Below are 142,966 nucleotides of genomic sequence, written 5' to 3' on the forward strand. Positions count from 1 at the left end.
CTAGGTTTCCAGTCTACACACTTCCTCAGTCCACCGATCTCTTTCACACAGTACAACAAGTTATGTAAAAACATTAATCATCATTCACAATACTACTGTTTACCAAGGCGAGCCTGTAAAAACAGGTGGAGACTATCTTTTGCTACGCCGGAGTTTCAGCCGCTCTCCGATCCTCCAAAGCCAATTCTCTATCTTATTCAACCACTGTGAGAAATTTCCTGATTACTCTCAATCAACATCAATACTACTGTTTACGTGAGGCGAGCCTGTAAAAACAGGTGGAGACCTATTTTGTATAACTTCGTAAGCAAGTTTCCCGGAGTGTCAAGATCATTAAGTCATCAATCAATTAATCAACCAATCAATCCACAGATCAAATCCATATAGATCATTTCACCAATTAATTCAACCAATCAATCACCCTGAGGTTAACCAATCTCCGCTCCTCGGGCCGAATCCGCTATCTTATTCAAACCTTTCTTCATCAAATCACTGATTCGTTTTTCTATCTCATGCATGAGTTCTCTATTTCTGACGTCTTTTTAGCTCTTCATCTTTTTCACCATTTTCCACAGCTATATAAACTAGGTGAATGTCACTCCGTACTTAAATTTGGATCCGTGGAAGTCCAGAAAAAGAGACGTGAGAGCTCAGCCTTGCAGTAAAAGCGTCTGTCTACCAGGTATTTCTTCCTACCTGAGATGACCGCGGTCTGTACTGAAGGCTCGGTCCCCCCTGCCGCTGTCTGGGATCTTCCTAGCAGGGTTTGTCTCGTTTGGACCCTGGACAGCCGGACGAGCCCCCACTGTTGTACTGGCACCCCCTCAGCCCATTTTAGGGATGAACCGAGAGGAGCAAAGAATGGAGCGTGAGTCCTGATTTTATCCATGCCTGCCCTTAACTCTCCTAAAGGGTGTCATCCTCTTCTATCAGTTTATCCTTGACTATGTGTTGCGTCTTATATGAAATCAAAAGTTATGGTGTGTAAGCTGTAGCAGTGAGCGGTGCGGCAGATAAGCAACAAGGGCAGATATATTTAATTAGGGCTGCACTGCCATATTTGCACACTGATCACCTGCACTGTTGTACCTCTCTCGCATCTTATTCTGCTCTGCATACTGCTCTACATTTACTCTCACTCACTTAAAACTGTGCACATATATTTATATTTATATTGTAGCTATATTTATACTGTTTAATTTGAGTACTGTATTGCAGCGACTACGCCAGAAAAAATCCTTGTATGTCCAAAAACGTACTTGGCAATAAAGATTTTCTGATTCTGATTTAAAGAGATGATTTGAAAAGGCCATAGACTCATACATCCATAACACTCTGGAGCAGTAGGTGGCGGTAATGCCCCATTAAGTTGGTCGCCAGCCGCCGTAATACTTTAAGAAGAAGAAGACCCCCAGAGAAGAGACGGAACTAAGAAAAACGCATTTCCGGTCTCAGTCTCGAGCCACCACCACCAAAATGGCGAAGATCGCCAAAACACACGAAGGTAAATTTCTATTGAAATGTTACTTGTTTCTGTATCTTCGCGGTTTTATTCACATAGTTGTGTAAAGGAATGCTATAACAGCAGCGTTTCCGGTAGCAGTTCGCATAATTAGTTCGTAGTTCGGCGCTTAAAGGATAAGCTGCAGGCCTGTTACGACGCAACGCGGACGGTTTTATATAATGGCGCTGGTGGCTAATGCTAACTAGTTAGCTTAAACTGGCAAATCTCCTGGCGCTTTTTTTCTTGCGAAAGAAAACGTCTTTATGCTGATTTAAATGCTAACTTTAATGGTATGCAGTAGTGCTGTCTTACATGCTGTTGTGGTTTATTTTGCAGTTTCACAATTTCTAGCCGTCGTCTGGTGAGGCTAAAGCATTTAGCATGGCCCCCATACAACTAACACCATCCAAACACGGTTATTTACACGGACATACGGTGTGGGGAACTTGCCTGCAACTTTTTAGTTTAAATGAAGAAAAATGTAATAATATTTAACCACTGAATGCCAGATGCGTAATATTATCGTGGTTTAAATAATCTATTGAACTAATGTTTCCTTTCTTGAGCCCGACTATTCAGAACCCAACCGGGTTACTCGCTTTAACTTGGATCTGATCAACACTTGTAGTTCAATTTAAAAGTCGCACGTTTCGGTTGTTTCTTTTCATCTGTTACAAAGCACGTTTTTTTCTTTATCCTAAAGCATAACTAACATGCAATACAAAAAGACAAATGTGTCTTTCGTTTTGCTTACACCAATATGTTTTGATTAAACCTGTTTTAAAAATGTTATTTGTGGTTCCTGAGGGAAGTGGTCGGAATTTTATGAAAGCTAATGAAAAGGGTTGAATTAACTTTGTTTTTGGTTTCTGCTTTTAAAAAACAATGGCTTCAATAATTAACATAAAAGATGAGAATTTTATAGAAAGTGGACAGAGTGAGAAATTAGTTTTACAGAGCAGGTTCAGAAGTTTGGAGACGCGATTAAACAGTAAGGCTAGATTAAACATGTACAGATGAGGGATAGTGAATATATTGGATATTAAATATGACACTACTAGGGATAGAGAAAAGTTGAAGGTCGTACATGTTACTGTGCTGAGGGTTGTTGTGAATGGGGAAGATGCTCGGGATTAGGTCCCACTGAGCTCCACAGTGATAAAACTCTAAAAATGGCTCCTGGAAAGAAGAATTTTACCTCATTTCAGTTCTGAAAGTCCCCTTAATTGACTTGTTGCACACTGTCGGTTATGAAAATTCTTAAAGGGGTCATATCATGCTTTTAAATCCTTCCTTTTCACCCTTAAATCTTTCAGTTGTGGTCTATGTAAATTGGAACTGCACTGCTGGGGTCTGAACTCCTTGTTATTGTAGCTCCACAGGCTCCTCTTTTATCCCTGTTCTGAGGTGTATTTGAGAGCAACTGTTTTGGTGCGATCTCTTTAAATGCTGTTGAGGCACTTTACACCCTACTCCCCTACAGGTCAAGCTGCACTCCACTTTAACCTGTTTGGCCATTTTTGTAGTTTAATAGCAATTATCTAGTGGTGCAGAAATAAGACAAAAAAAAATCAAACTGTTTATGTAATAATCATATTCACACACAGTACGGCTCTGTCCTCGAGCTAAAAGCAGCACACAGCACTAACATAAGTAGAAGGCACGATGGCCAGGATGTCATATCAACACACTAAACTCATGTCTAAAACAGTTTGTTGTCATTTTACTGTTATTTTCAGCTTACTGCTTTCCTGTGTCTGTTGTTTCTTTGGCCAGAAGGAACTGACCCCTTAATCACATTGAAGTCTTTCAGCAAATCCTTCTTGATACTGCCGGAGGTTGCTTGAGGCACTCGTCCTTAAAGTGCTTCATGCAGACGAAGATGAATTTCCCCACTGATGTGGGAACATTTTCATGAAAAATAAAAGAGGTTCAGATGCTGGGGGGCGGTGTACTGAATTGTGTGGGTTAATACACCCAACAACCTAACCGAACTTATCCTTGAGCTTGGACTACAAAATTGCTATGAGAAATAAAGATGGCGATTACGTGAAAATGATCGGCCAGACGTTCGTGACCTTATTTAGCTGATAAACAGCAAATACTGTGACACAACAATAGGAAAAACGTAATAGAGGAAGAAAACTGAACGGACTTTAAAAAACGACCTAAACAGAATATAAAGATATCTCTGCAACACCTGGAGAGACAAAATTCAACTTTTCTGCACTTCTACAGACTCCAAGTACACAACAACATGTATTTAAAGTCTAAAAAAAGTGGATTTTGCATTATATGTCCCCTTTAATTTATTTGTCTGACACTTTGCAACCTATGCAAATAATAAACCAAGAACTAATAACATACCAGAATCTTAAAAATTTTCTGCATGGTACTTTGACAAAACACACATTGATTTTGTTTGTGAATATGTAAAATGATTAGCATATTTTTTGGCATGTAGCTCTCTTCTCAGCCCTGGCTGATCACAGCAGACTCTGGCTGACCCCTGATTGTGTACTGTGGTGTCTTGCACCAAGTTGTCCGTTAACTAAATTGTTTAACTCTTGGAAGCTGCAGCAGAGGCCTCAACGAGTCTGGAAATGTCTGAAATCTGTAGAAATTGGAGGCAAAGTCGCTACCTTCGTAAAACAGCTCTTACTATTGATAGTTGCTGTTCAACTGGTTGAAAGGACTGCTGCCAACAAGGTGTACTGTTGAAATACTTTACCTGGTCAGCAAAAGATTTGTGGGTTGGTGGTGTATATAAATGTATTATCCTTTAGAACTGCCAGGACACCCAGGGGTTCCTGGCTTGGATTTTGCCCACACCAACACAATTATCCCAGCTGTCTTTAACCAGGAAGTGATGTGTAGAATATTTAGAAAAGACTGTCCTCTTTTGTTGCTATATTTTCCATGACAATTGTCAGTGCTTTGAGCTTTGGATGGATCAACACATGGACAAACTGTCTTTTTTTTTTCTTCTAATTAGATATCGAGGCCCAGATCCTGGAGATCCAGGGGATGAAGGCCACCCTGCAGGAGGAGAATGGTGAGCAGGGAGTGGGCCTGGTCTCCACTGGCTTTTATGATCAGGAGATCTATGGAGGCAGTGACAGCCGTTTTGATGGATATGTAACTTCAATTGCAGCCAATGAACAAGAGGATGTAAGTCTTTTATTTTTTTATTATTCTGTTGGTCGGTAATTGGAGTTTCTTGCCGCATCATTCTTGGCTTTTGGAGCTTGACTGCTCCCCACATATGTGTTCTGTATGCGAGCTGGGAGAATCTTGCCAATTTGGTGAGATTTGACTAGACTCCTGCTTCTGTTTTCCTCCCCAGGATGATGAAGACGATACGTCTACAAGCTTATTGGGACAGAAGAAACCTGGCTACCACGCACCAGTCGCAATACTCAATTCCATCCCTCAGTCAGATGAGCCGGTATGTCCACATTGATGTCACATGGGTGACTTTTTATTTTTCCCAGAAAAAGTGTTTGAGCAGGGAAAAAACAGTACGTTTTCCCCTCTTTGTATGTCGCAGTACGACCCATTTGCAGAACATCGTCCGCAGAAGATCGCAGATCGGGAGGACGAATACAAAGCCCGTCGCAGACAGATGATCATCTCGCCTGAGCGTCTTGACCCTTTTGCTGACGGTAGGTTTTTGTCGTTTTTATTTCCATCACATCAACACTCCCCGTGTTTTTATTCTCTCCCCCCCCCAACTGCTCACATTTGTGATTTCCCCTCTTCATTAACATCGATAGCTTAGGTTCAACTGTTCAACCCTTCGACCACATTGCACTAGCTTGCTTCCCAGACTCTGTGCCTTCCCTGTGGTCAATCCTTTGTGATCAAACAACATTTGATCATTTTCTGATTTTACACCAAGAATAACTATGGGCTCACTATTTGGTTGGGGAGAGAGTTGGTATTCTGACTTTACAAATAAAAAGCTCTTTGTTCTGATTTGTGCCTCAAACATGATAGGGTGAACAAACCATGTGTTGAGGGGGAGAGGTGGTTAGGCCTTGCCTAACAAACATGGGTCGCAGATGGGATATGTGTGAGTGTCGAAGGGTTAACAATCCCACAATGGCATACAGAGCATGTGAAGACATGGAACTGACCTGCCGATGCACTGTGCTTTTCCATACTGGGCACAGTCATGTAGATCCCAAGGCAGTCAGATGAGGGAAGACAAAGTATCAGAATTGTGCTGCCAATGTAAAGGCAAATAACACTCCCAATTTATTGCATTTGTTTTTGTGTCTAAGGCCCCACAAAAGCTAAAAATGTTTAAATTCATTATTTTTCCTCTAATTTAAGAGTATTGTGCCAACTTAACTGCATCAACTGGCTTCTTAGTATTAAATAGATTGAAATCTTGGGCCATTTTAGCATCTTTATTTCCAGCTTCTAGGAAGCTAAGTTTAGTTTTGAGAAGAGCTTAAATAACCTGAATGTTTCGGGCTTGGTTTTAGTTTCTCTGAAGCCTGCATGTAGAGAGAGCTCTTTGTATAAAGTTGTTGTGTAAATATATTTTTATTTTACAGCTCTCTCCCTGTAAAATAGAAATATGTTGCCAAGAAAAGTTGTGTGCCAAAATACCACAGGCCCATACTAACTGTCCTTAATTTCTCTCCTACAGCAGTACTGCTTTGCCAGTCCTGTACTGCACTCTGTAAAGGGTGCAGCAACTCATCCTGTGTAGGTTATGGGGAAGACAGTTCACTTGTCAGTTTGGTCAGGGTCCACTGGCCGCTTGTATGGGAGGCTGTGAGGGGAAATGAGATGCAGCGCAGCTACTTCAAACCTCAACCCCTGAGCTCCTCCGTTATTTGGCCTTTCATAAATCCAGTAGTGGGAATAAAAAGTTCTGGTGTTTAAAACTTTGGCTTCCTATCTGAACCTATGGCCATACCAGGAAGTCATGGTCTAAATAAGTGAAAGAGTTATCAGCTGTGCTGTCAGAAATCAGTGTGGCTACTACATTCCACATATTTCTCTGTAGTCGTATGTTTTGATTATTTTCCTATAGATTTATTGTACTGTGACAAACTTAGCCTGAAATTTTTGACTTAGTTTCTTTTTATAATAAGTAATGACAATGTGGACGACAGTGTCAGAATCATCTATTTGTAGTTTGGTGGGTATGCCCCAAGAAGATGCATTGTTCTTTGAATGCCATAAATCATTGCAACACAGGTGGTATACTGTTGTGTGTGACTTCAAACCCTTTTCCAAAGTGTTACTAATGGTAAAGAGAAATTTTCTAGGCTTCTTTTCTGCCGGTTGAAGTCTGACTGCAGAAGGACCCTTGGCACTGAAAGTGTACGTATTCTGAGGAGCACAGCCCAGGAGCCCTGCATCAGTGATGGCTATACTTCTATATCCACTTAAAGAAATCATCACAACCTCAGATTTTCATGTACCTGTTTGTTTTTCTTTACAATGCTATGACTCAGTGTAAGAAAACCCTGTAAATTAGAATGCAATTCAGTAGACGTTTTTTGTTAAGCAGCTGTTAAACAGAGCAGGAACATACGTAAATCTGTTGGTAAAGAGACAGGGTTAGCTGGCTGTGTTTGTACTTGCTGTTTGTGATAGCTTATCTTTCAGTATCCTGATAAGTCTTCTTTGTTCTGTTGGTGCTCTTTCGCGCAGGGGGCAAAACACCGGACCCTAAGCTGCAGGTCAGGTCGTATGTGGACGTGATGATGGAACAGAACCTGTCCAAAGAGGAGGTGAGATTTAATACAATCTTTTCTTTCCAACTTAAACATGAGCTAATGGTCTTACTCTGATGTGCTTGGTAGATATTCATCCTTCAAGGGCAGTTGCACCTTGAACTGTGACTTTCCACACAGTGAACATAGGGAATGTGTAGAAAATGTAACTTAAGCTTTCCTTACGTTTTCCACCTACATGTCCGTCCCATCCCACCATCTCAACATTGTTTTTTTTTTTAGAGCTCCAGACTAAGTTGTGTACTGGTGTAGCCAGCTTTCCCAGTGTGGTGCACCCAGATGTTCTACTGCTCTTAAATGACCAGGCTATTACATCTGTCAGTCTGTCTTGAAAAGTATGGGATTAGATTTTTATCATTTTCCAAATCTGATTTATTACAAAAAGGGCAAATGCTGCATAATAAAGGGGCAGCAGTGCATTGCTCACAATGTGCGCAGTCAATCAAGCACATTAACTCATTGAACTACTTATGTTTATGGTCCACAGCACCAACATACACACAGAAAGGATTCTCTAAGCTATTTAACATTAATATATGCTGCTAGTCTGATCTAGTAATTTGATATGCTGCTGACTAGTTAACCAGACCACATCCATCCAGCTAGCGGGGATATGTAGAAGCTGACAATTTAACCTGGGTTGTTTGGTTTTTTTTGTTTTGTGTGTTGCCCAGAACCAAATGTGAAGTCACTCAAAATTATTTATTGGCCCTTTATTTAAGTTCGGTCTTTGTTATGAGGTCACCGTAGTTTTTCTGTTGTGCCTGTAGAGGGAGATTCGTCTGCAGCTGGCAGAGAAGGCCAAATCAGGGGATCTGAAAGCTGTCAATGGGTCTGCTGCCTCCCAAGCCGCTGCGAAACGTAAGCGCCGCTGGGACCAGACAGCTGACCAAACTCCATCCAACGCCACACCCAAAAAACTGTCCAGCTGGGACCAAGCAGATTCTGCTGCTGAGGTGAGTCAGATTCAGCCTGTTGATTTTGTTCCACAACTGAAAAACGGCTGTTCTCAACCCGTAGATTGTCCCTCTGATTATTTAAGACCCCAGGACACACTCCTGGACACACACCTTCTAACAGCCGCTGGGATGAAACTCCTGGTCGTCCTAAAGGCAGCGAGACCCCAGGGGCCACCCCAAGCACTCGTATGTGGGACCCTACTCCCAGCCACACCCCGGCTGGTGCTGCCACCCCTGGCAGGGACACACCCGGCCATGCCACGCCTGGTCACGGCGGTGCCACGGGAAGTGTCCGCAAGAACCGCTGGGACGAAACCCCAAAGACAGACAGGGAAACTCCAGGACATGGGAGCGGCTGGGCTGAGACTCCACGTACAGACAGAGGAGAGGAGTCTGTGGGTGAGACTCCAACCCCAGGAGCCAGTAAGAGGAAGTCTCGGTGGGATGAAACACCCGCCAGCCAAATGGGATCCTCCACACCATTGCTGACCCCTGGAAAAACTCCATTAGGAACACCAGCCATGAACATGGCCACACCTACACCTGGTGAACACCCTTGTCTTTTACTTTGCCCACTGTATCATGACGACACAGACCCTACCATTTCTGCTGCTGTTGCCCCCCTTGGTGAATTTAACTTGGTTTTTTTCCCCAGGTCACCTGATGAGCATGACCCCGGAGCAGCTCCAGGCATGGAGATGGGAGAGGGAGATTGATGAGAGGAACCGGCCTCTCACAGATGACGAGCTTGACGCTATGTTCCCTGAAGGCTACAAGGTCAGCTTTTTAAATGTTGACATGTCCAACAACAACTATCAAGAAAGTGTTCCAGAACTTAGTGTCTCTTTTATACCTGCAGGTTTTGCCTCCTCCAGCAGGGTACGTCCCAATCCGTACTCCAGCCCGTAAACTGTCAGCCACACCCACACCTATCGGAGGGATGACAGGTTTCCACATGCAGGCAGAGGACCGGACCACCAAACAGATGAATGATCAGCCCTCAGGAAACCTCCCCTTCCTCAAACCTGACGACATTCAGTACTTTGACAAACTGCTGGTGAGCAGCAATGCTTTATTCCATTTTAATAATTTATCATTAATACTGTAGACAAGAAGCCTTAGAACCAACACATGCATTATTAACTGTTTATATACCTGTTTATTTTAGGTTGAGGTGGATGAATCAACTCTGAGTCCAGAGGAACAGAAGGAAAGGAAGATTATGAAACTGTTGCTGAAGATTAAAAATGGAACACCACCCATGAGGAAGGTCAGTTTGTTTTTGGTTTTACTCTCTTTAAGCTTCCTCTGTCTGGTTCTGTGGACAGACTTAAACTGTTCCTGCTGCAAGATCAACACCCCAGCACTGAGCCTGTATGTGGCTACAGTGTGAATATTTGCTTGCTACAGAACCTCCTCTCTGAGGAGCTGCTGTTGTCCGTGGAGGTCGGTGTAGACCGTTGTACTCCACTGGGAGCAATGCACAGAAACCATTGAGGCTTGTATTTGCAAAGAAATCTGTCTTTCCTCAAGATTAATCTCTCAGAATGTCACTTTTCAACATGGAAGTATTCTGCCTGGCCACTTCATTTTTGTTGCCAGTGATATGACTGAAATGCTTTGTGAGCACATACTCTGAAGTATAAAACATCCCAGCTCTGGTTTGTGTGTGGCGGCTCTTTAATAATTGGGTTTGAAGCTTTGTAGGTGCTGACCAGTATTCTCTCTCTGTCAGGCTGCTCTGCGCCAGATAACTGACAAAGCTCGAGAATTTGGAGCGGGTCCGCTGTTCAACCAGATTCTGCCTCTGCTCATGTCCCCCACCCTGGAAGACCAAGAGCGCCATCTCCTGGTCAAAGTCATCGACCGCATCCTGTACAAACTGGACGACCTGGTCCGGCCATACGTACACAAGGTGGGTTCAGCAGGGTGCATGCTTGCTTTGGTGGATTCCCTTTGCAGACATCACTTCTCAAACCTTTCCTCTTTGTGTCCAGATCCTGGTGGTGATTGAGCCGCTGCTGATTGATGAGGACTATTACGCCAGAGTTGAAGGCAGAGAAATCATCTCTAACTTGGCAAAGGTATTGTTAAACAGCTATTTTTGTGTCAATTTAATGAGATAACCTGAGGCGAACCATTCTCGCCTGTTGGACCAGTCTGTGGTCAGAACAGGGCTAGTTGTTCGCCAGATTGATACCAACACGAGAGCTCACAGACCTGATGTTTACAACCTGTCTGTTCTCAACCTGCACCCCTTGGTCACAAATCTTGGACACGTCTTGTTTTGTTTTTGCTTATTACAGTTTTTTTCTGACATGTCTTTTATTTTATTTTTGATTGAAATATTGGATGAAGAGAAGAAGGCTAATTCTCTTGTCCAGTAACTTCATGAACAGCTTTGTATTCATGATTTGTAACCTTATCAGTGACTCCATTTAGTTGGATTTAAGCCAAAACATATGAATATTTGTAAAATGATTTTGTCAAACTCAACCTTTCCATGTTATGATGTGTCTCAGGCTGCCGGGTTGGCCACGATGATCTCTACAATGCGACCTGACATTGACAACATGGATGAGTACGTCAGAAACACAACAGCTCGAGCCTTCGCTGTGGTGGCCTCTGCTCTAGGCATTCCCTCCCTCCTTCCCTTCCTCAAAGCTGTGTGTAAAAGCAAGAAGTCGTGGCAGGCCCGGCACACCGGCATCAAGATCGTCCAGCAGATCGCCATCCTCATGGGCTGCGCCATCCTGCCTCACCTGCGCAGCTTGGTGGAGATTATTGAACACGGTCAGTTAGATACTGTTCTCCAAGTTTAGCTTGGAAATGTTCTTTAACTGGCAGTTGAGACGGCTATGAACAACCTGCTTTGATTTTGCCTGAAATATAAAGAAGTTGTAAATATCAGTTCAGAAAGGGGTCAACAAGAAAATCAGTCATTTAAGCTTCTTTTTATTTCAGGTGGTTTGATCTAATTCCTGAAGTTGACATTATTTGCTGTAGCCCAGAAAATGCTCTCAGAATATTAACATGGTCGTAGATTATTCACCAAACTTGTTATTTTTTTACTCCTCGCTATAGTTTTTAAATGTTAAAAGTTTCCTGGATCAAAGACTACCTGACAAACAGACCACAGTTTGTGAGACTGAAGGGTTGTGAGTCTAACCAGGTAGTCAGCAGCACAGGAACACCACAGGGCACTGTACTCTCACCATTCCTTTTCACTCTGTACACCTCAGACTTACAGTACAAGACAGACTCTTGTCATCTGCAGAAATACTCGGATGATTCTGCAGTCGTGGGGTGGATCAGAGATGAACAAGAAGCTGAGTACAGGAAGGTGGTGGACCACTTTGTGCCATGGTGTGGAAACAATCATCTCATTTTGAACGTGACTGAAACAAAGGAGATGATTGTAGATTTTAAGAGAAACAGGAATAAGTCAAAAACTATTTCCATCATGGGAGAAGAAGTATAAATACCTTGGTATAAATACTTATGTACAAAAAGGGACAGGGCAGACTATATTTTCAAGTGAGGGACTTAAAAAAGCTCAACAAGCTGATAAAGAAGGCTGGTTCTGTTCTGGGGACTCCTCTGGAACCTCTGGAGATCATTGTGGAAAGAAGGATTCTTCATAAAATGAAGAACATTATGGAGAACCCTGAGCATCCTCTTCATCAGACTGTCCTACAACAACAGAGTGTCTTCAGTCAGAGGCTTCTTCAGATCTGCTGTAAGACGGACCTACAGGAGATCCTTCCTGCTCACAGCCATCAGCATCTACAACGGCTCTTTTTGAAGAAACCTTCATAATATGAGCTACAACAACAATAAACTATTCTTTGGGATTAATAAAGTATTTTTGAATTTGTTTTGAATTGAACCGAATTTGAATTAAACCACCTCAAGATTTGGCAACTACTCAGGCATGTGAAGAGGAGGAAGTTTTCCAGTAAGGGTCTGGAATCATTTCTGAAGCTTTCTGTGGAAACCTACTGGAATTAGAAGTATTTAATTAAATGAAGTTAATTTAAACAAACCATCAGATCCACACATAAATCTCTATTTAGTTTTGTCATGGGCAGACAACCATGCAAACTAATATCAATAATAAACTTTACATTTCAACACATTTAATTATAAATAAAGCTCTATCAAGTTTTAGTTTTCTAAATTCTATTACTGAATAAAAACATGAATTTTGAGTAAAATTACTCCAAACGTTAAGTCAAATGTGGCACTATAAGATTTTCATTTAGATTTACTTAAGTCTACTTGCGAGAAGCCTGATTGTTTGAGTCAAGATTATACTAAAGTATATTTTCCCCAACTGCATTTCAAATCATTACTAAGGGTCAACCATTTATATTTAAAATCCAGGTTGAATCCTATGAATTCTGTTATTTGTCATGTAAAGTTTGTGACCCTACACCTAATTGTGTGACATCCATTAAAACCCTGAACGTTACCTTTGTGATGATGCAGGTCTGGTGGATGAACAGCAGAAGGTGAGGACCATTAGTGCCCTGGCTATAGCTGCCCTGGCTGAAGCTGCTACACCCTACGGTATCGAGTCCTTTGACTCGGTGCTGAAGCCACTGTGGAAGGGCATCAGGCAGCACAGAGGAAAGGTGAGTAGTTTCATTTGCAAGATCAGCACCCAGCCCTGAGGCTGCATGTTTCTGAAGTGTGAAAAGTTCTTCGCTAAGCTGTCTCCTTTAAGTAGCTCACCATTAATACTCAGCTGGAAGCAGCAGACAACAACACATGTTGAGATCTTTTAGTAAAAATCTATTAGGAGGTTTGAACTCATAATCTCTCTTGATGTCACCAGGGTCTGGCTGCCTTTCTCAAAGCTATTGGTTATCTAATCCCCCTGATGGACGCCGAATACGCAAACTACTACACCAGAGAAGTGATGTTGATCCTCATCAGAGAGTTCCAGTCCCCCGACGAGGAGATGAAAAAGATTGTACTTAAGGTAAGCTGCAATTAGAGGGTAACCCCTTTTTTACTGCTGTAAGCTTTTGGCGGCTCATTCTCGCCTGTTCAGCCGTCACATGGCTGCGGCAGGGCTAGTAGTCCGCTAGATAAACACCAGCAAGAGAATCGTCAGAAAGATCAGCTGTTCTTTCTGTTCTCAGCCTGCACCCGTTGGTTACAGCCTCCAGCTGACCTGACTGCAGATGTCAGGCCACCAAACATGCTTAAACTCGGCATGGAAATCCTACAACACATTTAATTGTCCTGATGTTCCGTCTCCTAGGTGGTGAAGCAGTGTTGTGGCACCGATGGTGTGGAAGCAAACTACATCAAAACTGAGATCCTGCCTCCCTTCTTCAAGCACTTCTGGCAGCACAGGATGGCGCTGGACAGACGCAACTACAGACAGGTCAGTGAGCAGCACAGAGCTGAAACTAGAAAACCAATCCTTTTTTTCCCCTTTTAAAATAAATATGCCTGCTGGTGTGTGTGCTGCTCTCTGTGCAGCCCCACCAAGTAAGCTGTCTGGACACAGAGGAAGTCACATGATACACACAGGGAGCTACGCTAGCCTAGACATCATTCCTTTCAAAATTGTTAGCACACAAACTTAAAGTTTCTTCCCACTTTGTTTTAGTTGGTGGACACCACTGTTGAACTTGCTAACAAAGTGGGAGCAGCAGAGATTATTTCCCGCATTGTTGATGACTTGAAAGATGAGGCAGAGCAATACAGAAAGATGGTGATGGAGACCATTGAGAAGATCATGGGGAACCTGGGAGCTGCTGACATTGATCACAAGCTGGAGGAGCAGCTGATCGATGGTATTCTGTACGCCTTTCAGGAGCAGACTACTGAGGTGAGAAAGAGGTCTGGTATGGACCACGTCATTTTTAAAAGTCTTTGCTGGATTTTAATTGAATTTTGTCCTGATTTTTTTATTTATTTTTTTGGTCTGTGTGCAGGATTCTGTAATGTTGAATGGTTTCGGAACGGTTGTGAACGCACTAGGGAAGCGTGTGAAACCGTACCTGCCTCAGATCTGCGGTACGGTACTGTGGCGTCTCAACAACAAGTCGGCCAAAGTCCGTCAGCAGGCAGCAGATCTCATCTCTCGTACAGCAGTGGTGATGAAAACCTGTCAGGAGGTAAGCTCTGCAAAGACTGCATTAAACCCTCTCAGTCTGACTGAATGCTCACACTGATGCTCTCTGCCCTTTGTTGCTACAGGAGAAGCTGATGGGCCACTTGGGTGTGGTACTTTACGAGTACCTGGGAGAGGAGTACCCTGAGGTGCTGGGCAGCATCCTGGGGGCGCTGAAGGCCATTGTTAATGTTATAGGTATGTTGATGAACTGTCGTATCACAGAACGCGTTAGTAAAAACCCTGCTGACGCTACGTTTTTTTTTTGTTTTTGTTTTTTTTTTGTTAGCCGGCTTGTTTTTTTGTACGTTTTATATATGAAAAAAACCTCAATTGGTGCTCTCGCAGGTATGCACAAGATGACTCCACCTATCAAAGACCTGCTTCCCCGCTTGACACCCATCTTGAAGAACAGACACGAGAAGGTTCAGGAGAACTGCATCGACCTGGTGGGCAGGATTGCTGATAGGTCAGTGGTGTCTGACGTTTTTCTATTATTGCTGTTAGCTGGTGTCACGGTAGATCTCAGTCTAACTTGTTTTGTTTTTGTGTAGGGGAGCTGAGTATGTGTCGGCCAGAGAGTGGATGAGGATTTGTTTTGAATTGCTGGAGCTCCTCAAAGCTCACAAAAAGGCCATCCGCAGAGCTACTGTCAACACTTTTGGTTATATTGCCAAAGCCATCGGGTGAGTGCCACCTGCAGCGTTTCAGTTTTGTATGTTAACCTGTGATCATCTGTACTCTGTGTCTCACCTGTGTTCGTCTCCCTGTCTCCTCACAGGCCTCATGATGTGTTGGCCACTCTGCTGAACAACCTGAAGGTCCAGGAGCGTCAGAACCGAGTTTGTACGACCGTGGCCATTGCCATCGTGGCTGAGACCTGTTCACCTTTTACAGTGCTGCCGGCACTCATGAACGAATACAGAGTGCCCGAGCTTAATGTACAGAATGGTGTCCTAAAGTCGCTCTCCTTTCTGTTCGAGTACATTGGAGAAATGGGAAAAGACTACATCTATGCTGTCACACCTCTGCTGGAGGATGCACTGATGGACAGGTGAGAGGGTTTGTTAAAATGCAAAAAGCTGGATGTGCCTCAGTTTGAAAGATATCCAAGAATTTGCTGGCATGTCTAAATCAGCTACCTTGTTAGTTGGAACTGATTACTGATTGGATTTTAATAGACCTGAATTTAGTTTTAAAGAAGGTATTACAGCTATAAGCAGAGTGTATGGAAAAGTACAGAATAAGATTTCTCCCCAGGCTTAGATAAGTTAGAAAAGGTAAAATGAGCAAGTAAAAAATATTGTATTTCCTGAATATATTCCTTGTTCCATTCTCCTCAAGTTGTCTTATCAGCTCAATTTGTCCATCAGACCACTTTAGAAATATATGCCATATATTCATAGTAAACCTATTTTTAATGGGCTACAAAAGGACTGAGATCTTGAGTAATCTGGGATCCTGCCAGGGAACCATGTATAGGCAGCATGAGAAACAAGATGTATAAGAAATGGAACATTTGATTTTCATTCACTGATTCAGCATTTCTGATGACAGCATTCAAGAGACATGGTAGAAAAGTAAAATGTACCTTAGAGCGGTGTATGGAGGAACTTGTACAGACTCCCAAAAGGTTTAAATCCATTCTTTGGATCTGGTACTGAACTTGTTTTTCTCTCTCATCCTGCAGGGACCTGGTCCACAGACAGACTGCCAGTGCAGTAGTCCAGCACATGTCTCTGGGTGTCTATGGTTTTGGCTGCGAGGATTCACTTAACCATTTATTAAACTATGTGTGGCCCAACGTTTTTGAGACGTCTCCCCATGTTATCCAGGCTGTCATGGGCGCCCTGGAGGGGCTGAGAGTGGCCCTTGGGCCCTGCCGCATGCTGCAGTACTGCTTACAGGTAGGAACCTGGATTAGGAGAAGAGTTCCTGAGTAAACCTAATGCTAGTATTGTATGACTAGAGAGGTGGATTTGACACAAAGCAGTGCACACATCTGTTTTGTTGAACTATTATAAACCTGTTTGTCTCTGCAGGGTCTGTTCCACCCGGCGCGCAAGGTGAGGGATGTCTACTGGAAGATTTACAACTCCATCTATATTGGCTCCCAAGACGCCCTTATTGCTCATTACCCACAGGTCTACAACGATGAGAAAAACGTCTACGTCCGCTATGAGCTCGAATATGTTTTGTAAATACTGATTCTTGTCCCCATCCTGATGCTCTCCATATCATTGCCTGCAGGTCCGTTTTTACTTAGTGGCTTGGTGTTGCTTACGTTCAGTTTCTTCTATTAGCGTGAAAAATCAGAACGTAAAAAAAGGAACCTTGTAGAGTCTGTATGTATTTTTTACTTTTACCTTGTGTTTCCTTGTAAGAAACAGTTGAGGCCAGAAGATTGTCTAGGAACGCAGAGCTGTCATCAGCACATTTTAAATATCTGGATGATTTTGTCTCTTTGAATTGGTTATGATAAATCTCTGTACTGCCCAGACCTGCTTCATTTTTCGCACCTCCTCTGTTCTTAGATCAAGGCTTTATTTAACCAAATAAAAGGTTTGTGTACAAAATCCTGTTTCTTTGGTCTTTTTCTTTTCTTTACCCATTTATGTGCATTCAGGGGATTTATGTGTATCAATTTCCAGGAGAATCCAGCCTTGGCAGAATGTCATGTATCTTCACCCTCTTTATTGAACTGGGGAATACATTCATGTGTAATAAAGTGCAATAAGCAATGGAAACCTGCACACATGCATTAGCTGTGACTCACCTCCCCTTCCACTCGGTTCGCTCGCTTCTGCCCCACAGACTGACCCAGATTTTCTTGCGGACGGCTAAACTGAGGCCATATGTTTTCCTCTGATCCGTTTGTGTTGTTCAAACTGTTTGGAGTTTGTTGCAAAGTATTTTTAAGATTTGCATCAATTTTGGTTTTGAATATTAGATAAAACAAATGTACAACAGCCAGGGACAAAGGCACAAAGTGGCAAGAAGAAAAAAGTCAGGCTGTAGGTCCAGATCATGTCAGCCCTAGAGTCCTGAAGGCCTGTGCAGAGCAGCTCTGTGGGATTCTGCAGCACCTCTTCAACCTTAGCCTGGCCCAGAAGAAGGTTCCGGTGTTGTGGAAGACCTCCTGTCTTGTTCCGGTACCAAAGAAAACTCACCCATCAGTCTTCAATGACTATAGACCTGTTGCCCTGACATCTCACATCATGAAGGTCCTAGAGAGACTCCTGTTGGCCCACCTGAGTAAGCAAACAATAAACTATCAGGACCCCATTCGGTGTGCTTATCACTATGGAGTTGAAGATGCCATCATACACCTGCTTCAACACCTGACTCAGATGATTCTGCAGTCGTGGGATGGATCAGTGATGTACAGGGAGCTGGTGGACCGCTTTGTGGCATGGTGTGGAAATAATCATCTCATCTCGAACGCGAATAAAACAAAGGAAATTGTTGTAGATTTTAAGAGAAACGGGAATAGGTCAGACACTGTTTCCATCATGGGAGAAGAAGTGGAGGTGGTGGAGGAGTATAAATACCTCGGTGTTCACCTGGACAACAGACTAGAGTGGAGATGCAACTGTGAAGCCATCTACAAGAAGGGACAGAGCAGACTGTACTTCTTGAGGAAGCTTAGGTCCTTTGGTGTTTGCAGCAAGATGCTGCATATCTTCTATAAGTCTGTTGTGGAGAGTGTGATCTCTTCTACCATCATCTGCTGGGGAAGCAGCATCAGAACCAGGGACTTAAAAAAGCTCAACAAGCTGATAAAGAAGGCTGGCTCTGTTCTGGGGACTCCTCTGGAACCTCCGGAGATCATTGTGGAAAGATGGATTCTTCATAAAATGAAGAACATTATGGAGAACCCTGAGCATCCTCTTCATCAGACTGTCCTACAACAACAGAGTCTTCAGTCAGAGGCTTCTTCAGATCTGCTGTAAGACGGAGCGCTACAGGAGATCCTTCCTGCCCACAGCCATCAGCATCTACAACGGCTCTTTGAAGAAACCTGCATAACATGAGCTGCCACAATATTTAATTTCCCTTTGGTATTAATGAAGTATTTTTGAATTGAATTGAAAGTCTAAATGGATTTTTACCTTTAAGATGAGTACTGGTGTTAGATGCTCTGCATACCAGATGTAGAAAGGTTAGTATTCACAGGTGAGAAATGACCCTGGTCTAGGAATGCACCAGTATGAGATTCTCACAGTATTATAACCTTGGGTAAAATTACCGCAGTATTATCATAATTACTCATATTTAAACAAAAATGTATAACACGATGTAAATGTTTTTACACCAAGAAATACATTTTCTTCCTGCTTCTGAAATATATTTTTAAACAGACTTAGTGAACCCAGAGGCATTTCCAAGCCCGATTTGTCTTTCTTGTAAAGGATGGAAAAGGGAAACACCAGTGGTACACAGGAGGGGGAAGGGGACCGCAGAGTTGCCCTATGCTCAATATATCTATCCATCATTTTATGCTGGTCCAGAAGGGAAACTTGGACATCCCTTTCTCTAGCAAGACTCTAGCTCATTATGGGGAATCCCAAGGCGTTCCCAGGCCAACAGGCAAATATAGTCCCTCCATTGTGGTTTGGCCTGCTCCCAATGGGATGTGCCCTGAATTCCTCCAAAGGAAGGTGCCCAGGAGGCATCCTGATCAGATTTTTTGAACAACTTCAGTTGACTCCTTTACCATGTAGAGGAGCAGTAGCTCTACTTTGAGCTCCCCCCATGATGATGAATCTCCTCATCTCATTTCTATGGCTGAGTGTGGGTGCCCTACAGAAAAAGTTCATACCAGTCACTTGCTTAGGTAATTTCTGGACAATGAGTGAAGGGTCAAAACAGACCACTGAAATGAAAACTTGGCTTTTTGACTCTGTTCTTTCTTCAGACATGGGCCCAATCTGTCTCTGTCTCCCAGTTCATTCAACCATCTCTTGTGAACAAGACACCAAGATCCTCCACTTGATGACCCTGACCTGAAAGGATCGAGCTACCCTTTTCTGGTAACAAACCATAGACCTAGACCTGGAGTCTCATCCCGACCGCTTTACATGGTGATCACGGCATGGCTTGAAGTTGCCAACAGAACCACATCATCAGCAAAAAGCAGCGATAAAAACCTAGGTTTTCAAAATCTTCTTTCCCAGAGCTACGTCCTAAGTTCCTGTCCAGGAGCACCACAGATGAGATCAGGGACGAGGACCTTTCCTGGTGGAGTTCAATTTGCATTAGAACAAAATTGTCTTCACCACTACAGACATTACTGCAGTCAAGACCCCCAATTCATAATAGGTAATGTTTTATTGGATATGTTCAATACATCCAGAGAAAAATCCACTCCCAACTTCTCTGATTTTCAATTAAACAACTTTTGTAACTCAATAAATAACTTAATCATCAACAACATTAATAATGCTCGTGTCTTGTTTTCTACGATTGACAGGTGAACAAACCCCGCTGGTTGTGTAGCATCTGAACTCCTCTCTAACAATGCCTGTAATGAATTTGCTAACTTCTTTACTGGGAAAATTCAGAAGCTTAGAATAGTAGTCTGTATATCGCTATCAAGTCCAGCATCAATGCTGCGTCCAACCAAAACAAATGTTGACAAAATGACACAATTATACCAAATCAACTACAAATACATAAAAAAAAATTATACATCAACTAAGCTCTTCCTAGGTTAGATTCAAATAATAAACTCGTGCCAATGGCCAGGTGTTTTCCTCCCAGGCCTAAAAACAGTAATTATAAAGCCATTGTTAAAAAATAATAATCTGGCCAAGTTGCTAATGCCAGGCTGATCTCAAATCTCCCATTTATCATTCAGGTTATTGAAAAAGCTGTTTCAACAGTTAAATACAGTGCCTTGCGAAAGTACTCGGCCCCCTTGAACTGGTCAACCTCTTGCCACATTTCAGGCTTCAAACATAAAAATATAAAATTCTAATTTTTTTGTGAAGAATTAACAACAAATGGGACACAATCGTGAAGTGGAATGAAATTTATTGGATGTGTCAAACTTGTTTAACAAATAAAAAACTGAAAAGTGGGGCGTACAATATTATTCGGCCTCCTTGCATTAATACTTTGTAGCTCCACCCTTTGCTTCAATTACAGGTGCAAGTCTCTTGGGGTATGACTCTATCAGTTTTCACATCAAGAGACTGAAATTCTGGCCCATTCTTCCTTGCAAAACAGCTGGAGCTCAGTGAGGTTGGATGGAGAGCGTTCGTGAACAGCAGTCTTCAGCTCTTTCCACAGATTCTTGATTGGATTCAGGGCTGGACTTTGACTTGGCCATTCCAACACCTGGATACGTTTATTTGTGAACCATTCCATTATAGATTTGGCTTCATGTTTTGGATCATTGTCTTGTTGGAAGATAAATCTCTGTCCCAGTCTCAGGTCTCTTGCAGACTCCAACAGGTTTTCTTCCAGAATGGTCCTGTATTTGGCCCCATCCATCTTCCCATCAATTTTGACCATCTTCCCTGTCTCTCCTGATGAAAAGCAGGCCCAAACCATGATGCTGCCACCACCATGTTTGACAGTGGGGATGGTGTGTTCAGGGTAATGAGCTGTGTTGCTTTTACACCAAACATATCATTTTGCATTGTGGCCAAACAGTTTGATTTTGGTTTCATCTGACCAGAGCACCTTCTTCCACATGTTTGGTGTGTCTCCCAGGTGGCTTGTGGCAAACTTTAAACAAGACTTTTCATGGATATCTTTGAGAAATGGCTTTCTTCTTGCCACTCTTCCATAAAGGCCAGATTTGTGCAGTGTACGACTGATTGTTGTCCTATGGACAGACTCTCCCACCTCAGCTGTAGATCTCTGCAGTTCATCCAGAGTGATCATGGACCTCTTGGCTGCATCTCTGATCAGTCTTCTCCTTGTTCGAGATGAAAGTTTAGAGGAACGGCCGGGTCTTGGTAGATTTGCAGTGGTCTGATACTCCTTCCATTTCAATATGATTGCTTGCACAGTGCTCCTTGGGATGTTTAAAGCTTGGGAAATCTTTTTGGATCCAAATCCGGCTTTAAACTTCTCCACAACAGTATCTTGGACCTGCCTGATGTGTTCCTTGGTCTTCATGATGCTCTCTGCGCTTTGAACAGAACCCTGAGACTATCACAGAGCAGGTGCATTTATACGGAGACTTGATTACACACAGGTGGATTCTATTTATCATCATCAGTCATTTGGGACAACATTGGATCATTCAGAGATCCTCACTGAACTTCTGGAGTGAGTTTGCTGCACTGAAAGAAAAGGGGACGAATAATATTACACGCCCCACTTTTCAGTTTTTTATTTGTTAATAAAGTTTGACGCATCCAATAAATTTCATTCCACTTCACGATTGTGTCCCACTTGTTGTTGATTCTTCAAAAAAATTTTAATTTAATATCTTTATGTTCGAAGCCTGAAATGTGGCAAGAGGTTGACCAGTTCAAGGAGGCCGAATACTTTCGCAAGGCACTGTACTTTCTTGTCAATGACCAGCTGCCTTGACGTCTTCCAGTCAGGTTTCTGTGCTCACCACAACACCGAGAATGTCCTTGTCAAGGTGTCCAATGACTTTTGCATAAATCCAGGCTGTGGAAGAACCGTGGTGCTGGTATTATTGGACCTCAGTGCAGCATTTGACACTGTTGATCACAGTATATCACTAGAGCGACTGGGATACTGGGTCGGTCCTTCTGGTACAGCACATGACTGGTTTGAGTCTAACTTGAAGGACAGGGACTTTTATGTGTGAATAAGAATCTTTACATCAGAGCACTCCTATTCAATATATACATGCTCCTCCTAGCTCAGATTATAACAACCAAGATAAGTTACCATAACTACACAGATAGTACACAGCTGTACATTACAATGTCACCAGTTGACTATGAACTTACTCAAGCGTTGGGCAGATGCATAGAACAAATTAATGTGTGGATGTGCCATCATTTTCTTCTGTTAAATTAAAGCAAAACTGAAATAATTATTTTTGGACCAAAGGGGGAGCGATCAAGAGTCAGCACACCGCTTCAGTTACTATAGCTAGAAACCTCAGATCAGGTCCAAAATCTGGGTGTAGTGATGGACTCAGACCTGAACCCCCAGAGGCACATAAGGAACTAAGAGAGTAGAGCACATCACCCCAGTTCTAAAGTCCTTCCACTGGCTCCCTGTATCTCAAAGAATAGACTTTAAAATACTTCAGAGTTTCATAAATGTATATAATTTATAAATTATATAAATCACTGAATGGCTTAACACCAAAATACACTAAAATTTTGCTGTTGCTCTATCAACCTTCCAAACCACTCAGGTCTTCTGGTTCAAGTCTATTCTGCATCTCCAGAATCAGAACCAAACATGGAGAAGCAGCATTTCGTTCTTATGCTCCACTACTCTGGAACACACTTCCAGAAAACTGTAAAAATGCTGAATTCCCGAGTTCTTTTAAACCAAGGTTAAAACCCCATTTGTTAAGAGTTGCCTTAGAATGTTCTATTTAAACTAACTGAAACATCCTTCATTTTAGTCTTTAGTCCAACTTTTGTTTACTTTTCTTCATCATGTCACTGCAATGTCCTTTTTTTCATCATGTAAAGCATTTTTAATGGTCTTGTTGCTGAAATATTCTATACAAATAAGCTTGCCTTAACAGTTTGGGAAGATTTTGTTGAATTAGAACCTGCAACCTTTTAAAATGCAGATGAAATGAGGAATGTTGCTTATCTTGTTTGTATGGCTTTTTTTATGGGAAAAATCTCTGTCCTGGGAACCACGTGGTAATGATGCACGCCTCTTTCCTTAAAGGTTGTGACATACCTCCCACAGCCCTTACAGCACTCCCCACAGCAAAACACCTACAAGCTCCAAAACCAGGAGAAAGAAAAACATGGCAGACATCGATCAGATGGTATCTGTTAGAGATGCCCCACCTTACAATCCACAGGACCAAAGGATCCATTCCTAACATCCTGCTGCCAAACACTCCAGGAACCCTGCTTTCACAGATGATCTCTGTTGTGTTTTGGCAGCAGAAGTAGGATATTTTAAAAAGAAATAAAATGTTCCTTTACTGACATCTGTAAAAGAAATGTGACACCACATTATACTGTGTAGTTCTTATGCTTTACTGCTCCAGAGTCTGAACAGTAAATTCCTCCATCTGCTTCCTTCCTTCATAACCTTTGGAATGCATAATTACAAACAGAGAACTATGAGAAGACCATTACTAAAAGTTATGGCGATGCTGCTGCTGTGCTGCAAACATGATGACGCATCCCTCCTGAACGTAGATGGTGGTCATTTGAGTTTGTATGTAGAATATTGATAAAAATCAAAGTGTTGTCCCCTGAAGTATTAAATTAAGGATATTGTTTATTTTGATGAGTCTTATTTGTTTCTTTTTGTGGTTGCCTTTGTTTTTTTTGAAGACCCCTGTAGTTCAGGACTTTGGTGGTACATTAGGAGTTGGACCCTTGAAACACAGCTGTTAACATAGAGGTTTATAAATGACCTGGCTGTAGACCTAAGATGTCTGCCCTAATGTTTAATGAAGGAAACATAAAACTTCATTTTTCTATTGGACTGTTATTGCTGGGTGTTGCAGACGTGTGGCCGTTGGATGGCGCCAACGAGAAGGTGCTGCAGCTCTGGTGATGCCTGGCAAGCTTCGCCTCCACTCTTGCATCTGAAAGCAGGAGAGAAGCAGGGACTTCCTGTGTGATCTCGTTCAGCTGACTACAGCCTAGCTTCCTCTCCGGGAGCTTTCTGGTTCTGCAGACCGGGGAGGAGGAAGGCTTTTGAGGGTGCAGTTAAGCTCCAAGCCTGGGACTTCTGTGCACCAGAAGTAATAGAAGCAACCATAAATGTGGATTGTTTACACCAAAGGGTCGAGCTTTTCCTGTTTCCCTGCCTCTCAGCGACCCCGCGCGTCTGCCTCGGCTGAGAAGCCTTGCCGCGGATAGCCTCAGCGGAGCGGGGCTGATGGCCGTGGAGCTCCTACCGGCCTTCATCTTCACCACAGTCGCCCGTCTGCGTTCCCGTTAGAGAATTACGGGGTAAAAGTTCGTCTTTCAGTCGCCTGTAGTCCCACAGGAAGCTTCGAGGAAGTAGCGGCGGAACGAGGCGCAGCATCGCACCTTGCATGGTGCTGCGTTTTGGGGGCGAGTGGATGCGCAGACGGAGCTGACCCAGAGATGGCTGTTCTCAAACTGGCCGACCAGGTAGGACCCGCTAGCCGCTGTTAGCTTAGCGTCAGCCCCGCAGCTCTGCATCACTGATGCTCTGTCTGGTTAAAATATGATTTATATATCAACTTGTCTTTTTATCACCAATCTTTAGACCATTTACTACAACAGATAAACCACTTCTCCCGAAAATCACGGATTCACAGCGGACCTTTCTAAAATGTGCACTAAAATGAGGAAAGATTTCATGATGTCTTAGAATGTTTCCTAATGAGAATGTAACAGTCCTCAGAGACTTCCCGCTTGTTTCCTTCCGCTAGAAGCAGGTAGCAAAAGTGCCGCGCTTGTAAGAACACATCATATATTTCACTCTAGTGTTTTCTGTAAATCTTTGCAAAGATTTAGGAGGACATCGTTGTTTCAGAAAAACGAGTCCCAACAATGACAAAACATAGCGAATAATCCAAATTCCGAAGCTTAAGACCAGTGTATTACTTTAAAAGTGCTATTTAACTGTACATACCGAAATTATAAATACTTTAATTTTATAAGAATAAAATATCTTAACCTACTGCATAAGAATCATATAGTAAATATATAAAATAATATAAAGAGAGTACAGTGAGACCAGCTAGCTGCGGCTAGTGAGTTAGCTTTAGCTAAATTCAGGCCCCACATTTTCACACCTTTTGCAATTTTAAAAAGAAAATATGTATTTTACATCAAAACCCCAGTTTTCATTTCATTATAAATATAAAACTAATAAAAATAACCCAAATAACTATTCTTAATTTTTCCTCAATTATTGTGCTTTAGATCCTCTAAATATTTAAGGGGTGTCTTCTGCTATATTTAGGGAACTCGTTTTGCTAGAGCTTCTTCGTTCTGGATCTGACAAATCCTATTAAATTCATAGAGTTATGGGAAAAATATCAATTTACCCTGTTTAAAGATTTTGAAAACACAAACAAAATGTTTTGTCTTTATCAGTTTCTTAAATTGTTTAAATGCAACATTAAAATAAAAACCCACAATGGAATCCATACTGCCATTATTCACCTAACAAGGCAAAAATGGTCAAGTTGTGCATGGAAAAAACTAAGTGCACCCTTGCTGCTTCCTTGTGACAGATGGGACCGGAATAGAGATGTTTGGTCATGCTGGCTTTTTAATTTTAATCAAAGGACCTCGATTGTTTTCATTGTAATGGAGTATTTTTAAATGTTCTCTATGAAGAAAGAACTCCAAACTTCACCCTCCAGAGTTAGTCAAGTTAGTTAAAAATGAGAAAATTGCTGCTTCATTGCTAACCTGTTAGATATCTCTTGTAGAAAACTCAAGAAATGTATCCCACAGGTTCTGGTCCGATAAGAGTTTTCTCCCAAGGAGACATACTTTGTGCTCTGAAACTTTTCCTTGTATCATCTAATACTCATCTACAGACATCACCCAATTTCAGGTATTTACCCACTTTTACCCACTTACTGCAAATGTTTCAGATCATCAACCAAGTTTTAATTTCAGAAAGAAATGTCCTAAATCATTGCAAAGTCATTGAGACAGTTTGGTTCGGAAAGGGTTTGGAAAGCAATCTTTAAGGACATGTGACTATTGGACCACAGTGAGAGCCATTATACACAAATAGAAAAAACATGGAACAGTGCTGAACCGTCCCAGGACTGACCAGCCAGAACCCAGAACAACATCTAAAGTTCTCCAGGCTCTCTTTGCTTCAGTTAAGGTCAGAGATCATTATTTAACAATAATAAGCAGAATGGGCATTACAAAATGTCTGCGGGAGAGTTTCAATGTTAAAATCACTGCTGAGCAAAAAGAACAAGTTCCATATAACATTCCCCAAAAACATCGTGATGATCGCCTGTGAAAATATTCAGTGGGCTGACGTGGAAACAGTTGAACTTTTTAGATGTAGTTTGGTCAGGTACATCCGGTGTAAAACTGACACATCATACCTACAGTCAACCATGGTGGTAGTAGTGTGATTTTCTGGGGGGCTGCTTTGCTTCATCAGGCCCTGAATTTCACCATTGGTGGAACCATTAATTCTGCTTTCTAGCAGAAAATCCAGACAATGATGCCCCCTGATTGGCTCAAAAATAAGGATTTGATTTGGTCTAGAGAAGGTCTGGACTTAAATCTGATTGATAATTGGATGTTATCATGTTCGAAAACCTCAGATATGGCTTAGGTAAAGCAATTCTGCAAAGAAGAGTGGGCTGAAATTCCACCACACTGATGCAAAGGACCTAGTGGCTGTTATGGCAAACACTTGATTGCAGCTATTGCCACTAAGGGAGCAATTACTTTTTCACATAAGGCCAGGTTGGTTTGGACTGCCTTTTGTATTTACTCGGTTTATTCTGGTCGGATATTAAAATTGGTTTTGCGATCCGAAAGATTAAAGAAAACAGAAGAAGTCTGTATGGGGCCAACACTTTTCCCCAGCAGTGTAGATTTACAGAATACCAGAAACCTGAACATCCTCGGTGATGAGTGTTTCAGCTGGGGAAGGTTGCGACGCCTCTGTAAGCTCCGTCATGTAGCTTGTAAGCTCGTGCTGAATGATCAGGACACAATCTGAGCCTCTGTTGACTTTCTGGGCTTTTCAACTTTAAGCGCAGAAAGATGCTGTAAGGGAGATGATCCTGATCAAGCTGAATGGAACATTTGCTTCTCTCATCAATTTTCTCTCCTTTATTTGTGGCCAAGGCCAAGCAACCCCCTCCTGGAAGCTGACAATATTCGATGAGGTAATCGCTGTCTCTGTTGTTTGATGCAGGGGCTTTTATGTGAGACCATCATGCCCAACAGAAAGCCATCCTATCGGTCTCTGAACCTGTTTGGGAACCTCTCTCTCTGTTTTTGTGTGTAGAGTTTTATTTGCAGCTGTTTTAAAGTCGACATGTCTCAGTAGAGACCCTGATTTGGACAGTCATATCAGATGTGTTGTCAAGGAAGGAAGAACTTTTTTTTAGTTTGTCTGTGCGTGTGTAACATAGAACTGGAGGACTTCCTGTTATTTTCAGACAACAAGCTGATGATGACTGATAACTGGATGCCTCCACTCAGCACTCAGCCCTTTTGCTATATGTTTTTTTTTTTCAACCTAAAACCTGCAGATTCATCTACTCAGATGGTATTTACCAGATACATTCATGCTTTTCTCCAGCTTCTGGTTTTTCTTATTTTCTTTGTGTTATCGTTCCAATTTAGGTGGCAGCTTAAACATGCTTATTTATATGGGTTCTCTCTTATTCTTCTTCATAACACCTCTGGTTTTTCCTATCTGCAGTTACAGTCAGAAGCTTATATACACTCATAATAGACATGAATCTCATTCGTTTTTAGCTTTTAATTTAATTTAAATTTGTTTCCAGCACACAATTTCAGTCATCTTAAAAACCAAGAAGTAGATGCACAATTTCTAAAATATTAGGAAACATTAGTTGAGCCTCTGCCACACATGCGATATTTGTTTGGACATGTGACAGTGATATTGATGCAGCATGGGATTATGGGATGTTCAACTGAATCACAGAAGCTGTGGTCGTTTTTTCGCTGTGTTGAAAGGGTTGGGAAACTTATATCATATCGGTAAATAGTGGTTACCGGCCATAACAGCAATATTAATATCGTATATTGATATTGGCCCAAATTTTCAGATTGGTTCATCCCTACTTTTAAACACAGTCTGTCCTTTTTCAACAGAGCTGAGGTTGTGGCCATTTCAGAAACTAAACGTTGGCCTGACTTCTGTTGGAACAACCAAGTTTCAGCCATCTAGCTGTTTGAGGTGGAGTTGAAGAATTTAGAGAAGTTTTCTTTCTTAATTTTTCCATTTACTTTGTGCAACGGACTAGTACCATTGGTACTGAAGCAGCCCCACAGTATGATGTCACCATTACCATGCTTGACAGGTGGTATGAGGTTTTTAGTTTTTAGAGGGTACATATGACTGGTTGAAACAGATGGCTGCAGTCTGAGCTTAAAGCTTCTCTCTTGAGGGTATTTTTCTTGTCCATGTGGACAGCCACAAATATTGAAGATGTCATCTTATGAGCCAGCTCTTCTTTTTCGGCCAACAGCCTCAGTCCAGGTTGATGGTAAACTGGCCTCGCTGTCAACAGTGAGTCTGGTGTTCCAACACTTTCCAGTTCATGATAGGCTTCAACCTGTTGGCCCTGAACATCCGAACCACCTTCCCTTCATCTGAGGGAGACGGTTTGGGTCAGACGTTTGAAACTTTGACACGATCACTGTCCAACAGTACAATGGTTCCAAACACAGGTCAGAACTAGTTTAGGATCGGATAAAGCAGACTTCTAGAACGATCAGGACATTGACACTATTAAAAACCTACAATTATACCTCGTGTGTGTGTGTATACGTGTGATTATTACAGATTAGCTTGTGTGTTTGTATGCAGCATGTCTTATGGGGATATGATACAGACTGCATCACTGGGTTTGACTGGCTGTTTAGCTCTGGTTCTGGTCCCTGATCCATAAGCTACTCTGACTCTTTATTTACTATTGTTTTAACCACTGATCCCAACTTTAGAAGGTATAATGTCACGAATGCATCTGGGAGGAGGTGTTTATATGAGCTCATTTAAAAGCAAACTAACTGCTCAAGGTGTTGCAGTAGCTCCCAGTTAATCATCAAATCAGTCAATATCAGCGGTAAGGCTTTATTTAAAAAAAACAATCTAGAAACCTGACAGTGATTCCAAAACAGTATGCACTGTTGGTGTGATATTAACAAATCCTACCTAACTGATATGATCAGACAAGCCTCACAACTGGCACCACAGTGTCTGTCAGTGATCATTATTTTTGGTGCTGATTTCCATCATCACACATCTGGCCATGTTGCTCTTATTTATTTCATGGAGAGTGAGAACTTGGTGATACTGGGAGCAACCAGTGGTGTCACCACCTCAACATATCATTGTAATGTGACTCTGCAGTCTCCCTTCAACCCAATAAGTGCAGTCAGATTTCAAGGGACGGTAAGCCAGTCTGTGTCGTCTGCTGGGTTGGTGGTGATCCTAGCTGAAGCTTGGTGAGCAATGAGTCGTGGCCTTCAGGGGTTCTCTGAAAAGGTGGCTCAGACATTATCTCTACTGGACAATCTCTCCTCATGCTGTGTGCAAGGCAGAGCAGATCTGAGAACTCTATGAACTCAAGTTACCTGAAAGGTCTCCACAAGCAGATCCTTACAGGCAAAAGACGGAGAAGCTGCTTCTTCAGCCTGATCATGACTGCTAAAGAAGTTAGAAAATAGCTAAATTCTCATACTAGGGGGAAAAAAAGCGACTAATTGAGGAAGAAACAGGCAAAAGGAAATTTGTACTAATCAGTGTGGAATAGCGGCTGTTGGCTGCCTTGATTTCTAAATATTGTCATTGGTATCGGCTATAGAGGCAGCTGTATCAGTTGACTTCTGGTTTTGGTTATTACCTTTTTGCTGCCAGCCTGTAGCTTCCAGTGGCTCTGCAAAAAGATCCATAACTTTACTGTTGTTTTTAGTTTAATTTAACTTTATCAGAATAAAAGTATTGTAAAAAAGAAACCAATAATCTGTCAAAGAAAAAGAAGTTGGAAAATGGGGAAATCAGACGACATTAAAATAGAAAATTGGGAAATATTTTTCATGCAGTTCAATTAAGTCCATGTCATTTATTTCACAAAAATGAAATACTGTACAACTGATCAAAAATGTTTTTGTTATTTGGGTTATAGTTGCTGTATTATTAAATGGTTTTTCAGTTTATTTCAGGCCTTTTTAATATTTTTGCCTCATCTGTGTTTTACAGATTGTGATCCTGAGCTCAGTATTCATATTTATGCTACCTAGCAAAAGTATTTAGAACCCTCTAAACTTTTCTCATTCTGTCATGTTGCCACCACAAACTTCAATATATTTTATTTGGGATTTTTTGTGACAGACCAACATGAAACCTTTGAAATGTGGTCCTCCTACGTAGTCAGCCCCTTTAATTTGATACCCCTAAACAAAGTCCAAGTGCAACCAGTTGCCATCAGAAGTCTGTTAGTAAACGGAGTCCAGCTATGTGGATTATAAATCCAGCTGTTCTGTGAAGGCCTCAGATGTTCGTTAGTGAACAAACAGCTCAGGTCATAAAACAAGACATGGACTTCCATCTAAACCTAGAGGGCAAGGGGCGAGCATTGACAAGAGAAGTAGCCAAGAGGCCTGTGGTGACTCTGGAGGAGGTGGAAGAATCTGAAAAAAAGAATTCAGAGTACGAGATGTCGAAACGTCCCTATTGTCAGATAAAATCAATGCATCTGTTTGGAGCAAAATATGCAGAGAAATCCCTTTGAAGCATATTGTCCTTATTACTGTAGGGCTGAAACAATTAATCGAGTTAATTGATTATTCAAATAATCATGGACTAATTTAGTAATTGAATAATCGTTAATTGGAGTATACAGACTCTAAAACTTGCCATTTGCTGAAAGAACAACCTGCTCAGAGTAGTAATTAGGCTAAACTTTTACCAAAGATATATACATTTTGCATTTAAGATGAAAAACCTTCTTTGTCTGTAAATATGCTGTATCCAGGTGAAATTTTAGCTTCACCTGGATGAAACTCAGTAAAAAAATCTCCTTTTAAGCACATTTTGCAGTCTGATTATTAATCACTCAATCAAAAAAATAGTCAACATATTAATCAATTAGTTGCAGCCCTTAAATATCTCTTGCAAGCGATTAGTTCATCAAGTTTGGAAAAATCTTTGAATACCTTTGTTACCAATGTTTTACCTCATAGACAGGAAGTCAAAGTGTTCTCTGTTTCCAGCCTATTGATGTGCCGATTCAACAGTATTTGACACAGTTTACAGGTAATCTGTGCAAGATGTCTTTACGGTTTGGACTATTTGATGAAAACAGAACATTTTAGTTAATCTGATAAATTTAGCTTGAACGTTTCTAACGTCCTCTTCCAGTTTGCCCTATTTTTAAGAAGAACTTCTAGGAATGAACAGTCGCTGCATGTTGAAAAAAAATTTCTCATTGTTTCGGTTTCTTATTGGATCTGGGTCACATTGGTCCGGCCTTACGGATAATAAAAGTGTGCATGTGTGTGTTGTTGTATGTGTGTGTGTGAGTGAGAGAGACAGAGGGTGGCTATGGGAAAGTTTTTGCTCCAACAATAACTTCTTATGTTTGGAAGAACCTGCAGGGAAAATGGACCAAAAAGACCAGCACAGAGAACCAGAGTCCGGATGTCACTTCCTGTCAGTCCTGTGTTCCCCTTCTCAGCTTCTCAGCTCTCATACCTTGAATCTGTGGCACCACCAGCCACGTCTTGACAGTGCTGTCATCGATCACACCATTTGTGTAAATGCATGCAACTGGCCATGGTTGTTTCCCCTCAACCATAACATTTGAACTAGATTCCAGTCTTTACTCAGGAGATGGTAAAAGTACAAGTAATAAAGAAGCTCATAGCTAGATGTAAGCAAGCATCGGGTGGAACTGGATGTGAACTGAACAACTTACTAGCAAAGAATGCTTCAAACACACCAGAACTTTCTGGATTTGCTGCTCTTTGCTGTAATCCATAAAGATGCTCCACTCAGTTTTGGGGCTGATTTAAGATCTCTCGGTTTAGAAAAGCTTTGACCTGCTGACACGAATCATAGCTGAAGACAGTTTATACTTAGGAACTTTAAATGATGCTTTTTTTCTAGCATTCCTGCTGATGTCTCAGCGCATGTGACAGAGCAGCTGCTGTCAAACAGGGTTCACCATTAGATTCCAACAGCAGCAAAACAGGTTTTACATTTTTAGATCTCTTCTGCATGTTGTATTAGAAACTAGCGCGGTTAGCTTTGCTCTCTGAGGTTTTTTATGTATTTTTGTTGTAGACTAAATAGGCCCATACCTTGATGTTAGGGTTTCCAAAAGGCTGCAAACATTCTCCAGTCAAGCATGTTCCATGACAGAGAGAGGTTTCTCTCTGTCATGGTCAAGGTATGGTGCCTTCAGGAAACAGAAAAGGACTTTTTTGAGTTTCCAACCAGCCAATGCTCCGTCAGGGTCAGTAAAACTGAAAATGATCAACAGCTCAACTCTGATCAACAGCTGATTACTCTGTGGACCACTAGCATTGCATGTGTGGACTGGATGTTTCTAACATGATTCAGACCCTTTATAATATTTTTATAACTTTTTAAATGGATAAAATGGACATTTTTGGAAGGCAAAATGGTGGGCCTGAAAAAAGATCCTTTGATTCAATAGAACTGAGACTAAATGTGTTTATTACGTAGTAAATACCTGCCCTAGAGGGCGGCACGGGGGTGGCAGCATCATGTAACGAGGCAGCATGTACTGCCAGAGGAATGTAAAGATAAATGTAGAAGGAGCGGTGTTGAAAGGAAACCTGCCTCAAGGTGGAGAGACCTGAAAGTGGGACGCACCTCTCAGCTCCGCAGGACTGATAAAAACAGAGACAGACAAGACAACTCTGGAAAGGCTTCAGGACATTTCTCTGTCTGTGCCTAGAATAGTTGAGCTGAATAACATACCAAGACCTCTGAGGCCGAAGAACTAGAGATCTGGCATTTACACACATTTCCATTCGATGTGACAAAACTGCAGGAAGAATGAAACACACTCATCACCTCCTGCTGTTCAGCTCTTCTCAAGACTACGGGAGACTTCTTAATTCATTATTTTTGCATACTTTTTAGTGCAGGAAATTTAATGCATGTTATAACTTTGATAATAAAATGTGGATTAAAAATAGCAGTTTTAGAAATGAAGTCTAAAGACAAAGCAGGTGCTTTGAATTCCTTCTGAAACGCGGATGTTAACTGATGCGACCTGACCTCTGTTTTGTTTTAAACTGCAGGTTTACGGTTAGACTCAGGTATGTGGATCAGTAATGTGATGATATCACCATAGGAACAGTCACTTTCAGGGAGACTGAACAGGTCAGATGAGGAAGTACTGCTGGGTTTTTAAAGCAGAAGTGAAACGCTGCTCTGTGGTTGGTTCCTCTCTGGTGTTTCTGAGAAGGAGAGACTGTGCAACAGGAAGTGAGGCAGAAGGTGGCAGAAATACAGCAGGAAATCAAGTGAGCCTGAGCTAAGCTTTAATTGTTTGACAGAGTAGATTTAACACTTTTCTATTGTTGTTTTTGATCATGATTAAAATATTTCTATGTATTTACATAAATGCTGCTTAACTGCCAACAAGAAGCCAGATGGTTTACTTAATTGTTGGGGAACTCCGTGACATCTAATCATTTCTCCTCTCATTGCTGTTCTGCATGTACTGTATTTTCCGCACTATAAGGCGCACCGGATTATAAGACGCAACTTCAATGAATGGCCTATTTTAGAACTGTTTTCATATATAGGGCGCACCGGATTATAAGGCGCATAGAATAGAAGCTACTGCAGTCAAACGTTTGACTGGGGTTGCGTTATGCATCCACTAGATGGAGCTGTGCTAAAGAGAATGTCAACAAAACAGATAAGTCAGTCAGTCAAACTTTATTAATACACTACAAACCAGCGTTCTGATAACTCCATTCACTCTCATGGTAAGGTCTCCTCTACATAGAATTCTATTGAATAGAGCCAACCGCACGTTAGGAATGCATTGGAGTCTATGAAGTTGAAGTTGAAATCAAACGTTAGTTAAAACGTGAAAGGGAACTTTTCCCTGATTCAGTAAACACGTAAAAGAAACAGTTTGATGCACTAAATCAAACGTTAGTACTGTTAACCTTTCCTGTTTCTGTCCCCTGACCGTAGTCTGATGACACAGGGGAGACGCTTTCTCCAGGGCCGAAGTTACTAGTTTCCTCGGGGTTAACTCCCTCACTTATACGTTGCTGAGTTGAGCATGAAGAAACAGCATCAAAACACTGAGTTGTTGACGAGATTCAGGGTTCTTTTTAATGACTTTGCAGCACGTAAAAACACAGGGCTTACAGACTCATACACCGCTGCTCCGGTCGCCGTCTCTACCCACCCCACACACACAATAATACCGACGTCACTCCTTCACTCTTGATTCTCAGCTACGGCAGCACACAGCGCCACCTCTGTCCGGAGGAGTAATGTCAACATCTTCCATACACACACACGAAACATACACCCCACACACTGAGCTTCTAATCACATATAGTTCAGGCAATTCCTGCAACAGTACATTCAAACGTTATACACACACAAGTGGTGTTGGACTAGGAGTAAGCACAGTACAGGTGTTTACCGCTATTACTTCGGCAACGCCCCTGACTACGGTAGCCGTAATGCTGCAAGCGGTGCGGCTTTGTAGTTTACCAGTCGTACTGAAACATTTTGACAACGCCGTGTACAACCAGTATGGATCAACCAATTAACCAATTGATCCATATATAAGGCGCTCCGGATTACAAGGCGCACTGTCATTTTTTGAAAAAATTAAAGGTTTTTAAGTGCACCTTATAGTGCGGAAAATACGGTATATTAAATTACACCCACATTTGACCATTCTTTCTGGGAGCTTAACCTTCTGGCTAGTGTTTTAGGGTTTAGTTGTTATCACACAAGCAGTGACTAGCTTCTCATAATGTAGAAAGCCATGTCTGGCCCAACCTAATGAAACCACTAAAGGGATTGTTGAAGCAACAAAAATAGAGTGAAGAAACGACCAGTTTAATATTCACACCTAGGAGATCAGCAATAAACCTCCATGTTTAATGAATAACCCAAGCAGCTCAGATAACGGGACCAAAAGGTTACAAATTTATCCTGTTCCAGAAAGATGGGTTATTTTTGAAAAGAAAAGTGGCAGGCGTCCGTTACCTACGGGAGATGGCTGCTTACACTAAGCCACTTTCTGCTGGAGCTCTCTTCCTGTTAAAAGGGTGTTTTCCTTCTCATTGTTGCCACATGCATGCCTTTTATAAGGGATTGCTGTGAAGTGAACAACTCTGTAAAGAGCTGTGTTTCCTTAGATAATAAACTAAACTTGACTGCATTGTTTTGTAACTAGGATCAAATAAGAATATATGTAATTGATCTGTGTTTATGATTGGATAGAATGAATTATGTTGTTCTTTATATAAACTGGATCTCTTTGTCTTCTAAAGTGCCTTAAGACAACTTTTTGCTAGTTTATGTGGTTAATAACAAGGCTAACAACAACTAGCAATACTGTGTGCATGAAAGATTTAATAAGATACAAATATAAGTGCAATGATGGATGGATGGATGGATGGATGGATGGATGAAACCTTTAATTTTTCCACCTGGAATTCCAACTTCAGGAAAGTTTCTGTAAATTTTTCCAACTTTTTCAACATACCAGTGAAAATAGAGGATATATTTACACTGCGTGGTTTAACCTGTCAAACATTGCAGGTGGTTAGGAATTTGGCTTTTCCTGGGCGTGGCAAGGTGTAGCAGTAGAGCAGGAGCCATATATACAGAGGCTGTAGTCCTCGACATAGCCATCCCCGGGTCTGATTCCCATCCATGAGGACTTTGCTGCATGTCTTCCTAGTGTTCATAGTGTTACTGTTTATGGGGTTTTCCCCTTTAAAAAGTTAGAGCTGAATGCTTTTCTGTAAACATCAACATTTCTCACCTTACTCAGGTTGTGAATACCACATGGGAGATTGTGTTCTTCTTGTGACAACAGAACACAACATTGTCTAAGGCAGCAAACATTTAGAAACAATTCAAGAGGATTTTGTTTTTTTCAAATGGAGCTGTTTTGCTGTAACATTAGATTTAGATTCGTAAAGAACACTGCTAACATGCTGCTATCTTGTAGTTTCTGGTGTTCCTCAAACAGCAGCCCTTACTCCTGGAACGACTGCTGAGGACCTGCATCTACCTCACGTCAGGGATGTTGAAAAGAAAAATAAGGGCTTTGTGGACGTGACCTCCACACTGAGCCCTTCACAGAGAGCATTTCTCCATACAAGCATTTTATTTTTCTGATCTGTATCTACCCTGTGTTTTCCACAGTGGTTTGTCTGTTTCGGAGAAGACAGGAGAAGGGATGAGATTTTTTTAAATTCCAGCTTTTCTTAACACTGCAGCTAGTTGTGCACGGCAGTGCTATATACCATGGGAGGAGTGGATTCCTGTTATAATGTTCAGGAAATATTCCCACGCTCTCTCATCATGTCGCCTCACGTTGACAAAGTGTTGAAGTTAAATGTTTTTGTTTCAAGTCATGTGACTGTTTTCTTCTTTTTCCCCTTGCCTTCCAGCCTCCTCTTATCCAGGCGATCTTCAGCGGAGACCCTGAGGAGATCCGAATGCTCATATACAAATCTGAAGACATCAATGCTCTGGTGAGGACACACAGTAACATGAATGCACTAACTTTTAAAAATCTCCAAATGCCATATTTTTGTGATATTAAAATGTGAAACCATGATAAATGATTTTTTCCAAGCATGTCCTGTGTAATTTAGCTGAAAAAAGCAAAAAAAACTGTAAAGAGAAAAAGATAAACAAAATAATAGAAAGCTGTAATTCAATTCAATTCAAAATACTTTATTAATCCCAAAGGGAATTTAAATGTTGTAGCTCATCATGAAGGTTTCTTCAAAGAGCCGTTGTAGATGCTGATGGCTGTGGGCAGGAAGGATCTCCTGTAGCGCTCCGTCTTACAGCAGATCTGAAGAAGCCTTTGACTGAAGACACTCTGTTGTTGTAGGACAGTCTCATGAAGAGGATGCTCAGGGTTCTCCATAATGTTCTTCATTTTATGAAGAATCCGTCTTTCCACAATGATCTCCAGAGGTTCCAGAGGAGTCTCCAGAACAGAGCCAGCCTTCTTTATCAGCTTGTTGAGCTTTTTAAGTCCCTGGCTCAATAACCTGGTTCCATCAGTGTTCTCACCCTTAAATTAATAAGATGTTGAATTAGTTCAAATTTAGGTTTTCTAGTAAATCTGATTAACCTGAATCAAAGTTTAGCTGTCGATGTGGGGGTTCTGATGTTTACTTATTTGCATCCTTTAGCTGAAGCCATAGTTTGCAGAGAAGTTACAGAGCATGGTGACTGAAATTGATGAAATCTCATGGTGCAGATGTATCAGTCAGAAGAAGAGTACAAACATATTTCAGCAGCATTACATATGCATACCATGGTGTAATCAAGAGTACCATTCGTAAAAAAAGAAAAATTTAGCAAAATGACATGCTTCTTTTCCCACAATTCCTAAAAGATGAGATGGAAACTTGCCAGGGAGTCTGCCAAGAAGCTGACAGCAACATTGAAACAATTGCTGGATTTGTTTCAAGTGTTGGTCATGTTTGTATGTGACAAACAACACCACGCGTCACCACGGCAACATCATGCTAACAATGAAACATGGTGGTGGCAGCGTCATGCTGAGGTTAATTCAGTTGGAAGTTGTTTTTTGCATAAAGTGGATGAATTCTAGAACTGCGCTGTTCAGGCAGGCATGTACTGTCTGTAGCTATCTTGTTTTCGTTTTGAGATCTTATTTTTAAAAACTCGAATTCCTCCTTTTGTGGATCAAGATTGTGTTTTTTGAACGATTGTTCCCTCTGGTGTTGGATGCTGTGCAGCTGGAGGGATTTTTGCTTTTGGACATTTGTTATGTGTAACCATGGCAACAAGGTTGTTTTTTTTTACAACTGGGAATCACTGATTAACATCTCAAAAGCTCAAATAATACTTCAACTACAACCCCAAATCCCTGATGAGTTGAAAAGGATACAGAACAGGAGCAAAGAGAAGAGCGAGAAGTAGGAAGTTCAAACCAGACAGAGATTTAAAGAGGAGCGGCAAACGCAAAGGAGGTGGACTAGCAGTACTTGTGAACAACAGATGGTGCCATTCAGGACATGTTGCTATGAAGTGTCGTTTCTGCAGCCCAGATATTGAACTGTCAGCAGTAAGTTTTTATCCGTATTATTTACCCAGAGTGTTCACCAGTGTTATTTTGGCAACAGTTTACGTTCCACCTTTAGCTGTTGCCAACACTATATGTAATGTCAATAGCTCAGTTGTTGCTAAGCTACAGACACAACACCCCAATGCGTTTGTGGCAATGTCTGGTGATTTTAACCATGCTTCACTCTCTGCTACACCTTCAAAGTTTCAACAGTTTGTCAGCTGCTCTACCAGAGAAAACAAAACATTGGATTTGTTTTACGCAAATGTCAAGGACTCCTACATCTCTAAAGCAAGACCTCCTCTAGGCAAATCAAATATAAGTTCAGACGCAACCTGTAATGAAGAGGAAAAAAAGAACCTTTAGAGAGGGAGACAGGGAATTATTAAAGTCAAGATAAGAGACAGCAAAGAAGTGTACAAGAAGGAGCTGGAGAGCAAGCTCCAGCAAAACAATATCAGAGATGTATGGTCAGGGATGAAGATCACAGGCTTCAAGAAGATGGAAGATCACACCGATGGAGGTCTGGACAGAGCCAATGAACTGATCACATTCTTCAATAGATTCAGTTCAGAAACAAGCTCAGCATCCTCCTCTCCTGCTCACAGCCAATCACACTCCTTTGATTCAGCTTTCCTGTCACACCTCAAATGTTTTATCTTCCACCTCAGCTATGGACCATTCTACTTCTACATGTTTGTCTTCAACCAAATCAGAAGATGCTGATTCTCCCTTCAACACCTGACAACTTATGCCCCTTTTCCGCTGGCTCGATTTGGCCCTACTCAACTCCATTTGACTCGCTATGCAAGCGTTTCCATTACAGTTTTTTCTGTATGGGTACCTACTTTTTTGGTCCCTGCTCCTGAGCAGGTACAACCAGGGCTGAGTCAAGACTACATGTGACGTGAACAGACTGCTGTTCACTGATTGGCCGTGGGACCAGGAGAAATGAGAAGGTTTTTGTTGAGACAGCACAGGGAAACGTTAATAAAACCCAAGAGCAACTACAACAATATTAAGGACCATAATGGCTGGAGCAGGTCATACATGTAATTTTACCATTTACACATCATAAACCATGCCTGAAGGCTGACAAAAGAAAAAAAAGGACAAATCAGCCTTCTGAATTACATGCAGGCAGAGCGATGTATTTAAAACCCACAAAACAATACCACCATGAAACAGCGTGTTTGGTTCGGACATTTATGGACGGTCATTTAGTGAACCAACGTTTGCAGAAGGAGGGAGCAGGCAGAGAGCAACTGCCCGTAATCAGACTGCCTGCATTGGACCAAACAGGAGGACGAGCCCGCTGAATCTGCGGAGCATGAATATGCAATATCCAACCTAAAACTAACTTCAAAGGTCATAAGTCCGCGGTTTTGCGCTTTTGGGGTCAAAGGTCTGCAGTTTTGCACTTTAAAGTCCTTGTCTTCGTTATTGCCATGGCTGAGACAAAAACCTCGTCATAAAGCCCAAAATTGTAACTTCTTCAGGCAAACTTTGGAGTTTCACCATCCAGACAGTGATGTCTTTCCTCTGCTTCTCCTGCCACACCCCCCCTAACATCAGAACCCCTGAGCCTTATTTTATAAGTTCTGGCTACGCTGTGATCCAGATAATTATCTTGGTGGATCAGTTTAGACATAAGAAACATAAGGCATTCTTGCATATAATATTAATGCAAACCTTATTAGTATTTAGTTTATTTAATGTTTTTATTTTCTATTTATTTTTTATCATTTCACGCAGATTACTTTAAGGTGACAATGTCACATGTTACGTTTATAGCAGCACAGCGCTCTACACTCATGGCTGGAGGCGGGGCTTCAGCCACCATACCTTCAGGCATTTGCGGGTCAGTGGAAACACAACTGTTACTGTAACGAGTACAGCGAAACCGAGTGGTGCAGATCCGCGCCGGCTAAAACTAGCCAGTGAAAAAGGGGCATTAGATGATTCTGCAGTCGTGGGGTGGTTCAAAGATGGACAAGAAGCTGAGTACAGGGAGCTGGTGGACTGCTTTGTGGCATGGTGTGGAAACAATCACCTCATCTTAAATAAGAATCAAACAAAGGAGATGATTGTAGATTTTAAGAGAAACAAGAATAGGTCAAACACTATTTCCATCATTGGAGAAGAAGTGGAGATGGTGGAGGAGTATAAATACCTCAGTGTTCACCTGGACAACAGACATCATTGTGCAAAGAAGGATGCTTCATAAAATGAAGAACATTATGTAGAACCCTGATCATCCTCTTCATCAGACTGTTGTTCAGTCAGAGGCTTCTTCAGATCTGCTGTAAGACAGACTGCTACAGGAGATCCTTCCTGCCCACAGCCATCAGCATCTACAATGGCTCTTTGAAGAAACCTGCATAACATGAGCTATAACAACATTTAATTTCCCTTTGGGATTAATAAAGTATCTTTGAATTGAATGAAGTTATGACCATTTCTTAAAAGCCAAACAATTTAGAGCAGAAACCTTGACGTTTCTGTTAGAAAGCTGGAAATGAAGAGAATTAAATTTTTTTAGGATCACAGTAGGTCCAAGCATGAACTCAAATAAACAAGGAAAATAAAAGTTTTAGAATGGCCCATTCAGAGTCCTGAACTATATCTGACTGAAAATCTGTAGGCTCACCTGAAGATGGCTGTGGACAAGAGATGTCTTCACAATCTTCTCATGGTCCCTCATACCCGTTTTAAGTCCCGAGGAGATCGCTCCTTCCAGACCGTTGCGCCGAGGCTCTGGAATGATCTCCCGTTCCCTTGACTTTGCTCATTCAAGAGCAAACTTAACACCCACTTGTTTCTCCGAGCATTTTAACCACAACATTGACTGGGTTGTATAATCTCAGTGTATTGTTATGAATACTTTCTATAAAGCACTTTGTGACCCTCCCTTGTCTGTGAAAGGTGCTATTAAATAAACTTTTACTTTACTTACTTAACTTTCTTACAAGTGAATAGATGCGGAGCACATTTGTAAGTTGGGGTAGTGAATTATTTAGAGGTCAAGATGTAGGAATTTGATGGAGTCGTACCAAAGAAGACTGAAGGCTGAAATATAAAAAAAATGATGCAAACTTGTTGCAGTGTACAGATCATATTTATGATGGTCTCAACAGACATCTTACTTTTAGATTATTTGTAAAGTTTCTAACAGATTTCAACATCTGCTAAACACACAAACCTTCAAACTGGAACATGAATGCTTTTTATGAAAGTGGCATCAATCAAAATAAATCTAATTTAAATCGATTTCATTTTTTTTTAAAGACTGCATAGAGGCCTACATCTTCTCCTTGATCCGCCCCCACTTCCTGAGTGAAAAGGAAGGCTGCAGGTCAGGGGTCGGTGAAGTCATGGTTCAGAGCATGTATTTATTTACAAGTGCTCTGATCTGGCTGTAGATAGACGACATGTGTGGCTGAGCTGCAGCGGATGTGGGTTGTCCTTCGGGCTGCTGTCACTTTCAGCTTCAGTTTTGTTTTTGTGGCCGCTCTCAGAACGTCCAATAGTCCATCGGTCAGATGACCTGAGAAGATCAACAGAAATCCCTGATCCTTCAGCTCGTCATCTGTAATATGACAGCTTTTTGTCTCATTTAACTCCATTTAATCTGCTCTTGATTTAAAATCCATACGAAATGGTCCATAAGATCCATATGTGGTGCTTGAGTACACACAGCATGTTTTAGTAAGTAACATGAATGTAAACAGGGCAAATTGGTGTTTACAGGAACACTCTACTCCTACTTCCTTCTGACGTAGAGATGTTTTAATGAACCCCAACTTCACTTTTTACCACACTGCAAGTTAATACGCACAGAGGTTCTGTGTGTGGAAAGATCTCTTATCAGACCCAGTGGGTCAGACTGTGACAGGTCCAGATAGGGGTTGTCTACCAAAGTAGGTCCAGTGCTAAACCAGGGTTCAGGCTCGACCTTTTTCTCAGTTGGTTCATTTTGTTTTGCCCAAGCCAAAGACTCCATGTCCCCTGAAATGTCTTTCAGTGAATTCTTGATTGTTCCTCTGTTGTGTTCTTAGTTTCTGCGTAGGTTAACAGTGCAGGGAGACAGTTTCTCTGCACAGATCCCAGCATTTAGCTTGTTACTTCTGCAAACAGATGCCGGTTCACTACAGAAAGACTGTTTAAAACAACAGTCCGTGTGTTGGGAACTTTACTATATATTTACAGCACCAACACTCAAGTCAAATTTAGAAATGTTTGTGCAAATCAAAGCTGCACAAACCAGTGTAAGGATAACTAGAGATGAACATTGTATAACCAGCATCACAAACAACTTGTATATAGTAAGTTCTGTTGGTGCATTGACTTACTTTCCATATATTAGGACTGTTACTAAAAGTTAATGAGCGTGTGTTTTTTCAGTGCTAACCTGGCTTTATAAAAGAGATAGACCGACCAGGCTTCTCCTGGCCGATACCGATGTCTTGTTACGTCTGATCTCCTGATTCTGATTTTGAGCCATTATGATTTCATGTTTTTTTCCGGAGGAGTAAAACACATAAGACAAAACATCTACTATGCAGGTTGAATCCACAGAACATGATAAAATTACAAGATCACCTCCATTAAGGATGTGTTCCAGGCTTTTCCTTGTCTTTATTAAGCTAAAAAAGGCATGCAGGTACACACTATTGGCTGATGCAGCTATAGACTGAAAATGAATCTTTGGTTTGTTGCATTTGATTGATAAGGTTTTTTTTTATATTGGACGTGCTGATCACCAGAGCCAACCAATGACAAAACAAATGTTTTCACTCAGGGTAATAAAGACCACAGACTGTGATTTAAACAATCGGTTTTTAATTTAGGATACTCCTGTCCAAACAACAAGTGTGAAATAGCCCTTTACTACACAGCAGAAGCAGAGGCTGCGTTATATAATAAAATCTTAAATCCCCCAAAGAACATTTTGTTCTCAAATATCCAGTGTTATTGAGATCTGAGCTGAAGTAGTACCTCACTGTACTGGCTGGGATATGGCAGCTGTGCTACTATTGCTCAATATTATGATGATGATATTGATTGTGGTTAACCCACATTTCTACCTTCATCACTATGTCCCACCATTCTTCGTGAGCTGTAGCATCCTGGCCTCTAAAAATAAACATCAACTGTGGGCATCGAGGGAAGTGAAGGTCTACCCAACAGGCTAAAAATAGGACTGGCATGAAGAATTTGCATACATGGCACATGAAATATAATATCCTACCAAATATGATTGGGATTTGTATTTTGCCCTGCTCTTGGCTGGTATAATACGATTAAAACTGGAGTGATGTGATTGGGTTATAGGTCAAAGATTGGCCTTCAGATTCTTTTGGTCTCGAGGTAAAATGCAGTCTGAATTTAGACATCTCAAAGATTTCTTCTCATAAAACCTCTGTGTTAGAGATTGGGGTGGTTTTTCAGGGGCCTGTTGCATCATGATTTTTCCTGGATTTCTTGCAGGATGCAGAGAAACGCACCCCACTGCATGCTGCAGCATTCCTGAGAGATGCAGAGATCATCGAACTCCTCATCCTCTCTGGTTAGAAATCTACTCTGATCTTCGTCCTTCAGATGTCTACAATTTTTATGTCCTTCATTATATTCTGCAAGTGTCTTTGTTTCAAGTACTTTGACAACTTTATACTTTTTACTTATACATTAACCTGAAATTAAGACAATCTATAAATGGTTCTGAGGAACTATACAGAATATAAAGGCTCCAACAACCTGTCTGCATCCTGTAGTTATTGATGTGTTCTTCACCAAAGCAGTTAGTGTTTAACAGTTTAGCTTCAGGTGGACATGATCAGGGCAGGATATCACAACAATTCAAACTGTTGACTTTAATCTGCAAGTATTTTCAGAATTTCCACATTTAATGACAGGATTTTTTGAAAAAGGTTTTTCCAAACTTCCTTTTTTACTTGAAAATGATTTGCATAGTTTTAATGTTGGAAAACATTAAAAGGGAAAACTAAAACAAAACTAAATTGTTGTACTTTAGCTCATCTACTAAGTGTCTTGTTATAACTGATATAATTTCTGCAGTGTGCTCTGCCATCTGATAGCCATATTGATGCTTGAACATACACACCAGCGGCACCATGTTCACATAATGTTTCCATGTTGCAGGGTCCAGAGTCAATGCCAAAGATAACATGTGGCTTACCCCCCTGCATCGCGCCGTGGCGTCCCGCAGCGAGGTGAGCGTACACGTACAAACACTTACTGATACGTACAGTTGTGCACAAAATAACAGCAGTCCAACTAGACTAACCAGATCAATCACTGTTTTTGGTAGAAATCATATGGCATCTAATTTACCAGTGGGTGTAGTAGAGTCATAGAAAACCAACAGAACCAACATTTATTGTATTCATGCTCCTGAGAAAGTGTAATTGAATAACTGATTGAAAGGGGTTGTTTAAAATAATATAGCAGTGTGGAGTCCATTCACTGAGGTCATCCATTCTGTGAAGAACGAGGAGTCAATCAGGTGGCCCTTATATAAGGCTGATGCCGGCACATGTTGTACAGGAATTTCTCTCTGAAAACTTGACAAAAATGGCCTTCAGAAGAACAGCGTACTTTGATTAGGTTAATTGGAGAGGAGAAAAACGTATAATGATATTCTGCTTGCGTAAAATGATCTCCAGCGCTTTAAAATGGAAGCAAAACCAGAGAAAAGTGGAAGGAAACAAAAGGCTTCCTTTCGAATGGGTTGAAGAATAGCCAGAATGGTAAAGACTCAGCCAATGATCATCTCCAGGCTGATCAAAGAAGGTCTGAAGTTAACGGTGAATACTGTGACAATTAGAGGACGCCTGTGTAAGGCGAATCTATCGGCAAGAAGCCCCTGCAATGTCTCACTGTTTAAGAAAAAGACATGCTGAAGAAGATACAAAGAACACATCAACTAGTCTAAAGAGAAATGGAGAAACACTGTGTAGACTGATAAGGGCAAGATTGTTCTTTTTAGGTCCAAGGGCTTTTGTTTGTCAGACGGCCCCCAAATACTGAATTTAAGCCCTAGTACAGTTTGAGGATAGATGCTGGTTCAAGCATCATGATATGGGGATGTTTCTGTTGCTATGGTGTTGGCCTATTTATCGCATATAAGGGATCAGAGATCAGTTGTAAATAAGCAAAACGGCCCCACAACATGATGCGGCCACCCTCGTAAGTTGGGATGGTGCTCTCAGGCTTGCAAGCTTTCTTCTTTTCCTCCAAACGTAACGATGGTCAATATGGGCAAACACTCTCAAACCACAAGCGCAGTTGCAAACTGTAATTTGGCTTTTTGTTAAATGAATTTTGGAATAACTGCTTCTTCCTCTCTGAGAGGCCTTTCAGTCCGCCTTGGTACAGGACTGGTTTAACTGTGGAGAATGACAACCTCTTAGTAGCTACAGCCAGCATCATCACCAGGTCTTTAGCTTTGTTCTGTTTTTAATTTGTCATATTACACCAAAACATGTGTATCTCTGGGACACAGAACCTGTCTCTTTCCTGAAAGTATGATTGCTAGTGTATATAATCTCCTCACACTGAAGAAGATTGTAACACATTCTCTTAGAAATTTCTCTCTCGTTATTCTTCTTATTATTTATTAAATACAAAAAACATTTTTGTAATGCTTACCAACCTATGCAGGAAAAGTTTAGACTGATTTGACATGAGACAGTAAGAAGAAATGATTTAGTTTCTTTTCATACAGAGTATGTAAATATCTGGTCTGAATATCTTAGTCTAAGACTTGAAGACCAACACGTAGGATCAGATCAGGATGTCTGAAGTAAAAACAGGACAGGGATTTATCAAAGAGCAGTTGTTCATGAAAGTCACTGTCCAGCCTTGCTATAGTGTTCACCTTACAAGCAGTTCTGGCCTCGCTGCTACACAGTCAATGCCAAGCTTCATAGATTTGGGTCAAAACTACTAGTTAACAATATCCTTCCACTAACTGAATCTGTGCTGACTTAACTGCTGACGTTTAAAGGTTTTCCAAACACTCAAAGTAAATCTTAAAGTAAAAGTTGTTTTACCTTCTTATTTTAGGTTATTTATATGTACAGGTCCTTCTCAAAATATTAGCATATTGTGATAAAGTTCATTATTTTCCATAATGTCATGATGAAAATTTAACATTCATATATTTTAGATTCATTGCACACTAACTGAAATATTTCAGGTCTTTTATTGTCTTAATACGGATAATTTTGGCATACAGCTCATGAAAACCCAAAATTCCTATCTCACAAAATTAGCATATTTCATCCGACCAATACCACGGTCAGTAAACCATTTACCAGTGGTTTTGGCACTGTGAGCAGGTGCCAGGTCGTGCTGAAAAATGAAATCTTCATCTCCATAAAGCTTTTCAGCAGATGGAAGCATGAAGTGCTCCAAAATCTCCTGATAGCTAGCTGCATTGACCCTGCCCTTGATAAAACACAGTGGACCAACACCAGCAGCTGACACGGCACCCCAGACCATCACTGACTGTGGCTACTTGACACTGGACTTCTGGCATTTTGGCATTTCCTTCTCCCCAGTCTTCCTCCAGACTCTGGCACCTTGATTTCTGAATGACATGCAGAATTTGCTTTCATCCGTAAAAAGTACTTTGGACCACTGAGCAACAGTCCAGTGCTGCTTCTCTGTAGCCCAGGTCTGGGGAATGCGGCACCTGTAGCCCATTTCCTGCACACGCCTGTGCACGGTGGCTCTGGATGTTTCTACTCCAGACTCAGTCCACTGCTTCCACAGGTCCCCCAAGGTCTGGAATCAGCCCTTCTCCACAATCTTCCTCAGGGTCCGGTCACCTCTTCTCGTTGTGCAGCGTTTTCTGCCACACTTTTTCCTTCCCACAGACTTCCCACTGAGGTGCCTTGATACAGCACTCTGGGAACAGCCTATTCGTTCAGAAATTTCTTTCTGTGTCTTACCCTCTTGCTTGAGGGTGTCAATAGTGGCCTTCTGGACAGCAGTCAGGTTGGCAGTCTTACCCATGATTGGGGTTTTGAGTGATGAACCAGGCTGGGAGTTTTAAAGGCCTCAGGAATCTTTTGCAGGTGTTTAGAGTTAACTCGTTGATTCAGATGATTAGGTTCATAGCTCGTTTAGAGACCCTTTTAATGATATGCTAATTTTGTGAGACAGGAATTTTGGGTTTTCATGAGCTGTATGCCAAAATCATCCGTACTAAGACAATAAAAGACCTGAAATATTTCAGTTAGTGTGCAATGAATCTAAAATATATGAATGTTAAATTTTCATCATTACATTATGGAAAATAATGAACTTTATCACAATATGCTAATTTTTTGAGAAGGACCTGTATTTTTTACCTCATCATTGTGTGCAGTACTCCTCCTGTCTGTGGTGAGCTTATTGTGATGAACTAGCAGAATGAGCTTAATTTTAAAAAGTTTTGGACCTTTTTCTTTAGGACGCTGTGCGAGTTCTGATCCGCCACTCTGCAGATGTGAACGCCCGGGACAAGAACTGGCAGACGCCCCTACACGTCGCTGCAGCCAATAACGCACTGAGATGTGCTGAGGTCATCATCCCACTGCTGAGCAGCGTGAACGTGTCAGACCGCGGCGGGCGAACCGCGCTGCACCACGCTGCCCTCAATGGCCATACAGAGGTACCACAGGCAGAATCAGATGCTGTATGTCTTCACTGCAGCACTGGGTTCAGCCCAGTTTTCCAAAGAGACTGGCTATGATGTAACCGTCCTTTGTGCTATTCTAGTTGAATGAAACGAGGAAACAGGTGGGCGGGTGCAGCTGTATCAGTAGGGTTATTAAGTGGGCTGTGCATTCTGAAGCCCTCTTCATTTCTGACAGAATCATTCGGAAATGTGCCAGATCTAAAATTGACTCAGAGAGGCAGGAGATGTGTGGACTAAGCTGAATGGAGAACTTCTCTGTTTCAGCACAAACAAGTCCTCCACAGGTTTTATGCAACAAGTGAGCCAAGAGATGAGATGTGTTTATCATGTTGTTGCATAAAGGCCGTCCCACTCACAGATCCTACTGCCAACATTCTGGATACCCCCCATAGTTCCTACTAATTCCTCCTTCTCTGCTTGCTTTCTGTCAGATGGTGAACCTTCTGCTTGCTAAAGGAGCGAACATCAACGCCTTCGATAAGAAAGATGGCCGAGCGCTGCATTGGGCTGCTTTCATGGGTGAGACGAAATCAGCCAGGGTCACACATGTATTGCTCTCCGAGATGTATAAAAAGCCTCATTTAAATTGACCTTCATTGGAGAACCATAATATTGCTCTGAAATGTTTTTGAAAATATAAGCTTAAACATATTTGCTTTATTAAATTCCCTGGTGGCACAGTTATTGGTACCACTTTACAGGCCAGCCAACAGCTTTGCTTGGGCCTGGGACCAGTTTATTTCAGATGGGCCCCACCCACAGCATTCTGTAACTGGTAGAACTTGTAAAATATTTACTGTTTGGTTGATACTACACTCTATCTCCTCTCTTTTTCCCTTTATTCCTCTCCTATCTGCTCCATACTATATTTGTAGATTTTTGACTTTTCCTCCTTAGAACAGGTTCTAGATGATATTCTTGATTCAGAAGGTTAAAAGTGACACAGATTTAAAATTGTAAATATAATACCAAATAAATAAATAAGTAAATTCATCCATATATCTTAAAAGTACTCTTTATTACTCAATAAATATAATATGGGGAAAACTAGAGCGAGAGTAGGGCAGTATCTTCATTTTATGGACGGGTCGCTCTTTTCCAGCCGCATATAAAGATGGGGAACGCAACCTCTGCATTCAGGACTACACAGAGTCAAGCTAACCACGTTCCACAGTCACAAGAAATCGAAGCGCTTCCTCTTCTTGGTTACCTGATCTCCTGAGCAACAGGCCTCTGAACCTGCAGTTCTCTCTCCTGCTCCGCTGTCACCCACAGATCAGAGCTGCTCATCTCTGTCCTCTGCTCTGATGGAGCTGACAAACACAGCAGTTTCTGTCTTTAAGCTAATGGGCATTCTAATTAGAGCAGGCCCCTTTAGGTAAAGTTTGGGGTCTGGTGAACATTAATATCTGCTTTTGTCACATGGGCCAAAATCGTCAAGTCAAAAGTACTATCTTTGGATCATTATTGTGCTGAAAAACCCAATACCGACCCATCTTCGGTTTTCTTGCTGAGGCCACCAGATGTTTATATAATTCAGATAAAAGTTTACAATGTCATGCACTGTAACAACACTCTGATGCCGTTTAGAAGAGATAAAGGCCCACCGGTATTACAACTTCTCCACCATACTTACCGGTGGGCATGAGGTCATTTTCCACACATTCGTCTTTTATTTTACACCCACCTCACCTGGAGTGTTTGCTGCTCAAAAACACAATCTTAGTATCATTTAGACAAGGCACACAGTTCCAGTTAAAGTCATGTTTGTGTTGGTAACTTTAGGACATAAGAGTTGACTGGCATGTATGTAGCATCTAATGGTTGTCATGAAAACGGCGTGACAAGATGCCACTCTTTTCTCTAACAGTGAGCCTTGAAGATGAACCCTTAGCCTCCGGCTTGCTGTGTCTAGTAGCAAGATAAATATGGGTCCTCATTCATCCTCTGATGCCACCGTTGAGGTTGTTTTAAAACAACTGGCATCTTTTCCTGTTTTTCTCATTTTGAAGAACGAATAAGGCCCCGTCCCCAATGAGACAAGCTCAGGTGTATCTACAAAAAAACTGTCACAGCGCCACCTGGCCTTACATACGTTCTACAGTGTTTTCAGGGGTGCTGCGTGGACTCGTGTGGACGCATAGTTTTTCTGAATCGTTTTTGACACAACACCGTTTTTGTCCCTGTGTGGAAAGGGCCTTAGAGAAACGGACTTCTGTATGGCTTCGTATTTAGTTAAACAGGTAATCAGGACGTTGTGGATTAATTGGAAATTCCTTGAAACTCTTATCAACTTAAAAACGTGAAGTTTAGCTTCAGCTACACTAACTTTCATAGGATTGTTCGGGGTGCCAATAACTCAACCACTGTGGATTTTCTTAAAAGAATGATTTACTAACATGAGAACATGAGATTTTTGTTCCCAATTAATAAATGTTATTAAAACTAAAACTAGAGTTCTCATTTTTTAGGAGATTATACTACAGTAAAAGACTAATTTAATTTAAGTGCTTTTATACATTTGTCAGGGGTGCCAGTAAATGTGGATGGTACTGCACTTAGATGTTCCCAAAATACACCGGACTCACTTATATCTGAAGCTGGTTACTATGTGCTTTAATATTTAATCTGGCAGTGTAAAGCTAGTCTAGAGCAGGCTGTTTGTATATATTAGGTGACCTTAACATACTGTATCGGATGCTGTTTTCCCTGGTTTGAGTTCTTTTTGTTTTGCGTATTCAGCTTTCGAACTAAGTTTCATGAAAGTTTCTCTGCCATTTTTTTCTGATAATCAGAAAAACGGCCACAATCATGTGCTTCCATTTTAGATCTGAGCGTGGCAGGCTGTGGCTGCAAACTGCAGCAAATGTTGAACTTAAACACATTTGTGGAAAGAAAAACCGGTGTTTTTGACCCCACTTGTAGATATTTTCACAGTCAGTTGTAGAAGGTAGAGGGCAAACGCTCAGCTAAAAGGAACTTTAATGTTAAAACATGGAGAAAGTTCCAGGGTCTGACTGTTTTAAACTAGGTGTATGCGCAAGCATTTCTGTTCTCTCTTGGTTTATATGCTGCTGCCCCCTGCAGGTCATTTGGACGTAGTGCGTCAGCTTGTGAGTCAAGGTGCAGAGATCAGTTGTAAGGACAAACGGGGATACACACCTCTCCACACTGCAGCTTCCAGTGGACAGCTGGCTGTGGTCAAACACCTGCTCAACCTGGCTGTAGAGGTAAGGATAGATCCTCAGTCACATGAGCCAAGAGTCTGACTGGTTTAACAGCTGCTTCTCACAGATGTTATGCATGTTTCTCAATCTGTGTTTCACTTCATATGCACAAGATTTTACCCACTGACAATAAACAGAAAAAACAGAAAACCTCATTTAAACCCATAGCTTTAGATTCTTACAGCTTATCTATCACTTGTGTCCAACTTTTTCATGTACTTCCAGTTATAAATGTCTACAGTGGTTGTTGAATTGATACTCGTTTCCTGTTTGGTAACCATTGACCAAGGGACCAAAATCTGAAAGGCTTCATCCTTTAATAGTAAACGAAAAGAAACGCATACAAACAGACTGAGCACAGTTACAACCGCTACTTTCAATCGATTTTATTGGAATTTAATGTGATTCACCAACACAAAGTAGTGCATAATTGTGAAGTAATCTGAAAAACATGGCCTCTTTAAGTCGGCACTTTGTAGAAACAGATTTTGGTGCAGTTCTAACTGCGAGTCTTTTTGGTGTTTGTCTCTACCAGCTCTGCACATCTAGAGACGGAAAATTTACCCATTCTTCTTTACAAAACAGCTCACGCTCAGTCCAACTGGATTAATTGGATTTAGGTCTGGATTTTGACCCATAAATATGCTTTGATCTAAATCATTCCCCCCAGTCCCATGTTTGCAGCCTCTAACAGGTTTACTTCCAGGAAAACCCTATACGTAACTCCATCCATCTTACTCAGTTCTGTTCAGCTTTTCTGTCCCGGCAGAGGAAATGCTTCCCCGCAGCATGATGCTGTCACACCATGTTTTCCTGTGGGGATGGTGTTTTCAGGGTGATGTGCTGTGTACCCATAGTCAAGTCAAGTTTGTTCATATAGCGCTTTTCAGCAACAAGGCACTCAAAGCGCTGTCCATGAGGAAAAACATTACAATGATACAGAAAATCAAACACTTCAAATGACATTAATAATTCTTGGGAATTTACTGGTAAGAGTATATCATGTTACACATAGCCAAGAAAGTTAAATGTTGGTCTAATCCAACCAGAGCACCTTCTTCCACATGTTTGCTGTGTCTCCTGCATGTAGGACTCCTGGCCCCGTTAAACAGGACTGTTTACTTCAACAATGACTTTTTTAAGGACAAACTCACAAAGCGTTGTCATTCCAAGATATCAATATATAATGTATACATTAAATTAAACAAAATAATCATAAAGAATAATAATGTACTTGTTATGTAATTAGAATAAATGTCAATATGTTGTTTTATTAAATAATGTTACACGCATGCCTAAAAAGAACAGATTCAGATTACAGCACAGTGAGACTTCAAACATGTTTTGTAACATTACATAAAGGAGCGATTTTAACCAGTTGGGAAAACCTGTTCCATAATTTAACACTCCTTTTATGAATTTTTGTGAAGTTGTCCTCCACATGTAAGACATGAAGGAGGATGAAGATCCAGAGGGCGAAGAAAAAGAAGGAATATAAGGATGTGTTGTAAAATAAAAATGGAAATGCCCAGAATATTTCCTGTATTGTAATGTATCTTGACAAGGGAAATGGATATCTGTAATGTATTAGCAAACATTGCAAGAAGGGTCTTGGGTGGTTTTGCTACTTTGCCGTAAAGGGAGGACAAAACCGTGGTTCTGTCTTCAGATGTTCCCACCTGAGCTGTGGATGTCTGCCGCTCCTCCAAAGTTACCTTGGGTCTCTTGGCTGTTTCTCTGATCTACACTCCTTGCCTGGCCTGTCAGTTTAGGTGGACGTCTATGTCTTGGTAGATCTCTGTTTACTAAACAAGTCACTGTTGTAAGATTGGTGGTACTGGTTATTATTTTGGGGTGTCAGAGTAAAGGGGCTTAATGCATGCCACACGTTTCAGATTTATATTTGTAAAGCAAATCATAAATCAGTTTTCCTTTCACTTCACAATTATGCACTACTTTGTGTTGGTCTGTCACATAAAATACACTGACGTTGTGGTTGCAACATGACATAATGTGAAAACATTTAAGACGTTTAAATATAGTTGCTGGGTTCTGTTTTGACCCGCATACCTTCCATTATGGTCACATGTTTCCTCCTGTGTGGCGACAGATAGATGAGGCCAATGCGTTTGGGAACACGGCGCTCCACATCGCCTGCTTTAACGGCCAGGACGCCGTTGTCAGTGAACTGATCGATTATGGTGCCAACGTCAGCCAACCCAACAACAAAGGTTTTACCCCTCTGCACTTCGCTGCTGCCTCCACGCATGGAGCACTTTGTCTGGAGTTCCTGGTCAACAACGGGGCTGATGTCAATGTGCAGGTAAACCTGTTTATTAAGGGTGCATGATAGTCAAAACTTACCTTGTTATTGAATGGAGTCAGTTTTTGTTCAGTCTGGTTGTGGAAAAGAAGGGAGCCAGAAGTATATGAGGCAGGAGTTGAAAATGATGCAGGAATAAACAGAACAGTAGATAACAGGGGTGAAATCATGTATAATAGATTTATTTCAGACTGCCCTGTTTGTCATGGAAATTGTTATTTTTGCCATGTCAATGTGATTTTCTATTTTGAAGCAAATATAAAGGACTGAGAGCACTGAAAAGTCGAGTTTGGAAGTTTTACATGAAAAGTGAGTTCAAGCTGAATCCTTTTTTTTCCTTTTTCCATCAGAGTCGAGACGGAAAAAGTCCACTTCACATGACAGCAGTTCATGGACGTTTTACTCGCTCCCAGACCCTCATCCAAAACGGTTAGCCTTCGTTATGCTCATCATTCCCTCTGGGTTTCCTAAAGCTGCACGTTAGTCTTCATGCATTCACATTTGGTTTCAGGTGGAGAGATCGACAGCGTGGACAAGGATGGGAACACCCCACTTCATGTGGCTGCCCGCTACGGTCATGAACTCCTTATCAACACGCTCATCACAAGTGGAGCCGACTGCACAAGGTATGATTCTCTCTTGTCCAGAACTTATTATCACAAAGACCACAAAGGGATTTAATCGTAAAAAATACTGTTCCTTATCTGTCTGTCTCTAAAGACGAGGAGTCCATGGGATGTTTCCTCTCCACCTGGCAGCCTTGAATGCTCACTCTGACTGCTGCAGGAAGCTGCTGTCCTCCGGTAATTCATTGTCAAATCGTGACAAGACTTCTCTTTTGTATAATTTATATTAGGGAGGCCAGAGGAAATGATGGAATTAAAACCATACAGAGTTCCCAGTCAAAAACAGATGATATAAATGACTGAGAGGTATGAATTAGCCCAGGTTTACAGATGAAGTCAGGCAGAGTCTGCATGTTTTATGATGTTTGCAGACAACATTGTGATCTGTAGGTTGCAGGTGGAAGAGAACCTAAACATAAATAAATGTTTAATATTTATCTACAAGATATGTGTGTGAATGAGATGGAGACTGGTGGAACAGTAAGAAATAAAGACCACAGAGAAGGTTCATCAGTGTAGTGAAGGAGATTGTACAGAGGGTTTGGTGTGATGAAGGAGAATGTAAAGGCAACAACAGAAGCAATCCTCATTGATGATCAATCTAATAGTTGTGAAAGTGGTTTTTAAATCGGTCCAAACACTTTTAAATTCATAAAACTTTAGTTAAATCATATTTCTTAACAATATTTAGTTATCTGACTGATTGCCCTTGCCAGAGTATTGGATTTCTAACAACAGACTGCTGGAGTTGGGCACCAACTCCCCCACCCACACTGCAAGTGTTATGTTGATGGATGGATAGATAGATAGATGGATGGACGTGCAGTTTTTCAGAAAGGTTTTAGCACTGTTGCTTTGGTTAAAAAAATCCTGCACAGCCACATTTATTCAGCTGTGGCTAAATTCAGGCAACAATGTCCCACTGTGGACGATGCCTCACTGAGACTGATTCCAAGAGCCTCCTATAACCCACCTCCACTTAATTGGGCAGCCTTGAATAAATTCCCACCTAAAATCTTTGTTTGCTCATTTAATATTTTGATCACCAACTCTTTTCCATATGCTTAGTTTTATTCTTACTGGGGGTTTAAGGAACAGCAAAGAGTGCCATGTTATAGAGAAATCGGAAGGGACGAAAAGACACCAAACCTTTCTGGCTCTAGATCCACACACTGATGATTTCAGGGCTGTGGTACTTGTGTCTAGAGGCGTGGAGCACAAACAGCAATGGTTCATCATGTGGTTCAGATAGATTGCTGAAGCGAACACAAGAAGCTTTTTATAGTTTTGAGCATTGCTGGTGCTGGTTGGTAGCGTTGCATTTGTTACGCTCAGTTAAATGTGTTAGTGTCAGTGCTTGTAGGAAATGTGACTTGTGGCAAATTGAAACAGGGCTGCTTTTTACTTTCAATCCACACTGGCTAAGTTCTTACTGCCTCTCCATAATGGTCCGATTTGTGGAGGGCATGACGAATAGTTATCCTGTGCACAGGTTCTCCAATCTGAGCTGCGGATTTCTGCAGCTCTTCCAAAGTTACTGTGACCTCAGTGTGCTGATTAGGTGACCTTTTGAAGGCAGCTGATTGCACTGGATTTTATTTACTTGCATCATAGAAAGCAGCCGTGCTTGCTCCCCCCAGGTGGAGGAGAGCAACAGATGGTTCCTAACCTAAAACTGTCCAGAACTTGTTGTAGAATGACTGGAATGTTGAAGTTAAAGCAGAATAGAAGTTCTCAGAAAGTAATTTTGCCTGTGTTCGTCCAAAATATAACATAATATTTTCTTGTCCGTACGCCTCCCCTCCACCAGAGTCCCAACTTTCTAATCTTAATTATCCAAATGTGATGAATATAGTTCTGAGGGCAGCATTTGCGCTGTGGACAAGTTGCTTGTTTCTCTCAGTCTAAATGTATGTGTGACCTAACGGCAACATGTCTGGTTCTCTGTGTTTGTTACATGCAGCTTCTATCTGTCCATGTGTTTTCCTGCACCTGTATGATCACCTGGGCCTTGCTTTCCCCACCTGTCACACTAACACCCGTCTTTCTCTCCACACCCTCCTGCTTCTCTTCTCCTCTCTGTGATGGCTGCTGCTGTGTGTCTTGTCTGGCCTCCGTTCATCTCCCTGTGCTGCCCTCGTCAGGTCGGAGGTTTAGCATAATGTGTAACGACTCGGTCCTGTCCGCAGGCTTCCAGATAGACACCCCAGACAGCCTCGGGAGAACATGCCTACATGCAGCTGCTGCTGGAGGGTGAGTGCTGCTGTTTACAGACGTAGCTAGTGTTAACATGATGTTTAGTGTAGAGTCTCTGTTTGTCCAAACCTGTATGTCCCAGCTGGTCTGCTTCCAGAGCACCGATTATTGTTCAAAACTAACATCTGGATAACGAAGAATGACTGGATCATATAAAGTAGATAGTGAACAATCTTATATATGAAATACAGATGAAAACAAACCATAAGATTAACAGGAGAAAAATGTAATAAAGCACAAAATAATAAAGATTCTGCAGTCCAGTTTTTGCTGGTTCTAGTCCGATCCCATTGTTTCAGTTTGCTTTTATTAAACTTTTAGTTTGTTTTTGATCATGGTGATGTAAAGGCCAATCTGAAACTACACGGGAGCTGTGAACAATACTGCTCCAGTTTTACACCTATCCTCAGCTATATTTATACACAAGTTGGATAATTACATAATAAGCTCCAGAATGATGTTTTCACACTTATATTCACAGTCTTGTCATCTGGAGAGCTGCTGTAGCTGAACTACAGTCTGTAGAGGGACCCCAGAACTTAACGGTCTTTTAATAAAGTTGCTTCTGTTGACTTGAGGGTTTTTTAGAGAGTAAAACATTGATTAAATGGTTTGAAAAGCAACTTGACTGAGCAACCCTGTGATGTTTCTTTTGGGCTAACAGTCATTAATTACTCATGAGCAGAGGCGACGTCACACTGTGTGCGCATGTGAAAGATTGAGACCTGTAAAGCAAAGCTGCTGAATAAAAATGTTGGAATGAAGTCAAGAATATATGGCGATATTTCTTTTTATTTTCTATCATTTTCAGTATTGCTGATAACAGCAACCTCTTTGTGCTTTGTAAATGTTCCTACCTTGTGTCAAAGTCTTCCAACAGGCTGTGAACATTTCCTAATCCTACAGTAAATGCACCATGGCGGGTAGAGGTCAGACATTGAAAACGGTCAAATAAAAGCACTTGCTTTTGTCCGGTTTGCCTTCCTGTTGCTGTCGAAGCTCTTTGTCGCTTCTCTGTGAAGCAAACAGTTTTTATTACTGGACCAATACGAAGCATTTTCTTTCTGTCAGCACTACGACATTTACATGGAAGAGCATGCTGGTCGAGCAGAGGCTGTCCACTAGGAACAGGCTTAGCAGCAGGCTCTGTCCACAAGCAATCAGACATAAACATCTGTTGACATGAACCGCTGGTTTGTTTTGATTAAACTTCTAGAGTAAAACCTGTCAAGGCCTACATGACCTGCAACAACACAGGACCTTGATATCTGGATCAAATCATGGCGTCCGTCAGGTTCGACACCAGTATTGGGTCCAATTGCTCCCATCTCTACTAATAAACTTCCCTCCGTTAAACATGAACAAATTTACACAAATACAGCAGCTAAAAGCGTTTTATTTTGTACTAGTCTGGTCTAAACTATGTAAGTATGAAATGTTATTCATTATATTGAGGCAGATTATTTTAAGGTAGTGGGAAAGAAAAAGATATGCTTGAGAATTAATATCATTTTCAGGCTAATGTAGCAGGTAAAACTGTGCTGATCTTGTGTCAGGCCTCTTATCAAATACCATGGGCTAATCTAGCAACCATCATCTCATTTACCCCCATGTAGAAGCTGGTCTCATCTTGTTTAAATAAGCACAACATTTACATGACAGCCAGCTTCTTTAAAGGTCATAGCAGGAGGGTGCCAGTGCCTGTCTGCTGGACAGCTTTCAGGTCAGCACATAGCATAGCACGTAACATTTTTATAATTATTTGTCTTATGTAATAATCAAATGTACTAATAATCAAATTTTTAGTTTTCTTTAAACCACAGTCATCAAACCTGAAATATATCTGGTTGTGATGCATCTGGACGTCATTCATGTTTTACCCTTTGGATCAAATTCCTGATCTAAATAAACCTTTTGATGCTATTCTAATTTATTGACCTGGGCCTGTATTATATATGTATTTGTAACCAGAGCAGTGACTGTCCTTCTGTTTAAACTGAAGCCCCAACCTTATCACTAATAACAGTCACACATAATACTCTAGCATTTCCATTAACTACTTTTATTAATACTCTTTTTTTTTTTCTGTCAACAAGAAAGATGAACCTGAATAGAACATAAAAAAATTAACATTTCTCATACATTTACATCCATTCCATTAAGGTCTTTATATAGTGTCCATTTCTACCAGTTCTGTGTGAAGGTATCCATTTTGATTCACAGTACACATGTCAGTTTCTGCTCCCTTTTCAGTCAGTTCTGTCTACACAGCCTCCATCATTATTTTAAAGATACATATGTCCTCCTTTTTAATTATACCTCCATTAACCACTTTTATTTGTGTCTACAGTAATGTGGACTGTGTCAAACTGCTTCTGAGCAGTGGGGGAGAACACAACCGGAGAGACAAATGGGGCAGGTAGGAAACATTTACAGTGGGAACAGGTCTTCTCATCTGAACTATTTAATAAAAGGACACCCAGCGTATCACAGAGCCCTGGTTGTTTCTGTTTCAATCCTTTTGTCTCAAAATAACGCAGCAGAAGGGGTTTTGTGTCGTTTATTTTTGTTCAGAATGTTTCTACTGGAGTCCTTTTAATCTGTTGCTCTGATTCTGTGACTATGTGTCCCTCAGGACTCCCCTTCATTATGCAGCTGCCAGCCGTCACTTCCAGTGTCTGGAGACCCTGGTAGCCTGTGGAATCGATATCAATGCAACTGATCAGTGGGGGCGCTCCGCCCTGCACTATGCTGCTGCCTCAGACCTGGATAGGAGGTGAGCTAGATGTGTTCTGATACCAAGAAATCAAAAGACAAATAATAATAAACAGGTTTTGCAGCAGAACAGAGAATTAAAGCAAATGGCTTTAAATTGTTTTTGAACTCTGAACCCTGTGATGAAAACAAGCCCAGGAATCTTTTTTGTGAAGCACAAAAGCTTTTTTAGCAACCTGAAAGGGCATGAAGCCCCTGTCTTTACAGCTCTGTCAGCAGGTGGGGTGAGGTTTTCAAACTATTGTCCAGCCCACCTCTTCTGCCCGGTGGTACACATTTAAAACTAGTGGGGAAAGCTTTGAGCAGCAAACTGAAATGTTGACATCTTTTGAGTGAAAAACCTTTTTTAAAACACTGAAGTAAGGGAAGCGTTAGAAATTCATGCGGTTTAGGAGTGCTGCGCTGGACGTAGTGGTAAAGCACGACCCTCAGACACGGCTGTCCCGACCCCAGAGACCTACGCTGCATGTCTTCCCCCTCTCTCCATGCCACTTCCTGTCCATCTACTTTGGAAAAACCACAAAAATAAAGGCCACCAGTACTGTAAACAAAAGATAGAAAAGCTTGCAGTTGTTGGTGAATGATGGATTCTGATATGATTTGCAATCAATTAGCAAATACTAGTCTATAGTTTAAATGTCGGTCTGCTTTGGGCTTAATGCTGTCATAGACCGCAGATAGTAAGCAGCATATAATTTATATAACTATTCAATGTTTATTGCAGGTCAAGAAGTTCCTTGCAATGCTAATACTGCACACAGTAATATTTCAATCACTATAAATGTGCGATATACAAGTTTCAAATATTCAAGGATTCAGACTTCCACTTTCAATACAATGAACAGGAGCTTCAGTTGGAATTACGGTCCACTGTTCTACAACCATGAACATTAACCTCTGATTCTTAGACAGCAATTACACTCTAAAACAAAACTAAATGTCTCTAAATTGTAGATCTGCTCCTCCTTTCTGCTGTTGCTCTGCAAAGCCAGTCTAGGTGCTGTCTGTTCCCATGGTAACCTGATGTAAAGCTAACATAAGTAGGCAAAGCACTTGTGTTTACATTTCGAACATGCTGGCAATATGAAAGGTGCATGTTGTAAAATAAGTTTATGTTAACACCCCATGTTTCACCCTTCCACGCAGGCGTCGTGTTGCTCTGGAGCCAGAGAGTGAAGGAGTCCAGGCAGAGAGAGAGAAGGAGGCAGCCCTGTGAGTCCAGAGAGGGAAACATTTGGACATGTTAGAGGTGTGAGTTGCTCTGTTCGCTGAGTCTTTGTGTTTGTGTTGCAGATGTTTGGAGTTCCTGCTTCAGAGCGGAGCGACGGCCTCACTGAAAGACAAACAGGGCTACAGTCCTGTCCATTACGCTGCCGCCTTCGGACACAGGCACTGTCTGGAACTGGTCAGTTCCCACACACACACAGTTTCTTGGCCCAGTGAGCCAAGGTTAGATTGATGCTGGTTAAAGCAGCAACTTATTGTTGTGAATGTTCCCCTATGTCTCTTATCTGTGCATGCCTGTCTGTAGCACTGCTGTGTGAAGATGTGCGTAGGCTGAAGGACGCGAAGATCGAGATTTTGGTGTAAATAATGGATGTAACCATAGACTGATTTTAGGATCCATTTTCAACTTTCTGTGTCTGAGATAGTCTACAGAAAGCCAGCTGCAGCTGCGATCGCCGCATAAAACTGCAGAGGAGCTCAGAAATTAAAGCTCTAGAAATGCACCAATTATAATTTTTAGGCCACTTCTGATTTCCAGGTTTTATAAAGCTCTGATGGGTCAATAATTCCAGTAAATCATCTAGAACTATAATATAACCTATTCATATTTATTTTCTTGTTAAATTGAAACATTGTCTGTCAATGAAATGTTTACAGTAAAACAAAATGTCCAAAACCGCACTGGGTTCCTGGGCTTCCTCTCTCTGTTACAGATAATATTTACCGGGATATTAAACATACTATAGCAATAAATACTTTACCAATAATAAAACCTAGCTGACCATATATCCTCCTCATAATCCAAATTGCAGCTTCTAAACTTCTTAACCTTTTTTCCTCTGTGAAAAGATAAAAGGTTAAAATAATTTCAGATGTGACATTTTTAAAGTGTCTTTTATTAGGATTTAGCCAGATTAGCATTGCTAACTCAGAAGCCTCTGTATTTTTGTTAGATGGTAAATATAGCCCATCTGGATTTGGAAATTTTCAAAGCGAATGAATATATCGCCTCTGTAGAATACTTCATTTAAATTTTTGGCTGATCAACCTAAACCTCTGCTGGATCCAATCAACAGCCAATCGATCAGTTCATCCCCAAAAAGCCCTCAGCATAAACAGCCTTGTTGAACCAGAGTCCTAAACCTTAATAATAACTTTGATGCCTATCTAAGATCTACCAGCAGGGGTTCATGTTAGTCTTGTTGTGACCTGTAGCTGCTGAACAGAGATGATGGTCATCAAGAAGATCCTGAATCTCCTCACTCCAGGAGTCCACTGCACCTTGCTGTAAGTCTCAAACACCTCTTCTCATCTCCTACTGGAATATATTGGAATACTGATGGAATACATATAGTCGCATGCATTGTAAGCAAAGCCATTTCACAAAGTCATTTCAATTGCTTATAAACAAATGATTGGTAATAATTTGATTTAATATATCAGCCCTTCTGGTTTTCTTTGCCTTATTTATATTAACAATAATATTGATTAAATACTTCTAATCAAAGACCTTTTATTTGACTTTGTAAAGGTTGTTACAAGTTTTTTTTGTTAATTAATCGGTGCTTTGTTAAAGACTTAAGTTCAGCTTTTAAATCAGGGCTTGTTTTTCATCAGGCATACCATGGCCATGCCCAGGCTCTGGAGGTGCTGCTGCAGGGGGAGAGAGAGGTGGATCAGTCTGATGAGGCAGGAAGGACCCCTCTGGCCCTGGCCGCGCTGCAGGGACACACCGACTGCGTTCACACGCTCCTCAGCCAGGGGGCATCGCCACACTCCAGTGATCAGCAGTACGGTCGTTTACCTGTGCACCTGGCAGGTAGGTTAATAGTCATGGATAGTTTTATGGTTAACCTGTTGAGAGCGATGTGATTCAGGCGACCATTTTGGACCAAATCGCCTCACTTACTCAGAGGGAAGGTGAGTGAAGTGCTACAGCCATTTTTATGTTATGGTTTCGATTCCTTTTTCTGTTTTCTGCAGTTTTGGTAGAAATAATCAGACAAATTTCATATGATAATTGGTCAGTTGGACAACTATTAATGCCTGCTTCTCTCTCTCTGTTGGTCTGGTCAGTGATGAACGGTCATACAACGTGTGTGCGCCTCCTGCTGGATGAATCTGATGGTGCGGAGCTCATTGATGCTGCTGACACTCAGGGACAGTGAGTTGTGCTCTTCCCTATAGCTTTTCCGCGTTATCTTTGTGTTATTGCTTAAGAATGTGTCACCCTTCATTTCTGCAGGACTCCTCTCATGCTGGCGGTGGCTGGAGGTCATGTTGATGCTGTGTCACTGCTGCTAGAGAGGGAAGCCAATGTTAACCTGGCTGACTACCATGGCCTCACAGCTCTCCACCTCGGGGTGAGCATCTAACCGATGTCTCTCATGGTTGAATTTTACAAACTTCAGCTGTTGTTGATAATGTGACTATGCATGTTAAAATCCCTTGAAGCTATATTCTGACTTGTACAATGTCTGCACCCAGCTGCTGTGTGGTCAGGAGGAGTGTGTCCAGTGTCTGCTGGAGCAAGAGGCCTCAGTGTTGCTTGGAGACTCACGGGGTCGCACAGCCATCCACCTGGCCGCTGCGCGAGGCCACGCCTCCTGGCTGAGCGAGCTTCTGAGCATCGCCTGCTCAGAGTCACCGTCTCTGCCACCACTAAGAGATCACAGCGGATACACACCTCTGCACTGGGCCTGCTACTATGGTTAGTGACTTCAAGGTTCGGATGGAATTGGCTCCATGAAGCTAATATTTAAACAGCTAGTGTTAGCTTATGTCATCCAGGAGGTTTACTACTTCACTGGTGCAAAAAAAGGAGCTTTACTAACCTTTTTAAGTTGCTTTCAAACGTCAGTGTCTTAGCATTAACGTGTAGCATTAGTACAGATAGCATGTGGCTTCCTTTTTTTCCTGTCTGTCTGCCTGATAAGGAAAATTCCCACCATACAACACTTTTCTGTTTACTTTGTCAGCTATATGTTTTTTTTATGTGTATAACTTCCAGCAGCAGCTTATTGTTTTGGTCAGATGAGCAGTGGGCCTGAGTGTCTCTGTTATTGCAGCGCTGCTGCCAAACATTTGCTACAATTTGGGCAAATGTGAATAGGTCATTTTATATTAATTTTGATACAAATGAGTATCTTTGAATAATACATTTTTCTACTATTGATTTCTTTCAAAATATCGGTTATTCTGACCCACCTAGATCACTCTGACAACAACACTCTTAATTGTGTTACTGGGGAAAGAAAAATCAGAGTCAGCTATTTCCATCAGGTATGGGTACCTTTCACAATTGAACCAATACGGTACTAATACCGATTCTCGGTACCTGGGAATCGGTATCGTTACTCAACGGTACCAGTTTTCAGTACGTTTATGTGTTAATAATTGTTAATTCTTTTAATAATAAAATCTTAGAATTTTTCAATGTAACATATTTTTTCTCAATATATAAACTTTAATGAATATATCAAAACAACATCCAGCTGTTTGTATTGTAACATCTCAGTTGTTTCAAACATTTCTCCTCCCATGTTGCTGGCTGCAGACGATGAGTCGCTAACGGATGCAGGCGTGTTAACGGTGCTGAATGCTGGAGTTGTAGTCGTAGATCTGAGGCTGATGAAAACCGTGCCCTCTTCAGCCTTGAGAAAAATCTTGTGCTTAACCAGGTTCTTCCTCAGATTAGAAGTATTCCCGCCGCTGGTCTTGCACTTCGTGTCACAAATATTGCAGCGACTGTAATCTGCATCACATTTTGGAAAGTGGAGCCATACTTTCGAGTGCTTTCTATCAGCCATGCTTTGTTGACGGGACCAGCAGCTACTGACGTTACGCTCTTGTGTGTGCAATGCTGTGTTCATGACCGGCATGGAAAATTGCCCACTCTTCCACTCCATCAGTGTCACGATGATGCGTTTAGGTACCGAAACATGGTACCGTTTTAATTTATGTGAATAGGTACTAGGTAGTACCGGCGGAATTCGGTCCGTATAAAAGTACCAAATCAGTGAGTTATTTTATTTAAAATGAAATCAGAGAAAGCACAGAGATATAAGAAGCCATTTAAAGAGTAACAGTATTGTTAGCGACATGTCGAGATATGTCTGCAGTTTATTTAGGCTACAAGAGACTGGGAGAAAGCTAGACTTTCAGGAGATAACAGCAAGGCTCAACGGTGTACAGCAAAGCTGATTGGTGCATCTCTCATAAAATGTTTCTTTTCTGCTTGTGTAGTTCCTGTCAGTGCTAGCGAAATGAGGCTAATATTGTGTTTTTCTGTGTCTGGAAAAGGAAAAAGAAAATAAAAAGCCTGCGCTTCACTGATCACTCCTGAAAATGTATTGGTGTTTACAGGCCATGAAGGGTGTGTTGAGGTTCTGTTGGAGCAGAAGGGCTGTCGGTGTATTGATGGGAATCCTTTCACCCCTCTGCATTGTGCAGTGTAAGTCAGTCTTAGTTCTCACTGCCTCACTTCGTTTTGCTGTTTGTGTGTCTTGAATGCCTGAGCTTGTGTTGGTGGTTAATTTGCCAGGTTGAATGATCATGAGCCGTGTGCGTCACTGCTTTTGGAGGCCATGGGATCAGACATTGCTGGCTGCAGTGATGCAAAGGGCAGGTAAGACCTCCGTATGAAGCCACTGATGCTGCAGTCCTGTTAGTCTCCGGTGCATAATTGCTTTTTACTCTTTTTTTGCTCATTCAGGACTCCTCTCCATGCTGCAGCATTCAGCGGTCACATAGACTGCATCCAGCTGCTCCTTGCCCATGATGCACCTGAAGACACTGTAGACCAATCAGGTCGCACTGCTCTGATGATGGCAGCTCAGAAGGGCCGGGCCGATGTTCTTGGTGCTGATTTCTTTTTCTGTTTGAGTCCATTTAAAAAACGTCAGTCTGGTTGTTATTTGAGCTGCATATTAACACAGATGTCTTACAGATGTGCTGCTGACCAGTGCCAATGCCAACCTCAGTGTTACAGACAAAGACGGCAACACGGCCCTGCATCTGGCTTGCAGTAATGTAAGTGTATGAAATGGTAACACCACTGCATAGCTTTATCACTTCCTTCATTTGTTTTCATGTGGAGGAGTTTGCTGAAGTGCTATGCTAACTTTAGCACGTTTACTCTTTGTTTTGACATGTGGTCGATAATTTAGCTTGTAACCTTTATCACTGCAGCTCCAATTAATGTGCGGACAAAAGTTGTTGCTGGTTTTCATAAACTTAGCTTTTTTGTTTGAACGTCATAAGATTGAATAACTAATGTTTCAGATGCTTTTTGCACAGCTCTCCCCCACACAGACAGCTGTCTGAGCACAGCGGGTCATGTCACACAGATGGAAAGCTGAAGCACCCATTATATTTAACTATAAATGCTGTTGTAAAAGATGAAAAACACTCAGATTGTTAGGGAAAACCAAGATGTGATATAGCAGTAAAGTAATGTGCACACCCTTTATGAGAGATTTTTCAGCTGTGCAGCAGAAAATAGACTGTGATTTTATTTATTTTTTTAAATTGGCAGTGCAAAGTACAGACAGACATTCAGTATTTGCATGTGAGTTCAATGTTTCTCCCCCATACTGATCATTTAAAAATGCTTTGACTGGGACATCCATACTAAGCTGTTTTTATTTATAAAAATTAAGTATTTTCACACCATTTAAACTGAGGTATCATGTTTTTCCACCTGAGCTGTAACTTGTTCCTCTTTCAGGGGAAAGAAGACTGTGTGTTGTTGATCATGGAGAAGCTGGCTGACTCTTCACTTATCAATGCCACAAACACAGCACTGCAAACGTTAGTATCTAAGAAGCTGGATTAAAATGAAGCTCTATGAATTATTTAAATGGAATATATTACTGATTGCAATCTATGTATTTTTACCTTGTATTCATCATGGGTCACTTGAAATAGCTTGTTTTCAGTTAAACCTCTTAGCAAGAAAGGATTTGATACTGTGTTTTAAAAGCAGTCTGAGGTACTGTCCAGCCCTCCGCTTTGGTTCGGAGTTCTATTTGGTTACTGAAAACCTGAAAAGACAGTTAATTTGGCTCAACAGTTGGATCCAGAACCTTATAGGAGCTTATCTGGACACGTACAGTGCTTTGAAAGTATGAACTGTTCCTCATTTTGTCATGTTAAAACTCCAAACTTGAATGTATTTATGTGGAATTTTATGTGATAGACCAGCACAAATGAGGAAAAATGGGAAGTGGAAGGAAAAGGATACGTGGTTTTAAAAATGATTGGCAAATAAAAATCTGAATAGTATGGACTTCATTGGTCCCGATGGAATAAAAGTATTCACTATGGGAATGGTATTTTTAGCGTAATGTGCAGTTAGTTCCGGTAGTTAGTTCAGTTTGAGGCTCATTTTACTAGAGCACCTTTTTCTGCAGAAGACCTTAACCTCTGTTTATACTGAGATTAAATTATGCACATCCGATCTCGATTTACAGATGAGGTGACTCCCGAGGGGCCATTATTGCACTGGATTTTATTTAGGGACATCAAAGTAAAGGGGGCTGAATACATATGCACACCACATTTTTAGATTTTGTATTTGTAAAAATTCTCAAAACCATATATCCTTTTTCTTCCACTTCCTAATTTTCTGATACTTTGTGTTTGTCTGTCACATAAAATCAAAATAAAACACCATAAGATTTTTGGTTGTAACATGACAAAATGTTGAATTTGTTCAAGAGGTGTGCATACTTTTGCACCGTATACTCCAGGGTAGACTTTATATGATGCATCTGGCCGTACCTGTAGCACTTAAATGGCCTGAAACTGTTCCTGGTTGGTGTACCTAGGACAAAAGAAACAAAGGAAAAGTAGAGTTTTCAGCTTTGACAGCAGGGAGATGTGATCCAGTGAAGTGACGTCAGTCTGAAACTGTCTGTCTTCGACAGTCCGCTCCACCTGGCAGCCCGCAGCGGCCTGAAGAAGGCGGTCCAGGAGCTGCTGTCCAGAGGAGCTAACGTTCAGACAGTAGATGAGAACGGTAGGATGAAGCTGGTGTTGACAAGCTTCACCATCTTTACTGTTGCTCTGCATGAAAGCTTTTCTCTCCTCCAGCATGAACTTCAGTGTCCTGCTGAGGTGTTTGGAAATGACTTCCTCTCTGCACTGCATATGCTTGACTTTTAACAGCAGCTCCCACTGGATATAAGTTTGCAAGTACATTACAGGCATTGTTTGTTATACATTTTTCCCCTTTTATAAGTGAAACAAATTCTCCTTTAAGACATTTTCAGCTCTTTGAAGCTGTTTCAGGGCTTTGAAAAGATTTGAAAGAATCTGTTCTGGAACACATCATGATAAACTGGATAAATATTTAGCACAAGATTTTTGCTTCATAGTAGCCATTTTGCTTTCAAAGGAGTTCAAATAATGCATCTTTTCTGTTCATTCTGACAGTGGGAGCTGTGATTGAACTGTTCACGTTGCTTGTTGACTTTCTCTGTTATATTCAATGTGTTCAAAGGTCAGGGCTGAATGTCCAAACCTCAACTTGTCAACCAAAGCCCAAATTTAGCTTGTTTAGATCAAGATAACTAACTTACATATAAACAATAAATCAGCTCCTTTTTTATATTTAATATTAATACATGTACATTTCAGAACACATGACCGCAATCTCCGACACTTTTCTGCTTGTAAATTAAAATAGAGATTTTACAATCAGCCTGAAATCTTAAATAGCCGTTCTTTGCCTATGACGCCTGTTAAAATTATTTTAGCAGTGTATTGGCAACACTTTCTCTGTCCCATCATGACAATACCAAATAGAAAATATTTAAACATAGAGATGCGTCGATCGCAGATTTGTTGCCAATTTCCCTGGTTTTTGTAAAGCTGCCAATAATGATTTTAGTCAATTCTGTAATTAACCACCTTCAAGATATTTCTTTCTAGTCGTCCTGCTGTGAGCTGTTACTATTTCCACGTTTCACATTTCCACATTTTGTTTGAACAGCTTAGAGACAATATTTGTTGTGAATTTGCGCGATATAAATAAACTGAATTTACATTAGGATCAGGTGTGAGAAAACTGGTGAGACGTGTTTATTCCCTTAAAACAAAGACACAATGTTTTAAAGTTGACATAAACTGTCTTCAGCATATAATATTAGCAGTTACCATGGTTAGCATGATCCATTGGTTTTAATGGATCCAGCCCTGACTGATTGTTGTTGGTCATTCCTGTCTTCAGTGTTCTCCCTTCTCTTTGTTTGAACCGTCAGCTGGCTGAAAACTAATGGAATGCTGCTCCATCTTTGTCTTCTGCTTCGCCTTCCCTGCTTCCCCCATGTCCATGTCTCCCTGTCTCTTTCCTCTCTCCCTCCTGCTCTCTGTTCTGTCTCTCTGCCTCAGGTCTGACCCCTGCTCTGGCTTGTGCTCCTAGCAGAGAGGTGGCTGACTGTCTGGCTCTTATTCTGGCTACCATGATGCCTTTCTGCTCCCCTTGCAGCTCTGGAGCTCCCTCCCCAGGCTCCCTGCTGAGGCAACTGCCCCACCAGGGGTGTAAAAGCGTGGGCGCCGGCCCACGTGGACCACGCAGCCCCAGGAACCCCTCGGGACCTTCCAGCGAGGGAACTACTGAGAATGACTCAGAGGACTCTGAAACTTTTTGAGGCATCTCTGAACAGAGTCTGGCTTCTTACCTCGAACTCTTTACCTGGCCTTCTCAGCAGAAGGTTGTTTCTGTGAAGCAGAGTTTGATGCAGAGTGGGTATTTGTTATAGTGGAGCTCCAAGGGATTCAGTATTAAGTAAAGAAGCAACTTTACAATAATCATTCCCATATATTAAAAAATATTAAATAATGAGCTCAGAAAATAATTTCTAATTTATTCTCTAAGTGATTTATAATATTTACTTACTTACAGAATCACACTTGTCTGAGTCTATTACAAACTAAAATTTATTTTAAATCTGTTTTCTAACAACCAAATTTTGTTTAATTATATTCTTAGGATTTTCTGAGGAACTTGACAGTTTACATTATTACATACATTATTTAAAAAAAAATCTATAGTTTATAAATGTAACTGAAGCTGAAATCTGTAAGTCTGCTTGGAATATGGAGGGCATTGATTTATCATTACAGGTGAAAGATAAAACATTAGGAACCTTTTTCAGGTTAATGGGGCCATTCTTTGGCCCCAATCCACTTCCACTGCAGTAACCAGGGCCAAATCAGGGCAGTGTACAATTTCCCCCAGAAATGGTCCTTGTAGGAAGGATAGTACTTGTTGAATGACTTCAAAACTTTATGTGCAGTTTGGTGGTTGGAGGAGGCTAAAAACTTCTTAGTGGTTTGATATTCATTCATTCATTTCCCAGTTGATGCTCTTTGACAGTTCATATTTTACTTTTTTTTTTTCGGCACTAGTGGCCTTTATTTTTTGACAGTAGGCAGACAGGAAAGAGGGGTAGAGAGAGGGGAAACATTCGGCAAATGTCGCCGTATCCGGGACTCGTACCCAGGACGGCCGCTTCGAGGACTGTAGCCTCCGTATATGGTCGCGCACTTAACCCCTACACCATCAGCGCCGCACCCATATTTCACTTTTAACTTTAAATTTTACAAAAGAGGTGACTGTTTTATCTCAACATTCAATCCCAGCTGCTGAATGTCTGGGTTTTACGTTGTTAATATTAAAATAGATTTATTAAAATCAATCTATCTTAGAGTATTTCTTAAACAAAAATAATGAAGTAGACACTGTTATATCTTACATCATTGTTGTTCCGGAATACAAATGACAACAATGGAAACACACCAAGATTTGTTTTCTTAACAGAAGTTAAGGTTAAAGTAGAAGGCAAGCTTAAATTATTCCAAATGTTGCCTGACTTGCAGTGACTTTAACTCTGTTTCAGAGTCTAACCGTTGTAAAATAATCAGCTGGTAAGGGCAGAAGATAGTTGCACGCGCTTGACTCCGTGGGTGTCCGGTGGACATGTCCGCGCAAAGCTCAAATTGTAAAGTTTTATATGTGACACACTGCTCCAAGCAGCCGGTCACGGCCACTCTCTGCTTCCCACTGACAGGTGTATTCCTCTTCTTTGTCCCTAGTCTGGTTTTATGGCCTTTAACACCCCCTCCTTTTCTATTTGTTTTTCCAAAGCTACACTGGAAATTAGATCTGCCTCCCCATCTGATAACACCATAGCAGAAAGTGTGGGAAATGTAGGAATTTGTCACCAGAAATATAGGAAATTGGTACGCTCCACAATAAAACCGTGGACAGTCCGCGCCCTTCAATACAGCACTTTAAAGAGTAATGACTGACACAATCCTCAGTTATAGTTTTATTGCTGGAAATGACGGGAGCAATTAATTTAAAATCCATTACATTTTTACATTTCCACAGTGACTTTTCCTAGCTTTTGAACTTAAGTGCTATGAAACAGTGTGAAATCAGTGCTGCATTAGTCTGGTTTTTCTTAATCCCAGTAATGCTGCATGAAAAAAGTATTCATGCTAAATCAGTTTAACTGATTACCAGGCAATAGTGGTTGTATTTCACCAAAGCAGCAACAGTCCAGCTTGTACTTGCTACTGTTGAGGAATGACCTCTTGGTGTCAGCTTTTACATGGACAGCCTGGTTTTTGATATCACAGTGGAAACACAAACAGCTAATGGACATGGTGAAATAGAAGATTCTTAAAATTTAGGCAATGGGGGAACAGGTCTGGAGCCATGGTTAAAACACACTTTATGTGCCCATGTAACTTCGAAAGCAATAAGATGTGTTGCTTAATCATACTAAACATCCAGACATGATAAAAGTCTATATTAAAAAGTTGTGTGATTTTTGGTAGTTAGTTTTTGTTTTGAAGAGATGATATTGTCAGTTGTTAAACTTTGAACCCTTGGGGCTCCACATCTTCACTTTGCGCCTGCAGGCAGTTGATCTTCGTTGGCTCAGAGATGGCGGTACAGCAGCTCTTCTTTTATTCTTCCCTGGCCGACCAGCTTGGTCCACAAACAAGAAGAGTTCAATCAGGATTTGTTACAGCTCTAGTCTGGTTGCTTGCACTGATTGACACCACAGTTCATTCTTATATTCACGGGTGCTTAAATCCAAACTAACCTCGGTACTTAACATCCGCACTGCAAAGCCATGCCACTCTGAGACAAATTTTCTTTTAAAAAGCCATTTTAACTGTTTGTGCACAACGAAGATTATTAAAAATTCAAGTGTAATTTTAAGCTTTTTAAAACTTTTACCAAATAATTGACTTCCATTCATAAATAATGAGCATGTACTAAAGGGTTACATGAGCAGGTACTTTTTTGAAATGTTTTACCAGCTAAAGCACAAGTTTGGAGTCGGCAATTTAGTTTGATGAAATGTGCCCAGAATGTGAATGGTACAGCTTCAATGAGATGTTTAGTAGTTTAGATGTTCACCAGGAGATTGGATTTAACATGACGGGTACATCTCAGTTCCATCAACAAACAAAAAGTCAGACACATCATTGGCGGTGTTAGGATATTAACTGAAAAGATGTTACAAAGTACGTTATTGATGTTCTGCCAATTGTCACTCTTGTGGAGTGAGACTCAAGCTTTTCCTCTATTTCTCATGCTGCCCAGATAAATCTCACTTCAAATAAGTAAATAGTGCCTGTGCGAAAAGCAAACACTTCTTCTTACTCTGCTGTTTCCAAAATTAAGCTTTTTTGACCAAAACCTTTTCTAATTGATTTTAGTCAAACTCTTCAGGGTCTTATCAGGCTAACACAAACTGCTCTTATGTTGAACAACCTACTAGCTTTTATGTTTGCCCCAAGAAATCCCGTTAGACACCGCATATGTTTAAATAATATGTGTCTTTACAGAGAAAGGTGTCTGTGAGACAAAACAAGCTAATGCTAGCCATTCGGTTGACTTTGACATGATAGTGTGAGCTGTTTTAAAAAAAAACACACAAACTGCTCTCAACGTATATAAAATATTACAAATAGATATGCCCCAATCGGAACATTGTGGCCATTGGGATAACTAAGCTAATATTAGCCAAAATATTAGCGTGGAAATTAGAATGTTGGTTCCTGTTTCAGTCTGAACGAGAAAATGTTTGCTGCTGTTGTAAAATGTTCTAGGATGAACTGAGCGGCTACATTAGCTTTGGTTTTGGTTTAAAATTTAAGATGGACCTCGACCAGTTGATAATTTAGGCCATCATTAGCCAGTTTTCAAATAACTTTACCAATAATCAAGAAGTTGCGTCTGTAAGGTTATTTCACCAATGAGATGTTTCGTATCAATCATTCATCAGTTTGTATCAAGAGGGATGTTTTGTACCCGCTTTAAAAACTGATGATTTAAGGTCGTTTTCTATACTCTACTCAGTCTACTGCATGGAAATGTGACTCAATTTAAATATATCAACCAGCAGATCAGTTCTTATTTTCATTAGATGAGGTATCACAATCTGTCAACTGGTCCAAAATGGGATCAGAACCAAAATAAATAAAAATAAGGTGTAATGTTTTCAAATAAAATTACAACTGCATTAGAATATATGTGGGATTTGAGCCTATTTTGATTATTTATCTCAGTAATTCATTAAAAATACTTCACTACACAAAAAATAAACATAGATGCAAAAGTCTTAGAACATGGGTATGAAAGGATTTTACGGATACGAAAAAGAATCAGGATGAAGTTGTAAGGTGTGGTTCCAAAATGGGATAACAAATTGGTATAGTGACAAATGTACTCAGATAACTAGATATCTGCCACGGGTTCTTCTACATTGGGGAGCCCTAGTGTTTTCTACTGGGAAATCTCTCTTCTTCTGAGTGTGGTCCATGTGAGTCACCTAAAAAACGTCTCCACCAGATCTCTTAAGACACATTAAAAACTGTCAAAATTCAGAAAAAATAGAATAATTAGAGTAGAATATCTGCTGCCCTGTTTTTGGATATCGGCATGGGCATTGGCCATAGGACACCCAAATCGCTCAATCTCTAAGCCAGAGAAAACAGGCAAAACTCCCAAAAGCTGTGAGGAATGATTTAGTTGGGGGAACAGGGGTGTACCTGTTGATGAACGCAGTATTTGTGCAGATGTGAAGGAATGATGAGATTATCACATAGATTTATTCATTTTGTCCTGCAGTCATAAACAGCCTCCTGCACTTTGACCACTCCATGTGCACCACCTGTTTGTGCATGTTTGCACACTTTACGTCTCAGAGTAGCACAACTTTTAGATTCTACAAAAAGACCAAATGTCTCTTGTGGTTTAAAAAAAAAAAGTCTTTTTGGCTCAGTTTTTTGTGCTATTTATTAACTTCATGATGGTACAAATACTGCCAGCACTTAAATGTAAAGTTACACAGGGCCTTGACCACTGTCCCTCCCCCTTCCTCCCTTCTGTTTCCTGCCTTCCAGCAACGTACCATCGTCACTGATGTGTCCAGTGCCTTGATGTTCATTTATGTGATTTCTTTTATAACATTTTCTATATGTAAATTCCACGTGATGGTGATTTAAAGAATAAGTTCATCACAAACTCAAGATTACTTGTATAATAATAATACAGTTCACCTCATATCTGAAGATTTTTTGCCTTGGGTTTACTCTTTGGTCATTAATTTCAAATTTGACCTGATTTAAAAAATGATCTGTAGTTAGAACTATTCCAATGAAGAGAATATTCAAAATGCTTTGAAAAGAGGTCGAGTTGCTATTAGACAAGTTATGTTATTGTGTGAACTTATCCTTTAATATGTTGATCCTAATGTGAGACAGACAGTAGATTTTACTTTGAATGAGAACATTTTTTTTTCCCCTTCCTGGCTGGAGATTTTCCTTTGTTTAATTTTACTGCCAACATTTCCCCTGATGAGACCAAATCCAGACATATGTTGAACCGTCTTGTGTGCTGTTACTCCAAATCCAAACCCACATACCGGTACTTATTGGTAATAAACAAAGGAATATCTCCAGGTTTGTCTTTAAAGTTGTGTGTGTGTGTGTGTGTGTCAGTTGGCTTTAGGTACTGATATGAAAACGACTATTTACAGCGTTGATGCAAAGCTTTGTATGAAAAGACTCTCCGTAACAGATGGTTGCTGATGAACTGATAAGCACACATATTGTGAAGAAGCACAGTGTTTGTTCTGCCTCTGAGACTGAGTCTGGCCACCAGTATTATTATTGTAGCAGAAGATGAGCTTGGGCAGGCAGTCCTGACAATCTCCATCACCACATGTCTGATGATTTTCATACCAGTTCCTGATGCAGTATGACATGCTGAGGGCTGTTTGTCAGCTACCCTTCTTTTATAGAAGCTGTACAAATAAAACTAAAATCGTTTGGACTTTTTGTGTGCTGCTCATTTTTTTTCCACTGATTTCTTTAAATAAAAATTGGGGCCTGCCATAGCAGTGCATTCCACTGGACCTGGACTTTTTATTTAAAACTTCCTTCTTCCGTCTACATTAATGCGGCCCGAACTGTAGCGCGCACCTCAATATATGTATCAAGACGTCCGGCTTGGTCTCGAGATGTGGGCCATTCCTTCTATTGGTGTTTCGGGTTACCATGGCGACGTAATTAATGAAAAACCATTCCCCAAAAACCCTATAGAAATAAATGGAGTCGGAAGGAAGGAATCATCAAAATTCCCAGTTTTTGAGGCTCTGCTGTGTGGGCATACTTTCACTTAGAAACACAGTTTAACTTTCAGTTTGTAGAAAAATACGTATTTTGTTCAGAAGTGAAAAAAGTATGTTGATACCTGCTACAGTTTCTCTAAATTTAGACTTGAAGCACCACACAGTTTGTGGGAAAAGCCACCTGTCTTAGTGGAGATGACAGTTAATTACAGTGGAGGAAGCAGTCTTTTTTTCAGGGAAAAATAATTTTTTTTATCCCCTTCTATCTTTCCCCATCTACCTTTACTGTATAAAGCGCTATCAGCTCCAGAATTTCAGCAGTAGTAGGCTATTATAAGAAGTGTTTGTGAACAAAAAACATGGCATACTGTTTGTCCATTATTTGGATTGGGGTACAAATTATAGCAGGGTCAGCCTGACAGAGCCTGTTTCCAGCCAATATAGGAGAAAGCTGTGGGATGACTGTGCAAGATTGGGTAAGAAAGATTTAAAAAGACAAAGATATAGAGCAGTAACTAATCATAATTGTAAGGATATCCAAATACTGAAATACTAAATAGGTGGAGTGGAATGGGGATGCAGATTCTGGCAGTGTAGAAAGAAATGTTAAAATGAAGATGTTGGAACAGATTATGGTGATGGTAAGGACGACTTCCAGCCTGAATGACTGTTACACAGAAAAATGCCAAAGCACCAGTGGAAACATGCAAAACGTTGCTTAACACTTATAAAATTCAATTCATTTCAAAAATACTTTATTAATCCCAAAGGGAAATTAAATGTTGTTATAGCTCATATTATGAAGGTTTCTTCAAAAAGAGCCGTTGTAGATGCTGATGGCTGTGGGCAGGAAGGATCTCCTGTAGCGCTTCGTCTTACAGCAGATCTGAAGAAGCCTCTGACTGAAGACACTGTTGTTGTAGGACAATCTCATGAAGAGGATGCTCAGGGTTCTCCATAATGTTCTTCATTTTATGAAGAATCCTTCTTTCCACAATGATCTCCAGAGGAGTCCCCAGAACAGAGCCAGCCTTCTTTATCAGCTTGTTGAGTTTCTTTAAGTCCCTGGTTCTGATGCTGCTTCCCCAGCAGATGATGGTAGAAGAGATCACACTTTCCACAACAGACTTATAGAAGATATGCAGCATCTTGCTGCAAACACCAAAGGACCTAAGCTTCCTCAAGAAGTACAGTCTGCTCTGTCCCTTCTTGTAGATGGCTTCACAGTTGCATCTCCACTCTAGTCTGTTGTCCAGGTGAACACCGAGGTATTTATACTCCTCCACCACCTCCACTTCTTCTCCCATGATGGAAATAGTTTTTGACTTATTCCTGTTTCTCTTAAAATCTACAATCATCTCCTTTGTTTCAGTCACGTTCAAAATGAGATGATTGTTTCTACACCATGCCACAAAGCGGTCCACCACCTTCCTGTACTCAGCTTCTTGTCCATCTCTGATCCACCCCACGACTGCAGAATCATCCGAGTATTTCTGTAGATGACAAGAGTCTGTCTTTTACTGGAAGTCTGAGGTTTACAGAGTGAAAAGGAATGGTGAGAGTACAGTGCCCTGTGGTGCTCCTGTGCTGCTGACTAACTGGTTAGACTCACAACCCTTCAGTCTCACAAACTGTGGTCTGTTTGTCAGGTAGTCTTTGATCCAGGAGATTGTTGAGGCCTCCACCTGAGTCTTCTGGAGTTTCTGACAAAGCAAATCAGGTTGGATTGTATTAAATGCACTGGAGAAATCAAAGAACATGATCCTCACAGTGCTACTGGCTTTGTCCAGATGACAGTGGGTTTGTTGAAGCAGGTGTATGATGGCATCTTCAACTCCAACTCCACAGCGATAAGCAAACTGAAGGGGGTCCTGATGGTTTACTGTTTGCTTACTCAGGTGGGCCAACAGGAGTCTCTCTAGGACCTTCATGATGTGAGATGTCAGGGCAACAGGTCTATAGTCATTGAGAACTGATGGGTGAGTTTTCTTTGGTACCGGAACCAGACAGTAGGTCTTCCACAACACCGGAACCTTCTTCTGGGCCAGGCTAAGGTTGAAGAGGTGCTGCAGAATCCCACAGAGCTGCTCTGCACAGGCCTTCAGGACTCTAGGGCTGACATGATCTGGACCTGCAGCCTTATTCCGATTCAGTCTTTCCAGTTGCTTCTTCACTTGACTTCTTGAGACACACAGGTGGAAGGGGGAAGCAAAGGAAGCATCAGCATCTTCTGATATGGTTGATGGCAAACATGTAGAAGGGTCTAGGGCTGAGGTGGAAGATACAAAATGTGAGGTGTTACTGGACAGCTGTGGGTCAAAGGAGGGTGGGATGTCTGTTAGGCTGTGAGCAGGAGAGGAGGATGCGAAGCTGGTTTCTGAACTGAACCTATTGAAGAATGTGTTCAGTTCATTGGCTCTGTCCAAACCTCCATCGGTCTGATCTTCTTTCTGCTTGAAGCCTGTGATCTTCTTCATCCCTGTCCACACATCTCTGATATTGTTTTGCTGGAGCTTGCTCTCCAGCTTCTTCTTGTACACCTCCTTGCTGTCTCTTATCTTGACTTTAATAATTCCCTGTCTTCTGTATAATCCTCAATAATTATCTGTCTCCCTCTCTGAAGGCTCTTTTTTTCTTGTTAAGCAGGTCCTTCAGGTCACTGGTGATCCAAGGTTTGTTATTGGGGAAGCATCTCACGGTTCTGGTGGGGATGATGTTATCCACACAGAAGTTTATATAGTCGGTTACACACTCAGTCATGGCATTGATGTCCTCTCCATGTGGCTGGCACAGTGTGTTCCAGTCTGTAGCCTCAAAGCAACCTTGCAGAGCTTCTTCAGCTTCCTGTGACCATTTTCTCACAGTCCTCTTTATTATGGGTTGCCTCTGAACAAGGGGCTTATATTTCGAGCAGAGAAAAACAAGATTGTGATCTGATTTGCCTAGAGGAGGTCTTCATGTAGAGATGTATGAGTCCTTGACATTTGCATAAAACAAATCTAATGTTTTGTTTTCTCTGGTAGAGCAGCTGACAAATTGTTGAAACGTTGGAAGTGTAGCAGAGAGTGAAGCATGGTTAAAATCACCAGAAATTGCCACAAAAGCATTGGGGTTTTGTGTCTGTAGCTTAGCAACAACTGAGCTGATGGCATCAAATGCAGTGTCAGCAACAGCGGAAGGTGGAACGTAAACTGTTACCAAAATAACACTGGTGAACTCTCTGGGTAAATAATGGACGAAAACTTACTGCCAACAGTTCAATATCTGGACTGCAGAGATGACACTTCACAGTAACATGTCCTGGATTACACCATCTGTTGTTCACAAGTACTGCCAGTCCACCTCCTTTACATTTGCCGCTCCTCTTTAAATTTCTGTCTGCTCGTATGGTTAAAAAGCCCGGCAGAGACGCTGGAGTCGGGGATATGATCCTGCAGCCATGTCTCAGTAAAACACATGATACTGCATGCCCGGTACTCTGGCTGGGTCCTTTGTAGGGCTCGGAGTTCATCCAACTTGTTTCCCAACGATCTCACATTGCCCATCAAAATCGACGGAAGAGACGGTTTGAACTTCCTCCTTCTCTCTCTTCTCTTAGCTCCTGCTCTGCATCCACGGTGTCTCCTTTTCAACTCATCAGGGATTTGGGGTTGTAGCTGAAGTATTATTTGAGCTTTTGAGATATTAATCAGCTGCTCCCGGTTGTAAGAAACAACCCCGTTGCCATGGCAATGCATCATAACAAATGTCCAAAAATAGAAACTATTAAGAAAAATCCTCAAAGCTGCGCAGCATCCGACACTGGAGTGGACAGTCATACAAAACAAATCAACTGTATCCACCACAAGAGGAATAGTTCCCAAAAAAGAATAAATCAGAATCAAAAGTAACAGAGCTACTCCAACCTGCTGCCACCTTGAGCAGCGCAATTCTAGAAAATGGGCTTCAGTGCTTTAACATCATAAGTTTTTCCAATATTGAGAATACTTTTCTACATACCATTTTATGACAATGTAAATTAAAACTGATTTTCTTTTAATACTTATACATTGTGATATTTAGAAACATAACTGTCTTGTTTCCTATCAATTAAAATCACTTTAAATCTAGATATGCCAGGGTTTTTAATCATGTTGGGCTTAATTTTATTCAGTGTTTGTTTTTTTACATTTGGGATCTGTTTCATACAATCTATTCATACCGATCTAGCAACTGAAATCTGTATTACAAGAATAAAGTAGACAACTTCAGCAATGTACTCAGGAAGGTGTATTTTTACCAGCAGATGAAAATATGGCGATCTGGAAATGATCACAGATCAGTTTACATGTTGAGAATGTGGTTTATCAAGCATTAATGTTTTTATGAATCGAGTTTATACTGACGTGATTATCCTTATTAGGCAGACGCTCTGTTCAAATAATCACGTCCGATACCACGTAAGAACAACAATAACTGCGTCATTATCTGTTGTAAACCAGTAACTGAACGATTAACTAACGAAACCCATTGTTGCTGTTGCCTATGAATCAACATTTTTTAAAATACCATCTACGATTTTCAAACCCCTTTTGGCACTCTAAGGTATGCAGTCTCAGTGGGAGACAAAAATAGCTGCTAACAGACATGCATGTGCTGCCAGCTGAGGAGCTCATCACCATAGCAACAGAACTCTGCCTCTGGTGACAGAGGAGAAGGCCTCAGCTTGGCTCTTCAAGGTCAGAGTGACAGATACTGTACAGAATAACACACTCCTACAGTTTCAGGCCTCATTACAGCAAAATGAGGATTCATAATAATCTTAAATACCTAAACAGCTCAAAGCAGCAGTGGAAAACAGGATTTAGGAGTCATGCTTTCAATCTAAGTGTACCAGCTGCTGTTTAAAATCAGATAATGTATAATATATTAGTTGTTCCAAGTGGGCCTACAACAGAGCTCCACAGTTTCAAAATAAAAGCTTACATTTGCTATATTTACTATTTATATCAAAGCCCAGGTTGCTTTGATAGAGCCGTTTGGGTCATCTGCATTGTCGGGTCTGGTGTCTCTCCTCTTCCTCTTGACAACAGCCCATAGATTCTCTATGGTGTTTAGGTAAAGGGAGTTTGCTGGCCAATCAAGCACAGTAATGCCATAGTCATTAAACCAGCTTTTGGTACCTTTGGCAGTGTGGACCAGTAGGAAGTCCTCCTGGAAAATGAAATCAGTATCTCCATAAGGCTTGTCAGCAGAAGGAAGCATAAGGTGCTCTAAAATGTCCTGGTAGATGGTTGCACTGACTGTGGGCTTCAGAAGACACAGTGGACAAACACCAGCAGATGACACGGCTCCTCAAATCATCACTGACTTTGTGCTTGTCCACTCTTCCCCAAGACTCCGAGACCTTGATTTCCAAATGAAAAGAAGAATTTACTTTCATCTGAAAAGAGGACTTTGGATCACTGAGCAACCGTCCAGATTATTTTCTTCCCAGCCCACGAATGACATTTCAGTCTCTGGTTTAGAAGTGGCTTGACATGAGGAACACAATGTTTGTAGCCCATGAGTGAGATTCATCTGTGCGTAGTGGCTCTTCTTGCACTAATTCCAGTCTCAGTCCACTCGTGAAGTTCCCCCAAATTCTAGAATAGATTTTTTTTGACAATCCTCTTAAGACTTCAATTGTCCCTGTTGTTGCTGCACCTTATATTACCTCACTTTTTCCTTCCACTCAACTTTCTATGAATATGCTCAGGTAAAGCCATCTTCCCCGTTAATGTGTAGCCTACTGAACCGGACTGAGAGAACATTTGCAAGGGTGTCAAACTCCAGTCCTCAAGGGCCAGTAACCCACAACCTTTAAAAGTTTCCCAGGTCCAACACAACTGAAGCAAAGGACTGAATTACCTTCTCATGCACTCAAGTTCTACAGAATCCTGCTAATGGCCTAGCTATGTGATTCAGGTGTGTTGACAGAGACACAAATCTAAAAGTACCATGATGAACAACCAGCAATGACCTTTTGTGGCTTACCCTCCTTGTGAAGGGTGTCAATGACGCCCCACCAGTTTATCCCATGATTGCGAAGCCTACTGACGCAGACTGAAAGACCATTTAGAAGCTCAGAAAACCTTTGCAGGTGTTTGAAGTAAATTAGCTGAGTAGGGTGTGACATCATGACTTTCCAATATTTAATTTTTCCAAAATATTTCAATTTTCTGAGATACTGAATTTTGTGTTTTCATTATCTATAAACCATAACCAGCAAAATGACAAGAAGCAAAGGTTTAAAATACAGAGGGGAGAACAAGTATTTCATACACTGCAGAGTTTCCCGTTTTTCCCACTTGCAAAGCATGTAGAAGTCTTTAATTATGTATCACAGGTTCTATGATTGATGGAATCTAAAACAAAAATCCAGGAAATCCCATTGTGTGATTTTTAAGTAATTAATTAGCATTTTATTGCATGACAAGTATTTGATCACCTAACAACCAGCAGGAATCCCAGCTCTCACAGGCCTGTTAGAACCCCTCCTGTTCTCCACTCATCAATTGTACAGGTCCTTCTCAAAATATTAGCATATTGTGATAAAGTTCATTATTTTCCATAATGTCATGATGAAAATTTAACATTCATATATTTTAGATTCATTGCACACTAACTGAAATATTTCAGGTCTTTTATTGTCTTAATACGGATGATTTTGGCATACAGCTCATGAAAACCCAAAATTCCTATCTCACAAAATTAGCATATCATTAAAAGGGTCTCTAAACGAGCTATGAAACTAATTATCTGAATCAACGAGTTAACTCTAAACACCTGCAAAAGATTCCTGAGGCCTTTAAAACTCCCAGCCTGGTTCATCACTCAAAACCCCAATCATGGGTAAGACTGCCGACCTGACTGCTGTCCAGAAGGCCACTATTGACACCCTCAAGCAAGAGGGTAAGACACAGAAAGACATTTCTGAACGAATAGGCTGTTCCCAGAGTGCTGTATCAAGGCACCTCAGTGGGAAGTCTGTGGAAAGGAAAAAGTGTGGCAGAAAACGCTGCACAATAAGAAGAGGTGACCGGACCCTGAGGAAGATTGTGGAGAAGGGCCGATTCCAGACCTTGGGGGACCTGCGGAAGCAGTGGACTGAGTCTGGAGTAGAAACATCCAGAGCCACCGTGCACAGGCGTGTGCAGGAAATGGGCTACAGGTGCCGCATTCCCCAGTCCTGGGCTACAGAGAAGCAGCACTGGACTGTTGCTCAGTGGTCCAAAGTACTTTTTTTGGATGAAAGCAAATTCTGCATGTCATTCGGAAATCAAGGTGCCAGAGTCTGGAGGAAGACTGGGGAGAAGGAAATGCCAAAATGCCAGAAGTCCAGTGTCAAGTACCCACAGTCAGTGATGGTCTGGGGTGCCGTGTCAGCTGCTGGTGTTGGTCCACTGTGTTTTATCAAGGGCAGGGTCAATGCAGCTAGCTATCAGGAGATTTTGGAGCACTTCATGCTTCCATCTGCTGAAAAGCTTTATGGAGATGAAGATTTCATTTTTCAGCACGACCTGGCACCTGCTCACAGTGCCAAAACCACTGGTAAATGGTTTACTGACCATGGTATCACTGTGCTCAATTGGCCTGCCAACTCTCCTGACCTGAACCCCATAGAGAATCTGTGGGATATTGTGAAGAGAACGTTGAGAGACTCAAGACCCAACACTCTGGATGAGCTAAAGGCCGCTATCGAAGCATCCTGGGCCTCCATAAGACCTCAGCAGTGCCACAGGCTGATTGCCTCCATGCCACGCCGCATTGAAGCAGTCATTTCTGCCAAAGGATTCCCGACCAAGTATTGAGTGCATAACTGTACATGATTATTTGAAGGTTGATGTTTTTTGTATTAAAAACACTTTTCTTTTATTGGTTGGATGAAATATGCTAATTTTGTGAGATAGGAATTTTGGGTTTTCATGAGCTGTATGCCAAAATCATCCGTATTAAGACAATAAAAGACCTGAAATATTTCAGTTAGTGTGCAATGAATCTAAAATATATGAATGTTAAATTTTCATCATGACATTATGGAAAATAATTAACTTTATCACAATATGCTAATATTTTGAGAAGGACCTGTATTAACTGCACCTGTTTGAACTCGTTATCTGTATAAAAGACACCTGTCCACACACTCAAACAAACTCCAACCTCTCCACTATGGCCAAGACCAGAGGGCCGTGTAAGGACAACAGGGATAAAATAGAAGACCTGCACAGGACTGGGATGGTCTACAGGAAAATAGTCGAGCAGCATGAAGGATCTCACCTCATGGAGCATCAATGAAGAGGAAGGTGAACACCCCAAGAACACCATCCATGCCATGAAGCATGGAGGTGGAAACATCATTCTTTGAGGATGCTTTCTGCAAATGAGACAGGACAACTGCACCGTATTGAGGAGGATGGATGGGGTCATGTTTCGAGAGATCTTAGCCAAAAACCTCCTTCCCTCAGTAAGGGCATTGAAGATAAGTCGTGTCTGGGTCTTCCAGCATGACGACGACCCGAAGTGGTTCTGTAAGAAGCATCTCAAGGTCCTGGAGTGACCTAGCCAGTCTCCAGATCTGAACCCAATCAAAAATCCTTGGAGGGAGCTGAAAGTCTGGGGTATGTTCCAAAATGTGGATCTACAAAATATTTACTCAAGGTGGCCCCAATCAAATGAAAGTCGAACTTTTTAGAGTTTTATTTATAAAAGCTGAAATACCCATCAAATCTGATGTGTATTTGAATGTTTCATCTGACCTTTTTACAATGCATAGTCACATCTACAGGGGTTGGACAATGAAACTGAAACACTTGTAATTTTAGTGTGGGAGGTTTCAAGGCTAAATTGGACCAGCCTGGTAGCCAGTCTTCATTGATTGCACATTGCACCAGTAAGAGCAGTGTGAAGGTTCAATTAGCAGGGTAAGAGCACTGTTTTGCTCAAAATATTGAAATGCACACAACATTATGGGTGACATACCAGAGTTCAAAAGAGGACAAATTGTTGGTGCACGTCTTGCTGGCGCATCTGTGACCAAGACAGCAAGTCCTTGTGATGTATCAAGAGCCACGGTATCCAGGGTAATGTCAGCATACCACCAAGAAGGACGAACCACATGCAACAGGATTAACTGTGGATGCAAGAGGAAGCTGTCTGAAAGGGATGTTCAGGTGCTAACCCGGATTGTATCCAAAAAACATAAAACCACGGCTGCCCAAATCACGGCAGAATTAAATGTGCACCTCAACTCTCCTGTTTCCACCAGAACTGTCCGTCGGGAGCTCCACAGGGTCAATATACACGGCCGGGCTGCTATAGCCAAACCTTTGGTCACTCATGCCAATGCCAAACGTCGGTTTCAATGGTGCAAGGAGCGCAAATCTTGGGCTGTGGACAATGTGAAACATGTATTGTTCTCTGATGAGTCCACCTTTACTGTTTTCCCCACATCTGGGAGAGTTACGATGTGGAGAAGCCCCAAAGAAGCGTACCACCCAGACTGTTGCATGCCCAGAGTGAAGCATGGGGGTGGATCAGTGATGGTTTGAGCTGCCAAATCATGGCATTCCCTTGGCCCAATACTTGTGCTAGATGGGCCAAGAACTACCGAACCATTCTTGAGGACCATGTGCATCCAATGGTTCAAACATTGTATCCTGAAGGCGGTGCTGTGTATCAGGATGACAATGCACCAATACACACAGCAAGATTGATGAAAGATTGGTTTGATGAACATGAAAGTGAAGTTGAACATCTCCCATGGCCTGCACAGTCACCAGATCTAAATATTATTGAGCCACTTTGGGGTGTTTTGGAGGAGCGAGTCAGGAAACGTTTTCCTCCACCAGTATCACATAGTGACCTGGCCACTGTCCTGCAAGAAGAATGGCTTAAAATCCCTCTGACCACTGTGCAGGACTTGTATATGTCATTCCCAAGACGAATTGACGCTGTATTGGCCGCAAAAGGAGGCCCTACACCATACTAATAAATTATTGTGGTCTAAAACCAGGTGTTTCAGTTTCATTGTCCAACCCCTGTATATAACTTAACTCTGTCCCAAACCAGGGCTGAGAGTAAAAGATTAAAGATCCTGTTTTGAAACAAACTGTGAAAATGACAAACGTATCAGGATTTAACACATTTGTTGGAACTATTCAAAATACATGATAGGAGATGTGAAAGTCATTAGGCTGTTGGTCCGGATGATATGCCGCCTCAGCCCAGCGCAGGCCTGAGATCCACAGAGACCGGCTGAGGGTTCAAATGAGTCCCAAAGGAGAAACAGTTTCCACCCCCTCCAATCAGGAGCAGCTCTGGCTCTCCGGTGTCCATCAGCTCGGAGCAGAATGAGTGGAGCATCAGAGGCCATGGAACTGAGCTCTGCAGACACAAAGTCAAACAGTCATATAATCTACTTCACTCTGACATTTGAACTAAAAATTGTCAGGGTGAAAAGAGAGTACACCTTCTTAATTCTATGGTATGCATACCAAAACATCATAGAAACAATCTGGTCGTCTCTTTTCTTTTTCAGCCATTCTGCTGTAGACTTTCTGCTGTGTTTGGGATTACTGACCCAGTTTGTAGCATTCTTTCAAGCTGTCAGACAGACATTCTTGCATTTGACTTTGGAACACTTTCGTTTACAGAGGACCTCATGATTGACTCGGTGACTGGAAGCAACTAGTAAACGTGGCTGCAAAATAATCCCGAATCTTCACATCTCCACATCCATGCTTGAGGTGTTTGTAGTAACAGACCCTGTCAGGTTTTCACTGACATCTTTATGTTACTCTCTTTCGTTACATGACCAGTTGTGTTTATTTGTTCAGCTTCTATGATCTTCCTGTTATGCAGAGGCCATTAAAATCTGAAATGGAGCTCTTTGGTGTTTTGTCATTGCACAGCCTGACCTTGGGGTGAATTTGCTGTTGCGCCCACTGTGTGTGAAATGTTTTCCACTTGGTTAACATTTCTCTCTGTTGAGAATGTTCTCATATAGATGCTAGGCCTTCGCCTGAACAGTGCCTATGTGTAAGGACCATGTCACGTCCCGAGAAACGGTGGCTCGTAGGAACCGGTAGTGGTCCACAGCAGATGCAGTGTCATTGATGATGGTAAGGGGAGGCAATGGGGGGAGATTTCCAGAAGTCCACCATCACCTCCACAGTCTTGAGCAGGTTAAGCTCCAGGTGGTTCTCTATGCAGACTGATAAATATCCTAGATCAGTCCAATAAAAGTGGTGTCATCTGCAAACTTCAGGAGTTTCACAGACGGTTCCGCTTAGGTCCAGTCATTTGTGTAGAGGGAGAAGAGGAGTGGGGAGCGTCTGAAAGAGTAAACTATTAATTTCAACATAAACCAGCCACAACCAGGTGTCACGCACCAGCTGCAGTCTGTAGCTCACATACTGGCTTCCATTCACTCTTCATTGCATGCGAAAAAAAAATGTTACTAAGACTCAAGTCTCAGACCAGAAGTCCAAGTCAAATCTCAAGTCTTTTTATTTTTGCGACATAAGTCTGAGTGTCAAAACTCGAGTCGCCATTCCCTGTCCAAAATAAACAGCCATGGAAAGTCTTAATTGGTTCTGGAGAAAGTAAAGAATGGTCCAGTCCCAACTTGTAGTAAATTGAAAACCTATAGAATGAACTGAATGCATAGAAAGAATCTCCAGAACTTGCTGGGATTGGTTGTTAAAAGAAAGAAAAAGAAAACCAAATGTGCTCCTATTAATCAATGGAGAGAAATTATCCAATGACAGAATTTAGATTGGATTCAGAAATGTGTAAATCACAATGACAAAACTTAGGAAAATGAAATTACTTGTCACACAGCATCAACATGTTTGAATGTAGCTTATTTACATGCTCGTCATTATTTTCATTTGCTTATTATTATGTTCACTTGCCATGCTGGTCGAATAGAGAGCAGTTTCATTCAAAATTAATTAAATAAATTAATAAATACTGCTATCGATAAATTATTAATAAATATTCCATGAAATAATATTTAATAATAATATTTATTTCATAATGCAGTTTTATTTTGTGACACTTTTATTTTGTAAAGATACTTTAGGTATTTCAGTGACTTACTTTTTAACCCCGTTTTTCATTTTAAGCTCTTTTTATTTCATGTTCTGATATCCAAATGAGGGGGCGGAGTTTTGTCTGTGGGGCGGCGCTGGGACAGCAGGGCCGAGCTCAATTCGTGGCTGTGGCCTGCAGAAGCATGCTGCTGCCTGCCAGAAGACAGCATACCAGAGATGCTCCCGGCTCCCTCCTCCGGCTCTGGCCGTAGAAGCCTGCCACGGCGGTTGCTACAGTTTTTGTGGAAACCAATACTGATTATCGGCAAATGGGATGTCATTATTGTTATAGCCTGTTACTTTTAAATGATGATGTCTTTATTGGTTTTTATTTCATAAACAGCGTTAGACCCATAACATAAGGTGGCTGTATTTACTTGGATGGAAAATAAATAGCACTATGTGTGTATATGAATGACGTGCTGAAAGGATGATGAAGACTTATTGCACAAACAGCTTCCAGAAAAACAGAGGCAACCGCCGTGGCAGGCTTCTACGGCTGATCTGGCACCTTCTGGCATCCTCGCAGAACCCCCTGGCTCCCTCCGGCATGCTGTCTTCTGCCAGGCAGCGGCATGCTTCTGCCGGCCACTGCCACGAATTAAGCTGCCCTTATTAATAATTTATCATTAGTAGTATTTATTTATTTAATTTTGAATGAAACGGCTCTCCACAGTTTTCATACTGCATCTACCTTATATCAATTAATTTCATATTTATATTAAATTCAGCATTTACTGTGATCTCCTTCTTGTATAATGAGGTTTAGTTTGTTAAAATTACCAAAACAAAACCAGGAAGAAAGGTGTTCAGATTATTGTACTTTATCTTGTTTAGGGTTTGGATATATATTTATTTTGAGTTTTATCAGTTTTTTCCAAATTTATTTTTTGAAAGCATTTTACAGTCTGTAAATATTTAAATAATTCTGTACTTTATAGTTTGTAATTTTGTTCACTTTTAATTCATGGTTATGTATTAATGTTTCTATTATTTATTTATCCTTCCTAATATTACCTTACTAGAGGTGCACCTTTAACCTGCCCTGCTGCTGAAACTATTTAATTTCTTCCTAGGGAGATGATAAGGTTTATCTAATCTCTATAGTAATAACTGTATGATGGTTCTAGAAGTTTATGTGCTCATTTACTCCACTATTAAGGGGTTGGATCCCTGCGCAGTCGAGCTGGTAGCGTTTTATTAACTCACTGGTAATTGTGTGGAGAATATCTCTCCTTTCTCTCTGTCTTTCCACCATCTTCCCTGCTTAGACACTCTTAGGCTCACTAAAAGCCCTCCTCACTACTCTTAACATTTCCTCATTATAGCTGTCTCAAGGTCTAAGATGCTTCATGAATAACTTTTATCTCACCGAGGGAAAATTCTAAGAAAAATCTTAGAATTCAAGAAATTCTAAGATTTTTCTTAGAATGACGTCCCTAGGAGCTACTTCTTATCTCAGGATTCTTTGTAAATATAGACCCAGGTTATTTTCATTATGTCCGGATGCATCAAACGCTATATTTAAAAAGGAGGGTGTACTTTCTTTTCCCCATGACTACTAGGAACGGTCTGTGTTGATTTCCAGCAGGAGACCCAGAGTGAAAACTGACCGTGTCCAGTCTGAACTCCATGCTGCTACACATGGTGAGGCTGATGATGACAACGCCGGGAACTCCATCTGAATGCATCCAGACTCCGCCCACCACAACCAACCGATCACCAACCACATGGGCACAGTGAGAATATCTGAAACAAAGAAGCTCATTATGGGACGGCTGTTGCTCAATGGGTCAAGTTTGGTTGGTACAACTAGAACAGCCCCAGATAAATTCAGTCCATTTACTATTTCTAGAATCAAATTCAAGTTTTCATCAAATTTGTTTATTCTGAGAGAAAGCACTGACCTGGGAACAGGAGGGGGCTGCACAGCTATTCTCTCCCAATGGAAGCCTCTTTCTGTCGGCATCAGAAGGCTCGTGTCGCCCAGAGGCACCCCCTCTCGGCTCAGTCCTCCAAACACAACAACGCCTCCTTGATATGAACAAGCTGAATGAGAATGACGAGCCGCTGGTGCTGCGCCCTCCACTGGAATCTGTGGATCATGTAGTTTGAAGTTAAACCTCACACTGCTGCTTGGCGCTGTGATGTTTTTACTCCTCCAGTAGTTTTTAGCCAGAGCTGTAAATTACCAGACTTTTCATTTAATCAGACTGAGGACCTAAGCTTATGGCTTTATTCTACCTGCAGGACTGCTTTGGACACTGTGGCTCCATTAAAACCAGGCAGCCTAAAGGAAAATTTGAGCCTTGACTCAACCAGAGCTGTCAAACTGAAGCACCGACAACTGAATGCAAATGGAGAAAAGGCAAACTGTAAATATCCTTCTGTATATCAAAGGGCTGTTTTGGCGTCATTATCAAAAAACTGTAAAAGATGCCAAAGAAAGCACTTCTCTGACATTTCTGTCAAACTCTCACAATCCGCAAGTTCTATTTAAGACTATTGAGTCTGTGCCCCAGTCTGACTGCATCAAGCCCTCCCCTGCAGTCTGTAAAGGCTTCCTGTACTTTTTTTATTCAGGTCTCCTCACCCAGAGCTCAAATCTCAACTTTAGCCCATGACCCCTCAGTCTTTGTTGCCCACTCTGCTGTCTGGCTGGATTGAACCTGTGACCTTGTCCTCACTACAGATGAATGTTCATCAATTGAAGTCTACATTGTCTCCGAAATGATGATGTCCCTAGCTGACTATTTAAAGACGTTTTACCCACAATTGGAACTCTGGTTCCTGAACTGGTAAATAACAGTTGGATGTCAAGTGTGGTCTCTGGGGATTTCAAACATGAGGTATTACAACCCCTTATTAAAAACAGCCCTTAATCCTACAGTTCTTGCTAACTACAGGCCAATCTCCAAACAACCTTTTCTTTCCAAAGTCCTTAAAGAGACAGTACATGGCCAAATAATGGCCTTTCTGGAAAACTAAATGCTTTAGAGATTTTCCAATCTGGTTTTAAATCTATAAACAGCACTGAATAAGCCCATGTAAAAGTGTTTAATGACATATTTTTACTACTGAACTACCACAGTGTTGTTCTTGTGCTTTTAGATTTAACAGCTGTGTTTGATACAGTGGATCACGCTATTTTACACTTTCATTTGGAGCAGTGGGTGGGCATCAAGGACACAGCACCAAAGTGGTTCAGGTCCTGCTTGTCAGAGCAAACGTTTTGTGTCAGTCTAAGATCTGTGACCACGGGTCCTCTTCTGCTCCTCTGTTGTGTGGAGTCCCACAGGGCTCCGTTCTAGGCCCCTCCTTTTTCCTTGTATTTGATCCCACTTGGTTTTCTACTTAGAAAACATGGCATGTCATTTCATGTTGATGCAGATGACTGTCAGATCTACATCCCTCTAAAGTAAAAAGCCACATACTCTGTGCAGCTATTACTTGAATGTCTTAAAGACACTGGCTTGATGACAAAGGTTGCCCTTTTTTTTAGGATTTAAAAAAAAAAATTTATTCGCTTTTAAAGCCCTTCATGGCCTTGCCCCATCCTATCTCCCTGAACTGTTGTGGAGTCATACACCTACCCGCACTGTCAGATCAGCAGCTCCTCACGGTACGTGAGACTAAGAGTGAACTTAGAGGAGATAGTGGTTTTGCTCCAGCAGCTTCATGATTGTGGAAGGATCTGCCCTCAGAAATTAAACAGATGTATTCTCTGCCTGTTTTTAAATCTTTTCTAAAAACCCATGTTTTTCCCTGGACTTTGACACCCTATGAGGTTTAGGTCATTTTAAATCTGTTGTTTTTAGTAGATTTTTATGCTGTTTTATTGTTTAATGTAGGGTTGCAGTGGATTGTGTTATAATGCGTTTTGGATTTTGTTTTTGTTTTTAACTTATTTAACTGTACAGTACTTTGATTCTGTCCTGGTTGTTTAAAGCGCTTTATAAATAAAGCTGGATTGGATGTAGACAGATGGTGGCAGAACCAGATGAACAGATGGTCCAGTTAACAGAGTTCACTGAATCAACTTCCAGAAGGTGATACAAATGTGTGAGAGTGACTTTATGGAAAAAAAAGACTAAATAAACCTCAGTCCAGTGCCGCTGGTCCAGACTCAGGAAGCTGCTGTCACCCAGAACAGATTCTGATTGGTTCTTCCCACCAAACACAAACAGGAAGTCTCTGCCTGCCATAAACAGGAAAAAGGATTGAGATTTGGAGGAAGAATGGAGAAGAGGAAAGCCAGAGAGAGTGGCAAAAGAGAAAAGAGAATAAAAGAAATCAGAAGAAGAACAAACAAGCATCGGGTTGATTGTAAAATAGATGACAGAATAAAAGAGAAACAATTTAAGTAAAAAAGTAGGAAGTAAATCTGACACTGAAATCTGCAACAATGTATGAATGTCAGCAGAAAAAGAACAAAGAAATGTGATGGATCTAAGGCAAAAGATTAGAAAATGCAAAATATATGCCATGGAAGAGAAAGAAAGAGGAAGAAACACCACAGAAAGAATGGAGAGGGGAGGGGAAAGGCAAATGGTGGGGAGAAAGTCCTAAACAAAGTGAAAGACAGGAAACAAAGTGAAAGACAGGAGACAAAGCAAAAGTGAAAGAGTGAAACTGTAACATAAAGTGAAAGAGCAGCAATCTGAGTGAAAGCAGAATAAAAAAGAAAATCGAACAGATCAGCAGGGAGTCGGAGTAAAAAAGTAAAGACAGAAACAAAGAGCCTAACATCAGGAGAAAAGACCAAAACCAAAAATGAAGCTAGAGGGAAAAAAAGCACACACACACACACACACAAACACACACACAAACAAACACACACACACACACACACACACAAACAAACAAACACACACACACACACCTACCTAAGGGGAATTGAGAGAGACCAATTAACCTAACAATCATGTTTTTGGACTGTGGGAGAAGGCTGGAGTACCAGGAGAGAACCCACACTGGAACTGGTAGAACATGCAAACTCCATACAGAAAGATCCTGGGATTAAAACCCAGAACCTTCTTGCTGCAAGGCAACCAACTGCACCATCACGAAGCTCTACTAATGTAACTGATCATTACCAATTTCCTTTATGACAATCATTTTTGATCAATTTGATTACAGTTATTATTGTTGGTATTATAATAAACACTTTTCCCCAATTTTATTCCAAACCCAATTTCACCTGAAACATTACTGTGCTGTGGTTATTTATTGGTTTCAAATGTGTGTAATGAACCTAGATAATACAGATACATCTCAAACAAATTTGAATATTGTTAAATAGTTGAATTCTTTTTGTTAAGTGAAGCTTATTAAAATTAATTACACAGAGTGAAATATTTCTACCCTTTATTTCTTGTAACTTTGATGATTATGCCTTACAGATAATGAAAACCAAAATTTCAAAGTTAAATATTGGAAACACATGATGTCACACCTTAATCAGCTCCTGCAAAGGTTTCCTAAGCCTCTAAATGACAATTTTCAAACTCCAGCCCAACCATTAGATGTTTCTCTGTCAACAAACCTGAATCACATAACTAGGTCATTAGCAGGATTCTGTAGAACTAGAGCACATGAGGAGGTTCGGTCCTTTTATTCAGGTGTGTTGGACTTGGAACACACAGTTGTGGGTTACTGGCCCTAGACGACTGGAGTCCAACATCCCTGCCAATGCTTTCTCAGTCCGGTTCAGTAGGCTACACAATAATCGGGAAGACAGCTTTATCCAAGTATATTAATAGAATGTTAAGTGGAAGGAGAAAGGTCAGGTAGAAAAAGGTGCAACAACATCAGTGCAACAACATCAGGGATAACTGATGTTGTCTTGCCCCTCTTCAAAATCCTGAGAGTATTGTCAAATAAAATATATTCTAGAAATTTGGCGAGTTTGACAAGGAGTGGACAGAGGCTGGAGTCAAACGCATTAAGAGCCACTACGCTCAGATGAATCCTACACATTGGCTACAAATGTAGCATTCCTCGTGTCAAGTCACTCCTGAACCAGAGTCAACATCAAAAGCGTCTTATCTTAGTGTTATGGCCCTAGGCCTCATGGGCTGGGTTATCCGTGTTGTGGTGAGTCTGCCCTTACGCTCTCCTGTGTGCAAGTCCTGTGCATTTGGAGCACAGCGTATATAAGCTGCCCATTTTCTTCTTCCGGGAAGAGAGGAAGGGGTCTCTCTCTGCTGGTCTTCTCCACACTCCATGAAGCACGTGTGTGGGCTGCTCTGCTGCTCTGCCGCGTCTCATCTCCATTATGAAAGTTTGTCCTTATATTTAAATAAAATGTTTATTTTGGGCACCTTTACCTGTGGCATGGTCTCCCATATTTGTTATGGCGCTGAGCCTGTCATAGCACTGGGATACAGAGAAAAGGAACTGGACTGTTCCTCAGTGGTCCAAAGTCCTCAAAGATGAAAGTCAAGTTTTCATTTTATTTGGAAATCAAGGCTCCAGAATCTGGACGAAGAGTGGAGAGGTACAGAACCCACGTTGCTTGAAGTCCAGTGTAATGTTTCCACAGTCTGTGATGGTTTGGGGTGCCGTGTCATCTGCTGGTGTGGGTCCACTGGGTGTTCTGAAATCTACAGCAAACGGAGCTGTCTATGAGGGAATTCTAGAGCACTTAATGGTTCCCTCTGCTGACGAGCTTTATGGAGATGCTGACTTCATCTTCCAACCGGACTTGGCACCTGCCCACACTGTCAAAGTTGCCAAAAGCTGGTCCAATGACTATGGTGTTCCTGTTGTTGATTGGCCAGCAAACTGGCCTGACCTGAACCCCACAGAGAATCTATGGAGGATTGTCTAGAGGAAGAGGAGAGACACCAGACCCAATAAGCCAGATGACCTGAAGGCCGCTATCACAGCAATCTGGGCTTCCACAACCCGTCAGCAGAACCATAGGCTGATTAACTCCATGACACGCTACATTGATGCAGTAATTCATGCAAAAGGAGCCCCAACCATGTACTGAGTGCATAGAAATGAACCTTCTTTTCAGAAGCCTGACATTTGTTCAAAATATCCTTTTTATTCATCTTCTATAATATTTTAATTTCTGAGACAATAATTTTTACGGTTTAATTATCTGTAAGCCATAATCATCATAATTACAAGAAATAAATGCTTGAAATATTTTACTCTATAAGAAATATCTATATATCATTTCTAAAGTTTCATCTTTTGAAATGAGGACAAAAAAAAATAATGACTTTTTTTTTAAACATTATTATTATAAAAAAAAATTATTATTATTCTGAACAAGGTTTAGTCAATCTTTTGTCGCTGAGAGTAAATGAATACATATGACCACACACAAGGAAACACAACTGAATAACGTCTGGTAAAAAAAGGAGCTTGATTTAGTTTCAGCTCACCTCTGTGACTGACCACTGCAGCAGTGTGTCTCCATCTTGGTGGAGGGGGATTTCCCGTACAGTTTATTGGCTCCACACGAAGCTTCTCTGCATCTGGACACTGTGACTGGGCAGCAGATGGTGGACCACTTGGGTCAAATTTTACTTTAAAAAGGTCACAGGTGGGTCTGAGTGGTGAGGAGCGGCCACCATACACCACCGCTCCTCCTCCAGGGAGGCAGGTAATGGTATGATAAAGTCGCACACCTGCAGTCAATAACAAAAAAATATTTATCAAACCGCTCAGATCAATCAAAGAAGAATGTTTAGGGAGGAAATATTAACTTGACCCAGATCTGCTGATGCTTCAACACCGATGGACCTCCAACCCTCCTGACCTCTGATAAGGGATCTGGTTTCTGTCATCCTGCCTCCTCTGCTAGACCCTCCAGTTAGCAGGACCACCTCTGGCCTTATCCAGTTAGAGGCCAACCCTAAGCCCTCCAAACAAACTGGAACTGTGCGCACATTCAGGCGTGTGGAGGTCCAGCTCGGACCGATGGACGGCACTGGAGACACTAAGACAGTAAAATAAGCTGAGTTAGAAGGTTTCATAAAGATGTGACAGTTTGAAGCACATTGAGGTTTTACTACCTGAGGCCTGAGGGAGCAGAGCTTGTTCCATCAAAGCCCCTCGAGATGCAGTCAGGATGAAATAGTGGGAGCACTTCCCATGCCATTCCTGAGGGTAGACAGAAAGACTGGAGGAGTTAGGCCTGCTTTTATCACCAGAAAACCTTATTTTATGGAAGATAGTACAATCAGAGTCTAGCTAACCTCATGCTCATCAAACGGTTCCAGGCTTTCCATTCTGTCCCGCTCCTCCTGGGAGAGCAGGCCCAAATAGAAATCATTCATATCCAGACACACACAGTGATCCCAGCCCTGATGAGAAAAAGCACACAGTGGTTATAAAAAAAACGCCCCTTATAGGCATGCACTTCATTTCGAAAACCACCACAAAGGTCAAGCAATCATGTATCTTATGAATATATAGGTACATATTAAGATTATTCGCTGTTTTAATCACATTTTGCAGAAGAATATTCCAACAAGACAACAGCTCATCATCCCCAACACTATCACTATAGTAAAGCACAGCGAGGGCAACATCACGATATGGGAAACAGTTCAGATAATATAACCAGATAGAGATGAATAAGACATCTAAGAAACACTGGAATAAATGGTCAGAAGTTCACAGACTTAAGACCAGTTCTTATCATCTTTATCTGCATGGATTTATCTGCATCCCATATGAAAATAAAAATCTAAAACGTATGTAGTTAAGCTGCAATTAGCTCTTCTGAGTTAATACTTTTTTCACATGTCCTGTCTTGGCATTTCAGGCCTTCCCAACAAATAAGCTAGTTGCCTACATGTGCCAGGGCAGTTTGGGTTACTGGTATGGCGGTGGCTAGGTGGATGGTTGTCTTGCCCCTCTTCAAAATCCTGACATATTTTCCATAATAAACCAAACTGCTAGAAACCAAGAGCTGTTGAAGACCCCTTTATGGTAACTTTGCAAGGCAGGGGTAAAGGTCGCGTCAAATCTTTACTAACTAAAATAGAATTTATACCGGCTAAACAAAGTTGTGTGGCTTATGCTAATGTTAATAGTGGAGAAGAACACCAACGCAGAGGAAGCTGAAGGAACTACTACCCATCTGACTTTAGTGGAGTCCTGACAGCAATTGAAGGGGTGAGGAAGGAAACTGTGGAGTGCTTGAAATGTTTTGAGAACGCAGAGACTCGCATTGCCGTAACAGCAAATGTCGTTACTAGCCTAGTGGCTAAAGTCTGCAAACTCGAAAATAAAGATATGGGGGACAATACTGACAACTGAGAGGTGAGATCTAAAAGTTATAACCTAAGACTGGTAATAAGTAGTATGAGCTGCCTTACACGGAAAGATAAAAAAATGGACTTAAAAATCAGGTCAACCCTTCTGGAAATGTTTTTAAAATCTCTTTTAGATACTCCCTCCCTCCCGCTCTAACAGGTGCTTTGATTACTGTTCTCCTGAAACCAGGTAAATCCAACAAGCGTAAAAACCAATCATCCTCCTGAATTCAGATCTGACAATCCTTTGTAAAATTCTGGCAAGAAACATTAGAGCCTATATTATCAGGTGTCATAATGGCATTATGGTTTTCATAATGTGAGAAAGGTCTTGCACATCTTGCAAGCGTCAGACACAGCATTCCTAGCACTAGATGCTGGGAAAGCTTTCGATAGGGTGGAATGGACATTTTTGTTTGAGGTTCTTGGATGCTTTGGCCTGGGGAAGGGTTTCTGTAACTGGGTTAAACTTTTGTACAGTGATCCCTATGCAGATCTTATCACAAACAACGTGTGGAAACCAAAAAAGAGGATGTAGACAGGGTTGCCCACTGCCCCCCCCTACGTTTTATAATTGCAATTAAACCATTTGCAATCACAGTGAGATGACATGGGTATAGGAATTGCAGGATCTGATAATCAAATAGCTCTTTATGCTGATGATGTAATTCTGTTCCTTAAAAATCTCTATGAATCCATCCCATCTGTGGTGGATGCTTCTACCACCACCACCACAAAGTGTTAGCATTGTTTTTCATAGTTTACATCTATTAGTTCCAGATGACGCTATACATAAGTTCAAGTTATTTTATCTAGACATATTTTCTACTGGGTGCACACTTTAGTTAATATTTGTCTGAATGGTTTACTTACTCTTGTTCTTTTCTTTGAGGTTCTGCAAACGCAGACCAGCTGGAGGTGGAAACCAGGAACATACCATTATTCCAAAAGACTGAGGGGGGGGGACTTATAACTTGTTAAAGTTGTTAGTTATTTTGTCACTTTAATATTTACTTATTTGTGCTAAGTTAAAGATGATTTTGCTTAATTTATGTTTTAGTTCATTTTGTATGTATTTTTTTCATTTGTTGTTCCTCTGTTATGCTGTGCCTCCATCATTTGGTGAGTTTAGGTTATTCCACCTCTATTTAAGCAGCTTTTGTTCTCTGCAGGTCAGTTTTGTTTGAGTTTAGTTAATGTTCAGTTGACCTCAGTTGAGTTGGGCCCAAATCCATGTTATTTATTATTTGAGATATTTTGTATTGAAGTTTGATCCTTTAACTATTTTTGACAGTATTAAATTGAACTTTTTTCCAATTTTTGAAAGACAGACAGACAGATATCACTTCTCCATCACTTTTTGATTAACTGATAATACAGTTACATGGGGATTTCGGTTATAAATTATTAATTAATATTTCAAATTATTCTTTAGAATTATTAAGGGATGGTAGCCCAACAATCCCAATTTCATAGTACATTTCAAATATCTAAACGTAGATGATTTTGGTCAGGAATTATAAATTAATAATAAATATTCATAATCAAATAATCATATTTGTACAAGACATCTAAAAATTTTAATGTTTTACTTTACCACATGGAAGGACATAAAATCATACATAAAACCATACTCCTTATATCTCCCATTTCCCACTACTCGGAACCTAAAAAAAATATTATGCTCTAATCTGATAAATGCATAATCTAGTCAGTCTAGTCGAGTCTGGCAATAAGTTAGAAAGTACTTAAAAGGGGACTTATTATGCAAAATTCACTTTTTGATCATTAGAGACTATTTGGGTCTCTAATGCTTCTAACAGTCCAAATGCAAAAAATCTCATTCAGCCATTTTCTGGCTATAAATTTAAGTTACATTTTTTCTAGAAAACGTGCGCTTTCAAAAGCTGTGTAATTGTGACGTCACAATTACACTGGCACCTGGCAATGTTACCTGCATCTCGCCCCTGACCAGCAACTGAAGCGGACCTCCACCCTTCTGATTTTCAGTAGAGGATCACGTCTCACTGGTTGGTTTTACGTTACAGGTGCTTTTCAATGGCTACCCTCAAAGGCAGACGTTCTGTTGGCTGCAAAGATCCACATGTGTCCATGCACATTCTCCCGCTGTTGGATAACAGTGATTCGTATTTTTGAGGGCAATGTTTCAGTCACATTGCAGAAGACAGTACTAGTTTGCGCGAATCACTTCACCACGGACTGCTTTGAGAACTCACATCAGGACAGGACAGACTGAAGAAAAATTCAGTCCCTACTGTTCATGGCAAATCTGCAGATGACAGAAATGTAAGTAATTATTGTTGTGTCTGATAAGTTTCGGTTTCATGTGTACAAAATGCTGGTTGGGGGCTTGGCCAGATACAACCAATTTGCATAGAAATGACAGAGCCCTAAAACGGCTCATTCTGAAAGGAGCTCAAGAAAGGGGGAACAGAGGAGGTGAAATCTCATTATCTGAGAATGATTTTGTGCGAAAAAAGGAATTAACATGTTTTATATAGCCCATAGACCTATCCCAAATGTTTAAAAGGAAGTATAATAGGTCACCTGTAAAAGACCCCCCATCGCTTCCTTACTTCAGCCCAATATGGAGCAAGAAGTTCTGCAGACCTGGGAGAGGGGTTGCGGGTTTCACATTGTGGGCAGACAGAGGGGTAAAACAAGTAAGATATTTATGATTAGAATGGGAATTGTTTATTTATTAGAAATAAAAACACACCTCGCAAACATTTTTATAAATATCTTTGGCTAAGGAGCTTTATCAGAACAAACTACACCCATTAAATGCTCTGTCGCCCCCTAACCATAGCATGGAAAACAGATCTACAGGGAGAGTTGTCTTAGGAAAATTGGCGCATTGTATGTAATGACTGATTCACACGCCATGATTTTCAAATTGTTGGCTGATTTTCAAACCTGAGACACCCCACACATGACGTTAAAAATCATAGATATACCAGGTTTGGTCCTATGGTGTGTGGTGTCCAGCCACAAGGCAACTACAACACACCGCACACAAATAGATTTCACTCACAAACATTCAGATGCCCCCTCCTTGAACCGCCACCTTAACGTGGTGGAGGGGTTTGAGTGCTCAAATGATCCTAGAGGCTATGTTGTCTGGGGCCTAAATGCCCCTGGTAGGGTCTCCCATGGCAAACAGGCTCTAGGTGATGGGTCAGACAAAGAGTGGTTCAAGAATCCCTCACGAAGAACAAAATATCGAGGCACGTGACGTCGCCCGGTACAGCGGAGCCGGGGTCCCACCCTGGAGCGAGGCCTGGGGTCGGGACTCGTCGGGGAGCGCCTGGTGGCCGGGTTACTCCTTGCGGGACCCAGCCGGGCCAAGCCCGAACGACAGACGCGAGGCCATCCCTCAGTGGGCCCACCACCTGCAGGGGGAACCGTGAGGGACCGGTGCAAAGAGGATTGGGTAGCGGACGAAGCATCCGATCCCCGGCTGGCTCTAGGGACGTGGAATGTCACCTCGCTGGGGGGGAAGGAGCCTGAGCTTGTGCGGGAGGTCGAGAGATATTGACTAGAAATAGTCGGGCTCGCCTCCACGCACAGTGTGGGCTCTGGAACCCATCTCCTTGAGAGGGGTTGGACTCTCTTCTACTCTGGAGTGGCCCACGGGGAGAGGCGGCGGGCTGGTGTGGGTTTGCTTGTTGCCCCCCAGCTCAGCCGTCTCGTGTTGGGGTTTACCCCAGTGGATGAGAGGGTCGTATCCCTGCGCCTTGGGGTTGGGGAGAGGTCTCTGACTATCATTTCAGCCTACGGGCCGAGTGGTAGTGCAGAGTACCCGGCCTTCTTGGCGTCCCTGTCGGGGGTGCTGGATAGTGCCCCTCCCGGGGACTCCATTATTCTGCTGGGGGACTTCAACGCCCACGTGGGGAACGACAGTGACACCTGGAGAGGCGTGATCGGGAGGAATGGCCTCCCCAATCTGAATCCGAGTGGTGTTTTGTTATTGGACTTCTGTGCTAGTCACGGATTGTCCATAATGAACACCATGTCACCAGGACACCCTAGGCAGGAGGTCGATGATTGACTTTGTTGTCGTATCATCAGACCTTCGGCCGCATGTTTTGGACACTCGGGTGAAGAGAGGGGCTGAGCTGTCCACTGATCACCACTTGGTGGTGAGTTGGATCTGCTGGAGGAGGAGAAAGCTGGACAGACTTGGCAGGCCCAAGCGCATAGCGAGGGTCTGCTGGGAACGCCTGGCGGAGCCCTCGGCCAGGGATGTATTCAACTCCCACCTCCGGGAGATCATTGACCAGATCCCGGGGGATGTTGGAGACATAGAGTCCGAGTGGACCATGTTCTCCGCATCTATTGTCGATGCTGCTGCCCGTAGCTGCGGCCGTAAGGTCTGCGGTGCCTGTCACGGCGGCAATCCCAGAACCCGGTGGTGGACACCGGCAGTAAGGGATGCTGTCAAGCTGAAGAAGGAGTCCTTTCGGCTGTGGTTGGCTTGTGGGACTCCTGAGGCGGCTGACGGGTACCGTGAGGCCAAGCGTGCTGCGGCCCGGGCTGTGGCAGAGGCAAAAACTCGGGCCTGGGAGGAGTTCGGTTAGGCCATGGAGAAGGACTACCGGTTGGCCTCGAAGCAATTCTGGCAAACCGTCCGGCACCTCAGGAGGGGGAAGCAGTGCTTCACCAACACTGTTTATAGTGGGGGCGGGAGACTGCTGACCTCGACCGAGGACATTATCGGGCGGTGAAAGGAGTACTTCGAGGATCTCCTCAATCCTGCCATCACGCATTCCGTGGTGGAAACAGAGACTGGGGACTTGGGGTTGGACTCTTTCATCACCCAGGCTGAAGTCACCGAAGTGGTTAAAAAGCTCTGCGGTGGCAAGGCTTCGGGGGTGGATGAGATCTGCCCTGAGTACCTCAAGTCTCTGGATGTTGTAGGGCTGTCATGGTTGACACGTCTCTTCAACATTGCGTGGCGGTCGGGGACAGTGCCTCTGGACTGGCAGACTGGGGTGGTGGTACCGGAGGGTGTGTTCCAACTACAGGGGGATCACACTCCTCAGCCTCCCTGGTAAGGCCTACGCCAGGGTATTGGAGAGGAGAGTCCGACCGATAGTCGAACCTCGGTTTCAGGAGGAGCAGTGTACTTTTCGTCCTGGCCGTGGAACACTGGACCAGCTCTATACCCTCTACAGGGTGCTCGAGGGTTCATGGGAGTTTCCCAACCGGTTCACATGTGTTTTGTGGACCTGGAGAAGGCATTCGACTGTGTCCCTCGTGATGCCCTGTGGGGGGTGCTCCAGGAGTATGGAATCGGGGGCCCTTTATTAGGGGCCATCCGGTCCCTGTACGAGCGGAGCAGGAGTTTGGTCCGCATTGCCGGCACTAAGTCGGACCTGTTCCCGGTGCATGTTGGACTCCGGCAGGGCTGCCTTTTGTCACCGGTCCTGTTCATAACTTTTATGGACAGGATTTCTAGACGCAGCCAAGGGCCGGAGGGGGTCTGGTTTGGGGACCAGTGGATTTCGTCTCTTCTTTTTGCGGTGACGTGGTCCTGCTGGCCCCCTCTAGCCAAGACCTACAGCATGCGCTGTGGCGGTTCGCAGCCGAGTGTGAAGCGGCTGGGATGAGGATCAGCTCCTCCAAGTCCGAGGCCATGGTACTCGACCGGAAAAGGGTGGCTTGTCCTCTTCAGGTTGGAGGGGAGTTCCTGCCTCAAGTGGAGGAGTTTAAGTATCTCGGGGTCTTTTTCACGAGTGAGGGAAGAATGGAGCGGGAGATCGACAGACGGATCGGTACTGCTGCCACAGTAATGGGGGCGCTGTGCCAGTCCGTTGTGGTGAAGAGAGAGCTGAGCCGAAAAGCAAAGCTCTCAATTTACCGGTCGGTCTACGCTCCTACCCTCACCTATGGCCATGAACTTTGGGTCATGACCGAAAGAACGAGAACCCGGATACAAGCGGCTGAAATGAGCTTCCTCCGTAGGGTGGCCGGGTACTCCCTTAGAGATAGGGTGAGGAGCTCGGCCATCCGGGAGGGGCTCGGAGTAGAGCCGCTGCTTCTCCACATCGAGAGGAGCCAGTTGAGGTGGCTCGGGCATCTATACCGGATGCCTCCTGAACGGCTTCCTAGGGAGGTGTTCCAGGCACGTCCCACCGGGAGGAGGCCCAGGGGACGGCCCAGGACACGCTGGAAGGACTATGTCTCTCGGCTGGCCTGGGAACGCCTTGGGCTCCCCCTGGAGGAACTGGAGGAGGTGTCTGGAGAGAGGGACGTCTGGGCGTCTCTGCTGAGTCTGCTGCCCCCGCGACCCGGTCCCGGATAAGCGGAAGACGACGAGTACGAGTACATTCAGATGCCAGATGGGAAATCTCACAAACTCTCTCGAGATCAAACGTGAGTTCACAGCAATTCTCTTCCTTGTTTCTGTCACGTCGCTTTCTGGTTGGCTATAGGTCACATTCAACAGGCTGCTTGCACGTTTGTCCTTGGGGAACACCCCACACAGTAGGATATTGGGCCAAGACAATCCAACATGTTTAATATTCTCGAACTGAGGTCGGAGCGATCCCAACGTCCTTCTGAGCAGACCAGATCAATCTTAACACACCACACACAGCAGGAATATCTCATAAGATTATCTCAAGAAACATCACGATAATCTGGGCATGTTGGATGAGGTAGATCGGGTCAGAAATCAGCTTAAAAATCCTGTTTCACTGTGGGGATGTTCTGTTTTGGGTCATGTGGAGCATCATATTTCCTCTACCCATAAAGTTTTGCAAGTAGACAAAACCTGACCAAAGCATCTTCTTCCACATGTTTGCTGTGTCCCCTACATGGCTTGTGGCAAACTGTAACAGGGATTTTATATGGTCTTCTATCAACAATGGCTTTCTTCTTGCAACTCTTCCATAAAGGTCAACAGCTTTTCCCATTTGAGCTGCGGATCTGTGCAGCTCCTCCAGAGTTACCATGGGGCTCTTTGCTGCTTCTCTGATTAATGCTCTCCTTGTCCAGCCTGCCAGTTTAGATGGACATCCATGTCTTGGTTAGGGATGGGCATTTATAAAACATTTTGAAATATCATGACAACGATACATTTTTAATGATGATGTTTAAAAACTCCAAAAACTGGCGGTCTTGTTGGGATTGTTTCTTCTACCATTTTCTCCACTGCTTGTTCAATGAGAGCATGAATAAATGTCAATAAATTCATACATTTGATTAAATGCAGTTACTCTGCGCAGTTTAGTGATGAAAATCACTTCTACATGTAACAGGTGTTCTGAAGAGGCCTGTTTCTTAAATAAATGCTTATATTTTTCAAGCGTAGTATTTATGTTTGTGGAGCTATGATTGCTGTGACATGCAGTCCCAGCCACATAGTTTCCTAAAAAAAGAGTGAAAGGAAGTTATCAATATTTTTTTTATCATCGCATTCATCATTACCACAATAGTTCCACAAAATATCGTGATAAAATCTTAAGTCATATCGCCCACCCCTAGTCGGTTTGCTGTTGTGCCATACTCTTTCCACCTCTGTGAGATGTTTAAATAACATATCACATTAAATCCCCATAAAGTACAGTAAAGTTTGAGGCTGCAATGTGTCAGAAAGTATGGCTGACAGTAAACTTTGTGTAGCGTGTTTGTGTACTGGCCTTGTCCAGGAACCTGCGTCTCTGTGCTGAGAGATCTGGGTACTGCTGCAGGGCATGCAGAGCTGAATTGAGCTTCAGGAAATGGTCCTGCATGACACGGCCGAAAGGATCCTCTGGCTGGATCTGCTCGTATATCACAAAGAGGGACTGCGGCAGGAGCTTTGCTGCCCAGCTGATCACAGCGTCTGACCTGTGAGACACAAGCTTTTAAGTCTCACTGTATGATGAACGCTGTTCTGTCACTATCTCTTCTCTGCTGTACCATTGGGTCTCCATGTAGGTGAGCACCACTTCAGAGAGGATTAGGGTGGGAGCAGTCCAGTCCAGACCAGCTGCGCCCAGAGCCTCCTCCACCTGGGACTCCCCCCTAACATCCACCCCTAACATGCGGTACTGGCTGCTGGATATGTAAATGGGCCCTTAGAACACATTTATGATTAGTAAATATAAATTTACTTATATTTATACATCAACTGTTTCATTTTAGAAAACTTAAAAAAATGACATCAGAAACCTGAGTGAGGAGGCAGGGTGGAGTCCAACATCCCTCTCAGTGTTACATTGCAAGCGACCAGAGCAGCTTTGCGCTGTGCGACATCAGGAAAATCCACCTCGAAAACAGTGGTCCCATCCAGAACTCCCTCTGCATGGAGGCGGAAGTACAGAGAGTCGAAGCCAGCACCCAGCGACAGAATCTGCAGCAGTGGAACACAAGATGGGCTGGATGGTATGAACAGTATGAGGGATTGCTGCAGTTATCGACTTGATGCAATCAACTGTCCGCTGCCGCCACATACTCATTCAGGAGGAGGAGATGACATTTATTGTGAATTGGTGATAAATAAATAAACTGCACTGAACTTGCCTGTCTTTTAGAGCATTTCGCAGTGATGCGAAGAAACTGCCTCACACAGTGGTCCACAGCTCTCGAGCGCACAAAGTAACCCCTGAAACATCCATTAAAGGTTTCCTGACTGCATCTTTCAGACCACAGCACCAGCTGGTCCAGCTGTGAGGACATTCAGACATCTTCTCACCTGTTGATGAGTGGGGCTCTACGGGCTACTTTACACAAAAAGTGTTGGATGAAAGGGTCCCTGAAGTAGCCCTGAGCTGCAGCTGAAGCCTTGCTCACCACGCTGCTGTCGTTGGTTCCCTGCACCTGAGGTGGGAGATCAAACGAGGGCCATCAGAGCACAATCAGGACCAGAAGCAACCAATAGTCATACCTGCTAATAATGTAATCATTTTAAATACAATAAAGTAAATATCACTTACCAATGATTCAGAATTATGCATGTACAGGTCCTTCTCAAAATATTAGCATATTGTGATGAAGTTCATTATTTTCTATAATGTCATGATGAAAATTTAACATTCATATATTTTAGATTCATTGCACACTAACTGAAATATTTCAGGTCTTTTATTGTCTTAATACGGATGATTGTGGCATACAGCTCATGAAAACCCAAAATTCCTATCTCACAAAATTAGCATATTTCATCCGACCAATAAAAGAAAAGTGTTTTTAATACAAAAAACGTCAACCTTCAAATAATCATGTATAGTTATGCACTCAATACTTGGTCGGGAATCCTTTGGCAGAAATGACTGCTTCAATGCGGCGTGGCATGGAGGCAATCAGCCTGTGGCACTGCTGAGGTCTTATGGAGGCCCAGGATGCTTCGATAGCGGCCTTTAGCTCATCCAGAGTGTTGGGTCTTGAGTCTCTCAACGTTCTCTTCACAATATCCCACAGATTCTCTATGGGGTTCAGGTCAGGAGAGTTGGCAGGCCAATTGAGCACAGTGATACCATGGTCAGTAAACCATTTACCAGTGGTTTTGGCACTGTGAGCAGGTGCCAGGTCGTGCTGAAAAATGAAATCTTCATCTCCATAAAGCTTTTCAGCAGATGGAAGCATGAAGTGCTCCAAAATCTCCTGATAGCTAGCTGCATTGACCCTGCCCTTGATAAAACACAGTGGACCAACACCAGCAGCTGACACGGCACCCCAGACCATCACTGACTGTGGGTACTTGACACTGGACTTCTGGCATTTTGGCATTTCCTTCTCCCCAGTCTTCCTCCAGACTCTGGCACCTTGATTTCCGAATGACATGCAGAATTTGCTTTCATCCGAAAAAGTACTTTGGACCACTGAGCAACAGTCCAGTGCTGCTTCTCTGTAGCCCAGGTCTGGGGAATGCGGCACCTGTAGCCCATTTCCTGCACACGCCTGTGCACGGTGGCTCTGGATGTTTCTACTCCAGACTCAGTCCACTGCTTCCGCAGGTCCCCCAAGGTCTGGAATCGGCCCTTCTCCACAATCTTCCTCAGGGTCCGGTCACCTCTTCTCGTTGTGCAGCGTTTTCTGCCACACTTTTTCCTTCCCACAGACTTCCCACTGAGGTGCCTTGATACAGCACTCTGGGAACAGCCTATTTGTTCAGAAATTTCTTTCTGTGTCTTACCCTCTTGCTTGAGGGTGTCAATAGTGGCCTTCTGGACAGCAGTCAGGTCGGCAGTCTTACCCATGATTGGGGTTTTGAGTGATGAACCAGGCTGGGAGTTTTAAAGGCCTCAGGAATCTTTTGCAGGTGTTTAGAGTTAACTTGTTGATTCAGATGATTAGGTTCATAGCTCGTTTAGAGACCCTTTTAATGATATGCTAATTTTGTGAGATAGGAATTTTGGGTTTTCATGAGCTGTATGCCAAAATCATCCGTATTAAGACAATAAAAGACCTGAAATATTTCAGTTAGTGTGCAATGAATCTAAAATATATGAATGTTAAATTTTCATCATGACATTATGGAAAATAATGAACTTTATCACAATATGCTAATATTTTGAGAAGGACCTGTATAACCCTACTTGTTGTACAAAGTCTTTATTTGAAAAATTATTTATATACATAGATATTCATGATATATGTATATTTAGATCATTACTGCACGGTGCATTTGGTAGTTGGATCATGTAGCGGAACGAGCTAGAACTCAAAAAGAGAACGTTGATCATGTGTTAAAACAGTTATTCAGTTTTCTTATAATTTTTTAATGCAATTCCAATAATGTTCTAACTATAAGTATTAGAAAAATGGTACTGCAATACTGGCTTGAAAACTATTATTACATTATTGGTTTTATTACATTTAATATTAGCCAGATTATTTCAATTATTGGCAGACATTAAAATATTGGACAGTATTATCGGTTGCTGCAGGGTTTCGGCAAAAGTTTATAATTTTTAACAGTGTCCCTTCAGCCTTCTTTAGTTGATTTTTTGTTTATATAGCACCAAATTATTTCAAGGAACTACATGGATTATTCTGCTTTCTGCTCTCGGTGGAGGACGCTTTTTCTCGGTCTCCCACCCCCACCCATATCTGCCCTGCTTCAGCTCTGTGTCTTGTCTTTGGAGCCTCTTTTTGCATATGTTCCAAATTCTGAGTTATGGATTTGGTCAGCTGGTCTCTCAATGCAATTGATCAAATTTTCTCGAGGAGAAGACAGGGTGAAGGAGAGCCCAACTTGTCCGGGCTGGACGTTTTTCTCTGGATACACAATGGATTCCTGGCAGAAGTGGAGGATTGTGTGTTTGTCGATAATGTCAGTTGAGGATGTGGAAGATGTTGATATCAGGATTTCTGCTTTTTGGAGTCAGCGGTTACCTGGCATATCGAGAAATTTGGAGAACGTCAGAAGCTGTTCTGGCAATTGTGAGGCTGCCTGGCATGTGTGAAGGGATCTTCAGAACGATCAGCACTCGGACTGAGATGTTACGTGAGCTGAATCGCAGACTGGATGTGATCCTTAGGATCGCAGGCAGGTTGCGGTTCCTGGACTCAGGGGTGAAATGGGATAAATCTTGGAGAAAGTTGTTCGCTCGGATCTGTTTGGATTCACCTTTGAGAAGCACCAGCGAGACTCTCAAGGCTGACAGAAAATTAAGAGTCAGCCTAACCCAAATAATTGTTGTTTTTCTGAATATGGCTCCCCTGCGCGGCCTTGATGGCTGGCTATCTTCAACTTCTCCTGGAAGTTATGTAAACATGACGCTCTGCCCCCTCCCTTCCCTGAGGACATCTGTGGGCCTGCTCAGAACTTTGTGGCCGGTTGATGAACATTCCAACGAACCATCAAGGACAATGGCCTCTGTGACAGTGCTTCATGGACTTACTTGCACACACTCACTCGCACACACACATGCTCAAGATAAACATATGCACCCCCTCACACCACCTTCACCGTTCCTAGCATGATGTTGTTTTGTCAACTTGTTGCTTCTTTGTGCTGAGGTTTTTTGCAATCTCAAACTGTATCCTGCTAAGGATAAAGTGTGAAATATGATTTTTTTTCCTCTACTTTCCTAATGTGACCTCTTTTCTCATCTAACAAGGGCAGCGCCTGTGAGTGGGCAGCAAAGCCTCGGTGACCCGTCCCCCCTTTGTCTTGTGTCATGATGTCTGTTTGGATGGGTTGTACTGGAATTCTAATTTCCCCTCGGGGATCAATAAAGTATCTTTGAATTAAATTGAAAAAAAAAAAAGAGTCATTTCTATCAATTCACATAAATCACATCATTTAAAATAAAATCCAAACCAATAAAAAGGATAACAAACCTAAAGTTTTAGGCTGAGAGTTCCTCATAGATCCAGACACGGAGCTGGTTCCACAGGAGAGGAGCCTGTTAACTATCTGCTCTACCTCCCATTCTACTCTGAGATACTCTGCTCAAGCTGTGTGGTTTCCCTAGATTAGTATTGTGTTTATTTGGTATTATTGTGGACCTTTTGATACACATTGTAGATTTTTGTACTTTTATTGCACATACATACATTTTTCTTTAATATTGTTATAAAGTACTCTGTTTTACTTCATTTTTGCATGGAGCACCCACAAGTTCTTTAATGTCATTAAACACAATTTCATACTCAAGGACAACAAAGTCTATTCTATTTCATTCTATTCTATAACTATCCAGTAAACCTGCTTTTCTAGGAGCATGCGGAACAATCAGATCTATTATAAGAAGGGGTTTGATTATTCAGCGTTTTGTTCCTAAGGAGAATGTTTTAATTCTACTCTGGATTTACCAGACAGCCAGCAGAGAGAAAGCAAAATTGTAGAAAAATAATTTTTATTTTTAATTGTTAAATGTTTAATCTAAAATAAAAAAAAATACTAAATAAATTAAATATAAAAGCTAATAAATACAAATAGGTTCAAATGAATAAGTTGGTGATGGAATAAATAATAAATTTAAACCTATTTCATAGGGGTGTTCTTGTGATGCCGATGGAAGTTTATCTATGTGACGCAGAGCCTTAACCATGCGTTAGAAAAACAGTCTCCTCCATCCCCATCCTGACACACACAGCCTCGTCGCTTCTGTCAAACATGTGAAGCATTCTCGATGAACAAACCCTCCTGACTCCAACACGAAAAACTCTGACTTCCACAGTGAGAGGACGGAGACAGAGAGAAAACTCTCCCTTTATAAAAGGTACACTTCACACTGAAATACTATTTAAAGTACATTATGGACGTCCTACACCCGGGTAGGATGTCCCATAGATCCACGTGCACTGTGCCGCAGTAAAAATACTCAGATTACAGTTTTAAGAGATTTTTTTCTGGCTGAAGAGGCTGAACTTGCCGCAGTGTCGCTGCCTTTTCTCCGCTTCTTTCTGTCTGTTGTTGGCATGACGTCAACGAGCTGTCAACATCACCAGACTTCTTCTTTTTCTCCTTCTGACCACATCACCAGCCAAATCAAAGCAATCTTTTCTGACAGATCGAGCTCTGTCCTTTGAGCACTCCACCAAAATAATTCAAACATCCTTCACGTGGGTCTAACTTCCGAGTTCACCCACTGTGGCTCTCGGACGCCCTCTTACGGCCTGGAGGCGGAAGAAAGAGGAAGCCTTTTTTGCTGTGCAATTCTATAGGAAGTGATCTTGCGAAAACTGTTTGAGGGGGTAAATAAGAGGGAAAAGATAAGAATTAGATTAATAAAACTGCATGAATAGTTTACATATTACCCACAAAAGATAAACATTAAAATCAAATCTGATCAAAGTTAAGAAATAAAAACAAAAAAAAAAAAAACGACGCAGGTCTCGCAAAAATAATGTTTTAACAGCCCGGGTATAGTGGCAATTCCTTTGTTATTACCCTGAACCTTCGGGGGGCAGCTTTAGAGGAACGGACCTAAGCATATGGAACTGTTTGGTTTTTTTCATCATTATATTTTAACCCTCTTGGGTTAAATTTCTTAAAGTTCAAAGCAATTTTAGTTTGAAGGTTTGATTACATTTAAGTTGGGAGGAAAAAAAAAATAAAATTACCCTAAGACTGAGTAATTTGAGGATTGAAAGAAACAAGGCATTCTGCTGTTGCATTTGTATGGTTTTGTGGATTGCTTTTTTGGCATCCACCCAGCCTAAATATCATCTGTAAATATCACATATTTCCTTGGAGTTTGAAGGGATTTGACTTTGTTTCTGAATGTAATCGCTGTGGTGAAGATAGAAGCAATACCCTGTAAGTGGTAGATTTTCACAAGATAAACTATTATATATTACATTTGGATTTTTCCAACTTGTTTTCTATTGAATTTGGGTAAACCTTTATCGACTCATTTTTACACATGGTAGTTTAATGTCTATTCCTAGCTATATTTTACACTGTTTTTGGTTTTACCATAAGACAAGTGTTTTCTTTCTCCCATTTATGTAAATATAAATATGTCTAGCTACAGTCTCTTTCTTTATCTTGTTCACCCAACAGCCAGTACTTTGTCTACCATGAACCTTCTTTCTTTCTTGATAAGAGAGCAAGTAAAAATTCATAAAGTTTGTCCTTAATCTGGTTTAAACCAACAAACATTAATAAACAGTTTTAAAGCATATTATCATCCATGCATGTTACTTGAGAAAAAGTGTTTTTTTTTTAGTATCAGGTTAATGCATGACATTCATACCTTATATGCTCAACACATTCTGACCGTGCACTAATAACGTCCTGATAAAGGCACTGCATTTTTACCATTTTGGGAAACTAGTTGTTCTTACTATATATTTCAAGCCAATATATCAAAAGTAAACACTTGGTATAATCAATCTATATTAAGAAGTTTCACTTTTTGAATTGAATTACTGACATAAATTAGTTTTCAATTGATGGTGTATTTCACTGAGAAGTACCTGTATAGATCAAAAGTGCTGTGTGAAGAATTTTGAGGCTCCTTATGGTCTTTTTTCTATTCCAAGTGGGTCATACTTTTTGATCAATGTCTAACTTTCCCAACATTATAAACCCCTTGGTACCTGGGAACAGGGTAAGAATTGTAACACTTTTAAAGCTTAAGGAACTCTTTTCTGAGAATGTCTGCTTGTAATAATAACATGTATAGACAGCATTCCCCCCTGAGGTAAGGTGTTTCTCATCATGACCTTGTAACATGTGCCCTTATATGTAGCTTAAAATCAAATTAACACCCAAACGGCCCTGCAGCAAGAAGGTCCTGGGAATGTTTGGATTTCAAAATCACATTCCAACTATTCCTCTGAATTCATAAAAATACCAATATATATAGAGAACCATATATGTTAGCGCTAAATCTTAACAAATATTGTAACCAGCTTTTATTCCGTAATCATTTTTAAACAACTTCCCTTCCCCGGTATGACTACAGACTTCTTTAGGCTAATTGATTTAATTTGCATTTGTTTTGCACGCTGCGTCCTCATGATTGTTTTATTCGGTGTGCTTTTTGTTTTTGTTTGTCCATAAACTCAATAAACGAAGAACATAACAGAACACAGCTCTTGTTTTCATTCCTTAGTGCTAGTTTGACAATGCGGCACTCAGCGCGCCTGCGCCAGATTACAGGAAGTAACATTCTCTTGTAGCAGCCACTGATAGCTCTACTGTCAACAGAAAGGGCTTGAACACCTGCTGCCGCTCTAACAAGGTAAATATCCTGTTGCAGTAACGTCAGTAAGAACACGCTGTGTAGGTAGAAGGAGTAAGAGTCGATGTTTTTAGTCCGGCGTCGAGTGGTGTCTCGTCTGGACCCAGCCGGCGGTGTGTCGTTAGCGCACACAGTGAGGTAAGACACGGTTCAGTGAGGGAGGAACTGTAGCCTCGTAACGATCTGCTTACACTGACGGAGAGCTAGAGTCATGGACTGATGGAGGTCCCCGTCGTGTGGGTGAGGTGCAGAGGCGTAGCGTCCGATTTAAACAGAACCCGTCCTGAGACCTCCACCCTCCGTGGAAAATCCTTTCTGTAGGTCTCATGGATGCTCTGAATTAGATCTCTGTCTCAGATCGCTGAGATGACATGTGAGAACACTGATCTGAAAATGTGTCATCTTCCTGCTGCGACGGTCTCCAGTCCTGCATTTTAAAACTCTGTTCCTTGTCTAGAGATGCCTAGAAGGAGGGGGTTGTTACTGTCACAGCTATGGTGAAACACCATCGTTTACTTTAAAGATCTGATCTAAAAAAGTTTCATACAAACAATAACTTAAGATCCTTAGCACTTCCATAAAAGCAAACGTTGCTGCTCAGGGGGATTCAGGTGTTAACTCAATGATGAGGGAAGAAGTGTTCAGGATTGATCTTAGAGAAGAAAAAGTTGCTTCTCCTCCACCTAATAACAGAGTCGTCATAACTGCACCAGGAAGGATGATTTAGAGATCAGATATGTTCATGACATCTACCAGTCCCATCAAGTTCAGCCTGAGTGTGTACTGCTCAGAGAAGCTCATGACCCTCGAATCAAAAGAAAAACTAAAGTCTGGCTTATTGAGGACAGCTCCCAAGAGAAGTTTTGTCCTCTGCAAAGAATATGGCAGCATCACATAGGTTTGTAAAGTTGCATCTGAACAATCCATGAGAATTTTTAAACAGTTTTCTTTTTGCATAGAAAAGACCATAGAGCTCATACCAAATGTGAAGGACGGTGGTGGAAGGGTGATGATTTGGGCTTCCTATTAGCTAAATGGTAAATGGACTGAATATATAATGGACTTATATAGGGCTTTTCCAGTCATACAGACCACTCAAAGCGCTTTACACTAGAGCCACACTCACCCAATTGCACTCACTAACGTTCACACATTCATACACCGATACGCAGATCGGTAGGCAACTTGAGGTTAAGTGCCTTGCCCAGGGGCACATCGACATATGGCAGGAGGAAGCTGGAATCAAACCCACAACCTTCTGATTGCAAGACAACTACTCTTCCTCCTGAGCCACAGTCGCCTGCCATGTGAGCCTGGCCACCTGGAAGTCATTAAAGGTGACCATGAACTACCTTGCCTACAAATGTTCTCCAGTCTCAAATGTGAAGCCACCTGTCTGACAGATCCACCTTGATCCAAACTGGGCCATCATAAGAACAAAAAAAGTGTACACAGCAGACAAAGGATGTTTTTTCTCCCAGGGTCTTCTAGCCCCTTCACCCCAAAACTGATATTCTGTGTGTTTTATTGACATTTCTTCAGGTTTCTTCAAGCTGAAGGAGAACTGCAGATATGTATCTGAGTCTGTATCACACAACAGGTTATGTCAGAACACTTTTTTTTAGTCAGTTTAAAGCAAGGGGTTCTGCACAATAAAATATTTTACAAAACCGTAAACCAGTTCCTGGTCACCTAAGTGAAAATGTGATTGGGTGTAAAATGTCCAGTAACTATGATATAATTTCCAGCTTTGTTTCTTCTACCCGTCATAACACTTAGAGGACCTTTTGTTGTAATTAACTGCAAAAAACTTGAAGTTTTTCTTTTTGCACAAAGAAAAAAAACAGGAGAGAACAGAAGTCAAGCCAGCCCAGCAGCAACTTCCGCTTAAGTCACTGGTAGAGCACCGCTCCAGGGAGAAGGCCCAGCCTCCTGCACAGGTCGGGATGAGCTCCAGAGGGAGCGGTGGCCGATCCAACGGCACGCTACCGCAGACCAAGATCTGCCAGTTCAAACTGGTGCTGCTGGGTGACATGGCTGTGGGCAAGTCCAGCCTGGTACTCCGCTTCGTCAAGGGACAGTTTGATGAGTTCCAGGAGACGACTATAGGAGGTGAGATGCAGGGGTGCTGATCAGGAGGTGATCCTTATAAGAGCACTTGTTCACTTGTTGCTATTTTCTCCACGTTTCTCCAGCTGCGTTCTTGGCTCAGTCAGTGTGTCTAGATGACACCACAGTGAAGTTTGAAATCTGGGATACTGCAGGACAGGAGCGATACCACAGCCTGGCTCCCATGTACTACCGTGGAGCTCAGGCTGCCATTGTTGTTTTTGATATCACTAAGCCGGTATGTGGAGACAAAGAACTCATGAGGTGTTTTGTTTATGCGCTGCTCTGAGCAGAATGTGTTTAATTATACAGTCGTGCGTGAAGATTATTATTTGACCTCAAGACTGTGATGCTATGTTTTTGCAGGAGACCTTTGAGAGAGCTAAAGCCTGGGTGAAGGAGCTGCAGAGGCAGGCCAGCCCTAACATTGTTATTGCTCTGGCTGGAAACAAAGCCGACTTGGCTGAGAAGAGACTGGTAGAAAATGAGGTAACACTCTCCCAACTACCTGAAATGTTTTCCATCTTCTCTCTACATATATACATTAGGAAGACATTAGCACAGGAGGACCCATTGTTTAAACATTTTTTACACTTCCTTCCAAGACAGAGTTCACCAGGGCAGTAGGGCCAGTCCATTACTTGTACTGGTCAGTGTGGTTTCAGATTGTCCTGTTGAAAAATAGGATATCCCTGGAAAACATGGCCTTTACGCCACTGTATAGTGCCTTGCAAAAGTACACTGCTCAAAAAAATAAAGGGAACACTTAAACAACATAATATAACTCCACGTAAATGAAAGTTCTGTGAAATCAAACTGTCCACTTAGGAAGCAACACTGATTGACAATCATTTTCACAGCTGTTGTTTAAATAGAATAGACAACAGGGGGAAATCTTTGGCGATTAGCAAGACACACTCAATAAAGGAGTAGTTCTGCAGGTGGGGACCACAGACCACATCTCAGTACCTATGCTTTCTGGCTGATGTTTTGGTCGCTTTTGAATGTTGGTGGTGCTTTCACACTCGTGGTAGCATGAGACGGACTCTACAACCCACACAAGTGGCTCAGGTAGTGCAGCTCATCCAGGATGGCACATCATTGCGAGCTGTGGCAAGAAGGTTTGCTGTGTCTGTCAACGTAGTGTCCAGAGCCTGGAGGCGCTACCGGGAAACAGGCCAGTACACCAGGAGACGTGGAGGAGGCTGTAGGAGGGCAACAACCCAGCAGCCGGACCGCTACCTCCACCTTTGTGCAAGGAGGAACAGGAGGAGCACTGCCAGAGCCCTGCAAGATGACCTCCAGCAGGCCACAAATGTACATGTGTCTGAACAAACAGTTAGAAACCGACTCCATGAGGATGGTATGAGGGCCCGATGTCCACAAATGGGGGTTGTGCTCACAGTCCAACACCGTGCAGGACGCTTGGCATTTGCCAGAGAACACCAGGATTGGCAAATTCGCCATTAGCACCCTGTGCTCTTCACAGATGAAAGCAGGTTGACACTGAGCACATGTGACAGATGTGACAGAGTCTGGAGACACCGTGGAGAGAGATCTGCTGCCTGCAACATCCTTCAGCAAAACCGGTTTGGCAGTGGGTCAGTAATGGTGTGGAGTGGCATTTCTTTGGAGCGCCGCACGGCCCTCCATGTGCTCACCAGAGATAGCCTGACTGCCATTAGGTACCGAGATGAGATCCTCAGACCCCTTGTGAGACCATATGCTGGTGCGGTTGTCCCTGGGTTCCTCCTAATGCAGGACAATGCTAGACCTCATGTGGCTGGAGAGTGTCAGCACTTCCTGCAAGATGAAGACATTGAAGCTATGGACTGGCCCGCCCGTTCCCCAGACCTGAATCCGATTGAGCACATCTGGGACATCATGTCTCACTCCATCCACCAACGTCACGTTGCACCACAGACTGTCCAGGAGTTGGTGGATGCTTTAGTCCAGGTCTGGTAGGAGATCCCTCAGGAGACCATCCATCGTCTCATCAGGAGGATGTCCAGGCGTTGTAGGGAGGTCATACAGACACGTGGAGGTCACACACAATACTGAGCCTCATTTTGACTTGTTTTAAGGACATCAAAGTTGGATCAGTCTGTAGTATGTTTTTCCACTTTCATTTTGTGTGTGACTCCAAATCCAGGCCTCCATTGGTTAATAAATTTGATTTCCATTGATGATTTTTATGTAATTTTGTTGTCAACACATTCAACTTTGTACAGAACAAAGTATTCAATGAGAATATTTCATTCATTCAGATCTAGGATGTGTTATTCGATTGTTCCCTTTATTTTTTTGAGTACTGTATTTACACCCTTCTAGCAATTTCATACTTTATCATGTTTCCACCACAATCTACAGCGTATTATTAATAGGACAGACACACAGAAAGAACTTCAGACTTGTGAAGTGGAATTAGAATTAATAAGGTTTTTACATTTTTATTACAAATAAAAATCTGAAAAGTGTAGCGTGCGTATTTACTCACCCCCTCTGAGTGTTTTGATGCGTTCTATTTCTAATCACAAGTCGAAATTTCAAACCTCCGGGGACATTTCTAGTCAGTTGTACACGTACTAATTTTTTGTGTTTATAAGACTAGATGTTTCAACGCTTTTTATATGCACAAAATAAACTGTAGAACAGTGTTTATTGCTATTGTAAGACTACAGTTGCTAGCAATTCGAACAAAAACAAGCAGAAAAATGGAAAGCTACAACTCGGAGATCACGTAAACTCTGACTTCCAAGTTCCGACTTGCGAGGTTGACAGAACGCAGCATTTGTACTTTGTAGAACCACCTTTCGCTGCAATTATAACAGCAAGTCTTTAGACATATGCCTCAACCAGGTTCGCACATCGAGACATTTTATCCGTTCTTTATGAAACAGTTCAAGCGTATGGTGGAACGGTTGTAATGCTACAGCAGCGTACCACAACTAAGTCCTTTTAAAACAAATAAGTTCATGGTGAGGGGGGGATGCCCAATTCATTAAACGCCTACAATGATAAGCACCAGAAGACATCATCACTGACCAACTGTCCTTTCTGGACTTCTCTGTGTTTTGAAGGAAGCCCAGACATATGCTGAGGACACCGGCTTGCTGTTCATGGAGACATCTGCCAAGACAGCCATGAACGTCAATGAGCTTTTCTTGGCTATCGGTGAGACATTTTATGTCAGATTTGACGTGTTTGAGTTTTATTTATTTAGCTCTTTCATAAATGGTTTACTAATCTGGAATAAATACGCAGTATTTTACTAATTCAGTTACAACTGTCATTTACTCTGCTGTAGCAAAAAAGATGCCAAAAACAGACACCCAGAACCCAACACATGCAGCGCGACATCGGGGAGTGAACCTCCAGGATCCAGACGCCCACTCCACCCGAGCATGTTGTGGTGGGAACTAACCCTCCAGAACCACCCCACTGTGCATCCCCCCCCCCTCCCCCCCCTCCCCACCACAACCCCGAAATCATCACGTCGCATTGAAGCAATGTGCAGGGGTGAGCCTGATGTTGGGAAACCTGGTGTCCACTCACCTCTGAACGCTGCGTCCATCCTCCTGTCCTAGCAGACAGAAACTAAAAGGGATGGATAAGACAGAAGAATGATGCCAGATACCTGTGTCTGGGGAATACTGAGATTGAGGAGTGCAAAGTTAAAAAATATGGAAGGAAGTGGCAAGCCTTTTGTAGTATTAAGCACTAATTGTGAAATTTCTGTTTCTCCCTGCCTTGCATCAGTTTACCCCCAGTCCTGTTGCATAAAAAAGCCCAAAGTGAACAGCACATGCTTGTGATTGGACAAAAAGGAGAAAACCAACAGAAAGGGAGCTTTCTTTTTTATGGAGTTTGCTTTTGCCTCATTATGAACTGATCAAACTCTGCTGTGAATACTGCCCCATACCACTGTCCTGGAATGACCTGTCCTTCTGTCATGCGTGAACTTCGCAAACCTCCCAAAAAAATATCCATGGCAAAGTTTCTCAAATGTGTCAGCTTGGTCAAATTTCTGTTGTGATGGTTTAGACTTCATTGCCTTCCGGCTGTAATATTCCAGCCTGTCTAAATCATATCCTGTAGTCTAGACCCAAACTTAAAATTTACTACATGAGGCAAACATGCAAGCTCACTCAGAGCTAAACCTGTTTGTATCTGGCATATTTATGATGCATTGTTGAAAACTCCCTGCAGTGTAGTGCTTGAGTAATGATAAAGAAAGGCAAACCTTACCACAACACTATGACGTTGATGTGGATGGTATGTTGGGCACTAAACATCAAGCTGGAAATCTTTAAATGTCTGCAGCAGGAGACCCAAAGAGTTAAGATTTGCATCAAATACCAGACTCCTGCTGTGAGTAGACCTCTTGGTAAAGGGCTGCTTGAGTAATGGAGAGGATTTGATTGCAGATAATAGCATGGTGTGTCTGCTTCTGTGCATGTGAAAATTCTGATCTGGGGTTTGTTTGATTATGTGTAAGATGGCAGAAAAGATCTAAAATAAACCTCAAAATTAACCATGTTGCTCTGTAAGATCTTCTCTGGCCATCTTCTGATAAGTGTCCCTCCTTTGTTATTCGTCACGGTGATTTTAGATGGTTTTATGAATTAACTTATTTACAGAAGGGTGCTGTTGAAATGACTTAAGTGTGCTTGGTAGCGATCGGGCCTGGCTGAAGAAAACAGGAAAACAATTGGTGGAACACAAGAACAGAAGTGCCTACTCCCAGTTTTCTTTTTCCTTGTGTGACTTGTAGACTGTGCAGGAAAAGCACTTCCCTGACACTGGCTTGTATTTAAAACAACATGGCGCATTGTTGTTAAGCTACACTGTAATGGTTATTTGAATGGGTGTAAAAAGATCTTGTCAAGACACTGTATGTCATATGTTGTCCTTATTTTAATGAAAGTGTGTGTTGATTTTGGCAGATCACACTTGTAAACCTGAAATGGATTGTTCAAAGGACACTAATCAGTGTTATAAATCTGTTTGATTTAAACCAACAGTGGTGTCCAGTGCAATATTTTGTTTCCTTTTTTTATTTGAAACTTGAAAATGTTTGTTTTTGCATTTAGCAGATGCTTTTATCCAAAGCGTTTTACAAATAAGGATAGAACAATGCAGTAAGGATCACAGCTAACAATAAGCTACTTGGAATGAAGACCACTAGTCAGGTCCTGTCAGAGGTGACTGGGGAGACTGAATAGAAATAGCACGGAGGCAATGAGGGAAGGGCAGAAAGAGATGCTGCAGTAGAGGGAATGGGGTAGGAGATGCTCTCTGAAGAGCTGGGCCTTCAAGGGCTTCTTGAAGATAGTCTGGGATGCTACTGTTACAGCATAAAAGCTGTGTCCACACTTTAAACTGAAGGAGCTGAATGTTCAGAAATCAACCTGAAACATTAGGAGAGCAAAATGTTTGGGAAGAAATCTGTTGGAAGTATTGCAAAAGCATATCGAATAGCTGAAGGTGAAGTCTTGTACAAAGGTGTACCTTGAAATCAAGCCTTAATGTGATAAGTTGAAAATAAATCTGAATCCCCTGAAAAGCTAACATTATTGAACATAATAGCATATGCTAACTTTAGCCATTAGGAAATATTAGCATGATTACAATAGATGGCATTAGCTAATATTGTAACATCGGCATGTTATATAAGCATTTTAAGCTAGTATCATAATGGAAACTTATATACTATAATTAGCAATTATGTTATTTGCATAGTAGCCACCAATAGTTAATATCAGCTGTTATGTGAATGGTAGCTAATAGTTTAGCGTTACGTATATGCTAATGTTAGCAAGTGAACTAAAGTTAGCTGATACATTAACATCCTAACAACAGCTTCTATGCTTATGTCAGGTGATGCTCACTAGCAAATTATTAATTGCATCTTTTTTAGAGAGGGCTAGTACACATGGAACCAGAGGTTTTAATCAGGTGTAAATTAAATCATTTAGGAGTAGAATTATTCCATCTGTCAGGCTTGTTTTTAACTAAATATTACATGTAACCCAAGGTCACAGTCTTTTTCTCAGAATTTCAGCAGGTGTCACTTTGGCCAATTATTTGGATCCAAAGTGAACCAATGCTTTACATTTTTAAAGCCCAGTTATAATTAATGAATTCTAAAGGATTTTAGTTGCTGCAGTGCCCAGTTTGTAGAATCTTTTTAAGATTAAATTCTTGATTTCAACCTTATTGGGTGATTTTCACCCAATTGGTCACAGCATAGGTTCATTCAGAATTTGTCCCATTCTTTCCTCAAGAAAGTTTTTTTGTTTTTTTAACAAAAACAAAGTGTTATTCCAAACAGAGGCTTATTGTGGTAGTTTAAGATCCAAACACAAGCAGGAGGCAAAATCATGTGAAGAGTGCATGCATCTGATTGCTGAATTGGTGGAATAGGAGAGTGTAATTAACTCAATGTGCTACTGAGTCAACTGAGGAGATGAGGAAAATGCCTAAAATTATACAAAATGTACACAGGAGGGGAACAATAATTCCCCAGTCAGTTGTGGCAGATGGTCACTCACATTGAGCCTGGTTCTGCTGGGGGTTTCTTCCTTTTAAAAGAGTTTTCCTCTCCACTGTCACTACATGAATGCTCAGTATGAGGGATTGCTGCAAAGTTGATGCAAGCAACTGTCCACTGTCACTACATGCTCATCTAGGAGTAAATGCTGCAAGTCAATGACTTGATGCAATCTGCTGGATCCCTTAGATAGAAAAACTCTACGAATAATTTGAATAAAACCATGTTCTTGAATATTTACAGGCCTCCTAAGTCCAAAATGAACTTTTTCTGTGATTTTTTAGGAGCTTTTATCTGTGATGTGTTCATTATGACTGTTTAATTATCGTGGGAGACTTCAACATTCACATTGACAATCCTGAAGACAGAAGTGCAATAGATCTATGTGACAATCTTAGAAATTTTGGTTTGACTCAACATGTTAAACAACAACACAAACAGGGACATATTTGGACTTGGTCATTTCTGGGAAGAAGAAATCTCCATTGGAGAAGTGCTCCACCAGTCAGAAGTTAAAAAAGGGAGTGTCGAAAAGCTGAATGCAGGCGGCGAAAGACTGGACTCCAGGTTCACTAGACCATCTATAAAGAGACACTCCACAGATATAATTTAAAACTGAAAAACACGAGAGAATCTTTCTTCTCTGAGATCATCAGCAAAAACATTAATAATGCTTATGGATTATTTGTCATGGTCGACAGGTTAACAAACCCTCCTGTAACTGTAGCATCTGAACTCCGCTCTACCAGGGCCTGCAATAAATTTGCTAAATTCTTTACTGAAAAAACCCAAAAGATCAGAGGGGCAGTCAGCACATCCACATCAACTCCAGTACTAAGTTGTCTCCAACTAGAACTGATTTTGACAAAATTTCCCAATTTCACCAAATAAGCTACAACTTAGAAGAAATCGTACAGCAACTAAGCTCTTCTTCCTGCTGTCTCAATGTTTTACCCACAGCTTTCCTTAAGAAATCTTTGCCTGTAATAACCTCTGATTTAACACAAATAATAAACACGTCCCTTTTGTCAGGTGTTTTCCCCCAGGCCCTGAAAACAGCAATTATCAAACCTCCCCTTCATCAGCAAGATTATTGAAAAAGCTGTGTTTCAGCAGTTAAACAACTTCCTAACAATGACCAATCACTTCGATGTCTTCCAGTCAGGCTTCCGTGCTCACCACAGTACAGAGACCGCTCTTGTCAAGGTCTTCAATGACATTCGTATAAATGCAGACTGTGGAAGAACCACAGTGCTGGTATTATTGCTCCTTAGTGCAGCATTCGACACTGTTGATCACTCCATTTTATTAGAGCGCCTGGAAAACTGGGTCGGCCTTTCTGGTACAGCACTCAACTGGTTTAAATCCTACTTGAAGGACAGGGACTTTTTTGTGTCAGTAGGTAACCTTACATCAGAGAGTACAAAAATCACATGTGGTGTTCCCCAAGGATCCATCTTAGGGCCCCTCCTATTCAATATCTACATGCTCCCCCTTACTCAGATTTTAATAAACAACAACGTAATTTATCGTAACTATGCAGACGACACACAGCTATATGTTATGATGTCACCAGGTGACTATAAACCCATTCAAGCGCTGGGTAAATGCTTAGGAAAAATCAATGCATGGATGGGCCAAAATTTTCTTCAGCTGAATCAAAACAAAACTGAAGTAATAATCTTTGGACCAAAGGAAGAGCGTTTAAAAGTTAGCACACAGCTTCAGTTAATACAGCTAGAAACCACCAGTCAGGCTCGAAACCTGGGTGTAGTGATGGACTCAGACCTGAACCTTCAGAGGCACAGTAACAAGGTCGGCCTTCTATCACCTAAAGAACATCTCCAGGATTAAAGGACTAATGTCTCAGCTGGACCTTGAAAAACTAATTCATGCGTTCATCTTTAGTAGAATTGATTACTTCAACGGTGTCTTCACAGGTCTGCCTAAAAAGTGGATCAGACAGCTGCAGTTGATCCAGAATGCTGCTGTCCACGTCCTCACTAGAACTAAGAAAGTGGAGCACATCAGCCCGGTTCTAAAGTCCCTACACTGGCTCCCTGTAGCTCAGAGAATAGACTTTAAAATACTTCTGTTAGTCTATAAATCACTGAATGGCTTAGCACCAAAATACATTACTGACTTGTCAGTGTTTCAACCACCCAGACCTCTTAGGTCTTCTGGCTCAAATCTACTCTGCATACCCAAAACCAGAACTAAACATGGAGAAGCAGCTTTTAGTTCTTATGGTCCACTAATCTGGAATAGACTCCCAGAAAACTGTAAAAGCGCCAAAACCCTAAGTTGCTTTAAATCAAGATTAAAAAGTTCTTTGTTTAGAGTGGCCTTTAACTGTACTATCAAAACATTATTAGTTAGGTTTTCAGGCCAACTTTCATTTTATCAGTCATTTAATCATTTTTTTTATTTAATATCTTCATCATCTTATCATTTTAATTCTTAATTTTTATTCTCTTAATAATTTGTGTTCGTTAATTATTTCATTACCTTTATGCAACTGTAATGTACTTTCCCATTATGTCTTTTTCCTTTTTTTTTTCCATGTACAGCACTTTGAATTGTCTTGCTACTGAAATATGCTATATAAATAAACTTGCCTTGCCTCATAAACCGAATCTGACTGCACTGTTTGATAGTTGGGATTAATTGAATTGACTTTGTAAAGTGCCTTGAGATGATGTGTTGTGAATTAGCGCTATATAAAAACTGAATTGAATCGACCAGACATATGAATTGGCTCTGATTGGTCATCAGCAGGTTCAACACTATCTGAGGTTTTTACTTCATTTTCATTAAATACTTCAAAATTAGGACTTCCCACCATTTTTGGTCTGTAAACAAATCAACCAATCAAATGTACTTTGAAGCACTTTTTTACATTTATTTAATAAACAAATAAGTTAGGGACATTTGCGTTGATGCATACATGCGGGTGGTCTTATTCCTTCGTTTCCACTGGATTATAAACTATCATCTCTATCAAAGAACCTGAGGCACATTTTTTTTTCTCCTCTTGTAATTCCCAGGTGGAATGAAACAACTCCCGAGTATAAAGCTTATAAAAAGCTTAATTGGTGTTTCTCCAGTTATATGTGAATACTGGCCTTTGGTAACTGCCAACACCTACCAAGAAAAAATTAAAACCTAGGATATGACTAAAAATGTAATTTCAAACTGTGATTTCATGAAAATGATATGAAAAGAGATATTGTTTTAAATCCCAAAATTCACAGCTAGAATGTAATTAACGAGCACAACAGTGTAAAAGTTAAATAGTTGTTTTGCTGTCCTTTTTTTATTTCAAACCCAATAAAAAAACAGGATTACAATTAATGCGTTATTTAGTGCTTAGATGTTTTTTCACACTTTAGTTGTTTTTATTTTAGCATGAAAGTGAGGCTTGTACTGCAAAGAATGAGTCATGTTGGATGTGTGTGATTACTGCAGTTGGCACAATTATCCAAAACTAATTAGTAAGTTGGAGCATCTGCAGAAAGGAAATACAGAATTTTGCTGCCAATAGCTTGCAAAAAATGTACTCTATCAATATTTTTGTCAGGGTGACAAGAGAAACTTATTAGCGAGGCCCTCATTCTAACTAATTCATTCATTTATTGCTTAAAGTTTTTTTTTTTTATTCAATGCCGCTGAGAGTTCAGCCTTACTGGTGCTTTGCATAGAGAATCCTGATCTAATGGGCAGCTGGATTTGATGCATTTCTTTAGTTTTAGTGGTTGTACAAAAATGTCAGGTTATTCCTTTAAAAAAAATCATTGTGGTTAAATTAGAAATTCCCAATACAAAAACCCCCTGAAAAAATTAACTCAAAAATCCTGTTTTCTAAAATGTTCTCCCGTTGTTTAAAACACATAAAATGATATTTTAATAAAGAAATCTGTTTCCTATGCTCTAACCCTCACACTCATCATCGTCCATGCTCTGGTAAATAACCTGGTTCCTGCGTTTGATTCTTGGAGTCGTGCCTCTGTTGCCTGTTTTGCTGCTCTCGTTGCTGCTCCGTTTCAGGGTGCGGGCAGCAGTGACCTCATCGGTGCCGTCACACTCTCCTTCCTGTCCGGCCTCTGACTGACCGGGAGCAGCTTTAGGGGTAGAGTGGGAGGGAGGAGGCAGGTTCATCAGGAGGGAAGGGTGGGAAGGGGACACAACAGATTTGGGCTCTGGCAGAACCATTCGACTGGGGGTGTGGATATCAGACGTCAAGTTTGCCTTTGACTCACCCCCCTCCTCTCCTCCCTCATCTTCTTCCCACTCATCCTCTATGGTGATCTCATCAGGGTTATAAGAACTTGACAACCCCGAAGTATCAGTTGGATACTCGCTGGGTTCATCCGCACTTTCATTCTCCTCATCATCCTCCCCCTCCCCTCTGCTCTGAGACCTGCCCATGTCATCGCCTCTCTGTCCGACCTTAGAGTAGATGTCTGTGAGGCCCAACTTGGCGCATAGCTCTGTTGTTTGTGGGTTGGTGTTATAGCTCGGGGAGGCATTCGGCCGGGGGTTGCTGGGGTCATATGGTGGCAATGTCTGGCTGAAGTTGTCTGGAATGCCGAGTTCCCCGCTGAGATCCTCCACCACCTGCATCATGTCTGTCTCTGAAGCTCCGAAGTCCCACCTGACAGTTACAGACAATCCACAGTTTAAACAGTAGCATCAGGAAAAATTATTGTCTGCGGCCAATTATGACAATGACAGATCTGAGATGATTCTGGATTCTCTTTAAAAACTATAATTAAAAAATATAAAAGAACATTACATATTTTTTTCAGCTTTCCTGTCATGAGCCATCAATTATTTATATCAGGAGAGGTGATGGCACACTGTGTGTGTGTGAGCGAAGTCGTTAAACGAAATTTTACCATTTTAAGCAAAAACCTGATTACGGAATTGACATTTCAACAGCCTACTTCTGAGTGCATCTCTAATTTGTATATACAGGTATCTCTTTGCAGGAATAATAAACTCACATTTCAAACTGTGTTAGCATCTTATATTTGCTATTAACGGCGTTAACGGAACAAGCAGTTGCCCCTTTTTTAACGGCTCTATTTAAGCCGCACCGCATCACTCCATTTGGTCTTGCTCTCCTCGTCACAGAACCTGCTGTGTTTCCACTGAACCACTGACAGCTGGAGCTATAGCTTAAAGTCCGGCCTTCAGCCGTCAGTGTTGTGCGCTGAGCTACTATTAACTGCTGATAATTATCTCGACCACAGCCCAGCCAGAACATATGAAACAAAGGACAGGGGTTGTGATGTGAGGGGGTGAGGCAGGTGAAGCAGAGAGGAGACACAGCTGTCTGGACTGATAATACTCCTCTAAGTTTGTCTGACGAATTTGGGCTTTATGAGGTTTTTGTCTCAGCCATGGCAATAATGAGGACAAGGACTTTAAAGTGCAAAACTGCAGACCTTTGACCCCAGAGAAGTTAGTTTCAGGTTGGATATTGGATATTTGTGGTCTGTGGATTCAGCAGGATCTTTGTCCCATTTAATCCAATGCAGACAGTGTGATTACGGGCAGCTGCTCTCTCTGCTCCTCCTGCAGACGCTGGTTCGCTTAAGGACCATCAATAAATATCCGAACCAAACACGCTGTTTCATGGTGGTAGTTTTTTTTTTTGGTTTCGGGGGAAATGTTTGTGCATCTAACAGCTGATTTTATGTGTGATCAGCTGTTCTAGGATGTTATTAAATACAGCTCGTCACACGTGTGTACAATTCAGACAGCTTATGTGTTCTTTTCCTTTTCTTTCAACATTCAGACATGATTTATGATTGATATGGTAAAATTATATTTCGGTTTGACCTGCTCCGGCCATTGCGGTCCTTAATATTATTGTAGTTACTCTCGAGTTTTATTAACTTTTCCCTGCACTACTTCTTTGAAACAGCTTCTTACATCTTCTGATGTTATGTTTGAACGCCTCGCTGATACTGACAAGAACAATTCTTTTCTCAGTAACAAATATTACACTGAAGGGTGTTTTTGGATGTGGTGCGATCACTGGAGAAGTATTGAATTTTTGAGGTTCTAATCGACCAGTCAAGCTGAAAATAGTCCAATTGAGTTTAACAGTCAGTTTCTCAGCACTTTTCTAGTTGTTATATAAAGTTATCTGTTTATGGAAATAATGCAAGCACATGCTGAGATGCAATTAGATTTGGTCACAGTCTTTTTAGGGTCATTTTTCTTCTGAACATTCTTGTACCGTTCATGCAAGCCATTATTCTCTGGGGGGTTCCAGCGATGAGGAGTGGTGCTTTGCAAACTGTTGGTGGCTTTTAGGACAGCAAACCACTCTGGATCATATTCCAGACCCTCAGATGAACTTGGTCTGTCTGGAATATCGACAATCTGAAAACAACAGCAAGATATACAGGTTTATTGTGGACCCATACATATGAAATATAGTATATGTATGAAGGAAACGTCCTCTGACCTGCAAGAACTCTCTGTAGGGAAGACATTTATCCAGAGACAGGAATTTTGTCACACGTGGGGCTGCGTTACCTTTAGGCTACAGATCAGAGAAATGCATTTGAATGTGGTCTAACATTTAAATGAGCAACATTAGAACCGGCTGGAGAGGATGAGTCACTTACTGGATGCTGCATGACAGCAGCAAATTTTACATGGAGATGGGCAGAGAACCAGTAGCTGGGCTGGAGATGAGCCAGCAACTCCTTAGCAGCCGGACTTCCCAGTGTGTTTGTTTCCACTTCCTCCCGCAGAAACTTCTTCTTTCGCAACAACTCCTCTGTGTTTCCATAGTGGTAGATTCCTCGAGGCCAGTCATGGCTCAGGAAAATGTCTATGGGCATCTGAATCTTTTTGAAACAGTAATTTATCAATCAGAAAGAAAACAAAATAGATAAACTGAATTTGGAAATTAGAAATGTACCTGTTTCAATTTGAAAACTTCAATATTCCTGATGTGGTATACACTTCGAAGAGTTTCAGGATTATATGGAGGAAATTCATGGTGACCTTGAAGAAAACACACTCTGTCAATGGAAAAAATTCTCAAAGTATTTTAAGTAAGATAGAAAAATTTAAATAAACAGACCCTTCCTGTAGTCGTGGGATTTAAAGATTCCAGATAGGCCACCGATCCTGATCCCTTTATAGCGAACAACGCCAGCGTAACCTAGAGACACATGACCAAGTTAACCACAGTATCAGACACTCAGGCAGACACATATATAATCTTCTGCTCCTTACCCAGATAATAAATGTTGGGAGCAACCCAGCCTCCATAAGGCAGCTCCTGCAGGTGGTTGGAAGCCTCGTGGTTTCCTCCAATAAAGATGGTGAGTACTGGAGCCTTCTTCTCTCCCGAGTAATATCTGCAACAGTTCTATCAAATGTCAGCTATGTTTACTATTAATATTCTTCACCATCAACAAACAAAAGCAAAACACTGACTTGTAAAATGTTTGCATCATCCTGTACTTGGCAGGTACTGCCATGCACTTCATGTCTCCCTCATTTCGCACCGCCTGGAAGTCTCCACAGCAGAGCAGCAGATCCACTTTGACTGCTTCCTTCTTCTCCAGATACTCAATCGTCTCATAGATCTTGTCCAGCTCCCCGTGGCAACAGCCTTCCACTGCGATCTTCATGCTGCATGAACAGATGAGCTGCGGATTATTTGAGAAACTCACATTCCCACTGTGAGAAAAATAATGGAAAGACCGAAACAGTGACAGAGGGATGAACAGATGGATGGATGGGGTGAATGACAGATGGACTGATGACAGCCTAGGAATGGACTGAATAACTGAGGGTTGGGTGATGGAAGGATAGACAGATATATGGAAGAACAGACTGACAAATAGACTGAGGGACAGATAGGTGGGTGGACAGATGAAGGCCTTGTATTAAACAGATTATTCCATGCTGTACTTTTTAAACACTTTTACAGACCTAGAAACTGCTTTAATCAAAGTCCATACATTACAAGGATTTTCTGGCCTTGGTAGAAACCTGAATCCAGAGATGAATCTTAGTAAACTGTTTAGTAATCATCAACACAAACAAAAGATTAAAAAACAAATCCAAATGATATGACTATTATTTAATGATCATTGACTATTACTGAAATCACTGGTCTTACTATAAGCAAGAACTGGGAGACAAGTACAAAAAAAGAAAAGAAATTAAAGTATATTTTTCTGTATTAAATGGCTTTAGATAATTAGCACATTACAGTTTTCAGTTAACTATCCAGTTTCTAAAATAGCTTCTCTATCAATATAAACTGAAAGAACAAAATAAGCATTAACAACTGATGGAATTATTTTTTTTAAATGAACACAAACTAAACACACAATTTCCTTAAGCATTATGGGATATAAAGGATTACAGGTGCTGCCTGATATGTACATGCAATGTTTGCCTTGTTAATTTTAATAGCTGCCTAGATAATTTTTTACATTGTCCCATCGATAAGTTAATGGAATTGTTTTATTGCACGGCGCTACCATAAACCTGGTTACCTATAAGGCTTTTGTATGCATTGTAAAGCTTTGAACGAATAAAATAAAATTCATGCTTGGTCATTTTTTTTTTTGATGGTTTTCAAAATCAACCTACAAATTTGTTTCATGCATTCAAGGCAAGCTAATTTTGAAAGTGCTTTACTTTAATCGCGTGAATATGAAAGCAAGGTCGTTTATCTTCACAAACTGAACTGCTGCTGCTATTTCTTAAAGGATAACTTTAGCAAAACTGAATTTATTAGGAATATTCCCACTGTGGCAGCCGGACTGAAAATCTATAGTTACATCACAAACACAGCTCGCCTCGGCTAGCAAGATTACCAAGGTAAGCACCCTTTAAGACGAAGCAACGCAACAACGAAGGCAGAGGCTCGGTAACTCAATACTTACACGAGTCAAGTTTTGGCAGACGATTTTATTTGTCCCCAGATATAGTCCATATAAGTTCTAATTTATTCCAAAACGCATGATTTTATTACAAGTCTGCAGTTGAGAGCAATGGAACGAATTTTCCCACCTTGCTTTTAACACTCGGGACGCATGCGCAACACTTCCATGAACATGTTTTTAGACTGAGGAGCAGATTCCATCATAAAATAAGTGGATTACATTTTTATTATTGTTTAAGATTTGGGTTTGTAGGTCTCATATATGTGGGAAAATAACATCGTGATGTTGATTTCGTGATTGTGTTTTAAATCTGACGCTTGCCTTATACTGGTGAAGTATCGAATCTGGCTAAAAAGAAGGGCACACACGTCACACTTATAAACAACATTTACCTAATTGGCAAAGCCACAGACTGTCAGACAGCTCACCAACACAACCAGACTGTATTCTGTTCTCTGTCTAGTAATTGTTATAGCAGCCGAACGCATAGAGGACTCATATGTGTTATTAGGAAAGGAGAGCTCGAGGAAAGCCTCGTTGGTCGGCCGCAGTTACTTTTTAAAGCCGCTCGCAGCTGCTCTGGGGGCGGAGTGTCCGCGAAGTGCTGCGCCGATTGGGGCGCCTGCTTGGAGGAAGAGATATGGCGTGCTTGTTGGAGGCCCCTCTCCGCATCAGTGTTCTGTCTGTGAGTGTCACTCTCATAATTTCAGCCGGTTTGCAAAATTCTCACCCCAACATCAAGCGGTTGACACCATGGAAACAGGCATTAAAAGCTAGGAAGGGCTTTACTCCACCATTAGCTTGAGGGCTAAACGGTTTCAGCAGCATGTAGCTGTGCGTCCTACAAAGCTGTTGGTGGGAACGTTTTTGATCCCCACCTCGCTCAGGCGGGTGGAAACATGTGACACGCTGTTACTGGCGATTTCTTCTCATGGATGTCCGCCCCAGCGGTGCTCACCAAAAAACAAATAAAGCGACCACAGGAGCTGTCATGTCAGTGTCATTTAGAATGAGTTAGCAGCTAGCTGCAGAGTGAAAGTGATCAAACTGTTTAAACATGTTTACATATCGCGTAAATCATCGAGAAAAAATAGTCATGGGAGCTACATTTTATCCCAACTACCTGCTATCATTTGTTTTAAACCACCTGCTTAGTATTACAATTATAAACTTTACGTTGTTAAGCTAACGTCAGAAGTTAGCAGTACACAGTTATGCTAACGCAGCATTTGTTAGCTCACTCATGATTTCAAGTGGTTGTAAATAAGCCAAAGTGTTGCCATTTTTAGGTTATTGCAAATCATTTCAACTAGAGGTAATGGCTGCTTGATATAATTTAGCTAAAATTTTAGTAAAATGTTGAGTAGTCGCGAGAGATTTAGTTACACAAAATCTAAGATTTGATTTTGTTTGCGTATTTTTGAACATGTGTAACTCTTTTATTACGTATGTGGCAACAATATGCGAAAGTATGTAAGAAAGCTACGAACAGAAGTGCGTCCAGCCATGATGTTGCAGGTGCATTTATGTCGTGTGTGTGTTGGCACCAGGAGCCTGCCAACAGTATCACCGTGCTGTCAGCTGACGGACCTTTCCTTCTCGGGGGTCGTGTGGAAAATTCTGGTCTAAGCTGTCAGTGTAATAAACAACGTTTTCTGGTGTCACATGCGGCCGCATTAAATGGCATATAAAACCGCGTTGTAAGGCTGCTGCTAGAATGGAGACCTCTGTAGGTATCAGAGCACATGGTTGTTTTCACATTAGCAAGGAAGAAATAATGTTTTCTGATTTGTGTTTGAAAAGGTCAGGCAGTTGTTGCGTATGTATTGTTCTTTTATTGAAATGCTATTTATCTGTCAAGCATGGAAAAAAAAAAAAAGTCAGATTGTACTGGAAATTCTTTAAATTTGCCCAAGTTCATGACTGCTGAAATCTGCACTGTTGTTTGTATTTTGTAAAAAAAACCTATGAAGAACAGAAGTATTTGTGCTCCTTCAGATTACTCGCTTTTTGTTGTGTTCCAACTGCAAACTTTAATGTACTTTATTGGGATTTTATGTGACTGACCAACACAAAGCAGTGTATAATATTAAACTGGAAACCGAAAAAGGCTACAATACATCTCAAAATGGTTTAAACACAGACCTCTAGATGAACCCTGGTCAGATGTAGAACAGACATTATGCAATAATATTAAGATTTCAGACTTACCATTTCTTAGCTCAAATATAAAATGACATGTAAAAACTTCAATATCAGCTGCTCTCTGACAGCATGCTGGGAGTATCTAAAAATAACAGGGGCTTCACTGCAGACATACACCCATCTGGAACAACCCTGACATCCTACAAAAAATAATATGATAAACTTTCCAGATTGGAGGAGTAAAGGAATTGAATACCTGTGGTATGTGGGGCCTAATTCCTCCCCACCACACTCCCTGCTGGTGGCTGGTGTCTCTGCCTGCTGGTGTACTTGTGGTTCTCGGTCTCCGGGGCTCGGTGCTTTGGAGTGTGCTGGCTCACTCCCGATGGCTGCTTGCCAGGGCCTGGGCCTTGGCCCCCTGGCTCTGTCGGGCCTCTGCTTGGGGGTTGATACGCCCCGGGGTGTCGGGTCACTGGGTCCATGGCTGGATCTGGTCCGGCATAGTCGGCTGCCAGGCCAGCCACTGCAGCTCCCTGGGGCTTCTACACTGTGACTGCTGGGTTCTCCTCTGCTCTTCTCTGGGGGTTTGCCATGGTCCTCACAGGGTTCCCGTGCTCTGGGGGGCCTTTGGATGTCTGTGGCACAGATCTCCTCTGTGTCTGTCTCGGGTCCAGGGGGTCAAGTCTGTGGCTCCCCACACTTGCTATTGCTTTTTTTTATGGAGAAACCTTATATACATAAGCATGCTCACACTTACACCCACAGATGTTTGGATTCAGATGTTAACAGATACACAGATGTTCTACATTGAGCTGCAGTTGCCACTAAATACATCTTGCATTCATTTGTACCGTGCAATTTTTGGTAAAATCACTGTTATATATCTGCAGGTGTAGAAGCAGTCTTCTAGTATCTTCATCCTTCTTTCTCTCCTCTATTCTTTTCTGCTTCCCCTCCTTTTTCCTTTTGCCCCACCTCTCTCTCTTTCTTGCTTCTTTTTTCCCTTTTTGTTTCCGTCTTTGTGTCCATTGCAATTAAATAATCACATATATATATATATAGCATTACGGCTAACGCTATAATGCTCCACTTGTGAAAGTAAATCTGTTGGGCTTCAATGATTCTGAGTACTACTCTGCCAGACAGGACACATTAAAAACAAAATAAAAAACTGGAAAGACAACGATGCAGGGTTTTCAAAATGTTATCGCATATCAACATTTGAAAAGTGTGGGATGTATTTTTATTCAGTTTCCTTGAGTCCGTGCTACATAGAACCACCTTTCTCTGCAAAAACAGCTACACGTTTTCTTCCAGGATTGGGGTGTATTTGTCTCCATCCATTTTCCTACCAGCACTGACAAACCTTTCAGTCCATGCTGAAGGAAAGCATCTCTAACAGCATGATGCTGCTACCATCAGGTTTCACAGTGGGAGATGGAGAGTTGAGGGTAATGCACACAGTGGTTTTCATTTAGGCTAAAAAGTTACATTTTGTTCTCATCTGACCAGAGCACCCTTTTCCATACCTTTGTTGGGTCCCCTACAGTAGCAAACTCCAAACAGGAATACTTCTGACTTTGTTTCAGCGGTGTATTTTTTCTGACCACTCTTCCATTTGGGCCGGGTTTGTGGAGTGAAGCTCTCTGTTGCTGTGGGACATTGCAGAGTTACCGTGGGCCTCTTGGTTGCTTCTCTGAATTTCCCGCGTGTCTGACCAGTTAGTTTGGGTGGACTGCCGTGTCGGTAGTTTTGCAGACATGCCATACTCTTTCCATTTTCAGAAAAAATAATCACTGCTTTATAAGATGTCCAAAGCTTGGGATATTGCTTTATAACATAACACTGCCATAAACCTCTCCACAGCTTTCTCCCTGACCTGTCTGTTGTGTTACTTGGTCTTCACTAATGTTCTCTAATCTCTGAGGCCTTCACAGAAAAGCCAACATTAAATGACATGCAAGGGGAACCCGTTTACATATTAGGAAACTTCTGGATGCAGTAGGTATATCTGGATTTTATTTAGAGGTATCAGAATAAAAGGGTTGACTAAATTTGCATGCTACACTTTTAAGATTTAGACTTTTAAAATATTTTGAAGACCATGGATGATTTTTCTTCAACATCACAATTATGCACAACTTTGTGTCGGTCACATGCAAGTTCGATACTTTTGCAAGGCTCTGTAGCTGTGACATTGCATGTTTCTGGATTTTATCAGTAATATTTTTGGTTTTGTCTTCACACAGGAAGTCACTGCCACCAGTCGCCATTATGTTGACCGACTGTTCGACCCTGACCCACAGAAAGTGCTGCAGGGAGTCATGTAAGGCTAGCAGAGCTGCATTTATTCAGTTAAGCATTAAGTGCAAGATAAAATCTTCCTGTTTTTATTTATAGGAATCCTTTTGTTTGACCAATTCTGTATGGGAAGTATATTAATGGTTGTATATATAAATAAGAAGTAAAACAATGTTTTTTTTAACAATCACTTTTGACAGAATTATTGGAACCTCTAATAAACACTTCTATAATAAATGCAACAGAAGCATGTTTTGAATTTAGTTTCTATGAACTAATCAGTCATTATGATTTTTGGTCTCTCTGGGTTATAAATATGACAGACCAGGCTACAAACTTGGGCGATATGGACAAAAATATCACAATATTTTTAATTGAATCGATCAATGTTTGATATTTAAAGTTATAAATTTCAAATAAAAAATCCAGTTTCTAAGATGACATCTGTTTCAATACAAAAGGAAAAAAAATACTTTCTCTTACTCTAAACATAATTTCCTAAGACATCATGAGACATTATGGTTTACAAGCAAAGAAGTAAAAAAATAAATAACATTTTCTTGATGTTATATTGATGTTCAAAACCCATTAGAGTGTAAATATGTTTATGTAAAAGCATAAAATAAGGCAAATCAAGTTCACAGATTGCAGTCTGTCTTTTAAATGTTGGCCCATGTCTAATAGGCCACACATATGATATTGATTGTTAAACTAGATGTAATACTGGACGGGGACACATGATTATCTTGCCATTATACACAGTGAGTAGTGTGATGATCCCCAAGTCTCACTGTTGGAGAACTTCAGCAGGGACTGGCATCCTTGGGTCACCACGTCTCCATGGCAATCAGTAGATGCTATCAGAATCAGCTTTATTGTCCAAGATTGTCTGCACAAACAAGGAATTTGACGTGAGTTTCAGGCGCTCACAGCGGACAGAATTTGATGGGTGATGCCTGGGAAAAGGCCTCCTCTGTTCCTCCTTCACAAATGTAGACTTGGAGTTTGCTAAATCTACTGGAACTTTTAACAGGAACTCATGGCCACTGTGACATATGGTAAAAGATCTGCGATGCTGTGGGTCTGTTTCTGCTCCGAAAGACTTGGGAACCTTGTTGGAGTGCATGGCATCCTGAACTCTTAGAATTTAAAGAAATCTGGTGGCCTCTAGCAGGAAACTGAAAACTGGTTGTCATTGGTTCTTTCCACAGGATAAAAACATACAAGCAAAGCAACACAAAAATGGTTCATCAGATAAAAAAAAAATTTCCTCCATCCCCATCTCAGCCCTCAGTATTAAATTCCATAGAAAATTGCTGTATGTTTAGATCCAGGGGGACCTGTCCAAAGAGAAATGTCCGATTCCCCTCTTTGTATGTTCCAACTTGTGAAATATTGTCAGATCAAGTGCGGTCCTATTGGCATAAAGGGGTTGTACAAAGTATTTAATATAGCTCATGCTTCAGCATGTTGTGGAAGCTCCATGTTTCTAATCTAAGCTTTTAGAAGTAGCATAACATGGAGAAGGAACACATCTGTGGATGAATATTAAAGTAATATTCAGTCTTTACATTTTATTAAATATTTTTGTTATTTTATTATGTACAATTTGTTTTCTTATTTTTTGGTTCTGTTATTTTATGTTTTTAATCATTCTTTATGTGGGCTGATTCTCATGTTTATGCTCGGAAATCACATTGGAATAGCTGCAGCTGCTATCTTGCTGTTGCTAGAGAAAAATCCTGCCTCAAAAGATTTTCCTGCTCAAACCCAGAAAACTCATAGATGTTGCAGTCTCTGTAGTGTGTTTACATGTAAAGGCTTCCATCTGATACTTTATATCAGAGTGTATTTCCCTGCTCAGTATGAGGTAGATGACATATACTCTGATTATTTCCTCATTATTTTTATCCTGTGAGGTTACTAGCTCTGGTTACGGTACCGCTCCAGCTGTACTTTTCCACCGCCTTCATTCAGCTGCGGTTTGATATCATCTGGCTCACCGGCACAGCAGAAGGATCGTTGCGGCGTTAAATATGCTGAAATGAAAGAGCAGGGTCCTTGAATGTTGAACGAATGAATATTGGGCTTCAAATTGAAATGACTGTCTCAGATCTTTCATCTGTGGTGCAACTATTAATGTCTCATGTCATGAAGAAAGAGAGATTAAATAAGACATGATAATCCTGTTGTTATTCATATCAACCATCAATTTACAGAACTGTATGCTCATCGCCCCTCTAATATTGTGAACAAGATTTAGTTCCCTTTATAATTTCTCCTGTTTTTTGCATTTTTGTCACACTTAAATGTTTCAGATCATGCAACAACTGTTTAAATCCAACAAAGAGAACATGAGTAAATACAAAGTGCTGTTTTCAAACTATAACCCAAGGTCCAGTGAAGTTGGGACCTTGTATAAAATGTTTTTACTCCAGAATACAATGATTTGCAAGTCCTGTTCACCCTATGTGCAGTTAAGTCCACTACAAAGACAAAATATTTCATGTTCAAACTGATAAACTTTTTTTTAAATTATTTTTATAAATATTAACCCATTTTGATTCTTGCAACATGTCCCAAAAAAGCTGGGAGAGGGTCAAAATAAGACTGGGAAAGTTGAGGAATGCTCAAAAAACACCATTATGGATCATTCCACAGGTGAACAGGTTCTTTGGAACAAGGTGAGTGTCATGATTGGGTATAAAAGGAGCATCCCAGAAAGGCTCAAGCAAGGATGGGGCGAGGTTCACCACTTTGTGAACAACTCTGTGAGCGAATAGTCCCACAGTTTAAGAACGTTTCTTAACGTACAACTGCAAGGAATTTAGGGATTTAATAAACTACAGTTCATTATATCATCTGAAGGTTCAGAGAATGTGAAGAAATCTCTGCACATAAGCAGCAAGGGTCAAAACCAACATTGAATGCCCGTGACCTTCGACCCCTCTGGAGACTGCATTAAAAACCGACATCCTTCTGTAACGGATATCACCGTGTGGGCTCAGGAACACTTCAGAAAACCATTGTCAGTTAACACAGTTCATCGCTACATCTACGAGTTCAAGTTAAAACTCTACCATGCAGAGCTAAAGCCACATAGCATCGATACCCAGAAACACCGCTGGCTTCTTTGGGCCGAGCTCATTTTAGATGGACCTACATAAAGTGGATAAGTGTGTTGTGGTCTGACAAGTCCACATTTCAATTTGTTTTTGGAAATCATGGACATCGTGTCCTCCGGGCCAAAGAGGAAAAGGACCATCTGAATTGTTTTCAGCGCAAAGTTCAAAAGCCAGCATCTGTGATGGTATAAGGGTTTGTTAGTACCCATGGTATGGGTAACATCTGTGAAGGCACCATTAATGCTGAAAGGTACAGATATGGTTTGCATCAACATCTGCTGCCATCCAAGCAACATCTTTTTCAGGGACGTCCTGCTTATTTCAGCAAGACAATACCAAGCCACATTCTGCACGGGTTCCAGCAGCGTAGCTTCGTAGTAAAAGAGTGCTGGTACCAGACTGGCCTGCCTGCAGTCCAGACCTGTCTCCCATTGAAAATGTGTGGAGCATTATGAAGGGAAAATACAATGTCCCAACTTCATTGGAATTGGGTTTATATGATATAATTTATTAAGAGAAGGAACGGTGTAAACCAACCTAGCTCAGACATGAATAAACTGTGTTCAGCCAGATTTTCTAGATTAAATTTCTATACTCATACCTAGACCTGATTACTAACTCTGACCTGTACAATATAGAACCTACATAATAAGATGAAGTAGGCTAAAAGATTCAAAAATGCAGCACAACATGACCTGATTTAGAAATTCAAGAACAGATGAGAAACAAAGTCATTGATATCTGTCAATTTGAAAAGGGTTGTACACCCTCTGGCTTTGGGACTCTAGAGAGCCACAGTGAGAGCCAGAGCGGCCGGCCCACAGAAATGATTTCAGTCAATCAACAACTCATTCAGAAGGTCACATAAGAACCAAGAGCGACATCTGAAGCACTTCAGGCCTCGCTGTCTCTCTTGAAGTCTTGGTTCATGGTTCTGGGCAAAAGTGGTATCCATGGGAGAGTTCGAAGGTCAAGACCACAACTTACCACCTTTTTGATGATCTCCAAGACACGTGGGCAAAGATTCTGTGGACTGAAGAGATGAAGGTGGAACATTTTAGAAGGTGTTCCGCTTTTCACGTTTTCTGCCTTTTTCTGGCATAAAACTGACACAGCCCTTAAGAAGAACATCTGCTTCAGGACCTGGACAACTTACCGTTATTGATGGAACTATGAAATCGGCTCTTTACCAGAAAATCCTGACAAAGAATGTCCAGTCATCACTTTGTGACCTTAAGAGCTCTTGGATTATGCAACGGGGCAGTGATCCAAAGCACACCAGCGAACTCAACCCTGAATGGCTAAAAAAAGCAACATGAAGGTTTTGGAGTGACCTAATCAAAGTTTGGACTCAAATCTGATTTTTGTGACATGACCTCAGACAGGCTGTTCATGCTCTAAAACCATCCAATGTGGCTGAAATACAACAATTCTGCAAAGAAGAGAGGGCTAAAACTCTCCCACAGTGACATAAACGCCTCATTGCCAGTTTATAACAAATGGCTGTTGTTACCTAGAAGGGAGGCACAACCAGTTATTTTCTTTAGGAGGCAATTACTGTTTTACACAGGACAAGGCTGGTTTGGATGGCATTGTTATTTGAAAGCTGGATTTTGTTTTCACTTATGTTATCTTTGTCTGATATTAAAGTTTAATCTGAAACATTTAAGTTTGACATAAAAGCAACAAAGAAAAACCTGAAACAAAAGAAATCTTTAGTTCAATCTCAGAACCCAGAATGGGGAAAATCCTTTTTCATGTCACTGTATATAAAAACGACTGACATCTATCTTTATGTGTGATTTTATTGTATTTATTTCTTTTCTTTATTTTTCATTAGTGACATGAAGAATGCTGTCATAGGAAACAATAAGCAGAAGGCCAATCTGATTGTCCTTGGAGCTGTACCGAGGTACTCTGCACATCTTTTCATTTCCCTCTTTTCTGATGCCTTCCAGTTGTCTTTGGAACTTAATCCATTATTTCAAGTTCACCAGCATAGAAAGTTGTGCTAAAGTTGCAGTGAAAATGCGTTTGTTTTTCTATGTTTAAAAGAAGAAACTACGGTAGATCAACTCCGTTGTGTTAGATCTGTGATTTAATTTACATTCAGTAGTTAATGAGACAAAATAGGGCTGGAGCCTTGGCCTTTAAATTATATGATGATCTCATCCAGAGCAAACATAAAAACAGATACTGCATTTTTACTGATAATAGTCAAATGCTTTGTAATAATTCAGACCTTTTTACTAATACCAAAAAAGCAAATAAATGAGAGTTAAAAAAGTTCATGACCACATTCTGTTTTAGGGCTGTTAAAGCTTTTCATTAGTGACCTCAGCTTAGCAACTACAGATGATCTGCCCTTTCTGTTGGTCCATTTACATGTACACAAAGCCAGTGAGGTTCCAGCTACATAAAATATCAAATCTGACACATTTATTTTTTAATTTAACTGAACAAATAAAACAAAAATGAAAACTACAGACTTGTCACAGAAGTAAAGTATTAGTTGCAAGTACAGTACATGTTGTTTCTTCCAGGTGATTGTATTAGAAAACTTGGTTTAAGTTTTCTTCTCTCACTGCCTCCAGGCTACTTTACCTGCTCCAGCAAAGCTCATCAAGCCTGCAGTTGAGGACAGAGTGTGCCGTGGTGCTGGGCAGTCTAGCCATGGGCACTGAGAACAACATCAAGTCCTTGGTGGACTGTCACATCATCCCCACTCTGCTTCAAGGTTAGGCCAACAAAACACATTGTCATGCATGCAAATAAGAGGGCAAGGGCAAAACACTCATCCGTTTTGCTTTGCAGGTCTCTTGTGTCCAGATCTGATCTTCATTGAAGCCTGTCTTCGATGTCTCAGAACTGTCTTCATCAGTCCAGTTACTCCTGTGCAGCTGCTGTACACAGTAGGTCACCTTAAACCTGGCTCTAATGCAGTGTTTACAGTGCCTTGCAAAAGTATTCATACCCCTTCAGTGTTTCCGCTAGGATTTTAGTCTGGTGGAGGTGGCATACAAATAAAGCGTCAGGTAAATTAGAGTTTTGGCCCATACGGGCTTCCATACAGGGCATAAACCACCACAGTTGATTTTTCTTTTCCTCTCCGTTCTGCGATCTCCAGCGTTATTTAGACAATAAATCTGCAAAAATGTATTTGACTGTCGGAGGAAGGTGGGATTTTTATTGGACCATTCTAACACATAAATATTTCTTTCTATAAACCATTACTTTGTTGTTCTGGCTTTACATGACTGTATTGCAGGAAGGTGAACCTCAGCAAGTCTTGTGCAGCCTCTAGCAGGTTTTCCTTCCATCCATCTTTCTATCAACTCTGAAAAGCTTTCCTGTAATTGTAGAAAAAAGCTGTTGGACAAAGTTTTGACCTTAGGGACTGAATATAAATGTAGACCTTACTTTTTTTTTTTTTTTTTTATAAAAAAATAAAACCATGTATTTCTTTCTTCCATTTCACATCTAGATCAGATGGGACTTATCTATTGGCAAGATTATTAGACCCTTTGGTTGCAGTATTGAATGGGTTCTGGATGGTTGGTGGTTTACTGGATCGCGGGTGGTCTTTTTGGCAGGGCAGGGCACGACCCCTTGGATAATGTAGGAGAAACGCTGATAAGAAATAGCTGTGACATAGTGTTCTCTAAGGTTAAGTGAATGCTGGTTTCAGTGATAATTTGTAGCTAGTACTGCAGGAACTTCATCAAATCTTCTCAGGTGACATGTATTTTCTCACCACTGCTGTACTTTTTTGTCATAATGGTGAAGCCATGCACATATGCTATATTGTATGTTTTATTGAAGGACCCCACTGTGATTCCCCATCTGATGTCTCTACTAAGTAGCTCCCAGAGAACGCAGGAGTACATCACTCAGATCTTCTCCCACTGTTGTAAGGTATTTGCTGGGATTTGGTCACACAAACATCATGGAGTCAGTCACATGCCCAGCCAGACCACAATGCATTGCTGTTTGTTGTCTGCAGACCCCAGAGCACCAAACGGTTCTTTTTAACCATGGCGCCATCCAGAATATCGCCCCTCTGCTTATTTCGCCCTCTTATAAGGTACGGTGTTCATCACAGTGAGGTCATCTGACCTGTTCTCACTGTCAGCAGGGTGTACATCATCCTCTGTGTCATTCCATTCTCAGGTCCGGATGCAAGCATTAAAGTGTTTCTCAGTCCTGGCCTATGAGAACACTCTGGTCTCCATGACACTGGTGAATGGTGAGGTTGTCATCTGTTTTTGTTTCTGTTCTAGTTTTTTCTTTCTTCTGAAATCTGATTTGGGTTTTGTTGTCAGTGTTAGTGGCTGGTGAGCAGCTCACTCAGGTATTTGTTAAAATGATGCAAAGGGATCAACCCGTTGAAATGCAGCTAACAGCAGCCAAATGGTGAGTGAGATCATAGCTTTTTCCAGTAACACAGTAATATATGAGGGTATTTCCTGTATATCTTGACTTCATGTCTGACTGCTGTTTCCGTTCCAGTCTAACCTACATGTGTCGAGCAGGTGCCATCAGGACAGACGACAGCTGCATAGTGCTTAAGGTTAGGCTTCTTTCAAGTTGCTGTAGCTACTGTCGGTGACCCGTCTCAGTGTGACATGACCTTCTGTTGTGCATTCAGACGTTGCCCTGCCTCGTGCGGATGTGCAGTAAAGAGCATTTACTTGAGGAGAGAGTGGAGGGTGCAGAGACACTAGCCTACCTGATGGAGCCTGACGTGGAGCTGCAGAGGATCGCGAGCACCACTGACCACCTGGTGGCCATGCTGGCCGACTACTTTAAGTACCCCAGCTCTGTGTCTGCCATCACTGACATCAAGAGGGTGAGTCAATAGGTCTAAGTGGGCCCTTTACATGTGACTGCTTGGAATAGATAGCTTGGGTTTTTTGAATTAACATTATGTGAAGTAATCAGCAATATTTCCCATACCTGTTGTTGAAAGATGTCCTATCGCAGTGAGTTTATGGGAAAGAGATTATCTCCTCAGCTTGCAGCTTGTCAAACCAGCCCCCCAGTTTAGCTGATTTTTGTCATTTTAAAACAATTGAAACTGAAAATGTAAATTTTTGTGGTCATATTGGCAGGTATTAAACGTCTCACAACAAACGTAACTGATTAATAATACCTTCTCAGAACGTCACTTCAAAAACTCTCAACTACCCCTTTAATAGGGTAGAAAACAAAAGATGATGCCACTACACTGAGCAAGACTGAAAACAGATTTACCTCAGCCCTGAAATATAAAAACAATGTTCTAATACATTGTGGAGAATTTAGCCTGCCTGCCTCAATGAGTATAAAAGCCAGGTAATGTTAGATTGTTTATGATTATTTAAACTGGTTTTGTTGTTTAAAGGAGAAGCCGTGGTTATTATTAAACACTGATCTAA

The 142,966-nt window shown here is 41.5% G+C and overlaps 6 protein-coding genes across 17 annotated transcripts in view; 4 read left to right on the forward strand and 2 right to left on the reverse strand.

Annotated features, from left to right (window-relative positions):
- The first annotated feature begins 1,380 nt into the window (after positions 1-1,380).
- On the forward strand, positions 1,381-16,931 carry sf3b1 (splicing factor 3b, subunit 1). 5 transcript variants are annotated; one of them, XM_047370435.1, is made up of 24 exons: positions 1,381-1,504; positions 4,500-4,675; positions 4,851-4,952; positions 5,055-5,169; positions 7,181-7,260; positions 8,034-8,219; positions 8,306-8,768; positions 8,878-8,999; positions 9,082-9,279; positions 9,391-9,492; positions 9,958-10,137; positions 10,220-10,306; positions 10,745-11,015; positions 12,714-12,859; positions 13,063-13,209; positions 13,495-13,620; positions 13,849-14,070; positions 14,177-14,359; positions 14,442-14,553; positions 14,704-14,824; positions 14,910-15,041; positions 15,137-15,409; positions 16,046-16,262; positions 16,398-16,931. In XM_047370435.1, exons 1-24 carry the CDS (start codon positions 1,477-1,479, stop codon positions 16,554-16,556), a joined length of 3,948 nt encoding a protein of 1,315 aa, XP_047226391.1. In that variant the 5' UTR covers positions 1,381-1,476; the 3' UTR covers positions 16,557-16,931. The 5 variants fall into 5 exon arrangements, 4 of the variants coding, with proteins under 4 accessions (XP_047226391.1, XP_047226394.1, XP_047226395.1 ...); XM_047370436.1 differs by lacking the exons at positions 1,381-1,504; positions 4,500-4,675; positions 4,851-4,952; positions 5,055-5,169 and adding an exon at positions 6,399-6,847; XR_007038988.1 differs by lacking the exons at positions 8,306-8,768; positions 8,878-8,999; positions 9,082-9,279; ... (13 more) ...; positions 16,046-16,262; positions 16,398-16,931 and adding an exon at positions 6,793-6,847 and having other exon boundaries at positions 8,034-8,174.
- Positions 16,932-24,035: 7,104 nt separating this feature from the next.
- ankrd44 (ankyrin repeat domain 44) lies at positions 24,036-75,035 on the forward strand. Of its 4 annotated transcripts, none has more exons than XM_047370465.1 (28): positions 24,036-24,623; positions 36,867-36,950; positions 44,018-44,096; positions 44,690-44,760; positions 48,009-48,209; positions 48,668-48,755; positions 51,324-51,466; positions 53,574-53,786; positions 54,137-54,215; positions 54,298-54,412; positions 54,507-54,589; positions 56,557-56,665; positions 59,019-59,087; positions 59,304-59,444; positions 60,590-60,655; positions 60,737-60,848; positions 61,886-61,957; positions 62,288-62,489; positions 62,747-62,834; positions 62,916-63,033; positions 63,158-63,380; positions 65,036-65,123; positions 65,214-65,297; positions 65,385-65,530; positions 65,619-65,701; positions 66,399-66,481; positions 67,600-67,691; positions 69,065-75,035. In XM_047370465.1, the coding sequence occupies exons 1-28, from the start codon at positions 24,597-24,599 to the stop codon at positions 69,322-69,324; spliced, it is 3,219 nt and encodes a 1,072-aa protein (XP_047226421.1). In that variant the 5' UTR covers positions 24,036-24,596; the 3' UTR covers positions 69,325-75,035. The 4 variants fall into 4 exon arrangements, with proteins under 4 accessions (XP_047226421.1, XP_047226418.1, XP_047226419.1 ...); XM_047370462.1 differs by lacking the exon at positions 24,036-24,623 and adding an exon at positions 33,575-33,725; XM_047370463.1 differs by lacking the exon at positions 24,036-24,623 and adding an exon at positions 33,575-33,725 and having other exon boundaries at positions 56,602-56,665.
- Positions 75,036-85,275: 10,240 nt separating this feature from the next.
- Positions 85,276-110,303, reverse strand: lcmt2 (leucine carboxyl methyltransferase 2). Its single transcript, XM_047369773.1, has 14 exons — positions 110,065-110,303; positions 105,435-105,559; positions 105,263-105,344; positions 104,912-105,092; positions 104,660-104,816; positions 104,398-104,587; positions 95,666-95,773; positions 95,483-95,570; positions 95,179-95,406; positions 94,850-95,095; positions 91,550-91,647; positions 89,357-89,544; positions 89,063-89,198; positions 85,276-85,737 (listed from the first exon to the last, which is right to left on the reverse strand). Exons 1-14 carry the CDS (start codon positions 110,110-110,112, stop codon positions 85,573-85,575), a joined length of 2,040 nt encoding a protein of 679 aa, XP_047225729.1. The 5' UTR covers positions 110,113-110,303; the 3' UTR covers positions 85,276-85,572.
- A 1,938-nt stretch (positions 110,304-112,241) lies between these two features.
- rab5b (RAB5B, member RAS oncogene family) lies at positions 112,242-119,513 on the forward strand. Of its 2 annotated transcripts, none has more exons than XM_047371549.1 (6): positions 112,242-112,383; positions 114,220-114,495; positions 114,579-114,730; positions 114,859-114,981; positions 117,573-117,666; positions 117,800-119,513. In XM_047371549.1, exons 2-6 carry the CDS (start codon positions 114,330-114,332, stop codon positions 117,913-117,915), a joined length of 651 nt encoding a protein of 216 aa, XP_047227505.1. In that variant the 5' UTR covers positions 112,242-112,383; positions 114,220-114,329; the 3' UTR covers positions 117,916-119,513. The 2 variants fall into 2 exon arrangements, with proteins under 2 accessions (XP_047227505.1, XP_047227506.1); XM_047371550.1 differs by lacking the exon at positions 112,242-112,383 and adding an exon at positions 112,497-112,521.
- A 4,815-nt stretch (positions 119,514-124,328) lies between these two features.
- On the reverse strand, positions 124,329-132,518 carry dbr1 (debranching RNA lariats 1). Of its 4 annotated transcripts, none has more exons than XM_047370368.1 (9): positions 132,380-132,518; positions 128,513-128,710; positions 128,309-128,433; positions 128,154-128,234; positions 127,989-128,074; positions 127,690-127,914; positions 127,527-127,604; positions 127,296-127,441; positions 124,329-125,699 (listed from the first exon to the last, which is right to left on the reverse strand). In XM_047370368.1, the coding sequence occupies exons 2-9, from the start codon at positions 128,707-128,709 to the stop codon at positions 124,976-124,978; spliced, it is 1,662 nt and encodes a 553-aa protein (XP_047226324.1). In that variant the 5' UTR covers position 128,710; positions 132,380-132,518; the 3' UTR covers positions 124,329-124,975. The 4 variants fall into 4 exon arrangements, with proteins under 4 accessions (XP_047226324.1, XP_047226322.1, XP_047226325.1 ...); XM_047370366.1 differs by lacking the exon at positions 132,380-132,518 and adding an exon at positions 130,709-130,726; XM_047370369.1 differs by lacking the exon at positions 132,380-132,518 and adding an exon at positions 130,534-130,659.
- The window catches only part of armc8 (armadillo repeat containing 8), a 22,248-nt gene continuing 9,807 nt past the window's right edge, over positions 130,526-142,966 (forward strand). The window contains exons 1-11 of the mRNA XM_047370370.1: positions 130,526-130,663; positions 134,373-134,449; positions 139,390-139,461; positions 140,144-140,286; positions 140,364-140,461; positions 141,372-141,464; positions 141,553-141,633; positions 141,720-141,795; positions 141,872-141,962; positions 142,059-142,119; positions 142,198-142,398. Coding sequence (XP_047226326.1) covers positions 130,619-130,663; positions 134,373-134,449; positions 139,390-139,461; positions 140,144-140,286; positions 140,364-140,461; positions 141,372-141,464; positions 141,553-141,633; positions 141,720-141,795; positions 141,872-141,962; positions 142,059-142,119; positions 142,198-142,398 — 1,038 coding nt within the window. The 5' untranslated portion in view covers positions 130,526-130,618. The remainder of the gene's footprint in view (positions 130,664-134,372; positions 134,450-139,389; positions 139,462-140,143; positions 140,287-140,363; positions 140,462-141,371; positions 141,465-141,552; positions 141,634-141,719; positions 141,796-141,871; positions 141,963-142,058; positions 142,120-142,197; positions 142,399-142,966) is intronic.

Source organism: Girardinichthys multiradiatus, chromosome 7 (assembly GCF_021462225.1).
Source record: "Girardinichthys multiradiatus isolate DD_20200921_A chromosome 7, DD_fGirMul_XY1, whole genome shotgun sequence".
Taxonomy (NCBI): Eukaryota; Metazoa; Chordata; class Actinopteri; order Cyprinodontiformes; family Goodeidae; genus Girardinichthys; species Girardinichthys multiradiatus.

Bases quoted from the DNA above. Each gene is read 5' to 3' on its own strand.
- lcmt2 (XM_047369773.1), bottom strand. From the start codon at position 110,112: ATGCCAACAACAGACAGAAAGAAGCGGAGAAAAGGCAGCGACACTGCG. The intron at 95,774-104,397 runs GCCAGTACACAA...TTTTCTCATCAG, and splicing joins GACGCAGGTTCCTGGACAAG to GGCTGGGATCACTGTGTGTG. The intron at 85,738-89,062 runs GTCAGTTTTCAC...TTGTGTCTGCAG, and splicing joins TGGAGTTCAGACTGGACACG to AGCTCAGTTCCATGGCCTCT.
- sf3b1 (XM_047370435.1), top strand. From the start codon at position 1,477: ATGGCGAAGATCGCCAAAACACACGAAG. The intron at 4,676-4,850 runs GTAAGTCTTTTA...TTTCCTCCCCAG, and splicing joins CAGCCAATGAACAAGAGGAT to GATGATGAAGACGATACGTC. The intron at 11,016-12,713 runs GTCAGTTAGATA...GTGATGATGCAG, and splicing joins GGTGGAGATTATTGAACACG to GTCTGGTGGATGAACAGCAG.
- dbr1 (XM_047370366.1), bottom strand. The intron at 128,434-128,512 runs GTCAGTGTTTTG...GAACTGTTGCAG, and splicing joins ATGATGCAAACATTTTACAA to ATATTACTCGGGAGAGAAGA. The intron at 127,915-127,988 runs GTACATTTCTAA...TGTTTCAAAAAG, and splicing joins AAGTTTTCAAATTGAAACAG to ATTCAGATGCCCATAGACAT.
- rab5b (XM_047371549.1), top strand. From the start codon at position 114,330: ATGAGCTCCAGAGGGAGCGGTGGCCGATCCAACGGCACGCTACCGCAG. The intron at 114,496-114,578 runs GTGAGATGCAGG...ACGTTTCTCCAG, and splicing joins CCAGGAGACGACTATAGGAG to CTGCGTTCTTGGCTCAGTCA. The intron at 114,982-117,572 runs GTAACACTCTCC...TGTGTTTTGAAG, and splicing joins AGAGACTGGTAGAAAATGAG to GAAGCCCAGACATATGCTGA.
- ankrd44 (XM_047370462.1), top strand. From the start codon at position 33,588: ATGAGGAAGTACTGCTGGGTTTTTAAAGCAGAAGTGAAACGCTGCTCT. The intron at 63,381-65,035 runs GTTAGTGACTTC...TGGTGTTTACAG, and splicing joins GCACTGGGCCTGCTACTATG to GCCATGAAGGGTGTGTTGAG. The intron at 67,692-69,064 runs GTAGGATGAAGC...TCTCTGCCTCAG, and splicing joins TCAGACAGTAGATGAGAACG to GTCTGACCCCTGCTCTGGCT.